The sequence below is a fragment of the Pelophylax lessonae genome, assembly GCF_965119305.1.
Source record: "Pelophylax lessonae genome assembly, chromosome: 4".
NCBI lineage: Eukaryota > Metazoa > Chordata > Amphibia > Anura > Ranidae > Pelophylax > Pelophylax lessonae.
The window spans coordinates 424,275,491-424,419,002 of NC_138771.1; positions in this window are offsets into that span (position 1 = coordinate 424,275,491).

The window sequence follows — 143,512 nt, forward strand, 5'->3', positions numbered from 1 at the left end:
GAGAAACCTGTGGCATTCGCCTCCAGGTCCTTGACAAAAGCAGAAAGCAATTACTCTCACATTGACAAAGAGGCTCTGGCGCTCATATGGGCAATTAAGAAGTTTCATCTTTACCTGTATGGTAGGGAATTCACCATACTGACTGATCATAAACCACTCCTTCAGATCTTTAGCCCTGACAAAGGCATCTCCCAGACGACTGCAGCCCGTCTTCAACGCTATGCCCTATTCTTGGGAGCATATAGCTACAAAATCCAGTATCGCAGCCATGATGCCAACGCTAATGCAGACGCCATGTCCCGTCTGACAAGGACATTAACAGACTCTTCTCCACCTGTCAAGAGTTGTCGTTACACCAGCCTGTCCTTTCTGTCTTCCGGGGAAGTAGCAGCCCATACAGCCAAGGATACCTTCCTTAAGACAATACTCTCCTGGGTACGGTACGGTTGGCCTGCAACTGTCACACAGGATTATGAGCCTTACTTCCGTAGGCGTCTGGAATTAACTGTGTCTGGCAACTGTGTTTTATGAGGAGACCGAGTGATCGTTCCACAGACCCTCCGGAGACACATTCTGGAATTGCTACATACTGGTCATCCCGGGGGCACACGTATGAAACAAAAGGCCCGAGGCTATGTGTGGTGGCCGAACCTCGACTCCGATATCACGACATATGTGAATGCGTGTGCTGGATGTACACAAACTGCAAGAGACCCTCCTCGAGGGTGCGTCCAGCCCTGGACTTGGCCCACAGTTCCCTGGTTTCGCCTACACTTGGACTTTGCAGGCCCGATCAGAGGACACACCTTTTTGATCATTATTGATGCCCATTCAAAGTGGCCTGAGGTCATTCCTGTTACTCAGCCAATGACTAAGGCGACGATTTCCATACTGTTACATCTCGCTGCTACGTTTGGATACCCCAGAGAAATTGTCACAGACAACGGTGCACAATTTACAAGCCAGGAGTTTCAGGGTTTCCTGACTGCCCACGACATCAAACACAAGTTGACCGCACCTTACCACCCGGCTACAAATGGTCAAGCAGAAAGGTTTGTACAGACCTTCAAACGCTATTTCAAAGCTACTGTGGCTACAAGTAAACAACAGTCCCTGTCACCCCAGCAGCTGGACTCCTTCCTTTCTGCTTACAGAACCACACCACATGCAACCACTGGGAAAACTCCAGCTGAACTTCTTTTGGGTCGGCAGCCATGGACTGTTTTGGATATGCTCCGCCCTCAAACGGTCCAGGAACATGTACGGCAGTCCCAAGACAAGAGGGTCGAACACGACGAGATTCCCCGGTTTACAGCCCAGCAAAAGGTATGGGCCCGATCTTATGGCGCTTCCAACACTCGGCTTCCTGCTATCGTCGCAGAGACTTTGGGACCCAAAATGTATAGGGTCTGCCTGGAAGATGGTTCCATTTGCAGAAGGCATGCGGACCAATTGCGTCCTCGTTCTCAGCTGCCCGAATCCCTGACATCGGCTGCACCTCCAGTGTCTCAAGGATCTGCTCCTACTGGATCAGGATGCATTGAGACTGATGCTTGGGGAGACTCTGAACTTTTGAACTCAGCTCCAACAGAGCCCTCCAGCCCTGGTCCAGAGGTCTGCTCACCCTCTGAGCTAGGGGATCCCCTCTTGGCCCCGCCGGTGTCCATTCCGGCCAGCCCTGCTTCCTCCAGCCCCGAGTCGCTGGGTGCCCATCCTCAACGACACTGTCGCCCTCCTGACCGGTTTCAAATGCAAGACCGGTTACGAGACTTTCGACGGGCCCGCCGAAAGTGATCCGCTGCCATTTTCTCCCCGGAGCTTCCCTGGAAGTTGTTCTCACATCCGGACGTGGAAGAAACCATGTAAATCTCCTGAGTTGGAGGACTGTATTGGACAATTATGAGTTACTGTTTTATGCCTGTTCTCGTTTTGTTGTTTTTTTTTTTTTGTTTTTTTTTAGGTATGGATGGAAGGTGTTATACCTGAAGGGTTTCACATGGACTGTCACTTTAAGGCTGGCTCCACCCAGGAGTGATGACAAGGGTCAAGGGGCAGAGTGGCCATCTTTAGACACATGCAGAGATGTATTGATATGCAGAGCTGTCCTGTAATGCTGTACAGTGAGTCCTGAATAAACAACCGTTGTTCCAGACCAGAGTCCTGTGTCTCTCAGAACACGGAGAATATAACACTCTCTCTCTCATGTGTCTCGCTCGCTCTCTTTCTCTCATGTGTCTCGCTCTCTCTCTCATGTGTCTCTCTCTCTCTCTCATGTGTCTCTCTCTCTCTCTCATGTGTCTCTCTCTCTCTCTCATATGTCTCTCTCTCTCATGTGTCTCGCTCTCTCTCTCTCATGTGTCTCGCTCTCTCATGTGTCTCGCTCGCTCGCTCTCTCTCTCTCATGTGTCTCGCTCTCTCTCTCATGTGTCTCTCTCTCGCTCTCTATCATGTGTCTCGCTCTCTCTCCCATGTGTCTCTCTCTCTCTCTCACTCTCTATCATGTCTCTCTCTCTCTCTCATGTGTCTCGCTCTCTCTCTCTCTCTCATGTGTCTCGCTCTCTCTCATGTGTCTCTCTCTCTCTCTCTCTCTCTCTCGTGTCTCTCGCTCTCTCTCTCTCATGTGTCTTGCTCTCTCTCTTGTCTCTCTCCCTCTCTCTCGCTCTCTCTCATGGGTCTTGCTCTCTCTCTCTCATGGGTCTCGCTCTCTCTCTCTCTCTCTCTCTCTCATGGGTCTCGCTCTCTCTCTCTCTCATGGGTCTCGCTCTCTCTCTCATGTGTCTCGTTCTCTCTCTCTCTCATGTGTCTCGCTCTCTCTCTCTCTCATGTTTTATGCAGGAGGTGACCAGCGCTATGGAGTTTATAATAAATACAAAAAAAGACCTAAGGTGTAAGCTGCCAACAACCAACCCTGAAAGGGTTAAAAGTGATAAAAATGTAAGAAAGGTTGAAATCGACGCTACCTTCAAAGTGCTAATGTGCCAAATAAATAAATAAATAGTGTATAAAATAAAGTGCTGGTGTGTATTATTTATTTAAAGTGCTCATATTCTGGGTAATAACGGGTTAGATATTGCAACACTTGTCAATCATAAGTGCTAGTGCCAGAAAAAACTTGAAAAGAAACCAACCCCAGTGCTTTATTCAAATTAATACTGTGTATTACAGTGGTAAATCGTGGAAGTATACATAAATAGCATATAAACAGAAAGTGCTTATTTTTTTGAATAATGACTGTAAAATAATAACCTGTTGTTATGACGTGCTGTGATCAAAAAGTGATGTGAAACTTCACATATATATACAGGTGAAAAAATAAATAAATGAAGTAGTGAGTCCTCTCTAGTAGAGAAATGAGAAAACAGGTGTTGATAAAAAGAAAGAAGGAGAGCACGGGTTGCAAACACCAATGTAGCCACTAGGTGTCGCACCCGGCCAGTATACCACCTGTATATCAATAGGGACCAATATGGAATCCTGGGGTTCCCTCACCACGATCTCTCCTCGTCCCGAGTACCTCAGAATACAAAAAGAGAGAGAGGGGGGGACCCCTTGGTGCGATGTATAGTGCCAATCTTTAAAGGGCGAGGTAGTAACTCACGGTTAGGCTGAACTCGATCAGTGAAGAGAAGCCGGGAAGCTTCCGCGTTCCACGGCCCAAGCTCCAAATACCGGAAGTGACGTAGTGACGTAAGACTCCACCCTACGCGTTTCGTAATACAACGTCTACTGGAGCGGCCAACCTTTCTTACATTTTTATCTCTCTCTCATGTGTCTCGCTCTCTCTCTCTCTCATGTGTCTCGCTCTCTCTCTCATGTGTCTCGCTCTCTCTCTCATGTGTCTCGCTCTCTCTCTCATGTGTCTCGCTCTCTCTCTCATGTGTCTCGCTCTCTCTCTCGTGTCTCGCTCTCTCTCTCTCATGTGTCTCGCTCTCTCTCTCATGTGTCTCGCTCTCTCTCTCATGTGTCTTGCTCTCTCTCTCATGTGTCTCGCGCTCTCTCTCTCTCATGTGTCTCGCTCTCTCTCTCTCTCATGTGTCTCTCTCTCTCTCACTCTCATGTGTCTCGCTCTCTCTCTCATGTGTCTCGCTCTCTCTCTCATGTGTCTCGCTCTCTCTCTCCCTCTCTCATGTGTCTCTCTCTCTCTCTCGCTCTCTCTCATGTGTCTCTCTCTCTCTCGCTCTCTCTCTCATGCGTCTCGCTCTCTCTCTCTCATGTGTCTCGCTCTCTCTCTCTCATGTGTCTCGCTCTCTCTCTCTCTCATGTGTCTCGCTCTCTCTCTCCCATGTGTCTTGCTCTCTCTCTCTCGCTCTCTATCATGTGTCTCGCTCTCTCTCTCTCTCTCTCTCATGTGTCTCGCTCGCTCTCTCTCATGTGTCTCTCTCTCTCGCTCTCTATCATGTGTCTCGCTCTCTCTCTCTCATGTGTCTCACTCTCTCTCTCTCATGTGTCTCGCTCTCTCTCTCATGTGTCTCGCTCTCTCTCTCATGTGTCTCGCTCTCTCTCTCTCTCATGTGTCTCTCTCTCTCATGTGTCTCGCTCTCTCTCTCTCTCATGTGTCTCGCTCTCTCTCTCATGTGTCTCGCTCTCTCTCTCTCATGTGTCTCGCTCTCTCTCTCTCATGTGTCTCGCTCTCTCTCGCTCATGTGTCTCTCTCTCTCTCTCATGTGTCTCGCTCTCTCTCTCATGTGTCTCGCTCTCTCTCTCATGTGTCTCGCTCTCATGTGTCTCGCTCTCTCTCTCATGTGTCTCGCTCTCTCTCTCATGTGTCTCGCTCTCTCTCTTGTGTCTCGCTCTCTCTCATGTGTCTCGCTCTCTCTCATGTGTCTCGCTCTCTCTCTCTCTCATGTGTCTCGCTCTCTCTCTCTCTCTCTCTCTCATGTGTCTCGCTCTCTCTCTCTCATGTGTCTCGCTCTCTCTCTCTCTCATGTGTCTCGCTCTCTCTCTCATGTGTCTCGCTCTCTCTCTCTCTGTGTCTCGCTCTCTCTCTCTCTCATGTGTCTCACTCTCTCTCTCTCTCATGTGTCTCGCTCTCTCTCTCTCTCATGTGTCTCGCTCTCTCTCTCTCTCATGTGTCTCGCTCTCTCTCTCTCTCATGTGTCTCGCTCTCTCTCATGTGTCTCGCTCTCTCTCTCTCTCATGTGTCTCGCTCTCTCTCTCTCTCATGTGTCTCGCTCTCTCTCTCTCTCATGTGTCTCGCTCTCTCTCTCTCTCATGTGTCTCGCTCTCTCTCTCTCTCATGTGTCTCGCTCTCTCTCTCTCTCATGTGTCTCGCTCTCTCTCTCTCTCTCTCTCACGTGTCTCGCTCTCTCTCTCTCTCTCTCATGTGTCTCGCTCTCTCTCTCTCTCTCATGTGTCTCGCTCTCTCTCTCTCATGTGTCTCGCTCTCTCTCTCTCTCATGTGTCTCGCTCTCTCTCTCATGTGTCTCGCTCTCTCTCTCATGTGTCTCGCTCTCTCTCTCATGTGTCTCGCTCTCTCTCTCTCTCATGTGTCTCGCTCTCTCTCTCTCTCTGTTATATTCTCCGTGTTGTGAGAGACACAGGACTCTGGTCTGGAACAACGGTTGTTTATTCAGGACTCTCTGTACACTCCAACATGCATTACAGGACAGCTCTGCATATCAATACATCTCTACATGTGTCTCCAAGATGGCCACTCTGCCCCTTGACCCTTGTCATCACTCCTGGGTGGAGCCAGCCTTAAAGTGACAGTACATGTGAAACCCTTCAGGTATAACACCTTCCATCCATCCCTAAAAAAAAACAACAAAAAAAAAAAACACAACAATACGAGAACAGGCATAAAACAGTAACTAATAATTGTCCAATACAGTTCTCCAACTCAGGAGATTTACATGGCTTCTTCCGCGTCCGGATGTGAGAACAACTTCCAGGGACGCTACGGGGAGAAAATGGCAGCGGATCACTTTCGGTGGGCCCGTCGAAAGTCTCGTAACCGCTCTTGCATTTGAAACCGGTCAGGAGGGCGACAGTGTCGTTGAGGACGGGCACCCAGCGACTCGGGGCTGGAGGAAGCAGGGCTGGCCGGAATGGACACCGGCGGGGCCAAGAGGGGATTCCCTAGCTCAGAGGGTGAGCAGACCTCTGGACCAGGGCTGGAGGGCTCTGTTGGAGCTGAGTTCAAAAGTTCAGAGTCTCCCCAAGCATCAGTCTCAATGCCTCCTGATCCGGTAGGAGCAGATCCTTGAGACACTGGAGGTGCAGCCGATGTCAGGGATTCGGGCAGCTGAGAACGAGGACGCAATTGGTCCGCATGCCTTCTGCAAATGGAACCATCTTCCAGGCAGACCCGATACATTTTGGGTCCCAAAGTCTCTGCGACTATAGCAGGAAGCCAACGAGTGTTGGAAGTGCCATAAGATCGGGCCCATACCTTTTGCTGGGCTGTAAACCGGGGAATCTCGTCGTGTTAGACCCTCTTGTCTTGGGACTGCCGTACATGTTCCTGGACCGTTTGAGGGCGGAGCATATCCAAAACAGTCCATGGCTGCCGACCCAAAAGAAGTTCAGCTGGAGTTTTCCCAGTAGTTGCATGTGGTGTGGTTCTGTAAGCAGAAAGGAAGGAGTCCAGCTGCTGGGGTGACAGGGACTGTTGTTTACTTGTAGCCACAGTAGCTTTGAAATAGCGTTTGAAGGTCTGTACAAACCTTTCTGCTTGACCATTTGTAGCCGGGTGGTAAGGTGCGGTCAACTTGTGTTTGATGTTGTGGGCAGTCAGGAAACCCTGAAACTCCTGGCTTGTGAATTGTGCACCGTTGTCTGTGACAATTTCTCTGGGGTATCCAAACGTAGCAGCGAGATGTAACAGTATGGAAATCGTCGACTTAGTCGTTGGCTGAGTAACAGGAACGACCTCAGGCCACTTTGAATGGGCATCAATAATGATCAAAAAGGTGTGTCCTCTGATCGGGCCTGCAAAGTCCAAGTGTAGGCGAAACCAGGGAACCGTGGGCCAAGTCCAGGGCTGGACGCACCCTCGAGGAGGGTCTCTCGCAGTTTGTGCACATCCAGCACACGCATTCACATATGTCGTGATATCGGAGTCGAGGTTCGGCCACCACACATAGCCTCGGGCCTTTTGTTTCATACGTGTGCCCCCGGGATGACCAGCATGTAGCAAGTCCAGAATGTGTCTCCGGAGGGTCTGTGGAACGATCACTCAGTCTCCCCATAAAACACAGTTGCCAGCCACAGTTAATTCCAGACGCCTACGGAAGTAAGGTTCATAATCCTGTGTGACAGTTGCAGGCCAACCGTACCGTACCCAGGAGAGTATTGTCTTAAGGAAGGTATCCTTGGCTGTATGGGCTGCTACTTCCCCGGAAGACAGAAAGGACAGGCTGGTGTAACGACAACTCTTGACAGGTGGAGAAGAGTCTGTTAATGTCCTTGTTAGCCGGGACATGGCGTCCGCATTAGCGTTGGCATCATGGCTGCGATACTGGATTTTGTAGCTATATGCTCCCAAGAATAGGGCATAGCGTTGAATACGGGCCGCAGTCGTCTGGGAGATGCCTTTGTCAGGGCTAAAGATCTGAAGGAGTGGTTTATGATCAGTCAGTATGGTGAATTCCCTACCATACAGGTAAAGATGAAACTTCTTAATTGCCCATATGAGCGCCAGAGCCTCTTTGTCAATGTGAGAGTAATTGCTTTCTGCTTTTGTCAAGGACCTGGAGGCGAATGCCACAGGTTTCTCTGACCCATCTGGTAAAACGTGAGATAGTACAGCCCCTAGACCATAGGGTGAGGCATCACAAGCCAAGGTGAGAGGCCTTTGGAGGTCATAGTGCACGAGCATGCGTGACGCCAACAGCTTTCGCTTAGAAACTTCAAAAGCACGTTGGCATGCAGCCGACCAGTTCCATCTGGAGTGTTTCTCCAAAAGCTTGTTCAACGGAAACAAAGTGTGTGCTAGATCACAGATTTAGACCCTGCTCTTGGAGTCTGGCCAACACAAGCTCCATGTTATGCTTGTGTTCCTGGTCCGTCAGGCCCGTGATGAGCATGTCATCTAACAGGCACTGTGTGAAAGGAATGTCTGCCAAAATCTCATCCATTTTGCGTTGCCAAATGGCTGGGGCGGAGGCTACACCAAACACCATCCGATTGTACTCATACAGTCCCTTGTGAGTGTTGATGGTTAGAAACTTACGGGACGAAGGGTGGACCTCAAACTGTAAATAAGCTTGCCTGAGATCAAGCTTGGTGAACTTTTGACCTCCTGCAAGAGAGGCAAAAATGTCATCTACTCTGGGTAGGGGATACTGGTCTATCTCCAGTTGAGAATTTAGTGCCATGCGGAAATCGCCACAAATGCGTAAGTCCCCATTCGCTTTCTTTACTGGTACAACTGTGCTCGCTGTGCTCTACCTTTGAGATGACACCTTGTTCCTCCAGCCGGCTTAGTTCAGCTTCCACACCTGCTCGGAGTGCGAAAGGTACCGTCCGAGCTTTGAAGAACCTAGGCTGGGCATTGGGTTTCAGCCTGAGTCTCACACAGTCATGCTTTATTTTTCCTAAATGGTGATCAAAGACTTGCGGGAATCGCTGTTTCAGGGATTCCACCCATCCCTCGTTATCTCTTGATGTGATGGTCACAGTGTTGCAGGGGTTAATGGCGATGTCTGGCATGCCAAAGTGAGCAATCCAGTCTCTCCCAAAGAGAGGGGGTCCCCCATGTTCTAGGATATACAATGGCATTCTCTTTGTCTGACCCTTGTAGGATACCTGTACTTTCACGTAACCCAGTGGGTGGAGTATCTGCTTTGAGTATGTCTGCAGTTAATTGGTGTTGGACGGACAGTTGTTCGGATCAGAAGTTTTCTCCATTGTTTCTGGGTGATAACTGAAACTGCTGCTCCTGTGTCTACATCCATCTTGAGTTTCTTTCCTTCCACGGTTACCTCTACAGTCATTGCTGAGGGTGCTGAAGGCATATGATGTATGTCCAATCTGTGGAGCACTTCCTCATCCTCTGATTCAGATGACAATGTATATCTTCCCACCATATATGCCTTTGTCCTGGTGTTCAGAGGTTGTTTATTTCGCACCTTCTTACTACGGCAGACTCGTTTCAGATGGCCTGCCTTACCACAATTATGACAGAGCTGATCCTTAAACCGGCAGACTTTGTGATCATGGTCTGTATTCCCACAACGGTAGCAAGCTGTCTCCCGGGTTGGTGAGGGTCTATATTTACCGTTTGCTGCAGTTTGCTTGACTGCTGTTCTGAAAACTTCCTCTTTAACCTGGGGGTTCAATCTGCTCTGGGGGTTCAATGCCTCTGTATCTTTCACAGCCATTTCCATCACTGAAGCTATCTCAATTGCCTTTGTAAGGGTAAGGTCTTTCTCTGTTAACAGTCTCTTTTGGCTAGACTCACTATTTAGTCCCATGACAAACTTATCCCTCAGTGCAGTTGGTAAATACTCCCCAAAAGAACAGGTTGAGGCAAGTCTGCGAAGGGCGAGCACATAAGCCTTAATATCTTCACCTGGCTGCTGCTGCCGCTGATAGAACCTGAATCTTTCTGCAATCTCTAGTGGTTTAGGCTGGAAGTGATTTCCTAACAGTGTCAGGAGCTCTGCCAAAGTCTTAGTTGCTGGTTTTTCAGGGAAAAGGAGATCCCTAAAGCCCCGTACACACACGCAGATCGTCGTCATACAAATGTTCGTCTTTTCTCCCCGGGATGTCGGTGTCTGTTGAAAAGTGCAAAGACAGCACAAGGACAGCACAAGAATTTTGTCCGCAGACTTCAGCTGACTGCAGAAGTGATGTCATGTAATGGTTAACTTTCCCTGTGTTTTTTATTTTCTGAGCATGCCCAGTCTTGCAAATCTGCGGTCTGTCGGCTGATTTCTGTACTGACAGGCGAACAATCGTCCGTTCTGGTGTCTGCAGACAAAAATTTTCATGTTTGCAAGAAAGACTCTTGTCCGCGGATTGTGTGCAGACATCTGTCGGAGGCACCATACTAACAAGCATACAATCGGCAGATCTTTCGTCCGCCGACGTTTGTATGACGACGATCTGCGTGTGTGTACGGGGCTTAAGAGTGTCATATGTCCTAGCACCAACCACTGTTAGAAATACTGCTACTTGCCTGTCGTCTGGGATGGCATTTGCACAGAAATATTGTTCTAATCTTTCAATCCAGGAGCTCCACGATGTCTGTTCTCCATCAAATTCACTTAATGTCCCGATCAATGACATTTTCCTGCTGGGCTCTGTGGGTGTTTGTATTCAGCTGACAATCCAGAGTTTTTTTTCTTCCTTTCCTTTCTCACACGGGTAGTAACCTTGTAAATCCCATCCTCGTCGCCACTGTTATATTCTCCGTGTTGTGAGAGACACAGGACTCTGATCTGGAACAACGGATGTTTATTCAGGACTCTCTGTACACTCCAGCATGCATTACAGGACAGCTCTGCTTATCAATACATCTCTACATGTGTCTCCAAGATGGCCACTCTGCCCCTTGACCCTTGTCATCACTCCTGGGTGGAGCCAGCCTTAAAGTGACAGTACATGTGAAACCCTTCAGGTATAACACTCTCTCTCTCATGTCTCTCGCTCTCTCTCTCATGTGTCTCGCTCTCTCTCTCATGTGTCTCGCTTTCTCTCTCATGTGTCTCGCTTTTTCTCTCTCATGTGTCTAACTCTCTCTCTCTCTCTCTCATGTGTCTCGCTCTCTCTCTCATGTGTCTCGCTCTCTCTCTCTCATGTGTCTAACTCTCTCTCTCATGTGTCTCGCTCTCTCTCTCATGTGTCTCGCTCTCTCTGTTATGTGTCTCGCTCTCTCTCTCATGTGTCTCGCTCTCTCTCTCATGTGTCTCACTCTCTCTCTCTCTCATGTGTCTCGCTCTCTCTCTCATGTGTCTCGCTCTCTCTCATGTGTCTCGCTCTCTCTCTCATGTGTCTCGCTCTCTCATGTGTCTCGCTCTCTCTCTCATGTGTCTCTCTCTCTCATGTGTCTCGCTCTCTCATGTGTCTCGCTCTCTCTCTCATGTGTCTCGCTCTCTCTCTCTCTCATGTGTCTCTCTCTCTCTCTCTCTCTCATGTGTCTAACTCGCTCTCTCTCTCATGTGTCTAACTCGCTCTCTCTCTCATGTGTCTCGCTCTCTCTCTCATGTGTCTCGCTCTCTCTCTCATGTGTCTCGCTCTCTCTCTCATGTGTCTCGCTCTCTCTCTCATGTGTCTCGCTCTCTCTCTCATGTGTCTCGCTCTCTCTCTCATGTGTCTCGCTCTCTCTCTAGCTCTCTCTCATGTGTCTCGCTCTCTCTCTCATGTGTCTCGCTCTCTCTCTCATGTGTCTCGCTCTCTCTCTCATGTGTCTCGCTCTCTCTCTCTCATGTGTCTCGCTCTCTCTCTAGCTCTCTCTCATGTGTCTCGCTCTCTCTCTCATGTGTTTCGCTCTCTCTCTCATGTGTCTCGCTCTCTCTCTCTCATGTGTCTCGCTCTCTCGCTCTCTCTCATGTGTCTCGCTCTCTCTCATGTGTCTCGCTCTCTCTCATGTGTCTCGCTCTCTCTCTCTCTCATGTGTCTCGCTCTCTCTCTCTCTCTCATGTGTCTCGCTCTCTCTCTCTCTCTCATGTGTCTCGCTCTCTCTCTCATGTGTCTCGCTCTCTCTCTCTCTCTCTCATGTGTCTCGCTCTCTCTCTCTCATGTGTCTCGCTCTCTCTCTCTCTCATGTGTCTCGCTCTCTCTCTCTCTCATGTGTCTCGCTCTCTCTCTCTCTCTCTCATGTGTCTCGCTCTCTCTCTCTCTCATGTGTCTCGCTCTCTCTCTCTCATGTCTTGCTCTCTCTCTCTCATGTGTCTCGCTCTCTCTCTCATGTGTCTCGCTCTCTCTCTCATGTGTCTCGCTCTCTCTCTCATGTGTCTCGCTCTCTCTCTCTCTCTCCCACGTGTCTCGCGCTCTCATGTGTCTCGCTCTCTCTCTCGTGTGTCTCTCTCTCTCTCCCACGTGTCTCGCGCTCTCTCTCATGTGTCTCGCTCTCTCTCTCTCGTGTCTCTCTCTCTCTCTATCCCCCATGTGTCTCTCTCTCTCTCATGTGTCTAGCTCTCTCTCTTGTGTGTGTCTCTCTCTCGTGTCTCTCTCTCTCATGTCTCTCTCTCTCTCTCTCTCTCTCATGTGTCTCGCTCGCTCGGTCTCTCTCTCATGTGTCTCTCTCTCTCTCTCTCATGTGTCTCTCTCGCTCTCTCATGTGTCTCTCTCGCTCTCTCATGTGTCTCGCTCTCTCTCTCATGTGTCTCTCATGTCTCTCTCCCTCTCTCTCTCTCTCTCTCTCATGTGTCTCGCTCTCTCTCTCTCTCATATGTCTCTCTCTCATGTGTCTCTCTCTCTCTCTCATGTGTCTCGCTCTCTCTCTCTCATGTGTCTCGCTCTCTCTCTGTCTCTGTCTCTCTATCATGTGTCTCGCTCTCTCTCCCATGTGTCTCGCTCTCTCTCCCATGTGTCTCTCTCTCTCACTCTCTATCATGTGTCTCTCTCTCTCTCTCTCATGTGTCTCGCTCTCTCTCTCTCTCATGTGTCTCGCTCTCTCTCATGTGTCTCGCTCTCTCTCTCTCGTGTCTCTCGCTCTCTCTCATGTGTCTTGCTCTCTCTCTCTCATGTGTCTCTCCCTCTCTCTCGCTCTCTATCATGTGTCTCGCTCTCTCTCTCTCTCTCATGGGTCTCGCTCTCTCTCTCTCATGTGTCTCGCTCTCTCTCTCTCATGTGTCTCGCTCTCTCTCTTACTCATGTGTCTCGCTCTCTCTCTCTCTCATGTGTCTCTCTCTCATGTGTCTCGCTCTCTCTCTCATGTGTCTCTCTCTCTCTCTCGCTCTCTATCATGTGTCTCGCTCTCTCTCATGTGTCTCTCTCTCTCTCTCTCTCTCATGTGTCTCGCTCTCTCTCATGTGTTTTGCGCTCTCTCTCTCTCTCATGTGTTTTGCGCTCTCTCTCTCTCTCATGTGTCTCGCTCGCTCTCTCTCATGTGTCTCGCTCTCTCTCTCATGTGTCTCGCTCTCTCTCTCATGTGTCTCGCTCTCTCTCTCATGTGTCTCGCTCTCTCTCTCTCTCATGTGTCTCGCTCTCTCTCGCTCTCTCGCTCATGTGTCTCGCTCTCTCTCTCATGTGTCTCGCTCTCTCTCTCTCTCATGTGTCTCGCTCTCTCTCTCTCATGTGTCTCGCTCTCTCTCTCATGTCTTGCTCTCTCCCTCTCATGTGTCTCGCTCTCTCTCTCTCATGTGTCTCGCTCTCTCTCTCATGTGTCTCGCTCTGTCTCTCATGTGTCTCGCTCTCTCTCTCATGTGTTTCGCTCTCTCTCTCATGTGTCTCGCTCTCTCTCTCTCTCTCGTGTCTCGCTCTCTCTCTCTCTCTCATGTGTCTCTCTCCCTCTCTCATGTGTCTCTCTCTCTCTCTCGTGTCTCGCTCTCTCTCTCTCTCTCTCATGTGTCTCGCTCTCTCTTATGTGTCTCGCTCTCTCTCTCGTGTGTCTCGCTCTCTCTCTCATGTGTCTCGCTCTCTCTCTCATGTGTCTCGCTCTCTCTCTCTCTCATGTGTCTCGCTCTCTCTCTCTCTCTCATGTGTCTCGCTCTCTCTCTCATGTGTCTCGCTCTCTCTCTCTCTCATGTGTCTCGCTCTCTCTCTCTCATGTGTCTCGCTCTCTCTCTCTCTCTCATGTGTCTCGCTCTCTCTCATGTGTCTCGCTCTCTCTCTCTCTCATGTGTCTCGCTCTCTCTCTCTCTCATGTGTCTCGCTCTCTCTCTCTCTCATGTGTCTCGCTCTCTCTCTCTCATGTCTTGCTCTCTCTCTCTCTCATGTGTCTCGCTCTCTCTCTCATGTGTCTTGCTCTCTCTCTCATGTGTCTCGCTCTCTCTCTCCCACGTGTCTCGCGCTCTCTCTCATGTGTCTCGCTCTCTCTCTCGTGTCTCTCTCTCCCCCATGTGTCTCTCTCTCTCTCATGTGTCTAGCTCTCTCTCTCGTGTGTGTCTCTCTCTCGTGTCTCTCTCTCTCATGTCTCTCTCTCTCTCTCTCTCTCATGTGTCTCGCTCGCTCTCTCTCTCTCTCATGTGTCTCGCTCTCTCTCTCATGTGTCTCTCTCTCTTCCGCTCTCTATCATGTGTCTCTCTCTCTCATGTGTCTCGCTCTCTCTCTCATGTGTCTCATGTCTCTCTCCCTCTCTCTCTCTCTCTCATGTGTCTCGCTCTCTCTCTCTCTCATATGTCTCTCTCTCATGTGTCTCTCTCTCTCTCTCTCTCTCATGTGTCTCGCTCTCTCTCTCTCTCATGTGTCTCGCTCTCTCTCTGTCTCTCTCTCTCTCTCGCTCTCTATCATGTGTCTCGCTCTCTCTCCCATGTGTCTCTCTCTCTCTCTCACTCTCTATCATGTGTCTCTCTCTCTCTCTCATGTGTCTCGCTCTCTCTCTCTCATGTGTCTCGCTCTCTCTCATGTGTCTCGCTCGCTCTCTCTCGTCTCTCGCTCTCTCTCTCATGTGTCTTGCTCTCTCTCTCTCTCATGTGTCTCTCCCTCTCTCTCTATCATGTGTCTCGCTCTCTCTCTCTCTCTCTCTCATGGGTCTCGCTCTCTCTCTCTCATGTGTCTCGCTCTCTCTTACTCATGTGTCTCACTCTCTCTCTCTCTCATGTGTCTCTCTCTCTCTCTCATGTGTCTCGCTCTCTCTCTCATGTGTCTCTCTCTCGCTCTCTATCATGTGTCTCGCTCTCTCTCTCATGTGTCTCTCTCTCTCTCATGTGTCTCGCTCTCTCTCTCTCATGTGTCTCGCTCTCTCTCTCTCATGTGTCTCGCGCTCTCTCTCTCATGTGTCTCGCGCTCTCTCTCTCTCATGTGTCTCGCTCTCTCTCTCATGTGTCTCGCTCTCTCTCTCATGTGTCTCGCTCTCTCTCTCATGTGTCTCGCTCTCTCTCTCTCTCATGTGTCTTGCTCTCTCTCTCATGTGTCTCGCTCTCTCTCTCCCTCCCATGTGTCTTGCTCTCTCTCTCTCGCTCTCTCTCTCATGTGTCTCGCTCTCTCTCTCTCATGTGTCTCGCTCTCTCTCTCTCTCATGTGTCTCGCTCTCTCTCTCATGTGTCTCTCTCTTTCTCTCGCTCTCTATCATGTGTCTCGCTCTCTCATGTGTCTCGCTCTCTCTCTCTCATGTGTCTCGCTCTCTCTCTCATGTGTCTCGCTCTCTCTCTCATGTGTCTCGCTCTCTCTCTCTCTCTCATGTGTCTCGCTCGCTCTCTCTCATGTGTCTCGCTCTCTCTCTCTCTCATGTGTCTCGCTCTCTCTCTCTCTCATGTGTCTCGCTCTTTCTCTCTCTCTCTCGTGTCTCGCTCTCTCTCATGTGTCTCGCTCTCTCTCTCTCTCATGTGTCTCGCTCTCTCTCTCTCTCTCTCTCATGTGTCTCGCTCTCTCTCCCTCCCATGTGTCTTGCTCTCTCTCTCGCTCTCTCTCTCATGTGTCTCGCTCTCTCTCTCATGTGTCTCGCTCTCTCTCTCATGTGTCTCGCTCTCTCTCTCATGTCTTGCTCTCTCTCTCTCATGTGTCTCGCTCTCTCTCTCATGTGTCTCGCTCTCTCTCTCATGTGTCTCGCTCTCTCTCTCATGTGTCTCGCTCTCTCTCTCATGTGTCTCGCTCTCTCTCTCATGTGTCTCGCTCTCTCTCTCTCGCTCTCTCTCCCATGTGTCTCGCTCTCTCTCTCATGTGTCTCGCTCTCTCTCTCTTTGTCTCGCTCTCTCTCTCGTGTCTCTCTCTCTCATGTGTCTCGCTCTCTCATGTGTCTCGCTCTCTCTCTCATGTGTCTCTCTCTCTCTCTCGTGTCTCTCTCTCATGTGTCTCTCTCTCATGTGTCTCGCTCTCTCTCTCTCTCATGTGTCTCGCTCCCTCTCTCATGTGTCTCGCTCCCTCTCTCATGTGTCTCGCTCTCTCTCGTGTCTCGCTCTCTCTCTCATGTGTCTCTCTCTCTCTCTCTCTCTCATGTGTCTCGCTCTCTCTCTCATGTGTCTCGCTCTCTCTCTTATGTGTCTCGCTCTCTCTTATGTGTCTCGCTCTCTCTTATGTGTCTTGCTCTCTCTCTCGTGTGTCTCGCTCTCTCTCGTGTGTCTCGCTCTCTCTCTCTCTCTCATGTGTCTCGCTCGCTCGCTCTCTCTCATGTGTCTCGCTCTCTCTCTCATGTGTCTCTCTCTCTCTCGCTCTCTATCATGTGTCTCGCTCTCTCATGTGTCTCGCTCTCTCTCTCATGTGTCTCGCTCTCTCTCTCTCATGTGTCTCGCTCCTCATGTGTCTCGCTCTCTCTCTCTCTCTCATGTGTCTCGCTCTCTCTCTCTCTCCCATGTGTCTCTCTCTCTCTCTCTCTCTCTCCCATGTGTCTCTCTCTCTCTCATGTGTCTCGCTCTCTCTCTCTCTCATGTGTCTCGCTCTCTCTCTCATGTCTCTCTCTCTCTCTCTCTTCCATGTGTCTCGCTCTCTCTTCCATGTGTCTCGCTCTCTCTTCCATGTGTCTCGCTCTCTCTTCCATGTGTCTCGCTCTCTCTCTCGCTCTCTATCATGTGTCTCTCTCTCTCTATCATGTGTCTCGCTCTCTGTAAAATATAGAATATATCTCTATATTTTAATCTCTTAAGGCGTTTTGATTTGATTAGCATTGATAGCCAGACTGATTCAAAAAAACAAAGTGTGAGTTTATTCAAACACACTTGGCATCAACAATACAATGTAAAAGGTATAACAGTTCAGTTCAGTGTAGGTAAAAATATGAGGAATAAAAACAATATTTCATGGAAAAGATGTGTTCAGCGTGAATTCATGGCAATATAGCCATGTGTGTTCCTCTGTGTGTGTCCTTCTTCCGTGTTAATCTTTTCTCGTCTGAGAAGAAGCAGGAAATGACGTTTGCTAGGTTTCAGAGAGCAAAACACCTGCTTAGGTTGTAAAAAAGGACTATCAATAGATTTGTGTGGAGCAGAAGTAATGTGTGTGATCTTCGCTAGTCTGAGTGTCTGTGTGCTCTAGTCTGTGTGAGTGTGAGAACCGCGTGGCAATTTATCTTACATGTATACGTCATGAACTTCCAATACTCCAAGCCTTGTATGGCATCATAACTTCTGCTAGCTTCAGTTATTCTATACAAGAGGAGGTACTAAGCCCGTAAAGTCATAATTCCTAATATGTATATGACCAAAAAGCTGATTAGTCTTGAACTACTTTGATTGACAAGCCCACATGTAACACCCTATTCTTGTAACGTCTAGTGTGGCTGATGTCATGTTAAATAACCATCATTTATCTTACACAATAAGTAACACATATAACCAACTTATATGACTTGTATAACACTAAGTAAATACATACAAATATGATTAATTATGACTGGGATTACTTTAGTCCTTAACTAACATTATTTAAACTAATATATGCTATTCCTAGTATTACACATGAATCCTATTCTTGACTTCCATGACATACTATCCCACAGATACCTTATATGTCATCTTCCAACTAGCTACATACTCCAGAATTATCTGACATTTTACTGTCTCAGCTCAGATGAAGAACTCCATTGTTAATCACTGGATCAAGGTCATTCACACATATTTAATACTATGATTAATCATAAAATCACATATATTTTGCAAGCTTGCTGTGAATATAATATAATTCCAATAAGTGCCGAATTATGAATTTGGAATAAATATCTAACACTCTCTCTCTCATGTGTCTCTCTCTCTCGCTCTCTCTCATGTGTGTCTCTCTCTCATGTGTGTCTCTCTCTCTCTCTCTCTCATGTGTCTCGCTCTCTCTCTCATGTGTCTCTCATGTCTCTCTCTCTCATGTGTCTCGCTCTCTCTCTCTCATGTGTCTCGCTCTCTCTCGTGTGTCTCGCTCTCTCTCGTGTGTCTCGCTCTCTCTCATGTGTCTCGCTCTCTCTCTCTCTCATGTGTCTCGCTCTCTCTCTCATGTGTCTCGCTCTCTCTCTCATGTGTCTCGCTCGCTCTCTCATGTGTCTCGCTCGCTCTCTCTCTCCCATGTGTCTCTCTCTCTCTCTCATGTGTCTCGCTCTCTCTCTCTCTCCCTCATGTGTCTCGCTCTCTCTCTCTCACATGTGTCTCGCTCTCTCTCTCTCATGTGTCTCGCTCTCTCTCTCTCTCATGTGTCTCGCTCTCTCTCTCTCTCATGTGTCTCGCTCTCTCTCTCTCTCATGTGTCTCGCTCTCTCTATCATGTGTCTCGCTCTCTCTTCCATGTGTCTCGCTCTCTCTTCCATGTGTCTCGCTCTCTCTTCCATGTGTCTCTCTCTCTCTTCCATGTCTCTCTCTCTCTCTTCCATGTGTCCCGCTCTCTCTTCCATGTGTCTCGCTCTCTCTCTCTCTCATGTGTCTCGCTCTCTCTCTCTCATGTGTCTCGCTCGCTCTCTCTCTCTCATGTGTCTCGCTCGCGCTCTCTCTCATGTGTCTCGCTCGCTCTCTCATGTGTCTCGCTCTCTCTCTCTCTCATGTGTCTCGCTCTCTCTCTCTCATGTGTCTCGCTCTCTCTCTCTCATGTGTCTCGCTCTCTCTCTCATGTGTCACGCTCTCTCTCTCATGTGTCTCGCTCTCTCTCTCATGTGTCTCGCTCTCTCTCTCATGTGTCTCGCTCTCTCTCTCATGTGTCTCGCTCTCTCTCTCATGTGTCTCGCTCTCTCTCTCATGTGTCTCGCTCTTTCTCTCATGTGTCTCGCTCTCTCTCTCTCTCGCTCTCTCTCTCATGTGTCTCGCTCGCTCTCTCATGTGTCTCGCTCGCTCTCTCTCTCCCATGTGTCTCTCTCTCTCTCTCTCTCATGTGTCTCAATCTCTCTCTCTCTCCCTCATGTGTCTCGCTCTCTCTCTCTCACATGTGTCTCGCTCTCTCTCTCTCATGTGTCTCGCTCTCTCTCTCTCATGTGTCTCGCTCTCTCTCTCTCATGTGTCTCGCTCTCTCTATCATGTGTCTCGCTCTCTCTTCCATGTGTCTCGCTCTCTCTTCCATGTGTCTCGCTCTCTCTTCCATGTGTCTCTCTCTCTCTTCCATGTGTCCCGCTCTCTCTTCCATGTGTCTCGCTCTCTCTCTCTCTCATGTGTCTCGCTCTCTCTCTCTCTCTCATGTGTCTCGCTCGCTCTCTCTCTCTCATGTGTCTCGCTCGCGCTCTCTCTCTCATGTGTCTCGCTCGCTCTCTCTCTCTCTCATGTGTCTCGCTCGCTCTCTCATGTGTCTCGCTCTCTCTCTCTCTCATGTGTCTCGCTCTCTCTCTCTCTCATGTGTCTCGCTCTCTCTCTCTCTCATGTGTCTCGCTCTCTCTCTCTCTCATGTGTCTCGCTCTCTCTCTCTCTCATGTGTCTCGCTCTCTCTCTCATGTGTCACGCTCTCTCTCTCATGTGTCACGCTCTCTCTCTCATGTGTCTCGCTCTCTCTCTCATGTGTCTCGCTCTTTCTCTCATGTGTCTCGCTCTCTCTCTCGCTCTCTCATGTGTCTCTCTCTCTCTCATGTGTCTCGCTCTCTCTCTCATGTGTCTCTCATGTGTCTCTCTCTCTCTCATGTGTCTCGCTCTCTCTCATGTGTCTCGCTCTCTCTCTCTCATGTGTCTCGCTCTCTCTCTCTCATGTGTCTCGCTCTCTCTCTCTCATGTGTCTCGCTCTCTCTCATGTGTCTCGCTCTCTCTCATGTGTCTCGCTCTCTCTCATGTGTCTCGCTCTCTCTCATGTGTCTCGCTCTCTCGCTCTCTCTCTCATGTGTCTCGCTCTCTCTCTCTCTCATGTGTCTCGCTCGCTCTCTCTCTCATGTGTCTCGCTCGCTCTCTCTCTCATGTGTCTCTCTCTCTCTATCTCTCATGTGTCTCGCTCTCTCTCTCTCTCTCTCTCCCTCATGTGTCTCGCTCTCTCTCTCCCTCATGTGTCTCGCTCTCTCTCTCTCTCTCTCATGTCTCTCTCTCTCTATCATGTGTCTCGCTCTCTCTTCCATGTGTCTCGCTCTCTCTTCCATGTGTCTCGCTCTCTCTTCCATGTCTCTCTCTCTCTCTCTTCCATGTCTCTCTCTCTCTCTTCCATGTCTCTCGCTCTCTCTTCCATGTGTCTCGCTCTCTCTCTCTCTCATGTGTCTCGCTCGCTCTCTCTCATGTGTCTCGCTCGCTCTCTGTTATACCTGAAGGGTTTCACATGTACTGTCACTTTAAGGCTGGCTCCACCCAGGAGTGATGACAAGGGTCAAGGGGCAGAGTGGCCATCTTGGAGACACATGTAGAGATGTATTGATATGCAGAGCTGTCCTGTAATGCATGATGGAGTGTACAGTGAGTCCTGAATAAACAACCGTTGTTCCAGACCAGAGTCTTGTGTCTCTCACAACACGGAGAATATAACAGTTGCTACGAGGATGGGATTTACAAGGTTACTATCTGTGTGAGAAAGGAAAAGAAGGAAAAAAAAAAAAAAACTCTGGATTGTCAGCTGAATACAAACCACAGAGCCCAGCAGGAAAATGTCATTGATCGGGACATTAAGTGAATTTGATGGCGAACAGACATCGTGGAGCTCCTGGATTGAAAGATTAGAACAATATTTCTGTGCAAATGCCATCCCAGGCGACAGGCAAGTAGCAGTATTTCTGACAGTGGTTGGTGCTAGGACATATGACACTCTTAGGGATCTCCTTTTCCCTGAAAAACCAGCAACTAAGACTTTGACAGAGCTCCTGACACTGTTAGGGAATCACTTCCAGCCTAAACCACTAGAGATTGCAGAAAGATTCCAGTTCTATCAGCGGCAGCAGCAGCCGGGTGAAGATATTAAGGCTTATGTGCTCGCCCTTCGCAGAGTAGCCTCAACCTGTTCTTTTGGGGAGTATTTACCGACTGCACTGAGGGATAAGTTTGTCATGGGACTAAATAGTGAGTCTAGCCAAAAGAGACTGTTAACAGAGAAAGACCTTACCCTTACAAAGGCAATTGAGATAGCTTCAGTGATGGAAATGGCTGTGAAAGATACAGAGGCATTGAACCCCCAGGTTAAAGAGGAAGTTTTCAGAACAGCAGTCAAGCAAACTGCAGCTAACGGTAAACATAGATCCTCACCAAGCCGGGAGTCAGCTTGCTACCGTTGTGGGAATACAGACCATGATCACAAAGTCTGCCGGTTTAAGGATCAGCTCTGTCATAATTGTGGTAAGGCAGGCCATCTGAAACGAGTCTGCCGTAGTAAGAAGGTGCGAAATAAACAACCTCTGAACACCAGGACAAAGGCATATATGGTGGGAAGATATACATCGTCATCTGAATCAGAGGATGAGGAAGTGCTCCACAGATTGGACATACATCATATGCATTCAGCACCCTCAGCAATGACTGTAGAGGTAACCGTGGAAGGAAAGAAACTCAAGATGGATGTAGACACAGGAGCAGCAGTTTCAGTTATCACCCAGAAACAATGGAGAAAACTTCTGATCCGAACAACTGTCCGTCCAACACCAATCAAACTGCAGACATACTCAAAGCAGATACTCCACGCACTGGGTTACGTAAAAGTACAGGTATCCTACAAGGGTCAGACAAAGAGAATGCCATTGTATATCCTAGAACATGGGGGACCCCCTCTCTTTGGGAGAGACTGGATTGCTCACTTTGGCATGCCAGACATCGCCATTAACCCCTGCAACACTGTGACCATCACATCAAGAGATAACGAGGGATGGGTGGAATCCCTGAAACAGCGATTTCCACAAGTCTTTGATCACCATTTGGGAAAAATAAAGCATGACTGTGTGAGACTCAGGCTGAAACCCAATGCCCAGCCTAGGTTCTTCAAAGCTCGGACGGTACCTTTCGCACTCCGAGCAGGTGTGGAAGCTGAACTAAGCCGGCTGGAGGAACAAGGTGTCATCTCAAAGGTAGAGCACAGCGAGTGGGCATCACCAGTTGTACCAGTAAAGAAAGCGAATGGGGACTTACGCATTTGTGGCGATTTCCGCATGGCACTAAATTCTCAACTGGAGATAGACCAGTATCCCCTACCCAGAGTAGATGACATTTTTGCCTCTCTTGCACGAGGTCAAAAGTTCACCAAGCTTGATCTCAGGCAAGCTTATTTACAGTTTGAGGTCCACCCTTCATCCCGTAAGTTTCTAACAATCAACACTCACAAGGGACTGTATGAATACAATCGGATGGTGTTTGGTGTAGCCTCCGCCCCAGCCATTTGGCAACGCAAAATGGATGAGATTTTGGCAGACATTCCTTTCACACAGTGCCTGTTAGATGACATGCTCATCACGGGCCTGACGGACCAGGAACACAAGCATAACGTGGAGCTTGTGTTGGCCAGACTCCAAGAGCAGGGTCTAAAAGTGAACTTAGCGAAATGCCAATTCATGGTACCTAAATTGGAGTTTTGTGGCCACCTTGTGGATGCAGAGGGTATACACACCACGGAAGCCAAAGTTGATGCTTTAGTAAAAGCTCCAGCCCCAACCAACGTCCAACAGCTGCGATCATACCTGGGCTTGCTGAACTATTACCACAAATTCCTGCCGGATCTAGCACACACTTTGTTTCCGTTGAACAAGCTTTTGGAGAAACACTCCAGATGGAACTGGTCGGCTGCATGCCAACGTGCTTTTGAAGTTTCTAAGCGAAAGCTGTTGGCGTCACTCATGCTCGTGCACTATGACCTCCAAAGGCCTCTCACCTTGGCTTGTGATGCCTCACCCTATGGTCTAGGGGCTGTACTATCTCACGTTTTACCACATGGGTCAGAGAAACCTGTGGCATTCGCCTCCAGGTCCTTGACAAAAGCAGAAAGCAATTACTCTCACATTGACAAAGAGGCTCTGGCGCTCATATGGGCAATTAAGAAGTTTCATCTTTACCTGTATGGTAGGGAATTCACCATACTGACTGATCATAAACCACTCCTTCAGATCTTTAGCCCTGACAAAGGCATCTCCCAGACGACTGCGGCCCGTCTTCAACGCTATGCCCTATTCTTGGGAGCATATAGCTACAAAATCCAGTATCGCAGCCATGATGCCAATGCTAATGCGGACGCCATGTCCCGGCTAACAAGGACATTAACAGACTCTTCTCCACCTGTCAAGAGTTGTCGTTACACCAGCCTGTCCTTTCTGTCTTCCGGGGGAAGTAGCAGCCCATACAGCCAAGGATACCTTCCTTCAGACAATACTCTCCTGGGTACGGTACGGTTGGCCTGCTACTGTCACACAGGATTATGAACCTTACTTCCGTAGGCGTCTGGAATTAACTGTGGCTGGCAACTGTGTTTTATGGGGAGACCGAGTGATCGTTCCACAGACCCTCCGGAGACACATTCTGGACTTGCTACATGCTGGTCATCCCGGGGGCACACGTATGAAACAAAAGGCCCGAGGCTATGTGTGGTGGCCGAACCTCGACTCCGATATCACGACATATGTGAATGCGTGTGCTGGATGTGCACAAACTGCAAGAGACCCTCCTCGAGGGTGCGTCCAGCCCTGGACTTGGCCCACGGTCCCCTGGTTTCGCCTACACCTGGACTTTGCAGGCCCGATCAGAGGACACACCTTTTTGATCATTACTGATGCCCATTCAAAGTGGCCTGAGGTCATTCCTGTTACCCAGCCAACGACTAAGGCGACGATTTCCATACTGTTACATCTCGCTGCTACGTTTGGATACCCCAGAGAAATTGTCACAGACAACGGTGCACAATTCACAAGCCAGGAGTTTCAGGGTTTCCTGACTGCCCACAACATCAAACACAAGTTGACCGCACCTTACCACCCGGCTACAAATGGTCAAGCAGAAAGGTTTGTACAGACCTTCAAACGCTATTTCAAAGCTACTGTGGCTACAAGTAAACAACAGTCCCTGTCACCCCAGCAGCTGGACTCCTTCCTTTCTGCTTACAGAACCACACCACATGCAACTACTGGGAAAACTCCAGCTGAACTTCTTTTGGGTCGGCAGCCATGGACTGTTTTGGATATGCTCCGCCCTCAGACGGTCCAGGAACATGTACGGCAGTCCCAAGACAAGAGGGTCGAACACAACGAGATTCCCCGGTTTACAGCCCAGCAAAAGGTATGGGCTCGATCTTATGGCGCTTCCAACACTCGTTGGCTTCCTGCTATAGTCGCAGAGACTTTGGGACCCAAAATGTATCGGGTCTGCCTGGAAGATGGTTCCATTTGCAGAAGGCATGCGGACCAATTGCGTCCTCGTTCTCAGCTGCCCGAATCCCTGACATCGGCTGCACCTCCAGTATCTCAAGGATCTGCTCCTACCGGATCAGGAGGCATTGAGACTGATGCTTGGGGAGACTCTGAACTTTTGAACTCCGCTCCAACAGAGACCTCCAGCCCTGGTCCAGAGGTCTGTTCACCCTCTGAGATAGGGGATCCCCTCTTGGCCCCGCCGGTGTCCATTCCGGCCAGCCCTGCTTCCTCCGGCCCTGAGGCCCTGGGTGTCCGTCCTCAACGACAATGTCGCCCTCCTGACCGGTTTCAAATGCAAGAGCGGTTACGAGACTTTCGACGGGCCCACCGAAAGTGATCCGCTGCCATGTTCTCCCCGTAGCGTCCCTGGAAGTTGTTCTCACATCCGGACGCGAAAGAAGCCATGTAAATCTCCTGAGTTGGAGAACTGTATTGGACAATTATTAGTTACTGTTTTATGCCTGTTCTCGTATTGTTGTGTTTTTTTTTTTTTTGTTTTTTGTTGTTTTTTTTTTAGGGATGGATGGAAGGTGTTATACCTGAAGGGTTTCACATGTACTGTCACTTTAAGGCTGGCTCCACCCAGGAGTGATGACAAGGGTCAAGGGGCAGAGTGGCCATCTTGGAGACACATGTAGAGATGTATTGATATGCAGAGCTGTCCTGTAATGCATGTTGGAGTGTACAGTGAGTCCTGAATAAACAACCGTTGTTCCAGACCAGATTCTTGTGTCTCTCACAACACGGAGAATATAACAGGCTCTCTCTTCCATGTCTCTCTCTCTCTCTTCCATGTCTCTTTCTCTCTCTTCCATGTCTCTCTCTCTCTCTTCCATGTGTCCCGCTCTCTCTTCCATGTGTCTCGCTCGCTCTCTCTCTCTCATGTGTCTCGCTCGCTCTCTCTCTCTCATGTGTCTCGCTCGCTCTCTCTCTCTCATGTGTCTCGCTCGCTCTCTCTCTCTCATGTGTCTCGCTCGCTCTCTCTCTCTCATGTGTCTCTCTCTCTCTCATGTGTCTCGCTCTCTCTCTCTCTCATGTGTCTCGCTCTTTCTCTCTCTCTCATGTGTCTCTCTCTCTCTCATGTGTCTCACTCTCTCTCTCATGTGTCACGCTCTCTCTCTCATGTGTCTCGCTCTCTCTCTCATGTGTCTCGCTCTCTCTCTCATGTGTCTCGCTCTCTCTCTCATGTGTCTCGCTCTCTCTCTCATTTGTCTCGCTCTCTCTCATGTGTCTCGCTCTCTCTCTCATGTGTCTCTCTCTCTCTCTCTCTCTCATGTGTCTCGCTCTCTCTCTCATGTGTCTCGCTCTCTCTCTCATGTGTCTCGCTCTCTCTCTCTCATTTGTCTCGCTCTCTCTCTCTCATTTGTCTCGCTCTCTCTCTCATTTGTCTGGCTCTCTCTCTCGTGTCTCGCTCTCTCATGTGTCTCTCTCTCTCATGTGTCTAGCTCTCTCTCTCGTGTGTCTAGCTCTCTCTCATGTCTCTCTCTCTCTCATTTGTCTCTCTCTCTCTCCCTCTCTCATGGGTCTCGCTCTCTCTCATGTCTCTCTCTCGCTCTCATGTGTCTCTCTCTCTCTCTCTCTCATGTGTCTCTCTCTCTCTCTCTCTCATGTGTCTCTCTTTCTCTCTCATGTGTCTCTCTCTCTCTCTCTCATGTGTCTCGCTCGCTCTCTCTCTCTCTCTCTCTCTCATGTGTCTCTCTCTCTCTCGTGTCTCTGGTGAACTTTTGACCTCCTGCAAGAGAGGCAAAAATGTCATCTACTCTGGGTAGGGGATACTGGTCTATCTCCAGTTGAGAATTTAGTGCCATGCGGAAATCGCCACAAATGCGTAAGTCCCCATTCGCTTTCTTTACTGGTACAACTGGTGATGCCCACTCGCTGTGCTCTACCTTTGAGATGACACCTTGTTCCTCCAGCCGGCTTAGTTCAGCTTCCACACCTGCTCGGAGTGCGAAAGGTACCGTCCGAGCTTTGAAGAACCTAGGCTGGGCATTGGGTTTCAGCCTGAGTCTCACACAGTCATGCTTTATTTTTCCCAAATGGTTATCAAAGACTTGCGGGAATCGCTGTTTCAGGGACTTCACCCATCCCTCTTCATCCCCTGATGGGATGGTCACGGTGTTGCAGGGGTTAATGGCGATGTCTGGCATGCCAAAGTGAGCAATCCAGTCTCTCCCAAAAAGAGGGGGTCCCCCATGATCTAGGATATATAATGGCATTCTCTTTGTCTGACCCTTGTAGGATACCTGTACTTTCACGTACCCCAGTGGGTGGAGTATCTGCTTTGAATATGTCTGCAGTTTGATTGGTGTTGGACGGACAGTTGTTCGGATCAGAAGTTTTCTCCATTGTTTCTGGGTGATAACTGAAACTGCTGCTCCTGTGTCTACATCCATCTTGAGTTTCTTTCCTTCCACGGTTACCTCTACAGTCATTGCTGAGGGTGCTGAATGCATATGATGTATGTCCAATCTGTGGAGCACTTCCTCATCCTCTGATTCAGATGACGATGTATATCTTCCCACCATATATGCCTTTGTCCTGGGGTTCAGAGGTTGTTTATTTCGCACCTTCTTACTACGGCAGACTCGTTTCAGATGGCCTGCCTTTCCACAATTATGACAGAGCTGATCCTTAAACCGGCAGACTTTGTGATCATGGTCTGTATTCCCACAACGGTAGCAAGCTGACGTCCTGGTTGGTGAGGTTCTATATTTACAGTTAGCTGCAGTTTGCTTGACTGCTGTTCTGAAAAGTTCCTCTTTAACCTCTCCCCTTCTGCTCTGGGGGTTCAAAGCTTCTGTATCTTTCACAGCCATTTCCATCACTGAAGCTATCTCAATTGCCTTTGTAAGGGTAAGGTCTTTCTCTGTTAACAGTCTCTTTTGGCTAGACTCACTATTCAGTCCCATGACAAACTTATCCCTCAGTGCAGTTGGTAAATACTCCCCAAAAGAACAGGTTGAGGCTAGTCTGCGAAGGGCGAGCACATAAGCCTTTATATCTTCACCTGGCTGCTGCTGCCGCTGATAGAACCTGAATCTTTCTGCAATCTCTAGTGGTTTAGGCTGGAAGTGATTCCCTAACAGTGTCAGGAGCTCTGCCAAAGTCTTAGTTGCTGGTTTTTCAGGGAAAAGGAGATCCCTAAGAGTGTCATATGTCCTAGCACCAACCACTGTCAGAAATACTGCTACTTGCCTGTCGCCTGGGATGGCATTTGCACAGAAATATTGTTCTAATCTTTCAATCCAAGAAATCCACGTTGTCTGTTCGCCATCAAATTCACTTAATGTCCCGATCAATGACATTTTCCTGCTGGGCTCTGTGGGTTTTGTATTCCTGACAATCCAGAGTTTTTTTTTTTGTCCTTCTTTTCCTTTCTCACACGGATAGTAACCTTGTAAATCCCATCCTCGTCGCCACTGTTATATTCTCCGTGTTGTGAGAGACACAGGACTCTGGTCTGGAACAACGGTTGTTTATTCAGGACTCTCTGTACACTCCAACATGCATTACAGGACAGCTCTGCATATCAATACATCTCTACATGTGTCTAAAGATGGCCACTCTGCCCCTTGACCCTTGTCATCACTCCTGGGTGGAGCCAGCCTTAAAGTGACAGTACATGTGAAACCCTTCAGGTATAACAGTCTCGCTCTCTCTTTCTCTCATGTGTCTCGCTCTCTCTCTCTCTCATGTGTCTCGCTCCCTCTCTCATGTGTCTCGCTCTCTCTCTCTCTCATGTGTCTCGCTCTCTCTCTCTCTCATGTGTCTCGCTCTCTCTCTCTCATGTGTCTCGCTCTCTCTCTCTCTCTCTCATGTGTCTCTCTCTCTCCCTCTCTCTCATGTGTCTCTCTCTCTCCCTCTCTCTCTTGTGTCTCGCTCTCTCTCTTGTGTCTCGATCTCTCTCTCTCTCATGTGTCTCGCTCTCTCTCTCATGTGTCTCGCTCTCTCTCTCTCATGTGTCTCGCTCTCTCTTATGTGTCTCGCTCTCTCTCTCGTGTGTCTCGCTCTCTCTCTCGTGTGTCTCGCTCTCTCTCTCGTGTGTCTCGCTCTCTCTCTCATGTGTCTCGCTCTCTCTCTCATGTGTCTCGCTCGCTCTCTCTCTCTCTCATGTGTCTCGCTCTCTCTCTCATGTGTCTCTCTCTCATGTGTCTCGCTCTCTCTCTCTCATGTGTCTCGCTCTCTCTCTCTCATGTGTCTCGCTCTCTCATGTGTCTCGCTCGCTCTCTCTCTCATGTGTCTCTCTCTCTCTCACGTGTCTCGCTCTCTCTCTCTCATGTGTCTCGCTCTCTCTCTCTCTCATGTGTCTCGCGCTCTCTCTCTCTCATGTGTCTCGCGCTCTCTCTCTCTCATGTGTCTCGCTCTCTCTCTCATGTGTCTCACGCTCTCTCTCTCATGTGTCTCGCGCTCTCTCTGTGTCTCGCTCTCTCTCATGTCTCTCTCTCTCTCTCTCATGTGTCTCTCTCTCTCTCTCATGTGTCTCTCTCTCTCTCTCACTCTCTCTCTCTCATGTGTCTCGCTCTCTCTCATGTGTCTCGTGCTCTCTCTCTCTCATGTGTCTCTCTCTCTCTCTCATGTGTCTCTCTCATGTGTCTCTCTCTCATGTGTCTCGCTCTCTCTCTCGCTCTCTCTCGCTCTCTCTCTCATGTGTCTCTCTCTCTCTCTCATGCGTCTCGCTCTCTCTCTCATGTGTCTCGCTCTCTCTCTCTCTCTCATGTGTCTCTCTCTCTCTCTCTCATGTGTCTCTCTCTCTCATGTGTCTAGCTCTCTCTCTCATGTCTCTCTCGCTCGCTCTCTCGTGTGTGTCTCTCTCTCTCTCTCGCTCTCTCTCATGTGTGTCTCTCTCTCTCGCTCTCTCTCATGTGTCTCTCTCTCTCTCTCATGTGTCTCATGTGTGTGTCTCTCTCTCTCTCTCTCTCATGTGTCTCTCTCTCTCATGTGTCTCTCTCTCATGTGTCTCTGTTATACTCTCCGTGTTGTGAGAGACACAGGACTCTGGTCTGGAACAACGGTTGTTTATTCAGGACTCTCTGTACACTCCAACATGCATTACAGGACAGCTCGGCATATCAATACATCTCTACATGTGTCTCCAAGATGGCCACTCTGCCCCTTGACCCTTGTCATCACTCCTGGGTGGAGCCAGCCTTAAAGTGACAGTACATGTGAAACCCTTCAGGTATAACACCTTCCATCGATCCCTAAAAAAAAAACAAAAAAAAAAAAAACACAACAATACGAGAACAGGCATAAAACAGTAACTAATAATTGTCCAATACAGTTCTCCAACTCAGGAGATTTACATGGCTTCTTCCGCGTCCGGATGTGAGAACAACTTCCAGGGACGCTACGGGGAGAACATGGCAGCAGATCACTTTCGGTGGGCCCGTCGAAAGTCTCGTAACCGCTCTTGCATTTGAAACCGGTCAGGAGGGCGACAGTGTCGTTGAGGACGGACACCCAGGGCCTCGGGCCGGAGGAAGCAGGGCTGTATGGGCTGCTACTTCCCCGGAAGACAGAAAGGACAGGCTGGTGTAACGACAACTCTTGACAGGTGGAGAAGAGTCTGTTAATGTCCTTGTTAGCCGGGACATGGCGTCCGCATTAGCATTGGCATCATGGCTGCGATACTGGATTTTGTAGCTATATGCTCCCAAGAATAGGGCATAGCGTTGAAGACGGGCCGCAGTCGTCTGGGAGATGCCTTTGTCAGGGCTAAAGATCTGAAGGAGCGGTTTATGATCAGTCAGTATGGTGAATTCCCTACCATACAGGTAAAGATGAAACTTCTTAATTGCCCATATGAGCGCCAGAGCCTCTTTGTCAATGTGAGAGTAATTGCTTTCTGCTTTTGTCAAGGACCTGGAGGCGAATGCCACAGGTTTCTCTGACCCATGTGGTAAAACGTGAGATAGTACAGCCCCTAGACCATAGGGTGAGGCATCACAAGCCAAGGTGAGAGGCCTTTGGAGGTCATAGTGCACGAGCATGCGTGACGCCAACAGCTTTCGCTTAGAAACTTCAAAAGCACGTTGGCATGCAGCCGACCAGTTCCATCTGGAGTGTTTCTCCAAAAGCTTGTTCAACGGAAACAAAGTGTGTGCTAGATCCGGCAGGAATTTGTGGTAATAGTTCAGCAAGCCCAGGTATGATCGCAGCTGTTGGACGTTGGTTGGGGCTGGAGCTTTTACTAAAGCATCAACTTTGGCTTCCGTGGTGTGTATACCCTCTGCATCCACAAGGTGGCCACAAAACTCCAATTTAGGTACCATGAATTGGCATTTCGCTAAGTTCACTTTTAGACCCTGCTCTTGGAGTCTGGCCAACACAAGCTCCACGTTCCGCTTGTGTTCCTGGTCCGTCAGGCCCGTGATGAGCATGTCATCTAACAGGCACTGTGTGAAAGGAATGTCTGCCAAAATCTCATCCATTTTGCGTTGCCAAATGGCTGGGGCGGAGGCTACCCAAACACCATCCGATTGTATTCATACAGTCCCTTGTGAGTGTTGATGGTTAGAAACTTACGGGACGAAGGGTGGACCTCAAACTGTAAATAAGCTTGCCTGAGATCAAGCTTGGTGAACTTTTGACCTCCTGCAAGAGAGGCAAAAATGTCATCTACTCTGGGTAGGGGATACTGGTCTATCTCCAGTTGAGAATTTAGTGCCATGCGGAAATCGCCACAAATGCGTAAGTCCCCATTCGCTTTCTTTACTGGTACAACTGGTGATGCCCACTCGCTGTGCTCTACCTTTGAGATGACACCTTGTTCCTCCAGCCGGCTTAGTTCAGCTTCCACACCTGCTCGGAGTGCGAAAGGTACCGTCCGAGCTTTGAAGAACCTAGGCTGGGCATTGGGTTTCAGCCTGAGTCTCACACAGTCATGCTTTATTTTTCCCAAATGGTGATCAAAGACTTGTGGGAATCGCTGTTTCAGGGATTCCACCCATCCCTCGTTATCTCTTGATGTGATGGTCACAGTGTTGCAGGGGTTAATGACGATGTCTGGCATGCCAAAGTGAGCAATCCAGTCTCTCCCAAAGAGAGGGGGTCCCCCATGTTCTAGGATATACAATGGCATTCTCTTTGTCTGACCCTTGTAGGATACCTGTACTTTCACGTAACCCAGTGGGTGGAGTATCTGCTTTGAGTATGTCTGCAGTTTGATTGGTGTTGGACGGACAGTTGTTCGGATCAGAAGTTTTCTCCATTGTTTCTGGGTGATAACTGAAACTGCTGCTCCTGTGTCTACATCCATCTTGAGTTTCTTTCCTTCCACGGTTACCTCTACAGTCATTGCTGAGGGTACTGAATGCATATGATGTATGTCCAATCTGTGGAGCACTTCCTCACCCTCTGATTCCGATGACGATGTACATCTTCCCACATATATGCCTTTGTCCTGGGGTTCAGAGGTTGTTTATTTCACACCTTCTTACTACGGCAGACTCGTTTCAGATGGCCTGCCTTACCACAATTATGACAGAACTGATCCTTAAACCGGCAGACTTTGTGATCATGGTCTGTATTCCCACAACGGTAGCAAGCTGACTCCCGGCTTGGTGAGAGTCTATATTTACAGTTATCTGCAGTTTGCTTGACTGCTGTTCTGAAAACTTCCTCTTTAACCTGGGGGTTCAATCTGCTCTGGGGGTTCAATGCCTCTGTATCTTTCACAGCCATTTCCATCACTGAAGCTATCTCAATTGCCTTTGTAAGGGTAAGGTCTTTCTCTGTTAACAGTCTCTTTTGGCTAGACTCACTATTTAGTCCCATGACAAACTTATCCCTCAGTGCAGTTGGTAAATACTCCCCAAAAGAACAGGTTGAGGCTAGTCTGCGAAGGGCGAGCACATAAGCCTTAATATCTTCACCCGGCTGCTGCTGCCGCTGATAGAACCTGAATCTTTCTGCAATCTCTAGAGGTTTAGGCTGGAAGTGATTCCCTAACAGTGTCAGGAGCTCTGCCAAAGTCTTAGTTGCTGTTTTTTCAGGGAAAAGGAGATCCCTAAGAGTGTCATATGTCCTAGCACCAACCACTGTCAGAAACACTGCTACTTGCCTGTCGCCTGGGATGGCATTTGCACAGAAATATTGTTCTAATCTTTCAATCCAGGAGCTCCACGATGTCTGTTCGCCATCAAATTCACTTAATGTCCCGATCAATGACATTTTCCTGCTGGGCTCTGTGGTTTGTATTCAGCTGACAATCCAGAGTTTTTTTTTTTTTTCCCTTCTTTTCCTTTCTCACACGGATAGTAACCTTGTAAATCCCATCCTCGTCGCCACTGTTATATTCTCCGTGTTGTGAGAGACACAGGACTCTGGTCTGGAACAACGGTTGTTTATTCAGGACTCTCTGTACACTCCAACATGCATTACAGGACAGCTCTGCATATCAATACATCTCTACATGTGTCTCCAAGATGGCCACTCTGCCCCTTGACCCTTGTCATCACTCCTGGGTGGAGCCAGCCTTAAAGTGACAGTACATGTGAAACCCTTCAGGTATAACACTCTCTCTCTCTCTCTCTCTCATGTGTCTCTCTCTCTCTCTCTCTCATGTGTCTCGCTCTCTCTCTCATGTGTCTCGCTCTCTCTCTCTCTCATGTGTCTCGCTCTCTCTCTCATGTGTCTCGCTCTCTCTCTCTCGCTCTCTCATGTGTCTCGCTCTCTCTCTCTCTCTCTCATGTGTCTCTCTCTCTCTCTCTCTCATGTGTCTCGCTCTCTCTCTCATGTGTCTCGCTCTCTCTCTCTCTCATGTGTCTCGCTCTCTCTCTCATGTGTCTCGCTCTCTCTCTCTCGCTCTCTCATGTGTCTCGCTCTCTCTCTCTCTCTCATGTGTCTCGCTCTCTCTCTCATGTGTCTCGCTCTCTCTCTCATGTGTCTCGCTCTCTCTCTCATGTGTCTCGCTCTCTCTCTCTCTCATGTGTCTCGCTCTCTCTCTCTCTCTCTCTCATGTGTCTCGCTCTCTCTCTCATGTGTCTCGCTCTCTCTCTCATGTGTCTCGCTCTCTCTCTCATGTGTCTCGCTCTCTCTCTCATGTGTCTCGCTCTCTCTCTCATGTGTCTCGCTCTCTCTCTCTCATGTGTCTCGCTCTCTTTCTCTCATGTGTCTCGCTCTCTCTCTCTCTCTCATGTGTCTCGCTCCCTCTCTCATGTGTCTCGCTCCCTCTCTCATGTGTCTCGCTCCCTCTCTCATGTGTCTCGCTCCCTCTCTCATGTGTCTCGCTCCCTCTCTCATGTGTCTCTCTCTCTCTCTCTCTCTCATGTGTCTCGCTCTCTCTCTCTCTCTCATGTGTCTCGCTCTCTCTCTCTCTCTCATGTGTCTCGCTCTCTCTCTCTCTCATGTGTCTCGCTCTCTCTCTCTCTCTCTCATGTGTCTCGCTCTCTCTCTCGCTCTCTCATGTGTCTCGCTCTCTCTCTCTCTCTCTCTCTCTCTCTCTCTCTCTCATGTGTCTCGCTCGCTCTCTCTCTCATGTGTCTCACTCTCTCTCTCTCATGTGTCTCGCTCTCTCTCTCATGTGTCTCGCTCTCTCTCTCATGTGTCTCGCTCTCTCTCTCATGTGTCTCGCTCTCTCTCTCATGTGTCTCGCTCTCTCTCTCATGTGTCTCGCTCTCTCTCTCTCATGTGTCTCGCTCTCTTTCTCTCATGTGTCTCGCTCCCTCTCTCATGTGTCTCGCTCCCTCTCTCATGTGTCTCGCTCTCTCTCTCATGTGTCTCTCTCTCTCTCTCTCTCTCATGTGTCTCGCTCTCTCTCTCTCATGTGTCTCGCTCTCTCTCTCTCTCTCATGTGTCTCGCTCTCTCTCTCTCTCTCTCTCTCATGTGTCTCGCTCTCTCTCTCTCTCTCATGTGTCTCGCTCTCTCTCTCTCTCTCATGTGTCTCGCTCTCTCTCTCTCTATCATGTGTCTCGCTCTCTCTCTCATTTGTCTCGCTCTCTCGTGTCTCGCTCTCTCTCTCTCTCTCTCTCATGTGTCTCGCTCTCTCTCTCTCTCATGTGTCTCGCTCTCTCCCTCTCTCTCATGTGTCTCGCTCTCTCTCTCTCTCTCATGTGCCTCGCTCTCTCTCTCATGTGCCTCGCTCTCTCTCTCATGTGTCTCGCTCTCTCTCTCTCTCATGTGTCTCGCTCTCTCTCTCATGTGTCTCGCTCTCTCTCGTGTCTCTCTCTCTCATGTGTCTCGCTCTCTCTCTCTCTCTATCATGTGTCTCGCTCTCTCTCTCATTTGTCTCGCTCTCTCGTGTCTCGCTCTCTCTCTCTCTCTCTCTCTCATGTGTCTCGCTCTCTCTCTCTCTCATGTGTCTCTCTCTCTCTCTCATGTGTCTCGCTCGCTCTCTCTCATGTGTCTCGCTCTCTCTCTCTCTCTCATGTGTCTCGCTCTCTCTCTCTCTCTCATGTGTCTTGCTCTCTCTCTCTCTCTCATGTGTCTCGCTCTCTCTCTCTCTCATGTGTCTCGCTCTCTCTCTCATGTGTCTCGCTCTCTCTCTCTCTCATGTGTCTCGCTCTCTCTCTCTCTCATGTGTCTCGCTCTCTCTCGTGTCTCTCTCTCTCATGTGTCTCGCTCTCTCTCCCCCATGTGTCTCTCTCTCTCTCTCTCATGTGTCTCTCTCTCTCTCATGTGTGTCTCTCTCTCTCTCTCTCATGTGTCTCTCATGTGTGTCTCTCTCTCTCTCTCTCATGTGTCTCGCTCTCTCTCTCTCATGTGTCTCGCTCTCTCTCTCTCATGTGTCTCGCTCTCTCTCTCTCATGTGTCTCGCTCTCTCTCTCTCTCTCTCATGTGTCTCGCTCTCGTGTCTCTCTCTCTCTCTCGTGTCTCTGTTATATTCTCCGTGTTGTGAGAGACACATTACTCTGGTCTGGAACAACGGTTGTTTATTCAGGACTCTCTGTACACTCCAACATGCATTACAGGACAGCTCTGCATATCAATACATGTCTACATGTGTCTCCAAGATGGCCACTCTGCCCCTTGACCCTTGTCATCACTCCTGGGTGGAGCCAGCCTTAAAGTGACAGTACATGTGAAACCCTTCAGGTATAACACCTTCCATCCATCCCTAAAAAAAAAACAACAAAAAACAAAAAAAAAAAACACAACAATACGAGAACAGGCATAAAACAGTAACTAATAATTGTCCAATACAGTTCTCCAACTCAGGAGATTTACATGGCTTCTTTCGCGTCCGGATGTGAGAACAACTTCCAGGGACGCTACGGGGAGAACATGGCAGCGGATCACTTTCGGTTAGCCCGTCGAAAGTCTCGTAACCGCTCTTGCATTTGAAACCAGTCAGGAGGGCGACAGTGTCATTGAGGACGGACACCCAGGGCCTCAGGGCCGGAGGAAGCAGGGCTGGCCGGAATGGACACCGGCGGGGCCAAGAGGGGATCCCCTATCTCAGAGGGTGAACAGACCTCTGGACCAGGGCTGGAGGTCTCTGTTGGAGCGGAGTTCAAAAGTTCAGAGTCTCCCCAAGCATCAGTCTCAATGCCTCCTGATCCGGTAGGAGCAGATCCTTGAGATACTGGAGGTGCAGCCGATGTCAGGGATTCGGGCAGCTGAGAACGAGGACGCAATTGGTCCGCATGCCTTCTGCAAATGGAACCATCTTCCAGGCAGACCCGATACATTTTGGGTCCCAAAGTCTCTGCGACTATAGCAGGAAGCCAACGAGTGTTGGAAGCGCCATAATATCGAGCCCATACCTTTTGCTGGGCTGTAAACCGGGGAATCTCGTTGTGTTCGACCCTCTTGTCTTGGGACTGCCGTACATGTTCCTGGACCGTCTGAGGGTGGAGCATATCCAAAACAGTCCATGGCTGCCGACCCAAAAGAAGTTCAGCTGGAGTTTTCCCAGTAGTTGCATGTGGTGTGGTTCTGTAAGCAGAAAGGAAGGAGTCCAGCTGCTGGGGTGACAGGGACTGTTGTTTACTTGTAGCCACAGTAGCTTTGAAATAGCGTTTGAAGGTCTGTACAAACCTTTCTGCTTGACCATTTGTAGCCGGGTGGTAAGGTGCGGTCAACTTGTGTTTGATGTTGTGGGCAGTCAGGAAACCCTGAAACTCCTGGCTTGTGAATTGTGCACCGTTGTCTGTGACAATTTCTCTGGGGTATCCAAACGTAGCAGCGAGATGTAACAGTATGGAAATCGTCGCCTTAGTCGTTGGCTGGGTAACAGGAATGACCTCAGGCCACTTTGAATGGGCATCAATAATGATCAAAAAGGTGTGTCCTCTGATCGGGCCTGCAAAGTCCAGGTGTAGGCGAAACCAGGGGACCGTGGGCCAAGTCCAGGGCTGGACGCACCCTCGAGGAGGGTCTCTTGCAGTTTGTGCACATCCAGCACACGCATTCACATATGTCGTGATATCGGAGTCGAGGTTCGGCCACCACTCATAGCCTCGGGCCTTTTGTTTCATACGTGTGCCCCCGGGATGACCAGCATGTAGCAAGTCCAGAATGTGTCTCCGGAGGGTCTGTGGAACGATCACTCGGTCTCCCCATAAAACACAGTTGCCAGCCACAGTTAATTCCAGACGCCTACGGAAGTAAGGTTCATAATCCTGTGTGACAGTAGCAGGCCAACCGTACCGTACCCAGGAGAGTATTGTCTGAAGGAAGGTATCCTTGGCTGTATGGGCTGCTACTTCCCCGGAAGACAGAAAGGACAGGCTGGTGTAACGACAACTCTTGACAGGTGGAGAAGAGTCTGTTAATGTCCTTGTTAGCCGGGACATGGCGTCCGCATTAGCATTGGCATCATGGCTGCGATACTGGATTTTGTAGCTATATGCTCCCAAGAATAGGGCATAGCGTTGAAGACGGGCCGCAGTCGTCTGGGAGATGCCTTTGTCAGGGCTAAAGATCTGTATATTAAAAAAGAATAGCGCGCAAATGCAAAAGAAATTACTACCAAATCTGAAGAGAGTCCATAAATAAAAATGGGGGTTTGGTCCCACCATATGGCCATATCGTGCTCAAGCCCACTACTGCGTCAAAGTACCCCATTATCAGTGGGTCCTACACTATCCATGAAAAAGAGATGAATCCAGCCCTTCTAACCCTTGGAGACAACACTCCTTGCTGGGAAAAATGTGCAAATGCACTACAGGGGACTCCTCCTATATCCATTTGATGGTGGACACTGATTGAGTACAGGTGTATGTGGGGGGTGGGGAGGGCTGCTCAACCTCGATAGTCTGGTCAGACCGAATACATAATAAACAGGCAAAAAATTTGGGGGAGCATACCCATGTATTTCCAAAGCTGCTGCAGCTATGAACCAAAAGACATGTATATTAAAAAAGAATAGCGCGCAAATGCAAAAGAAATTACTACCAAATCTGAAGAGAGTCCATAAATAAAAATGGGGGTTTGGTCCCACCATATGGCCATATCGTGCTCAAGCCCACTACTGCGTCAAAGTACCCCATTATCAGTGGGTCCTACACTATCCATGAAAAAGAGATGAATCCAGCCCTTCTAACCCTTGGAGACAACACTCCTTGCTGGGAAAAATGTGCAAATGCACTACAGGGGACTCCTCCTATATCCATTTGATGGTGGACACTGATTGAGTACAGGTGTATGTGGGGGGTGGGGAGGGCTGCTCAACCTCGATAGTCTGGTCAGACCGAATACATAATAAACAGGCAAAAAATTTGGGGGAGCATACCCATGTATTTCCAAAGCTGCTGCAGCTATGAACCAAAAGACATGTATATTAAAAAAGAATAGCGCGCAAATGCAAAAGAAATTACTACCAAATCTGAAGAGAGTCCATAAATAAAAATGGGGGTTTGGTCCCACCATATGGCCATATCGTGCTCAAGCCCACTACTGCGTCAAAGTACCCCATTATCAGTGGGTCCTACACTATCCATGAAAAAGAGATGAATCCAGCCCTTCTAACCCTTGGAGACAACACTCCTTGCTGGGAAAAATGTGCAAATGCACTACAGGGGACTCCTCCTATATCCATTTGATGGTGGACACTGATTGAGTACAGGTGTATGTGGGGGGTGGGGAGGGCTGCTCAACCTCGATAGTCTGGTCAGACCGAATACATAATAAACAGGCAAAAAATTTGGGGGAGCATACCCATGTATTTCCAAAGCTGCTGCAGCTATGAACCAAAAGACATGTATATTAAAAAAGAATAGCGCGCAAATGCAAAAGAAATTACTACCAAATCTGAAGAGAGTCCATAAATAAAAATGGGGGTTTGGTCCCACCATATGGCCATATCGTGCTCAAGCCCACTACTGCGTCAAAGTACCCCATTATCAGTGGGTCCTACACTATCCATGAAAAAGAGATGAATCCAGCCCTTCTAACCCTTGGAGACAACACTCCTTGCTGGGAAAAATGTGCAAATGCACTACAGGGGACTCCTCCTATATCCATTTGATGGTGGACACTGATTGAGTACAGGTGTATGTGGGGGGTGGGGAGGGCTGCTCAACCTCGATAGTCTGGTCAGACCGAATCCATAATAAACAGGCAAAAAATTTGGGGGAGCATACCCATGTATTTCCAAAGCTGCTGCAGCTATGAACCAAAAGACATGTATATTAAAAAAGAATAGCGCGCAAATGCAAAAGAAATTACTACCAAATCTGAAGAGAGTCCATAAATAAAAATGGGGGTTTGGTCCCACCATATGGCCATATCGTGCTCAAGCCCACTACTGCGTCAAAGTACCCCATTATCAGTGGGTAATGTGTGAAAGGAATGTCTGCCAAAATCTCATCCATTTTGCGTTGCCAAATGGCTGGGGCGGAGGCTACACCAAACACCATCCGATTGTATTCATACAGTCCCTTGTGAGTGTTGATGGTTAGAAACTTACGGGACGAAGGGTGGACCTCAAACTGTAAATAAGCTTGCCTGAGATCAAGCTTGGTGAACTTTTGACCTCCTGCAAGAGAGGCAAAAATGTCATCTACTCTGGGTAGGGGATACTGGTCTATCTCCAGTTGAGAATTTAGTGCCATGCGGAAATCGCCACAAATGCGTAAATCCCCATTCGCTTTCTTTACTGGTACAACTGGTGATGCCCACTCGCTGTGCTCTACCTTTGAGATGACACCTTGTTCCTCCAGCCGGCTTAGTTCAGCTTCCACACCTGCTCGGAGTGCGAAAGGTACCGTCCGAGCTTTGAAGAACCTAGGCTGGGCATTGGGTTTCAGCCTGAGTCTCACAGAGTCATGCTTTATTTTTCCCAAATGGTGATCAAAGACTTGTGGGAATCGCTGTTTCAGGGATTCCACCCATCCCTCGTTATCTCTTGATGTGATGGTCACAGTGTTGCAGGGGTTAATGGCGATGTCTGGCATGCCAAAGTGAGCAATCCAGTCTCTCCCAAAGAGAGGGGGTCCCCCATGTTCTAAGATATACAATGGCATTCTCTTTGTCTGACCCTTGTAGGATACCTGTACTTTCACGTAACCCAGTGGGTGGAGTATCTGCTTTGAGTATGTCTGCAGTTTGATTGGTGTTGGACGGACAGTTGTTCGGATCAGAAGTTTTCTCCATTGTTTCTGGGTGATAACTGAAACTGCTGCTCCTGTGTCTACATCCAACTTGAGTTTCTTTCCTTCCACGGTTACCTCTACAGTCATTGCTGAGGGTGCTGAATGCATATGATGTATGTCCAATCTGTGGAGCAATTCCTCATCCTCTGATTCAGATGACGATGTATATCTTCCCACCATATATGCCTTTGTCCTGGTGTTCAGAGGTTGTTTATTTCGCACCTTCTTACTACGGCAGACTTGTTTCAGATGGCCTGCCTTACCACAATTATGACAGAGCTGATCCTTAAACCGGCAGACTTTGTGATCATGGTCTGTATTCCCACAACGGTAGCAAGCTGACTCCCGGCTTGGTGAGGGTCTATATTTACAGTTAGCTGCAGTTTGCTTGACTGCTGTTCTGAAAACTTCCTCTTTAACCTGGGGGTTCAACCTGCTCTGGGGGTTCAATGCCTCTGTATCTTTCACAGCCATTTCCATCACTGAAGCTATCTCAATTGCCTTTGTAAGGGTAAGGTCTTTCTCTGTTAACAGTCTCTTTTGGCTAGACTCACTATTCAGTCCCATGACAAACTTATCCCTCAGTGCAGTCGGTAAATACTCCCCAAAAGAACAGGTTGAGGCTAGTCTGCGAAGGGCGAGCACATAAGCCTTAATATCTTCACCCGGCTGCTGCTGCCGCTGATAGAACCGGAATCTTTCTGCAATCTCTAGTGGTTTAGGCTGGAAGTGATTCCCTAACAGTGTCAGGAGCTCTGCCAAAGTCTTAGTTGCTGGTTTTTCAGGGAAAAGGAGATCCCTAAGAGTGTCATATGTCCTAGCACCAACCACTGTCAGAAACACTGCTACTTGCCTGTCGCCTGGGATGGCATTTGCACAGAAATATTGTTCTAATCTTTCAATCCAGGAGCTCCACGATGTCTGTTCGCCATCAAATTCACTTAATGTCCCGATCAATGACATTTTCCTGCTGGGCTCTGTGGTTTGTATTCAGCTGACAATCCAGAGTTTTTTTTTTGTCCTTCTTTTCCTTTCTCACACGGATAGTAACCTTGTAAATCCCATCCTCGTCGCCACTGTTATATTCTCCGTGTTGTGAGAGACACAGGACTCTGGTCTGGAACAACGGTTGTTTATTCAGGACTCTCTGTACACTCCAACATGCATTACAGGACAGCTCTGCATATCAATACATCTCTACATGTGTCTCCAAGATGGCCACTCTGCCCCTTGACCCTTGTCATCACTCCTGGGTGGAGCCAGCCTTAAAGTGACAGTACATGTGAAACCCTTCAGGTATAACAGTCTCGCTCTCTCTTTCTCTCATGTGTCTCGCTCTCTCGCTCTCTCTCTCTCTCTCATGTGTCTCTCTCTCATGTGTCTCGCTCTCGCTCTCTCTCTCATGTGTCTCACTCTCGCTCTCATGTGTCTCGCTCTCTCTCTCATGTGTCTCGCTCTCTCTCTCATGTGTCTCGCTCTCTCTCTCATGTGTCTCGCTCTCTCTCTCATGTGTCTCGCTCTCTCTCTCATGTGTCTCGCTCTCTCTCTCATGTGTCTCGCTCTCTCTCTCATGTGTCTCGCTCTCTCTCTCATGTGTCTCGCTCTCTCTCTCATGTGTCTCGCTCTCTCTCTCATGTGTCTCGCTCTCTCTCTCATGTGTCTCGCTCTCTCTCTCATGTGTCTCGCTCTCTCTCTCATGTGTCTCGCTCTCTCTCTCATGTGTCTCGCTCTCTCTCTCATGTGTCTCGCTCTCTCTCTCATGTGTCTCGCTCTCTCTCTCTCATGTGTCTCGCTCTCTCTCTCTCATGTGTCTCGCTCTCTCTCTCTCATGTGTCTCGCTCTCTCTCTCTCATGTGTCTCGCTCTCTCTCCCATGTGTCTCGCTCTCTCTCCCATGTGTCTCGCTCTCTCACTCTCTATCATGTGTCTCTCTCTCTCTCACTCTCTATCATGTGTCTCGCTCTCTCACTCTCTATCATGTGTCTCGCTCTCTCTCATGTGTCTCGCTCTCTCTCATGTGTCTCGCTCTCTCTCATGTGTCTCGCTCTCTCTCATGTGTCTCGCTCTCTCTCATGTGTCTCGCTCTCTCTCTCATGTGTCTCGCTCTCTCTCTCATGTGTCTCGCTCTCTCTCTCATGTGTCTCGCTCTCTCTCTCATGTGTCTCGCTCTCTCTCTCATGTGTCTCGCTCTCTCTCTCATGTGTCTCGCTCTCTCTCTCATGTGTCTCGCTCTCTCTCTCATGTGTCTCGCTCTCGCTCTCATGTGTCTCGCTCGCTCTCATGTGTCTCGCTCGCTCTCATGTGTCTCGCTCTCTCTCTCATGTCTCGCTCGCTCTCTCGCTCTCTATCATGTGTCTCGCTCTCTCTCTCTCTCATGTGTCTCGCTCTCTCTCATGTGTCTCGCTCTCTCTCATGTGTCTCGCTCTCTCTCATGTGTCTCGCTTTCTCTCATGTGTCTCGCTTTCTCTCATGTGTCTCGCTTTCTCTCATGTGTCTCGCTTTCTCTCATGTGTCTCGCTTTCTCTCATGTGTCTCGCTTTCTCTCATGTGTCTCGCTCTCTCTCATGTGTCTCGCTCTCTCTCATGTGTCTCGCTCTCTCTCATGTGTCTCGCTCTCTCTCATGTGTCTCGCTCTCTCTCATGTGTCTCGCTCTCTCTCTCTCGTGTCTCTCGCTCTCGTGTCTCTCGCTCTCTCTCATGTGTCTTGCTCTCTCTCATGTCTCTCTCCCTCTCTCTCGCTCTCTATCATGTGTCTCGCTCTCTCTCTCATGTGTCTCTCGCTCTCTCTCTCATGTGTCTCGCTCTCTCTCTCATGTGTCTCGCTCTCCCTCTCATGTGTCTCGCTCTCCCTCTCATGTGTCTCTCTCTCTCTCATGTGTTATACCTGAAGGGTTTCACATGTACTGTCACTTTAAGGCTGGCTCCACCCAGGAGTGATGACAAGGGTCAAGGGGCAGAGTGGCCATCTTTAGACACATGCAGAGATGTATTGATATGCAGAGCTGTCCTGTAATGCTGTACAGTGAGTCCTGAATAAACAACCGTTGTTCCAGACCAGAGTCCTGTGTCTCTCACAACACGGAGAATATAACAGTGGCGACGAGGATGGGATTTACAAGGTTACTATCCGTGTGAGAAAGGAAAGGAAGAAAAAAAAACTCTGGATTGTCAGGAATACAAAACCCACAGAGCCCAGCAGGAAAATGTCATTGATCGGGACATTAAGTGAATTTGATGGCGAACAGACAACGTGGATTTCTTGGATTGAAAGATTAGAACAATATTTCTGTGCAAATGCCATCCCAGGCGACAGGCAAGTAGCAGTTTTTCTGACAGTGGTTGGTGCTAGGACATATGACACTCTTAGGGATCTCCTTTTCCCTGAAAAACCAGCAACTAAGACTTTGGCAGAGCTCCTGACACTGTTAGGGAATCACTTCCAGCCTAAACCACTAGAGATTGCAGAGAGATTCAGGTTCTATCAGCGGCAGCAGCAGCCGGGTGAAGATATTAAGGCTTATGTGCTCGCCCTTCGCAGACTAGCCTCAACCTGTTCTTTTGGGGAGTATTTACCAACTGCACTGAGGGATAAGTTTGTCATGGGACTGAATAGTGAGTCTAGCCAAAAGAGACTGTTAACAGAGAAAGACCTTACCCTTACAAAGGCAATTGAGATAGCTTCAGTGATGGAAATGGCTGTGAAAGATACAGAAGCTTTGAACCCCCAGAGCAGAAGGGGAGAGGTTAAAGAGGAAGTTTTCAGAACAGCAGTCAAGCAAACTGCAGCTAACTGTAAATATAGACCCTCACCAACCAGGACGTCAGCTTGCTACCGTTGTGGGAATACAGACCATGATCACAAAGTCTGCCGGTTTAAGGATCAGCTCTGTCATAATTGTGGAAAGGCAGGCCATCTGAAACGAGTCTGCCATAGTAAGAAGGTGCGAAATAAACAACCTCTGAACCCCAGGACAAAGGCATATATGGTGGGAAGATATCCATCGTCATCGGAATCAGGGGATGAGGAAGTGCTCCACAGATTGGACATACATCATATGCATTCAGCACCCTCAGCAATGACTGTAGAGGTAACCGTGGAAGGAAAGAAACTCAAGATGGATGTAGACACAGGAGCAGCAGTTTCAGTTATCACCCAGAAACAATGGAGAAAACTTCTGATCCGAACAACTGTCCGTCCAACACCAATCAAACTGCAGACATACTCAAAGCAGATACTCCACCCACTGGGGTACGTGAAAGTACAGGTATCCTACAAGGGTCAGACAAAGAGAATGCCATTGTATATCCTAGAACATGGGGGACCCCCTCTCTTTGGGAGAGACTGGATTGCTCACTTTGGCATGCCAGACATCGCCATTAACCCCTGCAACACTGTGACCATCACATCAAGAGATAACGAGGGATGGGTGGAATCCCTGAAACAGCGATTCCCACAAGTCTTTGATCACCATTTGGGAAAAATAAAGCATGACTGTGTGAGACTCAGGCTGAAACCCAATGCCCAGCCTAGGTTCTTCAAAGCTCGGACGGTACCTTTCGCACTCCGAGCAGGTGTGGAAGCTGAACTAAGCCGGCTGGAGGAACAAGGTGTCATCTCAAAGGTAGAGCACAGCGAGTGGGCATCACCAGTTGTACCAGTAAAGAAAGCGAATGGGGACTTACGCATTTGTGGCGATTTCCGCATGGCACTAAATTCTCAACTGGAGATAGACCAGTATCCCCTACCCAGAGTAGATGACATTTTTGCCTCTCTTGCAGGAGGTCAAAAGTTCACCAAGCTTGATCTCAGGCAAGCTTATTTACAGTTTGAGGTCCACCCTTCGTCCCGCAAGTTTCTAACAATCAACACTCACAAGGGACTGTATGAATACAATCGGATGGTGTTTGGGGTAGCCTCCGCCCCAGCCATTTGGCAACGCAAAATGGATGAGATTTTTGCGGACATTCCTTTCACACAGTGCCTGTTAGATGACATGCTCATCACGGGCCTGACGGACCAGGAACACAAGCATAACGTGGAGCTTGTGTTGGCGAGACTGCAAGAACAGGGTCTAAAAGTGAACTTGGCGAAATGCCAATTCATGGTACCTAAATTGGAGTTTTGTGGCCACCTTGTGGATGCAGAGGGTATACACACCACGGAAGCCAAAGTTGATGCTTTAGTAAAAGCTCCAGCCCCGACCAACGTCCAGCAGCTGCGATCATACCTGGGCTTGCTGAACTATTACCACAAATTCCTGCCGGATCTAGCACACACTTTGTTTCCATTAAACAAGCTTTTGGAGACACACTCCAGATGGAACTGGTCGGCTGCATGCCAACGTGCTTTTGAAGTTTCTAAGCGAAAGCTGTTGGCGTCACGCATGCTCGTGCACTATGACCTCCAAAGGCCTCTCACCTTGGCTTGTGATGCCTCACCCTATGGTCTAGGGGCTGTACTATCTCACGTTTTACCAGATGGGTCAGAGAAACCTGTGGCATTCGCCTCCAGGTCCTTGACAAAAGCAGAAAGCAATTACTCTCACATTGACAAAGAGGCTCTGGCGCTCATATGGGCAATTAAGAGGTTTCATCTTTACCTGTATGGTAGGGAATTCACCATACTGACTGATCATAAACCACTCCTTCAGATCTTTAGCCCTGACAAAGGCATCTCCCAGACGACTGCAGCCCGTCTTCAACGCTATGCCCTATTCTTGGGAGCATATAACTACAAAATCCAGTATCGCAGCCATGATGCCAACGCTAATGCAGACGCCATGTCCCGTCTGACAAGGACATTAACAGACTCTTCTCCACCTGTCAAGAGTTGTCGTTACACCAGCCTGTCCTTTCTGTCTTCCGGGGAAGTAGCAGCCCATACAGCCAAGGATACCTTCCTTAAGACAATACTCTCCTGGGTACGTTACGGTTGGCCTGCAACTGTCACACAGGATTATGAGCCTTAAGGCCCGTACACACGTACCGATCGTCGGCATACAAACGTCGGTGGACGAAGGATCTGCCGATTGTACGCGTGTTAGTATGGTGCCTCCGACAGATGTCTGCGCACAATCCGCGGACAAAAGTCTTTCGTGCAAACATGAAAATATTTGTATGCCGACACCAGAACGGACGATTGTTCGCCTGTCAGTACACAATTCGGCCGACAGACCGCAGATTTGCAAGACTGGGCATGCTCAGAAAATAGAAAACACAGGGAAAGTTAACCATTACATGACATCACTTCTGCAGTCGGCGGACAAAATTCTTGTGCTGTCCTTGTGCTGTCTTTGCACTTTTCAGCAGACACCGACATCCCGGGGAGAAAAGAGGAACATTTGTAAGCCGACCATCGGTACGTGTGTACGGGGCTTTACTTCCGTAGGCGTCTGGAATTAACTGTGTCTGGCAACTGTGTTTTATGGGGAGACCGAGTGATCGTTCCACAGACCCTCCGGAGACACATTCTGGAATTGCTACATACTGGTCATCCCGGGGGCACACGTATGAAACAAAAGGCCCGAGGCTATGTGTGGTGGCCGAACCTCGACTCCGATATCACGACATATGTGAATGCGTGTGCTGGATGTGCACAAACTGCGAGAGACCCTCCTCGAGGGTGCGTCCAGCCCTGGACTTGGCCCACGGTTCCCTGGTTTCGCCTACACTTGGACTTTGCAGGCCCGATCAGAGGACACACCTTTTTGATCATTATTGATGCCCATTCAAAGTGGCCTGAGGTCATTCCTGTTACTCAGCCAACGACTAAGGCGACGATTTCCATACTGTTACATCTCGCTGCTACGTTTGGATACCCCAGAGAAATTGTCACAGACAACGGTGCACAATTCACAAGCCAGGAGTTTCAGGGTTTCCTGACTGCCCACAACATCAAACACAAGTTGACCGCACCTTACCACCCGGCTACAAATGGTCAAGCAGAAAGGTTTGTACAGACCTTCAAACGCTATTTCAAAGCTACTGTGGCTACAAGTAAACAACAGTCCCTGTCACCCCAGCAGCTGGACTCCTTCCTTTCTGCTTACAGAACCACACCACATGCAACCACTGGGAAAACTCCAGCTGAACTTCTTTTGGGTCGGCAGCCATGGACTGTTTTGGATATGCTCCGCCCTCAAACGGTCCAGGAACATGTACGGCAGTCCCAAGACAAGAGGGTCGAACACGACGAGATTCCCCGGTTTACAGCCCAGCAAAAGGTATGGGCCCGATCTTATGGCGCTTCCAACACTCGTTGGCTTCCTGCTATCGTCGCAGAGACTTTGGGACCCAAAATGTATAGGGTCTGCCTGGAAGATGGTTCCATTTGCAGAAGGCATGCGGACCAATTGCGTCCTCGTTCTCAGCTGCCCGAATCCCTGACATCGGCTGCACCTCCAGTGTCTCAAGGATCTGCTCCTACCGGATCAGGAGGCATTGAGACTGATGCTTGGGGAGACTCTGAACTTTTGAACTCAGCTCCAACAGAGCCCTCCAGCCCTGGACCAGAGGTCTGCTCACCCTCTGAGCTAGGGAATCCCCTCTTGGCCCCGCCGGTGTCCATTCCGGCCAGCCCTGCTTCCTCCAGCCCCGAGTCGCTGGGTGCCCGTCCTCAACGACACTGTCGCCCTCCTGACCGGTTTCAAATGCAAGACCGGTTACGAGACTTTCGACGGGCCCGCCGAAAGTGATCCGCTGCCATTTTCTCCCCGGAGCTTCCCTGGAAGTTGTTCTCACATCCGGACATGGAAGAAACCATGTAAATCTCCTGAGTTGGAGGACTGTATTGGACAATTATGAGTACTGTTTTATGCCTGTTCTTGTTTTGTTGTTTTTTTTTTTTTGTTTTTTGTTTTTTTTTTTTTAGGTATGGATGGAAGGTGTTATACCTGAAGGGTTTCACATGTACTGTCACTTTAAGGCTGGCTCCACCCAGGAGTGATGACAAGGGTCAAGGGGCAGAGTGGCCATCTTTAGACACATGCAGAGATGTATTGATATGCAGAGCTGTCCTGTAATGCTGTACAGTGAGTCCTGAATAAACAACCGTTGTTCCAGACCAGAGTCCTGTGTCTCTCACAACACGGAGAATATAACATCATGTGTTTCGCTCGCTCTCTCATGTGTCTCGCTCTCTCTCGCTCTCTCTCATGTGTCTCGCTCTCTCTCTCATGTGTGTCTCGCTCTCTCTCTCATGTGTGTCTCGCTCTCTCTCTCATGTGTGTCTCGCTCTCTCTCTCATGTGTGTCTCGCTCTCTCTCTCATGTGTCTCGCTCTCTCTCTCATGTGTCTCGCTCGCTCTCATGTGTCTCGCTCGCTCTCATGTGTCTCGCTCTCTCTCTCATGTGTCTCTCTCTCTCTCTCTCTCTCATGTGTCTCTCTCTCTCTCTCTCATGTGTCTCTCTCTCTCTCTCTCTCTCTCTCTCTCTCTCTCTCTCTCATGTGTCTCTCTCTCTCTCTCCCATGTGTCTCTCTCTCTCTCTCTCTCTCTCCCATGTGTCTCGCTCTCGCTCTCTCTCCCATGTGTCTCGCTCGCTCTCTCTCCCATGTGTCTCGCTCTCTCTCTCCCATGTGTCTCGCTCTCGCTCTCCCATGTGTCTCGCTCTCCCATGTGTCTCGCTCTCTCATGTGTCTCGCTCTCTCATGTGTCTCGCTCTCTCATGTGTCTCGCTCTCTCATGTGTCTCGCTCTCTCATGTGTCTCGCTCTCTCTCTCTCTCATGTGTCTCGCTCTCTCTCTCTCTCATGTGTCTCGCTCTCTCTCTCTCATGTGTCTCGCTCTCTCTCTCTCATGTGTCTCGCTCGCTCTCTCTCATGTGTCTCGCTCGCTCTCTCTCATGTGTCTCGCTCTCTCTCTCTCATGTGTCTCGCTCTCTCTCATGTGTCTCGCTCTCTCTCATGTGTCTCGCTCTCTCTCATGTGTCTCGCTCTCTCTCATGTGTCTCGCTCTCTCTCATGTGTCTCGCTCTCTCTCATGTGTCTCGCTCTCTCTCATGTGTCTCGCTCTCTCATGTGTCTAGCTCTCTCATGTGTCTCGCTCTCTCATGTGTCTCGCTCTCTCATGTGTCTCGCTCTCTCATGTGTCTCGCTCTCTCTCTCTCATGTGTCTCGCTCTCTCTCTCTCGTGTCTCGCTCGCTCTCATGTGTCTCGCTCGCATGTGTCTCGCTCGCTCTCATGTGTCTCGCTCGCTCTCATGTGTCTCGCTCGCTCTCATGTGTCTCGCTCGCTCTCATGTGTCTCGCTCGCTCTCATGTGTCTCGCTCTCTCTCTCTCTCGTGTCTCGCTCTCTCTCTCGTGTCTCGCTCGCTCTCATGTGTCTCGCTCTCTCTCTCTCTCGTGTCTCGCTCTCTCTCTCTCGTGTCTCGCTCTCTCTCATGTGTCTCGCTCTCTCTCTCTCTCGTGTCTCGCTCTCTCTCTCGTGTCTCGCTCTCTCTCATGTGTCTCGCTCTCTCTCTCTCTCCTGTCTCGCTCTCTCTCTCGTGTCTCGCTCTCTCTCATGTGTCTCGCTCTCTCTCTCTCATGTGTCTCGCTCTCTCTCTCTCGTGTCTCGCTCTCTCATGTGTCTCGCTCTCTCATGTGTCTCGCTCTCTCATGTGTCTCGCTCTCTCTCTCTCATGTGTCTCGCTCTCTCTCTCTCATGTGTCTCGCTCTCTCTCTCTCATGTGTCTCGCTCTCTCTCTCTCATGTGTCTCGCTCGCTCTCTCTCATGTGTCTCGCTCGCTCTCTATCATGTGTCTCGCTCTCTATCATGTGTCTCGCTCGCTCTCTCTCTCATGTGTCTCGCTCTCTCTCTCATGTGTCTCGCTCGCTCTCTCGCTCGCTCTCATGTGTCTCGCTCTCTCTCTCGTGTCTCGCTCTCTCTCTCTCTCGTGTCTCGCTCTCTCTCTCTCTCGTGTCTCGCTCTCTCTCTCTCTCGTGTCTCGCTCTCTCTCTCGTGTCTCGCTCTCTCTCTCGTGTCTCGCTCTCTCTCTCGTGTCTCGCTCTCTCTCTCGTGTCTCGCTCTCTCTCTCGTGTCTCGCTCTCTCTCTCGTGTCTCGCTCTCTCTCTCGTGTCTCGCTCTCTCTCTCGTGTCTCGCTCTCTCTCTCTCTCTCTCGTGTCTCGCTCTCTCTCTCTCGTGTCTCGCTCTCTCTCTCTCGTGTCTCGCTCTCTCTCTCTCTCGTGTCTCGCTCTCTCTCTCTCATGTGTCTCGCTCTCTCTCTCATGTGCCTCGCTCTCTCTCTCATGTGTCTCGCTCTCTCTCGCATGTGTCTCGCTCTCTCTCGCATGTGTCTCGCTCTCTCTCTCATGTGTCTCGCTCTCTCTCGCTCTCTCTCTCTCTCGCTCTCTCTCCCATGTGTCTCGCTCTCTCTCTCATGTGTCTCGCTCTCTCTCTCATGTGTCTCGCTCTCTCTCTCATTTGTCTCGCTCTCTCTCGTGTCTCGCTCTCTCTCTTGTGTCTCGCTCTCTCTCTTGTGTCTCTCTCTCTCATGTGTCTCGCTCTCTCTCTCTCTCTCATGTGTCTCGCTCTCTCTCTCTCTCTCATGTGTCTCGCTCTCTCTCTCTCTCTCATGTGTCTCGCTCTCTCTCTCTCTCTCATGTGTCTCGCTCTCTCATGTGTCTCGCTCTCTCATGTGTCTCGCTCTCTCATGTGTCTCGCTCTCTCATGTGTCTCGCTCTCTCATGTGTCTCGCTCTCTCATGTGTCTCGCTCTCTCATGTGTCTCGCTCTCTCTCTCTCATGTGTCTCGCTCTCTCTCATGTCTCTCTCTCTCTCATGTGTCTCGCTCGCTCGCTCTCTCATGTGTCTCGCTCTCTCTCTCATGTCTCTCTCATGTGTCTCTCTCTCTCTCTCTCATGTGTCTCGCTCTCTCTCTCTCTCATGTGTCTCGCTCTCTCTCTCTCTCTCATGTGTCTCGCTCTCTCTCTCTCTCCCATGTGTCTCGCTCTCTCTCTCTCATGTGTCTCGCTCTCTCTCTCATGTGTCTCGCTCTCTCTCTCATGTGTCTCGCTCTCTCTCTCATGTGTCTCGCTCTCTCTCTCATGTGTCTCGCTCTCTCTCTCATGTGTCTCGCTCTCTCTCTCTCATGTGTCTCGCTCTCTCTCTCATGTGTCTCGCTCTCTCTCTCATGTGTCTCGCTCTCTCTCTCATGTGTCTCGCTCTCTCTCTCATGTGTCTCGCTCTCTCTCTCTCTCATGTGTCTCGCTCTCTCTCTCATGTCTCTCTCATGTGTCTCTCTCTCTCTCTCTCTCTCGTGTCTCGCTCTCTCTCTCTCTCGTGTCTCGCTCTCTCTCTCTCTCGTGTGTCTCGCTCGCTCGCTCTCTCATGTGTCTCGCTCGCTCGCTCATGTCTCTCTCATGTGTGTCTCTCTCTCTCTCTCTCTCATGTGTCTCGCTCTCTCTCTCTCTCATGTGTCTCGCTCTCTCTCTCTCATGTGTCTCGCTCTCTCTCTCTCTCATGTGTCTCGCTCTCTCTCTCTCTCATGTGTCTCGCTCTCTCTCTCTCTCATGTGTCTCGCTCTCTCTCTCTCTCATGTGTCTCGCTCTCTCTCTCTCTCATGTGTCTCGCTCTCTCTCTCTCTCATGTGTCTCGCTCTCTCTCTCTCTCATGTGTCTCGCTCTCTCTCTCATGTGTCTCGCTCTCTCTCTCTCATGTGTCTCGCTCTCTCTCTCTCATGTGTCTCTCTCTCTCTCTCATGTGTCTCGCTCTCTCTCTCTCTCATGTGTCTCAATCTCTCATGTGTCTCTCCCTCTCTCTCTCATGTGTCTCGCTCTCTCTCTCATGTGTCTCGCTCTCTCTCTCATGTGTCTCGCTCTCTCTCTCATGTGTCTCGCTCTCTCTCTCCCTCATGTGTCTCGCTCTCTCTCTCTCTCTCTCATGTGTCTCGCTCTCTCTCTCTCGTGTCTCGCTCTCTCTCTCTCTCGTGTCTCGCTCTCTCTCTCTCTCGTGTCTCGCTCTCTCTCTCTCTCGTGTCTCGCTCTCTCTCTCTCTCGTGTCTCGCTCTCTCTCTCGTGTCTCGCTCTCTCTCTCGTGTCTCGCTCTCTCTCTCGTGTCTCGCTCTCTCTCTCGTGTCTCGCTCTCTCTCTCGTGTCTCGCTCTCTCTCTCGTGTCTCGCTCTCTCTCTCGTGTCTCGCTCTCTTTCTCTCATGTGTCTCGCTCTCTCTCATGTCTCTCGCTCTCTCTCATGTCTCTCGCTCTCTCTCATGTCTCTCTCTCTCTCTCTCTCATGTGTCTCGCTCGCTCGCTCTCTCTCTCTCATGTGTCTCGCTCTCTCTCTCTCATGTCTCTCTCATGTGTGTCTCTCTCTCTCTCATGTGTCTCGCTCTCTCTCTCTCTCATGTGTCTCGCTCTCTCTCTCTCTCATGTGTCTCGCTCTCTCTCTCTCTCATGTGTCTCGCTCTCTCTCTCTCTCATGTGTCTCGCTCTCTCTCTCCCATGTGTCTCGCTCTCTCTCTCCCATGTGTCTCGCTCTCTCTCTCATGTGTCTCGCTCTCTCTCTCTCATGTGTCTCGCTCTCTCTCTCTCATGTGTCTCGCTCTCTCTCTCTCTCATGTGTCTCGCTCTCTCTCTCTCTCATGTGTCTCAATCTCTCATGTGTCTCTCCCTCTCTCTCTCATGTGTCTCGCTCTCTCTCTCATGTGTCTCGCTCTCTCTCTCATGTGTCTCGCTCTCTCTCTCATTTGTCTCGCTCTCTCTCTCCCCCCATGTGTCTCTCTCGCTCTCTCTCTCATGTGTCTCGCTCTCTCATGTGTCTCGCTCTCTCTCGCTCTCTCTCTCTCTCGCTCTCTCTCCCATGTGTCTCGCTCTCTCATGTGTCTCGCTCTCTCTCTCATGTGTCTCGCTCTCTCTCATTTGTCTCGCTCTCTCTCTTGTGTCTCTCTCTCTCATGTGTCTCGCTCTCTCTCTCCCCCCATGTGTCTCTCTCTCTCTCTCTCTCATGTGTCTCGCTCTCTCATGTGTCTCGCTCTCTCATGTGTCTCGCTCTCTCTCATGTCTCTCTCTCTCTCTCATGTGTCTCGCTCGCTCGCTCTCTCTCTCATGTGTCTCGCTCTCTCTCTCATGTCTCGCGCTCTCTCTCTCTCTCATGTCTCGCGCTCTCTCTCTCTCTCGTGTCTCGCGCTCTCTCTCTCTCGTGTCTCGCGCTCTCTCTCTCTCGTGTCTCGCGCTCTCTCTCTCTCGTGTCTCGCGCTCTCTCTCTCTCGTGTCTCGCGCTCTCTCTCTCTCGTGTCTCGCGCTCTCTCTCTCTCCGTGTCTCGCGCTCTCTCTCTCTCTCGTGTCTCGCGCTCTCTCTCTCTCGTGTCTCGCGCTCTCTCTCTCTCTCGTGTCTCGCTCTCTCTCTCTCTCGTGTCTCGCTCTCGTGTCTCGCTCTCTCTCTCTCTCGTGTCTCGCTCTCTCTCTCTCTCGTGTCTCGCTCTCTCTCTCTCTCGTGTCTCGCTCTCTCTCTCTCTCGTGTCTCGCTCTCTCTCTCTCTCTCTCTCGTGTCTCGCTCTCTCTCTCTCTCTCTCGTGTCTCGCTCTCTCTCTCTCTCTCTCGTGTCTCGCTCTCTCTCTCTCTCTCTCGTGTCTCGCTCTCTCTCTCTCTCTCTCGTGTCTCGCTCTCTCTCTCTCTCGTGTCTCGCTCTCTCTCTCTCTCTCGTGTCTCGCTCTCTCTCTCTCTCTCGTGTCTCGCTCTCTCTCTCTCGTGTCTCGCTCTCTCTCTCTCTCTCGTGTCTCGCTCTCTCTCTCTCTCTCGTGTCTCGCTCTCTCTCTCTCTCTCGTGTCTCGCTCTCTCTCTCTCTCTCGTGTCTCGCTCTCTCTCTCTCTCTCGTGTCTCGCTCTCTCTCTCTCTCTCGTGTCTCGCTCTCTCTCTCTCTCGTGTCTCGCTCTCTCTCTCTCTCGTGTCTCGCTCTCTCTCTCTCTCGTGTCTCGCTCTCTCTCTCTCTCGTGTCTCGCTCTCTCTCTCTCTCTCGTGTCTCGCTCTCTCTCTCTCTCTCGTGTCTCGCTCTCTCTCTCTCTCTCGTGTCTCGCTCTCTCTCTCTCTCTCGTGTCTCGCTCTCTCTCTCTCTCTCGTGTCTCGCTCTCTCTCTCTCTCTCGTGTCTCGCTCTCTCTCTCTCTCTCGTGTCTCGCTCTCTCTCTCTCTCTCGTGTCTCGCTCTCTCTCTCTCTCTCTCGTGTCTCGCTCTCTCTCTCTCTCTCTCGTGTCTCGCTCTCTCTCTCTCTCTCGTGTCTCGCTCTCTCTCTCTCTCTCGTGTCTCGCTCTCTCTCTCTCTCTCGTGTCTCGCTCTCTCTCTCTCTCTCGTGTCTCGCTCTCTCTCTCTCTCTCTCTCGTGTCTCGCTCTCTCTCTCTCTCTCGTGTCTCGCTCTCTCTCTCTCTCGTGTCTCGCTCTCTCTCTCTCTCTCGTGTCTCGCTCTCTCTCTCTCTCTCGTGTCTCGCTCTCTCTCTCTCTCTCGTGTCTCGCTCTCTCTCTCTCTCGTGTCTCGCTCTCTCTCTCTCTCGTGTCTCGCTCTCTCTCTCTCTCGTGTCTCGCTCTCTCTCTCTCTCGTGTCTCGCTCTCTCTCTCTCTCGTGTCTCGCTCTCTCTCTCTCTCGTGTCTCGCTCTCTCTCTCTCTCGTGTCTCGCTCTCTCTCTCTCGTGTCTCGCTCTCTCTCTCTCGTGTCTCGCTCTCTCTCTCTCGTGTCTCGCTCTCTCTCTCTCGTGTCTCGCTCTCTCTCTCGTGTCTCGCTCTCTCTCTCTCTCGTGTCTCGCTCTCTCTCTCTCTCGTGTCTCGCTCTCTCTCTCTCTCTCGTGTCTCGCTCTCTCTCTCTCTCGTGTCTCGCTCTCTCTCTCTCTCGTGTCTCGCTCTCTCTCTCTCTCGTGTCTCGCTCTCTCTCTCTCTCGTGTCTCGCTCTCTCTCTCTCTCGTGTCTCGCTCTCTCTCTCTCTCGTGTCTCGCTCTCTCTCATGTGTCTCGCTCTCTCATGTGTCTCGCTCTCTCATGTGTCTCGCTCTCTCATGTGTCTCGCTCTCTCATGTGTCTCGCTCTCTCATGTGTCTCGCTCTCTCATGTGTCTCGCTCTCTCTCTCTCATGTGTCTCTCTCTCTCTCATGTGTCTCGCTCGCTCTCTCTCTCATGTGTCTCGCTCTCTCTCTCATGTCTCTCTCATGTGTGTCTCTCTCTCTCTCTCTCATGTGTCTCTCTCTCTCTCTCTCATGTGTCTCGCTCTCTCTCTCTCATGTGTCTCGCTCTCTCTCATGTGTCTCGCTCTCTCTCTCTCTCATGTGTCTCTCTCTCATGTGTCTCTCTCTCTCGTGTCTCGCTCTCTCTTTCTCTCATGTGTCTCGCTCTCTCTCTCTCTCGTGTCTCGCTCTCTCTTTCTCTCATGTGTCTCACTCTCTCTCTCTCGTGTCTCGCTCTCTCTCTCTCATGTGTCTCACTCTCTCTCTCTCATGTGTCTCGCTCTCTCTCTCTCATGTGTCTCGCTCTCTCTCTCTCATGTGTCTCGCTCTCTCTCTCTCATGTGTCTCGCTCTCTCTCTCTCATGTGTCTCGCTCTCTCTCTCTCTCTCACGTGTCTCGCTCTCTCGCTCGCTCTCTCTCATGTGTCTCCTTACCTCCCTCCCATCTGCAGAGCCGTTCCTCTATGGCTCCTGTGCCCTGTCACAGGCGGAGGCGGAGTACATTTGATATCACTCCGCCTGTGACAGAAGCCGGCACTATACAGGAATATTGGTAGGGTTGCAGCGCTCAAAAAACAGTCCGCGTTTGGGACAGGGACAATCCAATCTGCTTACCAGATAAGAAAAAAGAATAATCCTATCGTCAAATAAGGATGATGTTGAATCACTTTATTCCAACTCGGCTCAATGGACTCGGCGGAGACAGCAGGGCATATGTAAACAAACAAGAAAAGATCTCATGGTGCAGTATATTGCTACTAATAGGTAATAAAACCACGACCCATCACCAGGAACCCCTTTTGTGCCACACTTGCACTATGGACAAACAGGCTGCTCACCAGATAGGGATTTGGATTAGGCAGTAAATTCAAGGGGTGACCGTCACCGAAACTCCTCTATAGATAACAATCAGTGATAGTCACACAAGCTCCTTACCAGATTCTGGTTGGGAATGAATATTAAACATAGATGGTCTATTCCACTCAGATACAAGGGATTCCACTTCCAATGGCCGACTCAATTCAGGGGTCCGGTCTCAAAACCATGCAATATATCCAAAACAAAGGGAGATACACCTAGTGTGGTATGTATGGACACAAAGATAGCTTATATGAATCCACCACCAAGAACCCCGTGGATCAGGAGCAGTCACTCTAAAGATGTAAATGGATTGGCTGCTTACCAGGCCACATCTTGTATTAGCGTACAATCAGGATGTAGGGGTCCAAATCTTGTTAAAAAGGGAGATCCCATATAGGGAGGATGATCCAATTTGCAGGTAACCCAGTCAAACCGGTCAATACACAGGGAGTTTCAATACCCAGAAGAAGGAAAGAAGCTCATAGTGCAATACGTATAAAACAGCAAACATTTATTGTAGTCAGGGCCGGTTTTAGACAAAGTGTGGCCCTGGGCAAACCTAAAAGTGGGGCCCCAAATTTTTTTATATTCTACCAAAAATATAGGCGCATTTAATCAATTTAGCCAAATAAAACATACAACTACATGAAAATATGCTTTAATTAAATAACATTGAATGGTACCTTCAAATATCTGACTCTGCTACAGAAGCACCCTATCTCTGATCGCAGGCTCTCTTCCTGTATATGAATGCGGGCGGTTGTGGCAAGTGACGGAGCAGCAAAGCTGTGTAGAGAACAAATCTCATCAATTATAATATTCTATTATGTTATCTACACAGCTCTACTGCTCCTCACCCAGGTCTATTATAAGTAGGCCTGGGTGAGGAGCAGCAGAGCCATATAAAGAACATTCAGAGCTCTGCACATTGCGTTGTACAGGGACTTACTCATTTACATGAAACACATGGTGTCATGACAACAATACTCATAATAAATGAGGCACAGGTCATTTAGGATTTTTTTTTTTTTTTTTTGTTTTTTACACATATTGCACCAGAAATTGGTTGCATTTAAATTATAATACCTACAAAAGATAACGCACTTACAAAAAATGACAGATCTAATAATGCTACATGATATGTCAATGTTTGCTTTGGTCTGCTCAATCTTGGACCATAGCATAAGACCCCTGGAGACGGACGGACGCAGGTGACAGGCCCTCCATCCGCCAATATGGATGATCGGATCCCCGCGGCAGCATCCATTTTACTGACTGCATTGATGCAGATGCCGTGATCTGTATTGATCACAGCATCTGAGTGGTTAATGGCGCACATGAGCGTAATCGCTGATGTCCGCCATTACCGGTGGGTCCCTGGCTGCTGTGATAGCAGCCGGGACCTATGACATGAGCACCACTCCGGTGCTCGCCGTCATGTACAGGATGTAAATGTACGTCCTTATGCGATAAGTACCGCCGCACCAGGACGTACAATTGTTTACATTTTTTTTGAAAAATGGGAAAAGGGGGATAATTCAAACTTTTATTAGGGAAGGGGCTTATTTACATTTATTAACATTTTTTTGCGTTAGGGAGTACTGGGAGTTGCAGTGAGCTACTTACAAACTACAACTCCCAGCATGCCCTAACATAGCCTATGGCTCTGCAGCTGCCTCAAACCAAAACTACCCATTATGTTGCACCATAACTTATTCTGTAATACTGTATAGTGCAACATGCTAGGAGTTGTAATTTTGGGGCAGCTGCAGAGCCATAGGTTGTATCAGGGCATACTGGGAGTTGCAGTTACTAACTACAATGCCCAGCATGCCCTGATACAGCTAACCCAAAAGGTTTGGTCAGCTGAATAGGGTGTATGTGTATCAGGGCATGCTGGCCCACACCCTTGCCATGCCTCCATCCACACCCCGCCTCCAGCCACACCCACAATAAAACACCACAACATTGCTCTCTGTTACCTAGGCCAAGTTGGCTCCTCTTACCTTAATTACAGTTGCTGGTTGGCAAGCTGTGGTCTTGCTGGCTATGACTGGCAGGCTGTGGTCTTGTTGGCTACCGCTGGCAGGCTGTGGTCTTGCTGGCTACTGCTGGCAGGCTGTGGGCCTGTGGCTGGCACTGGCAGGCTTGCTGTGGCTGGCAGGCTGTGGCTGGCACTGGCAGGCTTGCTTGCTGACTGGCTGGCAGGCTGTGGCATGCTGGCTGGCAGGCTGTGGGCCTGTGGCTGGCACTGGCAGGCTTGCTGTGGCTGGCAGGCTGTGGCTTACTGGCTGTGGCTGGCACTGGCAGGCTTGCTGGCTGGCTGTGGCTTGCTGGCTGGCAGGCTGTGGGCTTGCTGGCTCTGAGCCTGTGGCTGGCACTGGCAGGCTTTCTGGCTGGCAGTCTGTGGCTTGCTGGCTGTGGGCCTGTGGCTGGCACTGGCAGGCTGTGGCTTGCTTGCAGGCTGTGGCTTGCTGGCTGTGGGCCTGTGGCTGGCACTGGCAGGCTTGCTGGCAGGCCATGGCTTGCTGGCTGGCAGGCTGTGGTTTGCTGGCTGTGGGCATGTGGCTGGCACTGGCAGGCTGTGGCTTGCTGGCTGTGGGCCTGTGGCTCGCACTGGCAGGCTTGCTGGCTGACTGGCAGGCTGTGGGCCTGTGGCTTGCTCACTGTGGGCCTGTGACTGGCACTGGCAGGCTTGCTGGCAGGCTGTGGGCCTGTGGCCAGGGGCGGACTGAGCGGTCGGGCACTTCAGACGTGGTCCGAGGGCCTGGCCGGGAAGGGGCCCACCGCCCAGTACAGAATTAATTCACCCGGCGATATGTAGTGGGAGGAGGGGAGGGGCACAGCTGCTGTCGCTGCTTCAGTGAGAGGAGGGGCCCAGGCTAGCGCTGGATTTCCATGGTGTCCTGTGTGCGGGGGTGCGTCGGCGCCGCATACTGATGTGCCGTTGATGTGCCCTGTCTCCACAGACTGTGATACAGGTAACCTCACCGGATGGCTGCAATTGCAAAGGAGTGCCCTCTTCATCTTCTTCAATCCCTGCTTCATCCCTGGTGGTTTCTGTATGATGCGAGTAGTTCTTGTAACATATGGCCTCTATGTGAAATCCAGCTCCACTCAATGGTCTCTCCTGTGAGGAATGATGTGTACATACATTTGCATTATCCCACACAATTTTAATAAAAATATATGAATCATATATTTTTATTAAAATTGTGTGGGATAATGCAAATGTATGTACACATCATTCCTCACAGGAGAGACCATTGAGTGGAGCTGGATTTCACATAGAGGCCATATGTTACAAGAACTACTCACATCATACAGAAACCGCCAGGGATGAAGCAGGGATTGAAGAAGATGAAGTGGGCACTCATTCACAATCGCTGGCATCCAGAAAATTGTCTCCGGTGAGGTTAGCGACCGGTACCCCCAGAGGCATAACTAGAACCTTCAGGGCCCTGATGCAAGAAACCATGAAGGGCCCCGCAACCTCCAGCCTCAGCCCTTCCCAATGGTCCCAGGACACTTTACGGTCCTGCAGCAGATCCCTTTCACATTTTGTGCAGTGGACTCCCTTCCTGCAGTTTAAAGTTTAAACAAGAAAATGAATGTAGCCACCCCATCTAAGAAGGGTACCTGGGCAGTGTTACAGGAGGGGTCAGTGTGACAGGATGGGAGACAGTGGAGGACAGCTTGGGGGTGCAGTGTGATGGGAGGGGGTCAGTGTGACTGAAGGGGCCAGTGCGGCTGGAGGGTGGGACTGTGTGACAAGAGGGGGGGTAGTGCGACGGGAGGGGGGCAATGTGATGGTAGGGGGCAGTGGATGGGATGGGGGCAGAGTTCCAGGAGGGAGGTACTGTAATGGGAGGGGGGCAGTGTGATGGGAGGGGGCAGTGGAGATCAGTATGAGGGAGCAGTGTGACAGGAGGGAGCAGTATGGGGGCACAGCATGATTGGGTGGGGGCAGTGGAGGGTAGTATGGGGAGACAGTGTGACAGGAGGGGCAGGATGGGGGAAAGCATGATGGGAGGGGGCAGTATGGGGGGCAGTGTGACAGGAGGGGGAAGTATGGGGGACAGCATGATGGGAGGAGGGCAGCGGGGGTCAGTATGGGGGACAGCATGATGCGAGGGGGACAGTATGACAGGATGGGACAGTATGGGTACAGTATGATGGGAGGGGGACAGTGTTATGGGAGGGGGCAGTGGAGAGCAGTTTGGGGGGCAGCATGATGGGAGGGGGCAGTATAGGGGGCAGTATGACAGGAGGGAGACAGTGTGATGGGAGGGGGGCAGTGGATGGCAGTATGGGGAGGACAGTATGCCAGGGAGTGGGCAGTTTGGGGGGACAGTGTGATGGGAGGGGGCAGTGGAGGGCAGTATGGGGGGGGGGACAGTGTGCCAGGAGGGGGGCAGTATGGGGGGACAGTGTGATGGGAGGGAGACAGTGTGATGGGAGGGGGCAGTGGAGGGCAGTATGGGGGGGGTACGACAGTGTGCCAGGAGGGGGCAGTATGGGGGGACAGTATTATGGAAGGGGGCAGTGGAGGGCAGTGGGGGGGCAGTGTGCCAGGAGGGGGCAGTACTTCCCTACCATGCCCAGCAGCAGGAACAGCCTTAAAAACAAGAAGTTGAAGCTGAAGCCGGAGTCAGGGGGCGGAGCTTGGAGGGGGGTCCTAGGTATGGATGACTACTTGTGAACATTGTGGAGACAGCTAGCACCAGGCTGGATAGGAGGGGCTGACGGGGCGGCATATAGGAGAGCCATGGTGACCATTGTGATCCCTATAATTATGCCCCTGGTTACCCCTATCACAACCTGTGGAGGCGGGGCCCGTCAACGTCATGTCAGTATGCGACCCCGACACGCCCCCACACACAGGACACAATGGAATCCCAGCCCTAGCCTGGGCCCCTCCTCCTCTCACTGACGCAGCGCCGGCTGCCTGGCCCCTCCCCAGATCCCCTCCTCACACTGTAGCAGTGCCGGCCGCTGGGTCCCTCCCCTCCTTCTACTATGTATCGCCAGCCCGGGTGAGTTAATTCTATACTGGGCGGCGGCTCCCCTTGCTGGCTGGGCCCTCCCTTCCTGGCCGGGCCCTCGGACCACGTCCAAAGTGCCCGACCGCTCAGTCCGCCCCTGCCGGGGCCCCTGGACATTCGGGGCCCTGGGCAGTTTCCCAGGTTGCCCCCCCCCTAACGCCGGCCCTGATTGTAGTCACTTACATTTAAAAATGTTAAGATCAACAGGTGCACATAGGAGAACCGCGGTAAATGTTCAAGTGTGTCCCAGGAACTGCAGGAGGGTCAACTGACGCATTTCGGCCAATCAGCCGTTGTCTATACAGGAAGCATCGGCTCCGCTTCCTGTAGTGCCAGCTTAGTTTACAGCGATGCTCGGGGATGGCGGGGTCGGGAACCCGCAATCTGGGCTTACCGACCCGCCATCCCAGAGCAGGAGGTGGGATCGTGTCGGGGTCGGGCGGGAACAGGAATGGTGTTACTGTTGTAGAATAAGTACAGGAACGTCATTCCCATGCCTTCCCGCAGAACTCGAACCCTGATGTGACTGCTGACAAAAGCAGCAGGATGAATTCTGAAGTGTTTCTGGCAATAGTATCTGTTAATATTAATAGTATTCATATTATTTTATAATAATAATAATTATTATTATTATTATTATTAATATAATATTATTAAAGGAAGGCTTGATCCATTGAAGGAAGGATCAATCGAAGGAAGAATCAAAGCCACTTCAGTGTGAACTGAGCCTTTAGGCAGCAAAGCTAACCAGAGAGAAGAGGTGAGAAACAAAAAAGACCCATAGGAATCGACATGTGCAGAACTAAAAAATGCATAATAATTTTGTTAAGTTAAATTAGTTTAATTTGTTTTCGGAATTACTTTTGTTTCGTTTATTCATTTTCAAATTCAATTCGATTTCAATTCAGATTCAATATTCCAAATTAATCGACGTTCAAATTCAAATTTATTTATCGGAAATTTGAATTTCAGAAGACAGTTATATCCTTTTTATTCTGTTCCATTCTGTTCTAATCTATTGTTTTTTCTATTCTATTCTTTTTAGTTCTATTTCCTATTTTATTCTTTTATTTTCTGTTCAATTCTTTTAGTTTATATTCTGGTCTTTTATATTCCCTTATTTTCTATTATATTTGATTATTTTCTTTTGTATTCTACTCTATATTATTTTATATTCTATTCCTTTATTTTCTATTATACTTGATTCTATTATTTTATATTATACTAGACATTAAGCCCGTTAAATTAACGGGCGCTAGAACATATGTGGTCAAACATTTGTAAAAACAGACTTAGCAGTAAGTCCACGCGAGCGCGCACCCACGGCTGTCCGTGGGGCACATGCGCAGTAGCGCAATCCCACGCACACAGGGACTGGACGCAGAGACACTTGTACTTTATATGTATAGATTATTTAGTATACTTAGAACAGAAGGAGCTATATATATATATATATATATATATATATATATATATATATATATATATATATATATATATATATATATTATATATATGGGGGGAGGGGATTGTAGTGTGTTGGGGAAGGGAGGGGATTGTAGTGTATGGGGTGGGGATTGTAGTGTATGTGGAGGGAGGGGATTGTAGTGTATGGGGGAGGGAGGGGATTGTAGTGTATGGGGGAGGGAGGGGATTGTAGTGTATGGGGGGGACAGAGGGGATTGTAGTGTATGGGGGGGATTATAGTGTATGGGGGGATGGGTTCTACAGTGTATGGGGGAGGGAGGGGATTGAAGCGTGGGTGGGGAGAGGGAGGGGATTGTAGTGGGGGGGAGGGAGGGGATTGTAGTGTGTTTGGGAAGGGAGGGGATTGTAGTGTGTTGGGGAAGGGAGGGGATTGTAGTGTATGGGGAAGGGAGGGGATTGTAGTGTGTGGGGGGGGGGGGAGAGGGGACTGTAGTGTATGGGGGGATTGTAGTGTATGGGGGAGGGAGGGGATTGTAGTGTATGGGGGATGGGTTCTACAGTGTATGGGGGAGGGAGGGGATTGAAGCATGGGTGGGGGAAGGGAGGGGATTGTAGTGTATGGGGAGGGGATTGTAGTGTGTTGGAGAAGGGAGGGGATTGTAGTGTATGGAGGAGGGAGGGGATTGTAGTGTATGGGGGGGGGGGTTCTACAGTGTATGGGGGAGAGAGGGGATTGAAGCGTGAGGGGGAGGGAGGGGATTGTAGTGTATGGGGAAGGGAGGGGATTGTAGTGTGGGGGGAGGGAGGGGATTGTAGTGTATGAGGGGGGAGGGGATTGCAGTGTATGGGGGGAGGGGATTATAGTGTATGGGGAGGGAGGGGATTGTAGTGTATGGGGGAGGGAGGGGATTGTAGTGTATGGGGGAGGGAGGGGATTGTAATGTATGGGGGGACAGAGGGTTTGTAGTGTATGGGGGGGGAAGATTATAGTGTATGGGGGACGGGTTATACAGTGTATGGGGAGGGAGGGGATTTAAGCATGGGTGGGGGGGGGAGGGAGGGGATTGTAGTGTGTTGGGAGGAGGGGATTGTAGTGTATGGGGAGGGAGGGGATTGTAGTGTATGGGGAGGGGATTGTAGTGAATGGGGGGTTATTATAGTGTATGGGGGAGGGGCTCTACAGTGTATGGGGGAGGGGCTCTACAGTGTATGGGGGAGGGGCGTTCTACAGTGTATGGGGAGGGAGAGGATTGTAGCGTGGGGGAGGGGATTGTAGTGTGTTGGGGAAGGGAGGGGATTGTAGTGTATGGGGAGGGGATTGTAGTGTGTTGGAGAAGGGAGGGGATTGTAGTGTATCGGGGAGGGAGGGGATTGTAGTGTATGGAGGAGGGAGGGGATTGTAGTGTATGGGGGGGGTTCTACAGTGTATGGGGGAGAGAGGGGATTGAAGCGTGAGGGGGAGGGAGGGGATTGTAGTGTGGGGGGAGGGAGGGAGAGGATTGTAGTGTATGAGGGGGAGGGATGGGATTGTATTGTATGGGGGGGAGGGGATTGTAGTGTATGGGGGGGGTTCTACAGTGTATGGGGGAGAGAGGGGATTGAAGCGTGAGGGGGAGGGAGGGGATTGTAGTGTGGGGGGAGGGAGGGAGGGAGAGGATTGTAGTGTGGGGGGAGGGATGGGATTGTAGTGTATGAGGGGGGAGGGATGGGATTGTATTGTATGGGGGGAGGGGATTGTAGTGTATGAGGGAGGGAGGGGATTGTAGTGTATGAGGGAGGGAGGGGATTGTAGTGTATGGAGGGGAGGGGATTGTAGTGTATGGGGGGATTGAACGATAAATGTCGGGTTGTAGATTGGTGTGGGGGAGGGGAGATGTGAGGGCAGGAAATCAGAGAGGAGGGGAGCTCCTGACACACACAGAACAGTGGATCATTTAATAGGAAAAGACACCCAAATACACCACCACCTCCCTCCCGGGAAAATTGCTGTCACGGGCGAACCAAAGGTGCTGGAGACCCCAAAATTGTACTGCAGGTGGCCAAGACACTCCCCTACAGCTGAAAAAAATTTCGGGGTTCGGGGATGAAAGGGCGCGGAGCAGTGACCCCGAGAACCGGGCCGTGACCTAACCACGAGGTGACCAGGTTTAACATTGGAGTCTATGGCGGGGGGAGGCCCGGTTCTCGGGGTCACTGTTCCACGCCCTTTCATCCCCGAACCCCGAATTTTTCTCAGCTGTAGGGGAGTGTCTTGGCCACCTGCGGTACAATTTTGGGGTCTCCAGCACCTTTGGTTCGCCCGTGACAGCAATTTTCCCGCGGCGGTATTCTCTCCGTCCAAACGGCTGTTCTTTCAGCACATGCGCAGTAGTGCAATATCACGGACACACGGAAAGCGAACGCAGGGACATATGCATTTTATTAATATAGATTCTATTCTGTTTTACTCTATTCTTTTCTATCATACTCTATTCTTGGATTCCTTTATTTTCTATTTTTATTATATTCTTGTTTTAGAATTCTATTTTAATTTTGGCAAAATTTCATTTAGTTATTTGGGATTTGTTAAAATGTTTCATCTATTGTAATTTGGACATTTAGATACACTTGAATATCCAAACAACAAAAATGTGTCAGAATTTCAATTTGGGAAAGAAATTAACCGCACATGTCTAAATCATACTCCCAAAAGCATAAGCCTGTTGAGAGGCTCATACACACATATACAATATGTTACCAAAAGTATTGGGACGTCTGCCTTCACACGCACATAAACTTTAATGACATCCCAGTCTTAGTCCATAGGGTTCAATAGTGAGTTGGCCCACCCTGTGTAGCTATAACAGCTCCAACTCTTCTGAGAAGGCTGTACACAAGGTTTAGTAGTGGGTCTATGGGAATTTTTGACCATTCTTCCAGAAGTGCATTTGTGAGGTCAGGCACTGATGTGGACGAGAAGGCCTGGCTTGGAGTTGGGCTTGACCACTTAGTTCCAGTGAAGAGAACTTTTGAGACGTCAGCAAACCAAGACATTTTGGAAAATTTCATGCTCCCAACTTTGTAGGAAAAGTTTGGGGATGGTCCCTTCCTATTCCAACATGACTGCTCACCAGTGCACAAAGCAAGGTCCATAAAGACTTGGATGAGCAAGTTTGGGGTTGGGGGACTTGACTGGCCTCAACCTGATAGAACACCTTTGGGGATGAATTAGAGCGCAGACGGTGAGCCAGGCCTTCTCGTCCAACATCAGAGCCTGACCTCACAAATGCGCTTCTGGAAGAATGGTCAAACATTCCCATAGACACACTACTAAACCTTGTGGACAGCCTTCCCAAAAGAGTTGAAACAATTATAGCTGCAAAGGCTGGGCAAGCTCAATATTGAACCTCTAGGACTAAGACTGGGATGCCTTTAAAGTTACATGCGCGTATAAAGGTAGGTGTCCCAATACTTTTGATAGTGTATAATATAAGACTTAAAAAAATAAATAAATCTGGCAGAACATTGTATTGGGTTATAGGGTTAACATTAGCAAAATCTACACTGGTAATAAATGAGATACTCACTCACTGGCTCGGGATTGCATTGGAAGGTGGATCTCCACATGTTGGTTGAGTTGGAGGGTGAATCCGCACATGTTGGAGGGTGGATCCGCACATGCTGGTTGTGTTGGTGGGTGGATCTCCACATGCTGGTTGTGTTGGAGGGTGGATCCGCACATGCTGGTTGTGTTGGAGGGTGGATCCGCACATGCTGGTTGTGTTGGAGGGTGGATCCGCACATGCTGGTTGAGTTGGAGGGTGGATCACCACATGCTGGTTGTGTTGGAGGGTGGATCCGCACATGTTGGTTGAGTTGGAGGGTGGATCCCCACATGTTGGTTGAGTTGGAGGGTGGATCCTCACATCTTGCTTGAGTTGGAGGGTGGATCCTCACATGTTGCTTGAGTTGGAGGGTGGATCCTCACATGTTGCTTGAGTTGGAGGGTGGATCCTCACATGTTGCTTGAGTTGGAGGGTGGATCCTCACATGTTGCTTGAGTTGGAGGGTGTACCCGCACACAGGGGCAGACTGGCAACTTTCAGCCCAGGGGACAAGTACAAACCAGAGGCCCATGGTGCAGCGACTCGGCCCCGCTCCCACTCTCCCTCTTCCTGTCGTCCTCCTGACCCCCATTCCAGGCTGAAGCTCTGCTCCCGATACTCTCTACAAACCGGCTGAATCACGGTTCCTGACCTGGCCAGCAGGGGGCAGTTGGGGGAAGCTGGGACAGTTTGGTTGGGGCTGCCCGGGGGAGAGGAGAGTCTTCAGTGGGGCATTAAACCAGCCTCTGCTTGGACACAGTTTACACATCCATGCTAGGGAGGAGGCCTGCGCTCTGTCCTTGTCTTCAACCCACACTCAGTAGGTCAGCGGCAGGGACTTTATTTCTCTTCACCAGGAATCCTTTAGGAATGTCTGTAGCAGAAAAGGTGCAGCCTTTTTAACGGGCATCAGAGTGGCCCAGGGGGCAATTGCCCCCCAGCCTCCTGGCCCAGTCCTCCCCTGCCCGCACATGTTGGTTGAGTTGGAGGGTGTACCCGCACATGTTGGTTGAGTTGGAGGGTGGATCCGCACATGTTGGTTGAGTTGGAGGGTGGATCCGCACATGCTGGTTGTGTTGGAGGGTGGATCCTCACATTCTGCTTGTGTAAGGTACCATAGCCACCTGACATCAAGAAGGTAAGACAATGTTAGACTGTAATGGATCACACCCTAAACTCACCAATTGTATTTCCATGTGCAATGGCTTCCTCCTGCAATAAAGTCAAAGTCTGCTTACACTCCACCTAGCCTGGTCCCCATTGAGCTAAATCAAGCTTTTTATATTCAATCAAGCTGTACCATTCCAGCAATGCGTTTTAGTATAAGTTCAAAGCTTGATTTTCTACCTGTCCCTCCATCTTCCTCTCCATATAACACAATCCTTTGCAACGTTTGGCCACAAAGCAGCGCCTAGAGCTTCTGCTCCCATACAGATCTCAGTAACTATCAATGAAACTTCTACATTGCTTCAGATTGATTGTACAGAGGAAGGTTTTGCTAACTGCTGTTTGTAACTAAATTACCTTCAGGGATCCTTGACACCTGTGCGTTAGGTGTATGCGTTAATGTGTGTGATGGTAAAAAGCAGCTGCCAACATGTCATTTGTGCATTGTGGTGTGCCGCAATGAATGTACAGTGGAATGCATTTGGAAGGAACGTTGGGGTATAAATTGTTTGCTTCCATGCGTTGCGGTATATGAATGGAATAAAATGCACATTTTAGCAAAGCACACATATGTGAAGCAAATCATTAGAAAATAAAATAAAAATCACGTTCATAAAATATGCCCCCCTGTCAGTAAGAGGATAATGAAACTTTCCGGTGTCATTGGCAGCAGCATAAGACTTATATTTTTGGTTTAGTGGGAGGAAAATGACCCAATGTATTTTGATGTTCCTAGTAGTGGAAAGGCCCCATCACTTGTGTCAGTGGGGATATAAAAAAAAAAGCCTGATAATGTCAGTGGGAGGAGAAAACCTTTTTGCTGGTATCAGCATGAGCAAAACAAGCCACATATCATTGATATCAGTTAGAAAAAAATGTAAGACCCCATATCGATGGTGTCAGTGAGCTGACACCCATATTGTTTATGTCAATGAAAGCAAAATGGGTCCCATGTTGTCAATGTTCCCTGGAAGTCCAATAAGCCCCACATTGCTGGAGTCAGAATAAAAAGAATCCAATCAAGGATATCTTTGGGATAAACAAATCCTTATTGTTGGAGTCATTAGGACTAATTATTGGTGTTTAGAGATGGGCTCGGGTTTGTTTGAGTTTCCATGTGCCCGAGCCCTCCGCTAATCACAGGCACTGAGACATTTACTGATCTGCGCAGCTACGGATCGGGAAATGTCTCACTGCCTGTGATTAGCAGAGTGCAGCGTCGGCATCCTGGTGGGATTGGGCAAGTGGGAACTTGAACACCCCCGAGCCCATCTCAGCCCCATCTTTGTTATCAATGAGGATAAAATAAGCTCCACTCTTAGTGTTAGTAAGTGAATAATACATTTTCTAGTTGGTGTCAGTGAGAGCAAAATAAGCCCCATATTGGTGGTGTTAGTGGGAGGAAAATTACCCCATATCATTGGTGTCAGTGGGGATACAATAAGCCCCATTATTGGTGCCAGGGAGAAGAAAATAAGCCCCCATCGTTGGTGCGAGTGGGGCCAGAATAAGCCCCCATCGTTGGTGCGTGTGGGGCCAGAATAAGCCCCCATCGTTGGTGCGTGTGGGGCCAGAATAAGCCCCCATCGTTGGTGCGTGTGGGGCCAGAATAAGCCCCCATCGTTGGTGCGTGTGGGGCCAGAATAAGCTCCCATCGTTTGTGCAAGTGGGGCCAGAATAAGCCCCCATCGTTGGTGCAAGTGGGGCCAGAATAAGCCCCCATCGTTGGTGCGAGTGGGGACTGAATAAACCCCCATCGTTGGTGCGAGTGGGGACTGAATAAGCCCCCATCGTTGGTATCAGTGGGAGAAATAGTGCCCCATCATTGGTGTCAGTGGGGATAGAATAAGCCCCATCATTGGTGTCAGTGGGGATAGAATAAGCCCCATCATTGGTGTCAGTGGAGATAAAAGCCCCATCATTGGTATGGGTGGAGATAGAACAAGCCTCATCATTGGTGTAAGTGGGAATGGAATAAGCCCAATTATTGGTGTGAGTGGGAATGGAATAAGCCCAATTATTGGTGTGAGTGGGAATGGAATAAGCCCAATTATTGGTGTGAGTGGGAATGGAATAAGCCCAATTATTGGTGTGAGTGGGAATGGAATAAGCCCAATTATTGGTGTGAGTGGGAATGGAATAAGCCCAATTATTGGTGTGAGTGGGAATGGAATAAGCCCAATTATTGGTGTGAATGGGGATAGAATAAGCCCCATCATTGGTGTGGGTGGGGATAGAATAAGCCCCCATCATTGGTGTGGGTGGGGATAGGATAAGCCCCATCATTGGTGTGGGTGGGGATAGGATAAGCCCCATCATTGGTGTGGGTGGGGATAGGATAAGCCCCATCATTGGTGTGGGTGGGGATAGGATAAGCCCCATCATTGGTGTGGGTGGGGATAGGATAAGCCCCATCATTGGTGTGGGTGGGGATAGAATAAGCCATTGATATCAGTTAGAAAAAAATGTAAGACCCCATATCGATGGTGTCAGTGAGCTGACACCCATATTGTTTATGTCAATGAAAGCAAAATGGGTCCCATGTTGTCAATGTTCCCTGGAAGTCCAATAAGCCCCACATTGCTGGAGTCAGAATAAAAAGAATCCAATCAAGGATATCTTTGGGATAAACAAATCCTTATTGTTGGAGTCATTAGGACTAATTATTGGTGTTTAGAGATGGGCTCGGGTTTGTTTGAGTTTCCATGTGCCCGAGCCCTCCGCTAATCACAGGCACTGAGACATTTACTGATCTGCGCAGCTACGGATCGGGAAATGTCTCACTGCCTGTGATTAGCAGAGTGCAGCGTCGGCATCCTGGTGGGATTGGGCAAGTGGGAACTTGAACACCCCCGAGCCCATCTCAGCCCCATCTTTGTTATCAATGAGGATAAAATAAGCTCCACTCTTAGTGTTAGTAAGTGAATAATACATTTTCTAGTTGGTGTCAGTGAGAGCAAAATAAGCCCCATATTGGTGGTGTTAGTGGGAGGAAAATTACCCCATATCATTGGTGTCAGTGGGGATACAATAAGCCCCATTATTGGTGCCAGGGAGAAGAAAATAAGCCCCCATCGTTGGTGCGAGTGGGGCCAGAATAAGCCCCCATCGTTGGTGCGTGTGGGGCCAGAATAAGCCCCCATCGTTGGTGCGTGTGGGGCCAGAATAAGCCCCCATCGTTGGTGCGTGTGGGGCCAGAATAAGCCCCCATCGTTGGTGCGTGTGGGGCCAGAATAAGCCCCCATCGTTGGTGCGTGTGGGGCCAGAATAAGCTCCCATCGTTTGTGCAAGTGGGGCCAGAATAAGCCCCCATCGTTGGTGCAAGTGGGGCCAGAATAAGCCCCCATCGTTGGTGCGAGTGGGGACTGAATAAACCCCCATCGTTGGTGCGAGTGGGGACTGAATAAGCCCCCATCGTTGGTATCAGTGGGAGAAATAGTGCCCCATCATTGGTGTCAGTGGGGATAGAATAAGCCCCATCATTGGTGTCAGTGGGGATAGAATAAGCCCCATCATTGGTGTCAGTGGAGATAAAAGCCCCATCATTGGTATGGGTGGAGATAGAACAAGCCTCATCATTGGTGTGAGTGGGAATGGAATAAGCCCAATTATTGGTGTGAGTGGGAATGGAATAAGCCCAATTATTGGTGTGAGTGGGAATGGAATAAGCCCAATTATTGGTGTGAGTGGGAATGGAATAAGCCCAATTATTGGTGTGAGTGGGAATAGAATAAGCCCAATTATTGGTGTGAGTGGGAATGGAATAAGCCCAATTATTGGTGTGAATGGGGATAGAATAAGCCCCATCATTGGTGTGGGTGGGGATAGAATAAGCCCCCATCATTGGTGTGGGTGGGGATAGGATAAGCCCCATCATTGGTGTGGGTGGGGATAGGATAAGCCCCATCATTGGTGTGGGTGGGGATAGGATAAGCCCCATCATTGGTGTGGGTGGGGATAGGATAAGCCCCATCATTGGTGTGGGTGGGGATAGGATAAGCCCCATCATTGGTGTGGGTGGGGATAGAATAAGCCCCATCATTGGTGTGGGTGGGGATAGGATAAGCCCCATCATTGGTGTGGGTGGGGATAGAATAAGCCCCATCATTGGTGTGGGTGGGTATAGGATAAGCCCCATCATTGGTGTGGGTGGGGATAGGATAAGCCCCATCATTGGGGTGGGTGGGGATCAGGCCCGGACTGGGACAAAAAATAGGCCCGGGCATTTTAGGCTGAGCAGCCCATTTTTTTTTTTTTTTTTTTTAAACAAAATGACCAATGATGAACAACTACCAGTTTCTCTATGTTTTTTAGTTATATTTAGCCTGCACACCCATGCAATTTGATTCTGCAAATCGTGCTGCGTTTTGAAAACCGATTGCGGGGTGTCGTTAACCTAACATACACTCCGCAATCTGTTTGCATGGACAGGTTGCTATTTAGATGCAGTCCGCATTTAGTGTGAACCCAGGCTAAGAGGGAAAAGGTAATTTTAGGGTACATAAAAAATATATTACCCAATTTTTGGGTAAAATATAAAAGATGAGTTTGTGTCAAGTAAATAAATACCCAACATGTCAAACCTTAAGACTATGCATGCCCGAAAATGGCAACACATTTCAGTACCCTATATTTTCCATAGGCACAGTGGTGGTGGGGATAGGGGTGACATCGGTGGTGGGGATAGGGGTGACATCAGTGGCAGTGGTGGTGGGGATAGGGGTGACATCAGTGGCAGTGGTGGTGGGGATAGGGTTGACATCAGTGTTGGTGGGGAAAGGGGTGACATCAGTGGCAGTGGTGGTGGGGATAGGGGTGACATCAGTGGTGGTGGGGATAGGGGTGACATCAGTGGCAGTAGAGGTGGGGATAGGGGTGACATCAGTGGCAGTGGTGGTGGGGATAGGGGTGACATCAGTGGTGGTGGAGATAGGGGTTACATCATTGGCAGTGGGAATAGGAATGACATCAGCGGCAGTGGGGATTGGGATGACATCAGTGGCAGTGGTGGGGATAGGGATGACATCAGTGGCGGTGGTGGTGGGGATAGCGTTGACATCAGTGGTGGTTGGGATAGGGATAACATCAGTGACGGTGTTGAGGATAGGGATGACATCAGTGGGAATGATGAGGATAGGGTTGACATCAGTGGGAGTAGTGGTAAGGATAGGGATAGCATCAGTGGCAGTGGTGGTGGGGATAGAAATGACAATGTTCACTGCCACTGATGTCATCCCTATCCCCACCACCACCGCTACTGATGTTATCCCTATCCCCCATCACCACTGCCTCATGGGAGGGGTGGAGATCAGATAGAGGGATGACAGTGGGAGGGATGGATGGGATCAGGCAGAGGGATGGATGGGATCAGGCAGTGGGGGGGGGTGGATGGGATCAGGCAGAATGATGGCAGTGGGAGGGATGGATGGAATCAGGCAGAGTGATGGCAGTGGGAGGGAGGGATGGATGGGATCAGGCAGAGTGATGGCAGTGGGAAAGATGGGATCAGGCAGTGATGGCAGTCAGAGGGATGGATGGGATCAGGCAGAGTGATGGCAGTGGGAGGGGTAGATGGGATCAGGCAGAGTGATGGCAGTGGGAGGGATGGATGGGATCAGGCAGAGTGATGGCAGTGGGAGGGATGGATGGGATCAGGCAGAGTGATGGCAGTGGGAGGGATGGATGGGATCAGGCAGAGTGATGGCAGTGGGAGAGATGGGATCAGGCAGTGGGAGGGATGGATGGGATCAGGCAGAGTGATGGCAGTGGGAGGGATGGATGGGATCAGGCAGAGTGATGGCAGTGGGAGAGATGGGATCAGGCAGTGATGGCAGTGGGAGGGATGGATGGGATCAGGCAGAGTGATGGCAGTGGGAGAGATGGGATAAGGCAGTGATGGAAGTCGGAGGAATGGATGAGATCAGGCAGAGTGATGGCAGTGGGAGGGATGGATGGGATAAGGCAGAGTGATGGCAGTGGGAGGGGTGGATGGGATCAGGCAGAGTGATGGCAGTGGGAGGGATGGATGGGATCAGGCAGAGTGATGGCAGTGGGGGGGAGGGATGGGATAAGGTAGAGTGATGGCAGTGGGAGGGATGGATGGGATCAGGCAGAGTGATGGCAGTGGGAGGGAAGGATGGGATCAGGCAGAGTGATGGCAGTGGGAGGGATGGATGGGATCAGGCAGTGATGGCAGTGGGAGGGATGGATGGGATCAGGCAGAGTGATGGCAGTGGGAGGGATGGATGGGATCAGGCAGAGTGATGGCAGTGGGGGGGGGGGGTGGACGGGATCAGGCAGAGTGATGGCAGTGGGAGGGACGGATGGGATCAGGCAGAGTGATGGCAGTGGGAGGGATGGATGGGATCAGGCAGTGATGGATAGAAATGACAATGTTCACTGCCACTGATGTCATCCCTATCCCCACCACCACCGCTACTGATGTCATCCCTATCCCCCATCACCACTGCCTCATGGGAGGGGTGGAGATCAGATAGAGGGATGACGGTGGGAGGGATGGATGGATGGGATCAGGCAGAGTGATGGCAGTGGGAGGGATGGATGGGATCAGGCAGTGGGGGGGGGGGGTGGATGGGATCAGGCAGAGTGATGGCAGTGGGAGGGATGGATGGAATCAGGCAGAGTGATGGCAGTGGGAGGGAGGAATGGATGGGATCAGGCAGAGTGATGGCAGTGGGAGAGATGGGATCAGGCAGTGATGGCAGTCAGAGGGATGGATGGGATCAGGCAGAGTGATGGCAGTGGGAGGGGTAGATGGGATCAGGCAGAGTGATGGCAGTGGGAGGGATGGATGGTATCAGGCAGAGTGATGGCAGTGGGAGGGATGGATGGGATCAGGCAGAGTGATGGCAGTGGGAGGGATGGATGGGATCAGGCAGAGTGATGGCAGTGGGAGAGATGGGATCAGGCAGTGATGGCAGTGGGAGGGATGGATGGGATCAGGCAGAGTGATGGCAGTTGGAGGGATGGATAGGATCAGGCAGAGTGATGGCAGTGGGAGAGATGGGATCAGGCAGTGATGGCAGTGGGAGGGATGGATGGGATCAGGCAGAGTGATGGCAGTGGGAGAGATGGGATAAGGCAGTGATGGAAGTCGGAGGGATGGATGAGATCAGGCAGAGTGATGGCAGTGGGAGGGATGGATGGGATAAGGCAGAGTGATGGCAGTGGGAGGGGTGGATGGGATCAGGCAGAGTGATGGCAGTGGGAGGGATGGATGGGATCAGGCAGAGTGATGGCAGTGGGGGGAGGGATGGGACAAGGTAGAGTGATGGCAGTGGGAGGGATGGATGGGATCAGGCAGAGTGATGGCAGTGGGAGGGATGGATGGGATCAGGCAGAGTGATGGCAGTGGGAGGGATGGATGGGATCAGGCAGAGTGATGGCAGTGGGAGGGATGGATGGGATCAGGCAGAGTGATGGCAGTGGGAGGGATGGATGGGGTCAGGCAGTGATGGCAGTGGGAGGGATGGATGGGATCAGGCAGAGTGATGGCAGTGGGAGGGATGGATGGGATCAGGCAGAGTGATGGCAGTGGGGGGGGGGGTGGATGGGATCAGGCAGAGTGATGGCAGTGGGGGGGGGGTGGACGGGATCAGGCAGAGTGATGGCAGTGGGAGGGACGGATGGGATCAGGCAGAGTGATGGCAGTGGGAGGGATGGATGGGATCAGGCAGTGATGGCAGTCGGAGGGATGGATGGGATCAGGCAGAGTGATGGCAGTGGGAGGGATGGATGGGATCAGGCAGAGTGATGGCAGTGGGAGGGATGGATGGGATCAGGCAGAGTGATGGCAGTGGGAGGGATGGATGGGATCAGGCAGAGTGATGGCAGTGGGGGGGGGTGGATGGGATCAGGGCAGGCAGAGTAATGGCAGTGGGAGGGATGGGATCAGGTAGAGTGATGGCAGTGAGAGAGATGGGAACAGGTAGAGTTATGGCAGTGGGAGGGATGGATGGGATCAGGCAGTGATGGCAGTGGGGGGATGGATGGGATCAGGGCAGGCGGAGTGATGGCAGTGGGAGGGATGGATGGGATCAGGCAGTGATGGCAGTGGGGGGGATGGATGGGATCAGGCAGTTATGGCAGTGGAGGGGATGGATGGGATCAGGCAGAGTGATGGCAGTGGGAGAGATGGGATCAGGCAGTGATGGCAGTCGGAGGGATGGATGGGATCAGGCAGAGTGATGGCAGTGGGAGGGGTGGATGGGATCAGGCAGAGTGATGGCAGTGGGAGGGATGGATGGGATCAGGCAGAGTGATGGCAGTGGGAGGGATGGATGGGATCAGGCAGAGTGATGGCAGTGGGAGGGATGGATGGGATCAGGCAGAGTGATGGCAGTGGGAGGGATGGATGGGATCAGGCAGATTGATGGCAGTGGGAGGGATGGATGGGATCAGGCAGAGTGATGGCAGTGGGGGGATGGATGGGATAAGGCAGAGTGATGGCAGTGGGAGGGATGGATGGGATAAGGCAGAGTGATGGCAGTGGGAGGGATGGATGGGACCAGGCAGAGTGATGGCAGTGTAAGAGATGGGATCTGGCAGTGGGAGGGATGGATGGGATCAGGCAGAGTGATGGCAGTGGGAGGGATGGATGGGATCAGGCAGAGTGATGGCAGTGGGAGGGATGGATGGGATCAGGCAGAGTGATGGCAGTGGGAGGGATGGATGGGATCAGGCAGAGTGATGGCAGTGGGGGGGGTGGATGGGATCAGGGCAGGCAGAGTGATGGCAGTGGGAGAGATGAGATCAGGTAGAGTAATGGCAGTGGGAGAGATGGGATCAGGTAGAGTGATGGCAGTGGGAGGGATGGTTGGGTTCAGGCAGTGATGGCAGTGGGGGGGATGGATGGGATCAGGGCAGGCAGAGTGATGGCAGTGGGAGCGATGGGATCAGGTAGAGTGATGGCAGTGGGAGGGATGGATGGGATCAGGCAGTGGGGGGGGATGGATGGGATCAGGCAGTGATGGCAGTGGGGGGGATGGATGGGATCAGGGCAGGCAGAGTGATGGCAGTGGGGGGATGGATGGGATCAGGGCAGGCAGAGTGATGGCAGTGGGAGGGATGGATGGGATCAGGCAGTGATGGCTGTGGGGGGGATGGATGGGATCAGGCAGTGATGGCAGTGGAGGGGATGGATGGGATCAGGGCAGGCAGAGTGATGGCTGTGGGAGGGATGGATGGGATCAGGCAGTGATGGCAGTGGGGGGGATGGATGGGATCAGGGCAGGCAGAGTGATGGCAGTGGGGGGATGGATGGGATCAGGGCAGGCAGAGTGATGGCAGTGGGAGAGATGGGATCAGGCAGTGATGGCAGTGGGAGGGATGGATGGATGGGATCAGGGCAGGCAGAGTGATGGCAGTGGGAGAGATGGGATCAGGCAGTGATGGCAGTGGGAGGGATGGATGGGATCAGGCAGTGATGGCAGTGGGGGGGTGGATGGGATCAGGGCAGGTAGAGTGATGGCAGTGGGAGGGATGGATGGGATCAGGCAGAGTGATGGCAGTGTAAGAGATGGGATCAGGCAGTGATGGCAGTGGGAGGGATGGATGGGATCAGGCAGAGTGATGGCAGTGGGAGGGATGGATGGGATGAGGCAGAGTGATGGCAGTGGGAGGGATGGATGGGATCAGGCAGAGTGATGGCAGTGGGAGGGATGGATGGGATCAGGCAGAGTGATGGCAGTGGGGGGGGGGGTGGATGGGATCAGGGCAGGCAGAGTGATGGCAGTGGGAGGGATGGGATCAGGTAAAGTGATGGCAGTGGGAGAGATGGGATCAGGTAGAGTGATGGCAGTGGGAGGGATGGATGGGATCAGGCAGTGATGGCAGTGGGGGGGATGGATGGGATCAGGGCAGGCAGAGTGATGGCAGTGGTAGGGATGGGATCAGGTAGAGTGATGGCAGTGGGAGGGATGGATGGGATCAGGCAGTGGGGGGGATGGATGGGATCAGGCAGTGATGGCAGTGGGGGAGATGGATGGGATCAGGGCAGGCAGAGTGATGGCAGTGGGAGAGATGGGATCAGGTAGAGTGATGGCAGTGGGGGGGGGGTGGATGGGATCAGGCAGTGATGGCAGTGGGGGGATGGATGGGATCAGGGCAGGCAGAGTGATGGCAGTGGGAGGGATGGATGGGATCAGGCAGTGATGGCAGTGGGGGGATGGATGGGAACAGGGCAGGCAGAGTGATGGCAGTGGGAGAGATGGGATCAGGCAGTGATGGCAGTGGGAGGGATGGATGGGATCAGGGCAGGCAGAGTGATGGCAGTGGGAGAGATGGGATCAGGCAGTGGTGACAGTGGGAGGGATGGATGGGATCAGGCAGTGATGGCAGTGGGGGGGGGGGTGGATGGGATCAGGGCAGGTAGAGTGATGGCAGTGGGAGGGATGGATGGGATCAGGCAGTGATGGCAGTGGGGGGGGGTGGATGGGATCAGGGCAGGTAGAGTGATGGCAGTGGGAGGGATGGATGGGATCAGGCAGTGATGGCAGTGGGGGGGGTGGATGGGATCAGGGCAGGTAGAGTGATGGCAGTTGGAGGGATGGATGGGATCAGGCAGAGTGATCAGCAGTCAGCACACACGGTCGGCCGGTGTTGTCCCAATATCGGTTTCCACGCAACACCGGGGCAGCACAGCACTGTCTGCACTCTGCACTCACTTACCTTCTCCCCGCCGCCGCCGTCCCCCGTGAGCAGCCCGGGCCCCGGGCTGAAGAAGCTGCTACATCTGAGACTGACTGCAGCTGCTTGAGAGATTCGGGCTGGGCTGGCCGCGCCGAGCATGACACTGGCGGGAAGGAACAAGAGTGACTCGTGACGAGTGTTGATTACTTCCTTGTCCGGCTTCGCGGTCAATTAGCCTTCTGCTCAGGGGGGTGTGACTCACACCCCCCCCTGAGCAGAAGGCTGATTGGCCGCGAAGCCGGCCGGCGGCCGCAGTGACTATGCTTTTTGTGATGTCTGCAGACTGCGGCCTGCGGCCCACCGGGAAAATGCAGGGTCTGCCCTATGGCCAGTCCGGCCCTGGTGGGGTAGGATAAGCCCCATCATTGGTGTGGGTGGGTATAGGACAAGCCCCATCTTTGGTGCGAGTGGGGACAGAATAAGCTCATCAGTAGTGTGGCTGGGGACAGAATAAGCTCCATCAATGATGTTGGTGGGAATAAAATAATCGTCTTCCTTGTTGCCATTGATAGTAAAAATGTAACGCAACGCATTAATAATGCACTAAAAACACGAAGTGTGTTTCACAACACCCAGATATGAATGGGCCCTGAATGTACTCTGACTCTGCATTATTAAATAACCCTATTTGTCTGATTAGGTTGCTGAATTTGAACAAATAAAAGTGACAATTTTTTATTTTTTTTTTGCTACCTGAAACCATAAAACAACAACCACAGCCAAATTGACCCTGAGCAAAGCAAAGGCAACACTGAATCTGGGCGATAAGGAGTTAAAGTTGAGGGGGTGTGGCTGTGTCAGCTGACCTTTAACTTCCTTGTTCACTATGCAGTTTTTTTTTTGCCTTATTTTATTTTTTCCTTGATTTAAATTTATTTTCCATTTCTCCGCAGTTGTTCAGGAGCAGCGATGCATGCGAACCCTTCCTGCAAGAGAAAAAGAGAGTTATTTTCAACGTTTTTAGAGTTTGTGAGCTTTGTCAGTTTGGTACTGTCACAAATAAAGTTGGGTGAAAAAAAGGCTGATTTACCTATAAATACGCCCACTTGTGAAGCATTCTGCCCTTTGGCCTACAGATCTGAGCACATGGCTTGCTGCCGCCATGTTTGTTTGGTAAGTATTGGTTGATTATGTTTGCAATGTTGATTTAAAAACTATAGTTTAAACTTTATTTTTTTTTCTGCACTTTGTTAAAATGTAACAAATCCTGTACATGTTCCAATCTTCATGTATAATCTCCTAAAATTTACTATTAACTATGTTATGCTGGGGCCTGCCTTAATGGTTTGTATTCAAGCAGATAAGCTCTTGCACCACATAGACCTTTTCAAAATTGTCAAAATTGTTATTCACCCATTTGAAAGATGTGCGTTGCAGGAAATGTTGCTTGTAAAATTTATTAATACACTAATACTTGTGTGAATGTACCCTAGGGGTCATATACACAATATCTGCTTTAACTGTGCGTTTCTGCAAGCATATTGGTTGTGCGTTTACATGCATTCGCAGTGCATGTTTGGCGCATTTGCAGTGTTTTTTGGAATAATTTTTTTTTATTTGTTTTTTGTATGCATCTACAGTACGTATGTTTGCAATGCATTTTTTTTTTGCAGAAAGTGCAGTATGCTGTACTTTTTTTAACATGCAGACGAAAGCACTGCCATGCTATAAACTAAGCTAATTGGAATACATTTTTTTTACATATGCGTTCATACTGCCAACTGTTTAAAAATGCATTGACTGTAAATCAGCCCTAAATGTTATCTGTTTGCATGATATTACAGGTGAAGACTAATGCACTTTGGCTCAATCTTCTAGTGGTCCGCAGCCATCACAGACCCATTTTACATCATAGCCACCAACCTCTCCCCTCCCCCCCCCCCCCCCCCTGCTAATAGAGCTTTCTTATGGTGTATTTGTTCGCCTCTGCATTTATTTTTTGCTCTATAAACAAAAAAAAAAATCGACAATTTTTAAATGAAAATTCAAAAAAAAAAAAATCCACATTAAGCGTTTATTGATTTGGTTTGAGCAAAATTCTACAAACTATGGGGTATTGTATTTATTATATTGTATTTATTTTATTTTTTTTTACTAGTAATGTCGGCGATCAGCGACTTGTAGCCGACTGCAATATTGCGGCAGGTAATCGAACATGAAGGGGTGTATTTACTAAAGCTAGAGAGTGCAAAATTAGTCACAATTCTGCACAGAACCAATCAGCTTCCACGTTTTTTTTTTCTGCCAAAGCTTAATTTAACAAGCTGAAGTTAGAAACTGATTGGCATCTATGCAGCAATGGGACTAATTTTGCACTCTTTAGCTTTAGTAAATAAACCCTGACACTTTTTGGGGACCAGTGATCAGTACTAAAACATATGCACTGCAACTGTACTAATGGCACTTGCAGGGATGGGGTTAACATCAGGGGGTGATCAAAGGGTAAATGTGTCCCTAGGGGGTGTTTTCCAACTGTGTGGGGGATGGGCTTGTACTGTAAGAAGACAGAAATCTGTGTTCCTGCTTAGCAAAAACACAGGATCCCGGTCTTCTCTTGTCACAGAACTGCCATCTGCCTTATTTACATAGGCAGACTGCCGTTCTGTTTGCCTTGGTAACAATCGGTGGGTCCACCGGACCCGCTAATTGGCTCCTGCTGTGTCCAATCACAGCGGGTAGCTGGTCTAGGGTTGCCACCTCATCCCTTTATACCGGAACGCGTATTAACCACATAAGGACCAGGCCTATTTCTGACACTTGTTTACAAGTTAAAATCAGTATTTTTTGCTAGAAAATTACTTGGAACCCCCAAACATATTTTTTTTTTTTTTTTAGTGGAGACCCTAAAGAAAAAAATGGGGATCATTGCAATACTTTCACACCGTATTTGCGCAGCGGTCTTACGAATGCAGTTTTTTTGGAAAAAATTCACTTTTTTTAATAAAAAAAAAAGAACCAGTGAAGTTAGCCCATTTTTTTTTTTTTTATAAATGTGAAAGATATGTTACAGCGGAGTAAATAGATACCCAACATGTCATGCTTCAAAATTGCGCACGCTCGTGGAATGGGAACAAATATTGGTACTTAAATGTCCATAGGCGATTCTTTAAAAATGTAAACATCTTTTGTAATAGAAATAAGCAGGACAGGACCTCTTTAATGTGAGATCTGGGGTCAAAAAGAAATCAGATCTCGCATCTACACTAAAAAGCAAAAAAGTAGTTTTTTTTTTATTTCAGCATGAAAAAAATGGGCCATTGGGAGAAATTGATGTATGAGGTCACTGCGGTCCTCATAGCCATACAGTTAAGTGGGGGCCATCTTGCCCTCACCTGACTTCCTGCCTGGGACATGGTCGGACCGGATCGTTTTCTCTGCTACCAACGGCTCCGGTAAGCAGGAAAAATGACTGGGGGGGCACCTCTTCTGCCCCCCCTAAGTGATCCCACGGTGAATTCACCACTGGGACCACTTTTATGTGAGAGGACCACCCACCCAGTAAGAAAATACCGGGGTTATGGCAGCAAGCTGCTGCCATAACACTGGTATTTAACATCAAACTACCAACATAAAACTGCGGCGGGCGGTCCCGGAAGTGGTTAGGATGTTTGTTACCCAGAAAAGAAAAAAAAGATCCCGTTTCTTTAAAGCATGGATAACCGCACAGTGCTTGTGTTGTGTCATTTGTCCCCTTCTATCACCTGCAATACCTGACTGATCCTGCCTGGTTCTGCCCTCCCCCTGTAAACTGTCCACGGTGTATCATGGTCAAGTTTACGTGCCTCCATCATCCACTCTCTCTTCTCTGTCTCATGTGTCCCCCTCCCCCTCCCACCTGTACACTGTGTGTGCCCCGCCCCCTTCTAGCACTGTTCTGAGTGGTGCAAACATTACTATTTCCAATCACTGTCGGCACCTCTGCTAGGATAACATGTCGTATATACTGTATGCGGTTTGTAAAATGAATCTTCTAAATACCTCAATCCTTCCCCAGATCAGCGATCATGTGACCGCCCGTCGCTCTCTTCCTCCAATGTATACACTACAAAGGGAGGTTACGTGACTGCCTGGCAGATGTCATTAAGAAATCTCGGCCCCTCCCTCTTTAGTACATATATCAGATAAAGAGAGCGACGGGCGGTCACGTGACCGCTGATGGGGGAGAAGGATTAAGATATTTAGAAGATGAATTTTACAAAACATACAGCATATACTACATGTTGTCCTAGCAGAGGGGCTGGCAGTGATTGGGGCACTGCTTTAAAAACCCCTTTAACTACACAGGTTCTGTGGCTAATTAAGGTGGTAATTAAACTCACTTGGTGCCTTATCTGCATTAAATCAGCCTTAGAACAAGTGTAATTCATGTGTGTTTGGGTGTAACGGGATGAGGTGGTCGCCGGAGGTGCACCAGATGAGGAAGAGTGAAATCGCATACAGGTACATAATTTCACACAAAGAGGCCGCCCGCTGCAATAAATGTACATGGGGCAGTCCAGAAGAGGTTAGGAAATCACAGCAACGTTTATTTTTTGAGACTCCTTAGGAAGAATGGCTTGGAACAGAAGGTGGTAGAGACCGATCGTTCTGCGATTGAGAGTATATGAGCATATTGTATTCTAGTTTGGTATCCAAATTGTATGCAGGTGGAAAAAAAAAATGCTCTAAGCCTGGGTTCACACTGCTGTGATGTCAGACATTGCATCCGATGCAGATCACATGCGATGTCTGTGCAATGCTAATTCAGCCATACAGTTGTATGGGTGAGCTCGCAATTAATTCACATGAAAATAATGCAAGAAACTTTTTTCCGCACTGGAATTGGATCACACCCATGCGATTTGTTTTCTATCCGAATTAACATTTCACACTGCGAACTGATCTGGGGTTGTCATTAACTTTATATTGACACCCACAGCAGTTTATAGAAGGCAGTGTGAACTGCCTGCAAGGGAGGTCGGATGCGGGAATCCACACTGGAATCGCGCTGATTTCCGCATCACGTGAACTGGGGCTACAGCATGGTGCAGAAAATTGTAGGGGGGGAACTTGTTACTCTTGAAAAATGTAGACTTTTTGCCGGGGGAATGAAATGAAAGAGGTTACGTAGTCTTATGTTGTTGCTTTGTTTTGGGGACGTTTTTTGATGATTGTGGTGTATGAATAATGTGTGGAGTAGAAATGGAATTTCTCTGTCAATTTGTTTTCTACAACGACAAATCTTTTCTTTATTTTGCAGATGGTGAAATGACCATCAAGGCTGAACAATGACAACACGGTGCTGTGAGGGTCAAATGCTGGGAAATTAGAGGTATGTATCAAATTTAGTCTATAAATGCTGTAATCTACGGGACATTTAAGTGACGTTTTTTTTTTTAAGTTGTGGGCTACATTTAGCCCCGGTTCACACTGAGGCGACCTGGTCGCCTCACAGGTCGCCGCAGGTCGCCTCCCATAGGAAAGCTGCGGACCCGTTCTAATAGGAGCGACACAAGTCGCTCCGACCTAGAAAAAGGGTCCGGAGCTTCTTTGGGGCGACCAGGAGGCGACCGCCATAGACTTCAATGTTATGAAGTCCGTGGCGGCCGCTCCGAGGTCGCGGCGCGCTGCTCGCACCGCGATCTCAGAGGTCGCCCCTGAAAGTAGCGTCGCTCCTATGTGAACCGGCGCTTACGAAGCAGTATTTTCCTGTTTACAATTTGAGGTAAAATAGCTTTTATATTGCAATTCACAAAAAAAAAAAAAAAAAAAACGCTACTAAAATGCATGCATGCGCTATTTCATCAAAATATAGACTGTGAAGCACAGCTCAAGGTGAGTCTTCACCTATCTCACCCCCACTGCACACTAATGGGTGCTGGCCATGTTTGTCACATAAGTCATGGTGTGAAAAAAAAATCTGGTTGGTTGCACTTCTATAAAATAAACTTTGTACAGATGAGGGAATAAAGCCACTTAGCTGGTGGCTAAATTCTCTCATCTGTACAAGGGGAGGCCAATAATTTATTACCCTCACCAAGATCCAGATGTGCTAGGGATTCTAAATGTAGTCCACTAACTCTTCCTTATCTACATATCCACCTCCTATGGTCTACACGCTTCTCACATCTGTCGAATAGATCTTTACTACCATCTGCGTAGAAGTATGCAGATTTGGAGGAAAACCAGCTGACATGACCTTGCTGAATGAATGTTGCACCTTCTCCTTTTTGGTGGTGGGCGATTAAGCATGTTTTACTCATTTCTTTAGTCTCAGGGTCATATAGGTATACCCAGCTTTCACCCATGGTCACTAATCTGTTTAAAAAGTCCTCCTCCTTGTTGTGGTACAGGTTCAAAATGCTTTGTGCAAATTCTACTCTGCTGTTTTTGGAAAGTTGTCAGTAACCTTGGAACGCATTTCTCTTGACTCGAACTATAATTCACCACAAATTGGCATGCAGATTACAAAGATATCCACTTAAAAACCTGCAAATATTCAAATACCTAGCACATCTAGATCATGGTGAGGGTAAGAACTTATTGGCCTCCCCTTGTACATTGTGGATTGTCAGCGTGAATTATGTGTCAATTAAGGTGATTTTATGGAAGTGCGGCCAACCAGACTTTTCTTCACACCATTTCATTGCAATATGCTATATTTATTTCATGCAACCATGCAGTATTTTATTTCATGCACTATCCAGTGGGATGGACACAGTGAACCTCCTTCTGTTTTTACTGCTAATAAAGAGGTAAAATTGTGTAAACCATAGAAACATGCCAACGCAGTCAGTGCGGGCCCTGCAGCATAAGTATTAATACAAAAGAAAAATGGTGACTAAAGGCCCGTACACACGTGCAGATTGTCGGCCGAAAAGATTCGGCCGATGACCGATTGGCCGATTTTCGGCTTGTTAGTATGATGCTTCCGACAGCCGACAGCGCACCTTCGGCCGAAAAGAATCTGTCGTGCAAGCATTAAAATTTTTGTATGCAGACACCAGAACGGCCGATTGTTCGCCAGTCAGTACAGAATTCGGCCGACAGACAGCAGATTTGCAAGACTGGGCATGCTCAGAAAAGAAAAAACACAGGGAAAGTTAACCATCACATGACATCACTTCTGCAGTCGGCGGACAAAATTCGTGTGCAGTCTTTTGCACTTTTCAGCGGACACGACAGCCCGGGGACAAAAGACGGCCGATCGGTCGGCCAACGATCGGTACGTGTGTACGGGGCTTTAGAATGCCAAAGGAAAGTTGCTTTCACAGGACACACGCGGTGTATCAAACAACGAAGTTTAATTAAGTACATACTAAAAACCTTAAATGTCAAATATCTGAATTAAAATGGTGTAAGGAATGACATGTATAAATACCCTTCCACCTATGAAAAGAAAAGTCTTGGTGGAAGAAGGGTATGCATGTGTAATTTTTTTATACTAAATTCACCTGGTATCCTTTGGAGGAACCCTAGGGTTCCATAGAGCCCTGAAACAAAGAAATGTATAAAAATGACACACAGCATCCAGTGCTCCTCTGTTTAATGTATTAGCAATTATTCCATGGATAAACACACTAAGAGTCTGTGGTATAACATTTAAAAGCATTAGTGGGGGGGGGGGGGGGTGAATGATGGATGGTTCACCTCTGCAGCTCCTGTAAGATTTGGGCAGGATCCTAGAACCTGTGATTCCATAGAACCCTGGTTGAGAAACCCTGCTTTAAAGTCCTTTTTTGCTTTGATATTTGGGAAGTCAATACTATATCTTTAGACAAGTCTATTTTTTTCTTGTTGAATAGCCATTACCATTCTCCGATGTTCTTGAAAGTGTTTCTTGTATCTATCTATCAAATCTTCAAATTGACACCCTGCTCCTTACAGCTCAAGTTCTGCACCTTTGTAGGACTACTCAAAATTGGCTATTATATTTTTACATTCCTTAAATACCACATGCCGGTGTTGTAAAATTTTGTTGGACCCGTGAAAAAATCGGACCTCGTCACTTCCGGTGACAAAGCATCACAAAACAGCTGATAGGAGTCGTCCGTGCGCATGCGCAGAAGACATTTTTCGAGGTTTGGAAAAATTATAACAGAGAGCGGACAGCTGATTGAGAGAAGGCGGGGCTGAGGTGCGACGGAGGACACCGCCGCGTCATCGAGACATTAGGGAGGGAGGCACATATGCAGAGCTGGCGGAGGAGGCGGGACGGAGGTGCGGCCGTGTAATATATGCAGGGCTTAAGCGACTCCTTGTTTTATTATCTTTATTAATTATCCTATTATTTATCCTTCGGATTTCATTACATTTAGTATTTCTATAATACAAAATAAGAAATACTAAATGTAATGAAATCCTAAGGATAAATAATACGATAATTACTAAAGATAATAAAACATAAGGAGTCGCTAAAGTCCTGCATTTATTACACGGCCGCACCTCCGTCCCACCTCCTCTATTCAGCTCTGCAGATGACGCGGCGGTGTCTTCCGTCCCACCTCAGCCCCTCCTGCTCTCGTTCAACTGCCCGCTCTGTGTTATAAGTTTACCAAACCAAGATAATGTCTTGTGCGCATGCGCACTTGAGACTCCCATAACCGGAAGTGACGAGGTCCGATTTTTTTCACGGGTCCGAGAAAATTTTAGAACACCGGAACATAAAAGGTTTTTTTTTTTCAAAAAATCATACTTGCTTATGTAGATGCAGCCTTAGTCCTCTCCTGCTGGCTCGAAGACTTAGAACCAAGCGATCAAAGACTGCAGATCGCTCAGTTCTCAGATCTCCGTGAGCAGAGAGCTGGTGACTGTCGGCCAACTGACTCTTTGCTCTACCCCCCTGGACTGTGCTGTTTGTGGTCCCAACAGAGCAGAGTTCAGATGCGATGTGCAGATATATATATATATACAGTGGGTACGGAAAGTATTCAGACCCTCTTTGTTATATTGCAGCCATTTGCTAAAATGATTTAAGTTCATTCTTCTTCCTCATGAATGTACACATAGCACCCCATACTGACAGAAAAACACAGAATTGTTGACATTGTTGCAGATTTATTAAAAAAGAAAAACTGAAATATCACATGGTCCTAAGTATTCAGACCCTTTGCTGTGACACTCCTATATTTAACTCAGGTGCTTTCCATTTCTTCTGATCATCCTTGAGATGGTTCTACACCTTCATTTGAGTCCAGCTGTGTTTGATTATACTGATTGGACTTGATTAGAAAAGCCACACACCTGTCTATATAAGACCTTCCAGATCACAATGCATGTCAGAGCAAATGAGAATCATGAGGTCAAAGGAACTGCCTGAAGAGCTCAGAGACAGAATTGTGGCAAGGCACAGATCTGGCCAAGGTTACAAAAAGATTTCTGCTGCACTTAAGGTTCCTAAGAGCACAGTGGCCTCCATAATCCTCAAATGGAAGACGTTTGGGACGACCAGAACCCTTCCTAGAGCTGGCCATCCGGCCAAACTGAGCTATCGGGGGAGAAGAGCCTTGGTGAGAGATGTAAAGAAGAACCCAAAGATCACTGTGGCTGAGCTCCAGAGATTCAGTCAGGAGATGGGAGAAAGTTGTAGAAAGTCAACCATCACTGCAGCCCTCCACCAGTCGGGGCTTTATGGCAGAGTGGCCCGACGGAAGCCTCTCCTCAGTGTAAGACACATGAAAGCCCGCATGGAGTTTGCTAAAAAACACCTGAAGGACTCCAAGATGGTGAGAAATAAGATTCTCTGGTCTGATGAGACCAAAATAGAACTTTTTGGCCTTAATTCTAAGCGGTATGTGTGGAGAAAACCAGGCACTGCTCATCACCTGTCCAATACAGTCCCAACAGTGAAGCATGGTGGTGGCAGCATCATGCTGTGGGGGTGTTTTTCAGCTGCAGGGACAGGACGACTGGTTGCAATCGAGGGAAAGATGAATGCGGCCAAGTACAGGGATATCCTGGGCAAAAACCTTCTCCAGAGTGCTCTGGACCTCAGACTGGGCCGAAGGTTTACCTTCCAACAAGACAATGACCCTAAGCACACAGCTAAAATAACGAAGGAGTGGCTTCACAACAACTCCGTGACTGTTCTTGAATGGCCAGCCAGAGCCCTGACTTAAACCCAATTGAGCATCTCTGGAGAGACCTAAAAATGGCTGTCCACCAACGTTTACCATCCAACCTGACAGAACTGGAGAGGATCTGCAAGGAGGAATGGCAGAGGATCCCCAAATCCAGGTGTGAAAGACTTGTTGCATCTTTCCCAAAAAGACTCCTGTCTGTATTAGATCAAAAGGGGGCTTCTACTAAATACTGAGCAAAGGGTCTGAATACTTAGGACCATGTGATATTTCAGTTTTTCTTTTTTAATAAATCTGCAACAATGTCAACAATTCTGTGTTTTTCTGTCAGTATGGGGTGCTATGTGTACATTCATGAGGAAGAAGAATGAACTTAAATGATTTTAGCAAATGGCTGCAATATAACAAAGAGTGAAAAATTTAAGGGGGTCTGAATACTTTCCGTACCCACTGTGTGTGTATATATATATATATATATATATATATATATATATATATATATATATATATATATATAATATACAGGTCCCTCTCAAAAAATGTGCATATTGTGATAAAGTTCATAATTTTCTGTAGTGTACTGATAAACATTAGACTTTCATATATTTTAGATTCATTACACACAACTGAAGTAGTGCAAGCCTTTTATTGTTTTAATATTGATTTTGGCATACAGCTCATGAAAAACCCAAATTCCTATCTCAAAAAATTAGCATATTTCATCCGACCAATAAAAAAAGTGTTTTTAATACAAAAAAAGTCAACCTTCAAATAATTATGTTCAGTTATGCACTCAATACTTGGTCGGGAATCCTTTTGCAGAAATGACTGCTTTAATGCGGCGTGGCGTGGAGGCAATCAGCCTGTGGCACTGCTGAGGTGTTATGGAGGCCCAGGATGCTTCGATAGCGGCCTTGAGCTCATCCAGAGTGTTGGGTCTTGCGTCTCTCAACTTTCTCTTCACAACATCACACAGATTCTCTATGGGGTTCAGGTCAGGAGAGTTGGCAGGCCAATTGAGCACAGTAATACCATGGTCAGTAAACCATTTACCAGTGGTTTTGGCACTGTGAGCAGGTGCCAGGTCGTGCTGAAAAATGAAATCTTCTTCTCCATAATGATTTTCAGCAGATGGAAGCATGAAGTGGTCCAAAATCTCCTGATAGCTAGCTGCATTGACCCTGCCCTTGATAAAACACAGTGGACCAACACCAGCAGCTGACATGGCACCCCAGACCATCACTGACTGTGGGTACTTGACACTGGACTTCAGGCATTTTGGCATTTCCCTCTCCCCAGTCTTCCTCCAGACTCTGGCACCTTGATTTCCGAATGACATGCAAAATTTGCTTTCATCCGAAAAAAGTAATTTGGACCACTGAGCAACAGTCCAGTGCTGCTTCTCTGTAGCCCAGGTCAGGCTCTTCTGCCGCTGTTTCTGGTTCAAAAGTGGCTTGACCTGGGGAATGCGGCACCTGTAGCCCATTTCCTGCACACGCTTGTACACGGTGGCTCTAGATGTTTCTACTCCAGACTCAGTCCACTGCTTCCGCAGGTCCCTCAAGGTCTGGAATCGGTCCTTCCCTACAATCTTCCTCAGGGTCTGGTCACCTCGTCTCGTTGTGCAGCGTTTTCTGCCACACTTTTTCCTTCCCACTGAGGTGCCTTGATACAGCACTCTGGGAACAGCCTATTCGTTCAGAAATGTCTTTCTGTGTCTTACCCTCTTGCTTGAGGGTGTCAATGATGGCCTTCTGGACAGCAGTCAGGTCGGCAGTCTTACCCATGATTGCGGTTTTGAGTAATGAACCAGGCTGGGAGTTTTTAAAAGCCTCAGGAATCTTTTGCAGGTGTTTAGAGTTAATTAGTTGATTCAGATGATTAGGTTAATGGCTCGTTTAGAGAACCTTTTCATGATATGCTAATTTTTTGAGATAGGAATTTTGGGTTTTCATGAGCTGTATGCCAAAATCATCAATATTAAAACAATATAAGTAACACTCTGAGATTCCAGAGTTCTCGTATATACGAGGAAAAAGAGGGCTTGGCTATACCAATTTGTTTGGGACTTTTAAGGTACCAATAAAGAAAATTTGGATAAAGACAAAAGACATATAAAAAATTATTATAAATTTTATTCACAACTTTAAAAGATTCATCTCATTAGACGTTTTTTAGGATGAATGTTGGCAGACAAAGAGACATACAAATCTAGAGATCTAGAGGAGGGGATATCTAGTACAATCTCAGTATTTGCGGATGATACTAAATTAGGCATGCCAATATCTTCTATGCAGGATGTGGAAACCTTGCAAGCGGACCTGAACAAAATAACGGAGTGGGCAACTACATGGCAGATGAGATTTAATGTTGAAAAATGTAAAGTAATGCACTTGGGGGCCAGAAACCAGAAAGCAAGCTACTCGCTAGGGGGGGAACCTCTGGGTGAGTCTAGGATGGAAAAGGACTTGGGGGTACTGGTAGACAACAGGCTTGGCAGTGGCATGCAATGCCAGGCCGCAGCAAGCAAAGCTAACAGAATACTGGGATGTATGAAAAAGGGGATTCACTCCAGAAATAAAGAGATTATTCTCCCGCTCTACAAGACTCTGGTCCGGCCACATCTGGAGTATGCTGTCCAGTTCTGGGCACCGGTCCTCAGAAAGGATGTGCTGGAACTGGAGAAAGTCCAGAGAAGGGCAACAAAAATAATTAGGGGGATGGAGGACATCAGCTATGAAGAAAGACTACAAGCCCTGAACTTATTCTCTCTGGAGAAGAGACGATTGAGGGGGGATATGATATCAATGTACAAATACTGTACTGGCGACCCGAGCATAAGGAACAAACTATTCAGAGAAAGGAGATACAATAAGACACGTGGCCACTCACTAAAACTAGAGGAAAGGCAGTTTAACCTTAAAGTGCGTAAGGGGTTCTTCACTGTAAGAGCGGTAAGGATGTGGAATTCTCTTCCACAAGCAGTCGTATCAGCAGGGAGCATTGATAGTTTCAAAAAACTGTTAGATGGACACCTTAAAGACCACAACATACAGGGGTATACAATGTACGGCTAAAAGCAAACACACACACACATCATAGGTTGAACTGGATGGACTGATGTCTTTTTTCAACCTCACTAACTATGTAACTATGTAACAAAAAACATAAAAAGAAAAACCATATATCTATAAACAGTGGAATATATCACATAGTTGAATATTGTTGTATGTATAGAGTCAAATGGCTGGTAATTGCTCAGAGTGAACAAGCAAAGGATTCGTCCACTAGGGCAAGAAACAGCGCCCGCCCGACATGTTTCACCACAAAGGCTTCTTCAGGGGCATAGCATACAGTATATTGCAGGTTATATTGCTATATGATACATAAAACAGAAACAAAAACAGAAAAAGAGAAAATATATTAGCAACAAACCAACATCAAAAACATTTGTATTGCTTAAGGTGGTGCATGCCAAAGGTCGTGCAAGTGTCCAGGGGAACAAAGTTTCCTCTACTGCTAGGGGGACCCCAGACACCAAGGGGAAACACCGAAGCATAGTGCGCATGCAAGACAACCAGGGGTGAAATTCATACTGGGGGGGGGGGGGCGGATGCGGGAGCAGATATTAATGGATAGAATCATATAGGTGTATAATAGAGGCCTAACATAAGATGTTTGAAACTGCATGCAATATGCAGAAAAGTCTAAACAGAGGGCATATTATACCTCAAGAAGAATAGTAGAACATCTTCATATAATATAGATATAGAGGTATTTAGGATGTTTATTAGGAGTGGTGGGGAATGCGGTTGTGCACCGTCTGTTGCTCAGGTAGTTTCTCCGTACGGTAATTTATAATAGCATTATCTAAAATAGCAATATCAAGGAAAAAGCCATTAGATTGGATCCATAGGATCATAGAAAACAAAGTAGGGAATGAGTGAAGAGAAAAAGCTCCAAGTACCAAGGCTTGAGAGACTAAATTGTGTATATACCTGAGAATAGTTATGAGCAACTAGAGTTAGTATAGCGGTATACTGCATCGTATATACTGGTAACGTTGGGTCAGACTGCACCACCCATACAGACGGTCCAGGCTCCCAGGTAAGATAATAAGATGCTAAAGGGGGATAGACAATAAAGAAAATAATGCCTAAGGTCATCTCCAAATTGTGTTAAGTATGTTCGAGAAGCTGAGAGATATATGCAGAGTTACTTACCGCTACGAGCTACAGGTCCAACATCCCCACACACTAGCGCCATAATGAATGGCGTGGGTTTAAGTATCCGCTCCAACCCGACAAACGCACTTCCGGAGAAGTGACGTCCGCCGGGCCCGGTCTCAAACTGCGCATGCGCCAAAGGGTGGCGCACGCGCAGTGCTAAAATAGGGAATCAAGGGATGCCCGAGTTCCCACAGCCGCAGGGAAGCAGCCCACAGCCGCAGGGAAGCCTGTGGCGCCACGAAGGCATCCACAGTTCCTCTGTGAAGAGGCCGCGCACCCGTCCCCCGCCAGATGGCTCCCCCTAGGTCCCCGAGCACGACAAGTCCGCCACGGTCGTCACCCCCCATGATCCGAGGACCCCCCCAGCAGGGGACAACAAGCATACCAACGGCATTGGACTCCACCAAAGCAATTAGAAATTATATAATACTATACTATATTATACAGAATAATTCTGTACCTTAAGAATTAATTGTACCATGGTAGAGGTATTTTGCCATTGCCATGATTGTATTCTATGTAACTTATTTATATAATTTCTAATTGCTTTGGTGGAGTCCAATGCCGTTGGTATGCTTGTTGTCCCCTGCTGGGGGGATCCTCGGATCATGGGGGGTGACGACCGTGGCGGACTTGTCGTGCTCGGGGACCTAGGGGGAGCCATCTGGCGGGGGACGGGTGTGCGGCCTCTTCACAGAGGAACTGTGGATGCCTTCGTGGCGCCACAGGCTTCCCTGCGGCTGTGGGAACTCGGGCATCCCTTGATTCCCTATTTTAGCACTGCGCGTGCGCCACCCTTTGGCGCATGCGCAGTTTGAGACCGGGCCCGGCGGACGTCACTTCTCCGGAAGTGCGTTTGTCGGGTTGGAGCGGATACTTAAACCCACGCCATTCATTATGGCGCTAGTGTGTGGGGATGTTGCACCTGTAGCTCGTAGCGGTAAGTAACTCTGCATATATCTCTCAGCTTCTCCAACATACTTAACACAATTTGGAGATGACCTTAGGCATTATTTTCTTTATTGTCTATCCCCCTTTAGCATCTTATTATCTTACCTGGGAGCCTGGACCGTCTGTATGGGTGGTGCAGTCTGACCCAACGTTACCAGTATATACGATGCAGTATACCGCTATACTAACTCTAGTTGCTCATAACTATTCTCAGGTATATACACAATTAAGTCTCTCAAGCCTTGGTACTTGGAGCCTTTTCTCTTCACTCATTCCCTACTTTGTTTTCTATGATCCTATGGATCCAATCTAATGGCTTTTTCCTTGATATTGCTATTTTAGATAATGCTATTATAAATTACCGTACGGAGAAACTACCTGAGCAACAGACGGTGCACAACCGCATTCCCCACCACTCCTAATAAACATCCTAAATACCTCTATATCTATATTATATGAAGATGTTCTACTATTCTTCTTGAGTATTAGACTTTTCTGCATATTGCATGCAGTTTCAAACATCTTATGTTAGGCCTCTATTATACACCTATATGATTCTATCCATTAATATCTGCTCCCGCATCCGTCCCCCCCCCAGTATGAATTTCACCCCTGGTTGTCTTGCATGCGCACTACGCTTCGGTGTTTCCCCTTGGTGTCTGGGGTCCCCCTAGCAGTAGAGGAAACTTTGTTCCCCTGGACACTTGCACGACCTTTGGCATGCACCACCTTAAGCAATACAAATGTTTTTGATGTTGGTTTGTTGCTAATATATTTTCTCTCTTTCTGTTTTTGTTTCTGTTTTATGTATCATATAGCAATATAACCTGCAATATACTGTATGCTATGCCCCTGAAGAAGCCTTTGTGGTGAAACATGTCGGGCGGGCGCTGTTTCTTGCCCTAGTGGACGAATCCTTTGCTTGTTCACTCTGAGCAATTACCAGCCATTTGACTCTATACATACAACAATATTCAACTATGTGATATATTCCACTGTTATAGATATATGGTTTTTCTTTTTATGTTTTTTGTATGTCTCTTTGTCTGCCAACATTCATCCTAAAAAACGTCTGAGATGAATCTTTTAAAGTTGTGAATAAAATTTATAATAATTTTTTATATGTCTTTTGTCTTTATCCAAATTTTCTTTATTGGTACCTTAAAAGTCCCAAACAAATTGGTATAGCCAAGCCCTCTTTTTCCTCGTATATACGAGAACTCTGGAATCTCAGAGTGTTACTTATATCCAAGTACAGGGATGTTGGTACCGGATATTCTAAATATATCTACAATCAATTTATGCTTGACACACCTTAAACTTTTTGAATATTAAAACAATAAAAGGCTTGCACTACTTCAGTTGCGTGTAATGAATCTAAAATATATGAAAGTCTAATGTTTATCAGTACATTACAGAAAATAATGAACTTTATCACAATATGCTAATTTTTTGAGAGGGACCTGTATGTGTGTGTGTGTGTGTGTGTGTGTGTGTGTGTATATATATATATATATAATATTGTGTGTGTGTGTGTGTGTGTGTGTGTATGTATGTATGTATGTATATGTATGTGTGTATATTTATTTATTTATATATATATATATATAACAGATCCCCAATACTTGGACCAAGTATTTCGGTCTTAGGTCTCCAGACTGTTACGTGATGCAGTGACCTGGCCCCTCAATTCCCCCCAAACATTAGCCTAAGCTCAATGAAGGGTAAAACAAAAGATACTTTATTCACCTACTCACTTCCAATATATACAGTTTTAGGTGCTTGATTACATCATGCAAATGTATTGTATACAGAACATAATTAACATACCTGGCCATCTGGACAGAAACAGGTGAATGACATTGCAGGCTCAGACAGGATTAGCATTATCATAATTGACTCCACAAACAACCAGCCCAAACATAGCTGAATACACTTTCCTAGAAATGTGAACACACTTAACCTCTAAACAGATGAAAGCAGAAGACGTAGGCTCTCAGACTGCCCATCTCCATTTTCAACACACCTTATTATAACTGTCAATACACATCCCCACAGTAGACATCATTAGCATCTCTTTAGTCTCTCAATGTGTGGAGAAGTCCTCTGCGGCAACAGGCCGCTTTAGGCCTGTAACATTGATCCCAGTCTGAGTCTGTATCTTGGGGTGACATGGATTTGAGTCCAAAGCAACACTACTCCCATGGTCCTCCAGCATATACCCCCACACAGAGGTGCACTCCCCTACAAGCCAGGGCCCGTAGTCCGTGGGCAGGAGGCTGGCTCCTCCAGTAGCCCATGGCACTTGTCACACTAATATATATATATGCACACTCCAAGGTAGGTGCTAGATAAAGTATAGTCTTACCAGCAGGGCCATGATTTTCAGCTAGGCTTGTATGTGTTCCCAGGTGTGCCTGTTGTGTTGGGGAGTCTCCCCATTGTGTCCCAATGAGGGTTCTCATTGGGCAGTGTAGGAAACCTGACCAATAGCACACCTGGACTTGTATCCATCCTGGAAGGGCAGATTCTGCCGCAGAGCATTCTGGGAAGGGGTATAAGTCTGTGGGGAGCACATGACAGATTGTCTTTGGCAGGAAGCAGAGTCCCAGGAGAGATGGGTGTCTCTCCTCCTATCAGGAGGAATCGGGTGTCTCAGGCAGCTTGCCTGAGGGGACACAGGGCTGAGCTGCAGGAGAGGATCCAGTGTGCTGAGGACCAGTGGAGCTGTGAGGGGTCGAGTTTCAGGAAAGCATTCCCAGTCACGTGTACTGTAAACTGCCCCTGGGGGTCTGCCTAGCAGAGGGGACCACTGTGGAGAAGGTCAGAGGGATCCAGGAGCTAGCTAGCTGGTGCAGGAGCAAAATAAAGGGGGTGCCAGTGGTTGGGCCCTGAAGTGCAGAGTGTACAGTGCAGTGTTTACAGTGTTAAGAGTTGCTGCAGCATTACAAGAGATTACCTCGGTCAGTGAAGACTACAGGGAGTGCTTTAAAGGACTTTTGAGCTGTGAGGAAGTGTCAGAAGTCAAGTTTAAGTTCACCGACAGTGAGTCAGATTCTCAAGCGCCTATGGGCATTGACCGGCATTCAGCCAGCGTCAAGCCAGCCCTTAAAGGCATTTTTCTCATTTCACCCGTTCAGGACGGCCTACATATGAGAGATTGTGGCTCCACCCTACAGGAAACACAACTAATTTGCAGCTGTTAAAAAGGTCCCACCCATCCTTGAGCTTCAGTTCAATTGTGTTTCCAACCTTACATCGGAACGTTTGTTTTTTTCTCTGACCTGAAGGCAAAGGAGTGTCTGATAGGTACCTCTGTAAGACAGGTACGGACAGCCTATGAGAGGTTCCTCCCGATCTGTGTCCTGGAAACAGGAACTTTCAGGTCGCCAAACATGTCGGGTAGTCGGTTACCTTAAGGAGAAGGTCCCTCCATACCTGTCGTCTCTGCAGGAAGAGTCTCTTCCATTGCTCCTCTATTGCTGGACGGTAAGAATTTCGAATTTCCTGCCAAAGAGCGTGCCTCAAGCCTCGCTGTGAAGACCGGAAGTTCCGGTCAGAAGAGGAGGAGCGAGCAGTACCCGGAAGGAAGCTCGAGAGAGAGGAGACGCCGGATCCACGAGCACTCATTGCAGAATCTCCGGCTACGAAGGGGCTGAAACACCCCAAAGAGACTCGAACTACCGCACTTCCCACAGAGGAGAAAGCGGCAGTGCAGGTGGCTGTAGGAAACTCAGAAAAAACGGGTAAGTGACTACAGTGGTGGCGGGGCTGACTGCTGTCTATAGGAGACAGTCATGCCTTTTTCTTTCCTGATTGAGCAGCCGCAGTGTTAGACTAAATATGTCTGTTGCAAACAAATGTTTTCTCTTCTTGTGTCTATGCACAGGTCTTCCAGCTACACAGGAGGCCCCTGCCAGACCAGACCCCCATCTAACACCAGCACTAACATGACTAGAAAGTGTGGTAACTGTGGGGATAAGTTGTCGAGGTCTTACTTAAAGCCATTGTGCCATACATGTATTAATAAATTGGCAGGGCAAGAAGCATCTGTTTTAATGAAAGGTTTCCTTAAATCAATGCAGGATGAGATGTTGGCTACTATTCAGTCGTTTATGACTGCAGCAGCTATCACTCAGACCCCAACACAGACAGAGGAAATATCAAGGGATAGTTTATCCTCCCAGGATAGTGTGTGGTCAAGAGGACCCTCTTCTCTCTTGTCAGGATTAAGGATGATCGAACTTTTGAAAAGTTCGGTTCGGCCAGAACATCCGAACTTCCCGAAAGTTCGGCCCGGATTTCAGAACCCCATTGAAATCAATGGGACCCGAACTTCGGTAATCAAAAAACACAATTTTTAAGCCCTAAAACCCAATAAATGCCCCTAAAAAGTGCCTAGGGTTCTGGGTCATGCCCCATTAACTATTAATCACACAAAAAAAGTTCTTAAAAATTGTCATTTTTGATAAAAAAGCCAATTATTGAAAAAATTTAAAAAAAAAGAGAGATTTTTTAATTTTGACTAAAGGTGTGCATGTGAAGTTTCAGCTCTGTAGCATGTCCAGAACCATGAAAAAAAAAATATAATTTTTCAGTAGAACAGGGATGTGGGACCCTCCTTTTACACCTATATGATCTGTATAGTGGTATATATACACACATACTTATATGTATATAGACACCTAGCCATATATAGGTGTGATAGTAGCAGAAATATATTAGTGTAAATGATTTCATTAGCGCAAGCATATATTTCTGCTACTATCACACCTATATATGGCTAGGTGTGTTTATACATATAAGTATGTGTGTATATACACCACTATACACAAGTTCAGATGTTTTGCCTGCCTCAAAAGAACCCAAAAAAATGCCAAAAAAACGCTAGCGTCAAAAAAAAAAAATGCCCAGGTGTGTTTTTGCTGGCATTTTTTGGGAGTTTTTGGAGGCAGGCAAAATATCAGAACTTGTGCACAGTACCACTATACACAAGTTCAGATGTTTTTCCTGACTGCAAAGAACCCAAAAAAAATGCCTGCTATTAAACCGGCAAGGTGTGAAAACCGAGAAGCCATTCTCCTGTGCTGAAAGTGTTCTAATACAAACGATCTGTTTTTTTATGGTTCTGGACATGCTACAGAGCTGAAACTTCACATGTACACTTTTAGACCCCCCAGATACGAAATCCAAAGTAAAAATCAAAAAATCTTTTTTCTTTTTTTTCTTTTTTCTTTTTTCAATAATTGGCTTTTTTATCAAAAATGACAATTTTTAAGAACTTTATATAGGTGTGTATATACATATATGTATGTGTGTATATACACCACTATACACAAGTTCAGATGTCTTGCCTGCCTCCAAAAACCACCAAAAAATGCCAGCAAAAACACACCTGGGCATTTTTTTTGACGCTAGCGTTTTTTTGGCATTTTTTTGGGTTCTTTTGAGGCAGGCAAAACATCTGAACTTGTGTATAGTGGTGTATATATACACACATACTTATATGTATATAGACACCTAGCCATATATAGGTGTGATAGTAGCAGAAATATATTACTGTAAATGATTTCATTAGCGCAAGCATATATTTCTGCTGCTATCACACCTATATATGTCTAGGGGTATATATACAGACCTATATGTGTATATATACCCCCTATACACATGTTCAGATGTCATGTCTGACATCAAACATGTCCTCAAAAAAGCACTGGCAGTGGAAACCCCTGCAGCATAAAAAATGCTTGGTTGGTGAGAAGCCATATCCCTGTGCCGAAGCAACTCAGAGAAATGATTATTTCTCTATAGCGGTCACCCTGCTATGGAAGGGTTTTGTCACCCTTCCATAGCAGTCACTGTCAGTTAACCCTACACTACACTACGGTCCCCTTACACTTAACACTTTCCCTACAGAAACTAAATTTTTGAAGCGAACTAAAGTGTAAAAGGAGCACTCTAACTACACTAGATATCCCTTTCCTCACACTAAAAATAGCTAAATGACACTTTGTAACACATTAGAACTGAACAGCATTCCACTCTCTTCCATGTCCCGTACAAGAATGCTAGGAATTTGGCGGGGGCGATCTTGTATACTGATTCACTAATGATTTGACTATGGACCCCCTAGTCACTCCAATCACATTCCTAGCATTCTCCTGCCCCTCAATTGGCTTTTACTGATGGTTCTGGTCCAATCACGGGCTTTTAAAGCCTATTTCCTGTCCCATTGCATTTTGGTCGGTTTTGGTTGCCGAATTCCGAACTTTTTGGGCAAAAAGTTCTAAATTCGGCCGAACCTCGAACACCCAATGTTCAGGCCGAACCGATGGTCGACCTGAACCGTTCGATCATCCCTAGTCAGGATCCCAACCCATTCCCTCATCACAAGTTAGGGAGGTGGAGGATCCAGGGGAAGGCACTAGTCACATTAGATCCCCATCCAGTTCAGACAAGGAGTCAAACAGTGACAATGAGAAGGAAAGGGATAGTTTCAAAAGAAACAAGAGTCTCTTTCCTTTAGAGTGTATGGAGGGTCTCCTTAAAGTGGTGCATGCCACTGAAGGGATCCCAACTCCGGTCAAAGAGTCTTCCATTAAGGATAAAGTGTACAAGGGCTTGGGAAGAGCCCAGTACAGAGCAATTCCCATCCACCAGTCTTTAAAGGACATGATTGACCAGGAATGGAAATTTCCTATGAATGCCTTATCCAGACCAAAAAACTGGAAAAGAAGGTATCCTTTTGAGGAACAGGAATTGGAGGAGTTTATAAAAAGCCCTAAACTATACGCTCCTCTGGCCCAGCTATCAGAGGTCAGTTTTGTCCTTTGAAAATGCTGGTCACATTAAAGGTGTCATGGATCTCAAGATCGAATCCTTACTAAAAAAGGCTTTGGCTTCTAACTCATATAATATGACTACAGCTCTAGCAGATACCTGTATGGCCAGAAATGTAGATTTGTGGATCAAGGAATTGTCAAAACATATCTCTACAATGGAGGGATCACAAGACTTACTAGATTCCCTATCTGTGATTGGGAAAGCGGTGTCTTAGCAGACTCAGCAGTAGAGTCAATATTAGCCTCTGCAAGAACAGCAGCTCTGATGAATTCTGCTAGGAGGGCAGTTTGGGTCACAGCATGGGAAGGAGATATATCTTCCAAGCTGAGACTTTGCGCATTACCTTTTGAAGGGTCTTTTTTGTTTGGCTCTGGGCTGGATGATGTTTTATCCAGATCCTCAGAGAAGGGGAAAAAATTCCCTACTAAGAGGAAGGACAAGTTGGGGAGGTATTCCTTTCGGAACTTCCAAGACAGAAACCAACAAAGGCCTTTCAGGGGGCAAACCAGGAGAGGGGGTCCGGCAAAGGGAAAACAAGGAGCTAACTTGCTGTTCCTTAAACCTGGACCCAATCCTAAAGAGACCAAGTGACGCCAGCGTCTGGGTAGGGGGCAGGTTAGCCCATTTCATTTCCCAATGGTAAAACATCTCAACCAGCCCCTATATTCTCCAGATCATCCGGGAAGGTTACCGACTGGAGTTTTCCTCTCAGCCAGTGACAGAAATAACAATGACATATCCCTCAAGAGTAAAACAAAAGAAGAAAGCACTGCTAGAAGGTATTCAAGAGTTAGCATAACAGAGGGTGATTACACCTGTACCATTAATTCAGGTATTCCAAGGCTTTTACTCCCACATATTTGTGGTACCAAAGCTCTCAGGAAAATTCCGGCTAGTCATAAACCTCAAAAATTAAACAAATTTCTAATATACAAGAAGTTCTCTATGGAGAACATTTATGCGGTCAGAAAAAAATCTGTTTCAGAACATCTCTTTATGACCACACTGGATCTAAGGGATGCTTACCTGCATGTCCCAATTTGTCCGGAACATCAAGCATTCCTCAGATTCGCAGTAGTGACGGAAGAAGGAACTGCACACTGGCAGTTCAGAGCTCTTCCCTTTGGCTTGGCAGCCAGTCCAAGGATCTTTACGAAGATCTTGGCAGAAGTAGTAGGCCATCTTCATCTTCAGGGCCTAAGTTTGATCCCTTATCTGGACGATATGTTGATCTTTGCAAGATCAGCAAAACAGGCCACGGCAGACACCCAAAAAGTGATGTCAGTCCTACAGACGGTAGGGTGGCTGATGAATGTGGAGAAATCCTCAATAGAGTCAGCACAGGTCCAAGTCTATCTGGGGTACAAGATAGATAGATTGCAGAGTAAAGAGACTTTTTCTCCCAGAGGAAAAGGTGGAAAAAGTGGTCTCGGCGGTGGAAAATGTCTGTTCTCCTCCTCGGTGTTCCTGGAGACAGATCATGAGGATTTTGGGTCTGATGACAGCTTGTATCCCAGCTGTAGAGTGGGCCAAATTGCACTCATGACACCTTCAATTTTTCCACTTGCTCTCTTGGAACAAGAAAAGAGTCCCTAGACGAAAAAATTACGCTCTCCCCGCAAGTAATATCCCTAAATGGTGGACAGTTCTCAAAAATCTGAGGGAAGGGCGACTCTGGGGTCAAGAGAAACCCTGAAAGATCACCACGGATGCAAGTTCCGAGGGGTGGGGAGCTCATCTTGAATGAGCTCATGCCCAGGGCACCTGGGATATACAGATAAGTCAGGCCTCCTCCAACTACAGAGAGCTGAAAGCGGTGGGAGAAGCAATAAGAGCATTCGAAAAGGACATTTCAGGGAAAGAAGTCCAAATCCATTCAGACAATGCTACAACAGTAGCTTACTTGAATCATCAAGGGGGGACCAGATCGAACACCCTGTTAAAGTTAGCTCAGGAGACACTGGGCTGGGCAGAAAAGAGAGTGATTTCTCTATCGGCAGTGCATATAAAAGGGTAGGACAACTGGGAAGTGAACTTCCTCAGTCGCCATTCCATCAAGCAGACAGAATGGGAACTGAATCCCAGAATATTTCAACTTCTAGTTCAAAAGTTTGGTCAGCCGGAAGTGGATATGTTTGCCACTTGGCAGAACAAAAAAGTAAGCCGGGTCTTCTCCCTGACACAACAAAAGGGTATGTTGGGCTTGGATGCTCTAGCACAGCCATAGCACTTCAGGCTAGCCTATGCTTTTCCTCCTCAAAATCTGATTCCAAGAGTTCTACAGAGACTCAGTGGATGGCCGCCACTACGTCTCATCTTGATTGCCCCTTGGTGGCCAAAGAGAACGTGGTTCACGACTCTGGTATCCCTATCAGTGACAGCTCCTTGGAAACTACCAGAGGTTCCGGATCTGTTACTACAAGGGCCTCTTATTCACCCCAGACCACAGTTTTTTTCAGTTAACAGCCTGGGTAGTGAGCGCCAAATCCTAAAGGGAAAAGGTTGTTCAGATAAGGTCATTGATACCCTCCTTCTAAGTAGAAAACACAAGTTACTAGGAAAATGTATTCCAAAATTTGGAAAAAATTCTGTACTTGGCAGAGTCAGAAGAAGAATTCCTCTGCCTCGATCCCCATTATCCTGGAATTTTTACAGGATGGGGTAGATAAAGGGGTGGCAGTTAACACCCTTGGAGTACAGGTAGATGCACTTTCTGTTTTCTTAGATAAAAGTCTGGAGCCGTTAAAAGATTTTTGTTAGCTCGGGGAAGAGCGACCCCGATTAATAGGGCTAATGTTCCAGTATGGAACTTAACTCAAGTACTAGAGACGTTATCTAGTGAACCCTTTGAACCTTTGGTTAAGGTTAATCTGAATATTTTGTCAATTAAGTTAACTTTTCTGTTGGCAATTACCACAGCCAGAAGAGTGGGAGATTTACAAAGTTTGTCCATAAAGGAGCCCTTTATGCTAATTCTCTAAGACAGAGTGATTCTTAGACCAGATCCCCTGTACCTACCCAAAGTAGTTTCCTCTTTTCACAGAAAACAAGAGATGGCCCTGCCATCATTTTGTGAAAAGCCTAGGTGTGCAAAGGAATGAAAATTCCATTGCCTGGATGTAAAAAGGTGTCTTCTCACCTATTTGGAAAGAACCAAAGGATTTAGAAGGTCTAGTCACCTGTTGGTTCTACGTTCTGGACCAAGAAAGGGATTGCAAGCATCAAAACCCTCGATCTCTAGGTGGATTAAGCAAGCCATTAGTATGTCTTATAAGGTGTCAGGTATCCCCACACCAGCAAATCTAAAGGCACATTCCACAAGGGGCATGGCAACATCCTGGGCCGAAGGAGCCGGAGCATCCTCAGAACAGATCCGCCATGCAGCCACCTGGTCCAGTCAAGATACCTTCTTAAAGCACTATCGTGTGGAAGTACTGTCTCAACAAGTCCTTGCCTTTGGCAGAAAGGTTTTACATGCAGTGGTCCCGCCCTAAGGGAGGCCAGTATGGATTCCTTTATCATCCTCTCATATGTAGGCCGTCCTGGAAGGGTGAAATGAGAAAACTTACCGTTAGTGTACCGGTAACGGCCTTTCTATTAACCCTTCCAGGACGGCCGGCCTACTTCCCGCCCAGAGGTGGTGGTGAGTTAAATGTGTGTATGTGTGTATGTATGTATGTATGTATATATATATATATATATATATATATATATATGTATGTGTATATATATATATATATATATATATATATATATATATATATATATATATATATATATATATATATAACTGTATGTTATTGAATAACTGTGTCCCTTGAAAGTTTGGTTGGAAAGTTACTTTTCTATTACTGAAGCTCAAAGATGGGTGGGACCTTTTTAACAGCTGCAAATTAGTTGTGTTTACTGTAGGGTGGAGCCACAATCTCTCATATGTAGGCCTTCCTGGAAGGGTTAATAGAAAGGCCGCTACCGGTACACTAACGGTAAGTTTTCTTCAAATGTCCCAATTTGTACCTAGTTGAGCCAGAGGAGTATCCCACTCATTCCCTTCTCCCATCCCCATATAAAATAAATAAAAACAACCAAAGACGCCGGACTGGTCATTGTCTCAGATCTCACACTTGAGCAATCAGCTTAAATGTGCTGTTGGTGTTAACGGTAACCATGGCAGACCCACATCAGGCCCAATGCCTGGAAATATTGCTACATATATAATGATTTTAAAAAAAAAAATGTTTCTGCTGTACCCTTTAAAGTTCTACCTCTTCCACCATGCCCTCAGTTATGCTGTTTCCTCCAGAATGGAGCCATTACAGGCAACTTTTGTAGTGGGGACTATGCTCTCTCCATGGTGGGGGGGGGGTCTTACCCAGGGTTTTTTCTAAACTTCTGACCATCCCAGCACCTCCCTCCTGTTGGATGATGGGGGTGTTGCAGTGCCTTTTTTTCCCTCACCAGCCCAGGGGAGCAATGGCCAGCCAGGTTGTCTGTGCCTGTGTGCCCAAAGCTGCATGGAGTTATTTGGGCTGGTGTCATGCACCCCAGGACTTAAAAGGTGGTTCCTTCAGTGCAGGGAAGCCGCTATAGTGGTGGAGGCTTGCCACATGTGAACTCCGGGTCCTGGCCACTCCACATTCTCAGAATTCCGCTGCACTGTGCAACATGGAAAAAGCAGAAACTGCTGGCTGCTACGGCGGAAGCAGGTGCCTCATCTCATGCACTAGCCAGGCCCAGGTAAGGGGGGTAGATTGGTGCCTTTCGGTTATCCTTACTATTGGGCTTTTTTGTGTGTGGTTTATTGTGACTTCCTCTCTGGGAGTCAGGGTGATGGAAGCCTGCTGCTGAAGTGCGCTACAGCTGGGGGGCTGCTCTGCACTGGTGAAGGTTCTCGGAGCTCCTTCCTCTCTCCTCTATTTGCAGTTGTTTAACCTTGCATGGGGAGCTTGGGTGGTCACATGACGGGTGTGGGTCAATTTGTGCTGGAGCCCACTTAAAATGGGATTGTATTTGTTCCCCTGTGTTATTGTTTAAGGTTGAAGCAAATAGAGCTCTCCTGTTAAAGGGAAGTGCCCTTCCTAGAAAAAGCCACTTAAAGTAGAACTACAAGCAAAACTTATTTTGTATAGAGTAAGGGGGGGGGGGGTGATAAACTCAGTCAGATATTTTTTGCCATTTGTCCCATTGCCGAGATTTTCCATCACTTCCTGTCCGATAGCCAAACAAGAAGTGAGAAGAAATCCCTGCAGATTGAGGGATTTCCTTGGGGATGACAAGGTCCCCAGAACTAGTGTCCCCATTGGAATATTTCCCCTTTATTTATTTTATGGGGACAACCCAAACTTTGTGGTTTTTTTTTATTTTTTTTACTCACTGGTGCTCCAGGGCCTTCAAAAGTGTGATGGGTTGCAATGAAATTAGATGTGTAATTAATGCTCCTAGAATGCCTGAAGGTGCTACTTGGATGTTGGGCCTCTGTATGTCGCCAGGCTGTGTAAAAGTCTCACACATGTGGTATTGCCATACTCCAGAGGAGTAACAAAATGTATTTTGGGGTGTAATGTTTGCTATGTACATGCTATGTGTTAGGAATATCTTATAAATCTACAACTTTGTGTAAAAAAAAAAATACGTTTTAATTTTCTTTCCACATTTTTCCAAAAACTTGTGTAAAAAAATGACATGTTCAAAAGACTCATGCCTCATAGAATATACATTGGGGTGTTTTCTTTTCAAAATGGGGTCATGTTGGTAATTAGATTGTCCTGGTGCTCCAGGGCCTTCAAAAGTGTGTTAGGTCGTTAGGATATTATGTGTGAAACTTATGAAATTATGTGTGTAATTTATGCTCCTAGAACACCTGACAGTGCCCCTTGCATGTTAGGACTCTGTATGTGGCCAGGCTGTTTAAAAGCCTCACTCTTGGTATTGCCATATTCAGGAGGAGTAGCAGAATGTATTTCCGGGTGTAATTGCAAGTATGCATATACTGTGTGTGAGAAATAACTTGTTATTATGACAATCTTGTGTAAAAATTAAGTATTTTCCCAAGAATTGTGGGAAAATATTACAACTTCAAAAAACTCACCATGCCTCTTACTAAATACCCTGGAATGTCTACTTTCAGAAAAGGGGTAATTTGGGGGGTATTTGTACTGTCCTGACATTTCAGGGCCTCAATAAATGCGATAGGCCGACGGTACATCAGGTGTGATTAGGCGTGATCAATTTTCAATGATTGGCACAATAGCTTGTAGACTCTAACTTTCACACAGACTAAATAATATCCACTAATTTGGGTTATTTTTTTTACCAAAGATGTATAGTAGTATACATTTTGGCCCAAATTTATGAAAAAAAAAATTACTTATTTGCAAAATGTTATAATAGAAAGTAAAACAAAATGTGTTTTTTTTTCAAAATTTTCGCATGTATCGCAAAAATAAATAAATTACTCAGTGGTGATTAAATACCACCAAAAGCTCGATTTGTGTGAAAAAAAAGAGAAACATTTGGGTACAGCATTGCATGACTGAGTAATTAACATTCAAAGCTGAAAATTGGTCTGGGCAGGAAGGGGGTGAAAGTGCCTTGTACTGAAGTAGTTAACCAAGAGTTGCTTGCTCAATATTACTTCTGTAACTTGACCATCTAAGACTAAAATGCTGTCTTATTGTGCATGAAAATGTTTAAATGCAAACAAAGAAATGCATGTTCTTTTTTTGGTTGGCTATAATTTGATGTGTCAAGGCTTCTTCCTTTTTCTTCTACTGGAGACTGCTGATTTTCTTGAGAAACTAAAACTGGCTATAGATGGATCACGATTCAAGCAGTTCAGCAGGGACTGGGCCGCATTTTCAATTAATCTATGGCTGTTCCCATTCCAGAAATGTAGATCTGATGATAGACTTCTCTCAAGCCAGCTTGTTGTTTCTTTCAATAAGCACTGCTTAGTGTATTCTGACAGCGGAGGAGTCTCCCCGCTGTCAAATACATTACAACAATTGGAAGGATGTCTCTTTCCACCTGTTGTGGAAATGATTGGAGCATTGAAATTTGCTGCAATGAAAAGCGCACTTGTGGATATTAATATGTGCCAAACGCCATTAATCCCTTGTATTGAAAAGTACAATGTACGGCTCTTTTGTATAAGGTTAGCCCATCGCACTCGGCGACAAAGGAACTGTCACGTTGGGTCATATCGATGCCATCTGAAGGGTCTCTCTGTGTCTGAGTGAGTGTGTGTGTGAAAGTCTCTGAGCCCTCCAGAGCAGCGCTAGGTTTATTTACAGCAAGTGAACAAAAGGAAGGGGGTTACAAGGGAGTGGCTTCAAGACAACCAATCACAGACATGTATACATTCATTTCAAATAGTTTTTATTGTAATTTTTGTCATACAACAAGGGAAAACAACAAGCAGGTTTGCAAAACATGTGTAACAGGTAAAACTGAAGAATTCAATCATCAATATCTTTCCAGATCTTATCAGCTCAGATAGCACATAACATCTACAATATCGGCAGGTGAAAAGTACAATGCATTATACCTACATCTTCACCACTCACAACAGCTAATGAAAAAACAAGTGCGCCATCTAGTGATCAACTTAGATTATACATCAAAATTCGAACTGAACCATTGACACCAGGGGTGCCACTTCTTTCTTTCTTTATGGTAATGCTCGCTAGAGGGGGACATAATCAGTTCATATGTGTAGTGCAATTGGGTGGTACGGACAATGTCTAGCAATGATGGGGGTTGGATGGTGTTCCATTTCCTAGTGATGCTTAATCTTGTTGCCAGGAGTATATTCAATACTATTTTGCGGAGTTGCAGCGGTATTTTTTCTATTGTCAGATTAAGTAGACCTTGCTCTGGGGAGGGGTCTAGGGGTATTTGAGTAATTTTTGAGAGTAAAAAGGCTTCAGACCATAGGGCTCGTATGGGCGGGCAATCCCACAGTATATGTTTGGTACCTTGCTGACCACACTCTCGCCAACATGTTGGGGGGGTGTTGTCATCGAATTTTGCTATGATATGCGGTGTGAGATACCATCTCAAGGATATCTTTAGATGCAATTCCCTGACAGAAGCGCTCAGGGAGGCTTTACAACCTGAGGTTAGGGCCAGGGACCACTGACGCTGGGAAAAAACTGTGCCCAAATCTCCTTCCCATTTAAGTAGGGGGGGGGGGGGAGTCTTGGTCAGGACGTTCTTCTCACCGAGGACGGGATAAATTGTAGATATGCCCTTGGCTTTCGACAAAGTGGATGTGAGGTAATCCCAAATTTTCTTCGGGAGGGGAGCTCTGAGCTGGGGGTTTTGTGTCAGGCAGGACTTAATTTGGATGTAACGGTACCATTCCGTTGTGGGAATGTGATATTCCGACACTAACTGTGAGAAGGGTTTAAGGACTCAGAGATTATACAGGGCATCTAAGGTGGTACAGCCATGGAGTATCCACCGGTTGAGGTTCATATCTGGGACCACTTGAAGGATGCTGGACATAGGAAGGGAGATCGTGGTAAGTGAGGTGTTTCCATCTAGAGTGTGTCAAATGTAGCCAAGCCGAGACCGATGCTCTGATGGTCGGCGATATGTGTTCCGGAAGTTTGTCCCCTATGTTCCTACTGCATAACCATGATGAGAGGTCCTTTTGAGGGGTTTGGTCTCTTTCCAGTGCTCCCCAGAGGCTGTCTGGGGTTCGCTGAAACCAAGTGCGCAACTGGGAGATTATGGAGGCTGTGTAATAATCTTCCAGGTCAGGCATGGAGGCACCTCCGGCTTCCCTGGATTTCAGTAAGATCCCTTTAGCACACCAAGACCGTTTTGTCTTGCCATAGATAACGAGACCGCATCGTCTGTAGTGAACGCAGGAATGACTTGGGGACAGGGATAGGTAGGGACCTGAATAGGTACTGAAGTTTGGGCAATGTGCACATCTTAAAAGCAGCCAGGCGTCCCGACCACGCAAGTTCAAATTTTGCCAAAGATTGCAGTTCCGTGGCCAATTGGCTCTTGAAGGGAGAGAAATTAGCTTGAAAAAGTAGGGATGTGGATTTGGTAAGCATAATGCCCAGATAGGCAATACCCGCATCTGCCCATTTGTATGGGAGTGACCGATTGAGAAGGTTTCTGGTTGTTACGTCTACACCTAAATCAAGTATATGGGATTTGGCCTCATTTACCTTGTATAGTGAAACTTCTCCGAACGCTGTAAGGATATCCTTCGTGGAAGTGAGGTGACGGGGTTCGATACCATCAGGATAACCTAAGCGAACAAGCTGATGCGGTTCTCCTGAGAGCCGATAATTATGCCCGTGATGCCGGGGTCCGTTCGGATTTTTTGGGCCAGAGGTTCTATGGCCATATTAAAGACCAGGGGGGAGAGTGGGCATCCCTGCCGCGTCCCATTAGTAATATGGAAAGGTGAGGAAAGGGAGGCGTCAACAAGTACTCGGGCTGATGGATGAGAATAGAGCGCTAGTATAGCCGCATGCATTCTGCCGTTTATACCAAATCTGCGAAGCACCTCCTGAAGGTACCCCCAGTGCACTCTATCGAATGCCTTATCTGCATCCAGTGACAGGAGCAGAGAAGGCGTTCTAGAAGCATTTGTATTGTGAATAATGTTAATGAGGCGTCTGGTTGCGTCTGTGGATTGTCTACCTAAGGTGAAACCCGATTGGTCCTTGTGGATAAGCTGTGGGAGGATTGGCATTAGTCTATTAGCTACCATTTTGGCATAGATTTTTATGTCTGAATTGAGTAAGGAGATTGGATGGAAATTTTGCAGAGTGATTGGTTCTTACTTGGCTTAGGGAGGGTGATGATAGTGGCCTCAAGCATTTCCGTTGGGAATGAAGAGGATGTGGTGGCATCATTAAACAACATGCACAGGTGGGGAGCTAGGACATCCTTTAGAGCAGGGATCCTCAAACTACGGCCCTCCAGCTGTTGCAGAACTACACATCCCATGAGGCATTGTAAAACTGACATGCCCAAACATGACTAGGCATGATGGGAATTGTAGTTCCTGGAGGGCTATAGTTTGAAGACCCCTGCTTGGGAGCTTTATAATAGTCATTAATCAAGCCATCCGGGCCTGGGGATTTCGCAGTTGGTAGGGACGCTATGGCTTCACAAACCTCCTCTACCGTGAAGGGGGTGTTAGGTTGTGCAGATTGTGCGGGAGTGAGGGTAGGAAGGGAGATGCTGTCTAGAAAGTTTTTGATGTGGTCAGGAGTAGGCGACGTAGACTGGGAGTCTTTAAGATTGTACAAAGATTCGTAGTAGCTACTAAAGGCGTTGGCCATGTCTCTGGGGTCATAGAGCTGCTCGTTTGTGTGGGGGTGAATGATATATTTCATTTTGTGTTTAAGACATTGCCCTTTAAGTCTGGTGGCTAATAATTTGTCTGCCTTGTTGTTGGTGGCATAATAAGTGGCCTTAATTTTTCGGAGATTGCGTTCGTTCGTGTCAAGGAGATGTGATCTAAGTTCCTGCCTAAGTGATAAGAGCTTGATTTTGAGGTCTGTGGAGGGGCTAGTTTGGTTTTGAGCTTCCGGAGAGGTGATGTCGCGGGTGAGTTTGTCTACAATGTGCGAGCGTTTTCTGTTTGTTCTACGCTGCAGTTGGATCAGAACCCCTCTACTGAATGCCTTATGGGCATTCCAGAGAGTCGCGGACTCAGATACCGACCCCTGGTTATCTTTAAAAAAATCAGAAATGGAGTGTTTTAGAAAATCTACATTTTCTGGGATCTTAAGAATTCCAGCATTTGCTCTCCAAGGTTTTTGCGAAGATGTTTTAGAAGACAGCGAAAGTACAACGCTCACTGGGGCGTAGTCAGACCACGTAATTGGGGCTATCTCTGAGTCCACTGCTCTCTGGAGAATTAACATATCAGATAAAATAACATCAATACGTGAATAAGTATTATGCACTACTGAATGGTGGGAGAATTCCTGGTCAGAGGGATGGTGGCACCTTCAAATGTCGTAGAGGTAGTTTCTATGGATAAACCCTTGCAGGGATTGATGACATTTAGTGGTGGCTGAAATGTCCACGGTTCTATCCGGGGGTAGGTTAAAGTCACCACATAGCACTAGGGGACCCTTTTGAACTGCACAAATTTTTTCATAATTCGATTCAGAAAGCGAATTTGATGGACGTTGGGGGCAAAAACAGAAGCTAAAGTCACTGTAAAGCCATTAATAGAACAGACAATGATGAGGTATCTACCGTTGGTGTCTGTTACTGATGACATTAGATCAAAGTCCAGATCTTTGTGAACGGCCAATAGGACACCCTTCCTCTTCTTGGAACAGGAGGATGTGAATACTGTAGGGTAGTCTCTATGGGAGCAGGTAGGAGCATGCTGATCCACAAAATGAGTCTCTTGGGCACAAACTACATCTGCTTTGTGCTTGATGGCAGTGCGCCACAGCGAAGCTCACTTGGCCAGATGGTTGAGGCCATTGGCGTTCAGGGATAAGATTTTAACTGTCATAAGTGAGTGTCAGAGTGTGCGATAAGTCGTTACTCACGGAACCGTAAGCAGTCTTTTGGAAACTTAAAGAATGAGTGACGAGCTGTTGACCGTCTAGGCATGCTCCAGGGCGGCTGTAGAGTGTGCTGGCGGATCTGGAGAGCTTTAGGGCTCTTTCACACGGGCGTTCCGTATGTCCGTTTTTCATCCCATCCGTTTGCGGATGAAAAACGGACATAATGTATCTCTATGTAAATACGGATGTCATCGGATGATCATCCTCTGACATCCGTTTTTTGTCAGTTCAGTTCAGTTTTTTTGAACGGAGGAGAACCCTATTTTTTCTTCCTTTCAAAAAACGGAACTGAAGCAAAAACGGATGTCAGTGGTGTCATCCGCAGACATCCGTATTTACATAGACATGCATTATGTCAGTTTTTCATCCGCAAATGGATGGGATGAAAAATGGACATAAGGACCGGATGACACAAGTGTCATCCGTGTCCGTTACAAAAAAAAAAAGGACCTGATCGGGCAAAAAAAAAAGGAACGCCCGTGTTAAAGAGCCCTAAGGAAATTCCAATAGGTCCTGGAAGGAGACATAGCGTTGCTTGGGAGCACAACATCTGTTACACCTGCAGAAGGGGGAAAAAGAGGACAACACAAAACAAATCAAGACAACAAGGGAACATAAAATCGGGTGGAAACCATGGGCTGGTGTAGCCGTTTCCAAATGGGGGTAAGAACAGTTCAGTAGCCAAACGGGCTGGATTCAGAACAGGACCCAATGATGAAGAGGTAAAAAAAAAGATAAAAAAAAAAAAAATAGGATGCACGAGTCCAGACTTCAAGTGTCCCTTGCGGAGCATTGAGGCAGGGAATGCCATTGAGGGGGAACTCTGCTCGGGGATTTTTTCACTCCCGGGGGGGAACCGGATCAGGGATGATGCCCCAAGAATTTAACAGGGATATGCCCCTTTCAAGCGTGGTGACTGTGTATGATTCTCCATTCCTTTCCACTAAGATCTTGGAAGGGTGTTTCCACTTGTACGCCAGGTTGTGGTTGCGCACTGCTTTGGTAATGGTGGAAAGTTGTCTGCTCATATCTAGGGTATGCTTAGAGAGGTCCGTGAAGATTTGCACAGCTGAGTAGGGGGTCAGGGAGAGTGCCCAGGGATCTAGCTTTGGTTAAGATGGATTCCTTAGTTTGGTAGAAGTGCACACGTAGCAATGTGTCGTGGGGAACATGCTGAGGGAGGAAAGGGGGCTTTGGGACCCTGTGAATACGGTCAACCGTCAGCTCCAGGGGAGATGCTCCAGGCAATATAGCTAAGAAAAGGTCTGTGGCAAATTTGTGTAGCTCAGCAGGAAGCAGTTTCAGGAATGCCACGGATTTTAAGGTTATTTCTTCTGGAGCGATCCTCCAGATCTGCGATTTTTGCTTTGATCCAGTGTCGCTCATCCACATGTTCTTCATGTGCCTCTACCAAATCATTCACAGTGGTCACAATCTCTGATATGGAGTATTCTACAGTGTGTACCCTGTCCCCTAGGGATTGGACTTCTGAAAATTTGTTAGCAAGTGTCACAATGTTCGCTTGGAGAGAGGTATGGAGGCATACATCATTTCCTTGAGAGCTGTGTCCATGATAGGCTGGCCTACCGTGGGAAAGGCCGCAAATGGAGATGTCCCCAGGGAGATGGGCAGTAGAGGGTTACTGGAGCTCCCAGGCTGTGGGGCCTTGTCAGCGAAGTCTAGCCTCATTTTTGACTTAGCTGGGCTCGTGCAGGAAGGGCTGGAGGGAGCAGATGCGAAGGGGGAGAGAGTACCTGACAGCAGGGGTTCAGCCGAGGCAGCGTCCTCCGGCAGGTCAGTATAGTGCACCCGCTGCTTCCCCGAGGCGCGGGGAAGCAAGCGGTGAGTTTCTTTGGCCCTTTCTCCTTTCGCTTGTGGGACATCGCTGCAGGTTGCCGCGGTCAACTGGGGTGAGAATCGGGCTCGGATCCTGTCTGTCGCTGTGGATGGCGCTGGATGGAGTCGTCTGTCTGCGGAGCGGGAGATCAGGCGTCCATCACTGTCCTGCGCTGGCCACGCCCCCAGACATATATACATTCCAAAGTACAATAGAAGAGTCAATGTTTATGTATGAACATCACTGAATGCAGAGACTAACTGCCAGGTGAACAAAGAAACATGGCTGCTACATAGATTCCCATGCACCCAGCCATGCTAATTCACAAGCATGAACTCATCATATCCTGTTAGTGGATCCTATCAAATATGGTTCATATAAACCCTATTTGATACTGATCATGCTATTGTTCCAGTGAATGGGACTTTATTATATCTGCAAAAGACAATAGCAGCAGTCTTATGTCAGTCATATGGATCAAATATAATAGAAAGATGCCAGCCATTAATCCTGGTAAAACGATAAGAATTCCACATCACAAACAAATCTCTGCAGTGAATACTGGTGCTCTCGATGGCGGATATATATTTGTGCGATGGATTTCTCCTTGCCATAAATCAGGCTACAAGTTTTGTGCAATTCCATCTAATGGAAGAGTTCCACTAACAGGTCTTTACTCAATGCCAGTTAAAGCAATATTCGCATAGTCATTAAAGTTACGAGGTACCGGTAAACTGAAACTGGGAGACATAATGGCAATTTAACTAAAAATACATCCTAAAGAAATGTCCACATATTATTAAAACTTCCACAACACACCTCGCTTGTGTGGATGGGGAAATCTGTTCAGTTTAACAGTTCCATGTATGGCCAGCCTTAAACCATGACATGTATGCAGAAAGACTTGTAACTTCCTTAAACTGGCCATACATGGATCAAAATGTGGCTGGTTCAGCAGGGCCCAGCTGAATTTCGATCCATGTGTGGCCAATGCGGTTTACAGGAGTCATATTCTCGCTCGATCAGTGCAGTAGGCTGCAGAGCTGATGTGTATAGTTAACCACTTAAGCCCCAGAAGATTTTACCCCCTTCCTGACCAGACCCCTTTTTTCAACTTGGCACTTTGTGAATTTTAACTGACAATTGTGCGATCATGCAATGTGGTACCCAAACAAAATTTACGTCCTTTTTTTTACCACAAACAGAGCTTTCTTTTGGTGGTATTTGATCACCTCTGCGTTTTTTATTTTTTGCGATATTAATAAAAAAAGAGCAAAAATTTTGCAAAAAAATGACATATTTAGCTTTGTCTTTTAAAAAATATCCAATATACTCAATTTATGTCTTTTTTTTTTTGGCCAAAATATATTTAGCTATGTCTTTGACAAAAAAAAATTCAATGAGCGTATTTTTATTGGTTTGCGCAAAAGTTATAGCGTCTACAAACTATGGTGTAAATACTGAAATTTACACAGCTTTAATTTCTGACTGCCTATCTTATTTCATGAAGTGCTAAAATGGCAGGGCAGTACAAAACCCCCCCAAACTACCACTTTTTGGAAAGTAGACATCCTAAGGAATGTTCTGAGAGGCATGTTGAGCTCATTGAATATTTCATTTTTTTGTCACAGGTGTTTGAAAAATGACTAAAAAAATATATATATATTTTTTTTTACACAAAGTGGTCATTGAAATGATATATTGCTCACACATGCCATGGGTATATGTGTAATTACACCCCAAAATATATTCTGCTGATTCTCCTGCGTACAGGGATACCACATATGTGAGACTTTTTGGGAGCCTGGCTGTGTACGGGAGCCCGAAAACAAGTCGCCACCATCAGAATTTCGAAGGGAGTACATTTTTCATTGCATTTTCTCACTACCTATAACGGTATAGGAGGCCCTGAAATGTGAAGATACCACAAAACCCCCCCCCCAAATGACCCCATTTTGGAAAGTAGACACCCCAAGCTGTTTGCTGAGAGGCATGGTGAGTCCATGGAATATTTTATTTTGCCACAAGTTTTGGGAAAATTACAATTTTTTTTTTTTTACACAACGTTGTCACTAAAAGATACATTTCTCACACATGACATGGGTATATGTGGAATGGCACCCCAAAATACATTCTGACGCTTCTCCGGAGTATGGGGATGCCCCATGTGTGAGACTTTTTGGGAGCCTAGCTGTGTACAGGACCGCGAAAACCAATCAACACTCAGGTTTTCTAATGGCGTAAATTGTGCATGTCACCTATGCACTACCTGTCAGTTTCGGAGGCCCTAAAATTCCAAGATGGCACAAACCCCCCCCCCCCCAATGACCCCATTTTGGAAAGTAGACACCCCAAGCTATTTGCTGAGAGGCATGGTGAGTCCATGGAATATCTTATATTTTGCCACAAGTTCCGGGAAATATATATCTATCTATCTATCTATATATATATATATATATAATATACTGTATATAAAATTTTTTTTTTTTTACACAGTTGTCAGTAAATGATATATTGCTCACACATGCCATGGGTAGATGTGAAATGACACCCCAAAATACATTCTGCTGCTTCTCCTGAGTACAGGGATACCCCATGTGTGAGACTTTTTTGCTGTCTAGCCGAGTACAGGACCCCGAAAACCAACCCCCACTTTCAGGCTTTCCAAGGGCGTAAATTGTTGATTTCACTCCTGACTACCTATCACAGTTTCGGAGGCCATGAAATGCCAAGACAGCACAAACCTCCCCCCCCCTCCCCCAAATGACCCCTTTTCGGAACGTAGACACCCTAAGCTATTTGCAGAGAGGCATGTTGAGTGTTTTGCAGATCTCACTTTTTGTCACAAAGTTTTGAAAATTGAAAAAAAGAGGAAAAAAATGCATTTTCCTGTTTTTTCTTCATTTTCCCAAGAAAATGAGAGCTGCAAAATACTCACCATGCCTCTCAGCAAATAGATTAGAGTGTCTAATTTGCAAAATGGGGTCATTTTGGGGGGGGGGGGGTTTGTGCCATCTTGGCTTTTTATGAACTTCAAAAGTGCGATAGATAGTAAGGAGTGAGATCAACAATTTACGCCCTTAGGAAGCCAGGAGGTGCTGATTGGTTTTCCGGGTCCTGTACGCAGCTAGACTGCCAAAAAGTCTCACACATGGGGTATCCCTGTACTCAGGAGAAGCAGCAGAATGTATTTTGGGGTGTCTTTTCACATATACCCATGGCATGTGTGAGCATTATATCAATTACTGACAACTTTGTGTAAAAAAAAAAAAAAAAATAATAATTTCTCTATCGCTCATTGACAGACGTAGTCCTCGGTGATACAGCACCTTCGGGTTATGTTGCCTCCACAGGAGTAGGACTAGACAGGAAATAAAATGCTCTGGCCACACCCTAGGGGCAGTCCCCGAGGGTATATCCTCTCTCTCTCTGCCACAGCAAATCAGTTTTTTTCTGTCTAGTCAGGAGTAAGGACCTAGATACCTTGTTGGGATCTTCGGTCCTAGCAGGAATTTGTTCTTAGAAAAGATTTTTTTTTAGACAGCTTTTTTTCTCCAGTGTTCCTGTGAGATCTTCAAGCAAGAAAGCTGAACTGTGCGACGGGCGGGATGTTGAGATCCAGTGGTCACCCCAGTTCAGCCTACGAGCGCGTGCAGGCCATAGCTCCGCGCTGGGTCGGCCGCGACATAGTCCCACTTGAGGGGACTGACCCTGCGAGTTAAACGTCTCGCTGAAACGCCAAGGACCATGAGTCACGGCGTCCGTATTGGTCGACAGCCCTCCAACTTCGGTGGAGAGGGGTACTGTCAGGAGTTGGCGCCCGCCTGGTTCCGGTATGGTGAGTAGTATGTTCCCCTTTTCCCCCCTGACAGGTCTTGTGGTGAACGCGGGCCCCTCTCTGTAATGGTAAGGATGGGTTCCCCTCTATCCTATAACATAGCACAGATCCCCCTATATTGAGTGTGATTTGTGTGTACAAAAAGCCAGCAGGCTTGGTTTGGGAGCTGACAATCTAATTAAAAAGTATGTTTAAATGATTGTAATATGTGGCAGCACTGGAATCTTACTGTGTTACTAGAAGTATCCTACCTGTCAGAAGCCACAGGACAGGTATGCGGCTTGCCAGGTCATTCCTCCAGCTGAAGCAGGTCTCCCGACGGCCACGCGGTTCCGCCAGGGTTCGGTACCGCCGGTCAAGCTGATCTCCATGAGAGAAAGATTTTGCGATGCCTAGTTACTCTGCAGGACGCCGCTATGCTGTATCAGACCGCCGTAGATCGCACGAGGCCGCCATTTTGGCGTAGCCTCGTGTCTGCAGCATGGGGGCGGCCATGTTTGAGGTGACTCAAACACCTCGTGGAGCTAGGGGAGGCACCGGAAGGCGTGCAGAGGGGCGGAGCCGCCTCCTTTCTTCCCGGGCAGCCAGCCAAAAGACTTCCTGTTTGTGAAGACAGCACTGTAACCTGTTGCAGTGAACTCTGAGCATCAAGTGGTGAGCCTGGGGGTCTCTCTCTCTCTCTCTCGATCGATAGGGATCCCTAGCAGGTAACACTGAGGGGCTTTTGTGGCGCTGGGGGTCTGAAAAAAAAAAAAAAAAGTTTTTTATTTAAGTTTGGATTGTATTTTCCGGGTAGTTACTGGAATAATCATGGACCCTGCCACACAAGTACCCCCACCTGTTTCCCTCGAGGGGGCCACGGGACCCGCCGGTGCACAGAGTATGGATGCATTTACAGCAGTTTTGGAGTCTATGGTGGCTCGGGTGGAGGCGGCCTGTCAGGGACGGGGGTCAAGAAAGCGACCCCCGCCTACCCCTATATTATCTGACACCTCTGACTCAGATTCAGAGATGGTCACTGCAGCTGCAGGTCCCTCTGCAAGGGCTGTTATCTCAGGTAAAGCTCCCTCAGACAGTGAGGAGGACGTTCATTCTTCCGCCATAATTCAGGAAGAAGCATTGGTGGACGCACTAGTTGTGGCGGTGCGGGAAACCTTAAGACTTGAGGTTTTACCGGCAGAGGCAACTGAAACAGAGATTCCCTTTGGTACTAACAAGCCCATCAAAACGATGAAGGTTTTTCCTGTACCCAAGTGTTTTGGTAATAAAATTAAAGGAGAATGGGAGCATTCTAAGCGTACCTTTACTATTTCCAAGCGTATTGCTAGACGCTATCCGTTTGAGGAATCCCTCATTAAGAAATGGACGGTACCACCAGTGGTGGATCCACCTATTTCCAGGCTGAATAAAGCCACGGTTATCCCAGTGGAGGACACTTCGTCCTTTAAGGATCCGGTGGATCGAAAGATGGAAGCGGAGTCCCGCACTATCTTCTCCCTGATATGGTCAGCATTTAGACCAGTAATTGTTATTGGTCTAGTTTCCCAGACACTAACGGAATGGGCGAGATTGGTACGCCAAGACCTAAGGGGAAAAGATATCCCCCAGGGAACATCTGATTTGATGGAACAGATTATACAAGGACTACAGTTTGTCTGTGACGCAGCCTTGGATGCTACCCCCCTATTAGGGCATGCATCTATGTCAGCGGTAATCCTCAGACGTGTGCTGTGGTTAAAATGCTGGTCAGCTGACCTAGGTTCCAAAAAGACCTTGACGAATCTCCCCTTTCAGGGGAATCGCCTATTTGGGGCCACCCTAGATGAAATTATTAAGGGTGCCACTGGGGGCAAGAGCACTTTCTTGCCACAGGCTGCTAAAGCTAAGGGACCTCGCAACAAGCGAGGACCTTTCTTTACCGCCCATAAAGGGTTCGCACGCCCGGCTGGAACAAGCGGGAAAGGCAAGACTCCTCCAGGAGGGTTCAAGAAAGGCTGGTCGGACAAACAGAGGACCGACTCAGCCAAACCCGAAGCAAAGGATTACACAGCCTGAAGGTGCGCCCCCACCCGGGTTGAGGGTGGGGGGACGTTTTCACCGGTATTCAGGACATTAGATCGAGCATCGACTACTACTACCGGTGCGATTCTTCCCTTCCAACATTTAAGTACTACAGGGAGCGGTAGTCACCGTTCCCTGAATAGATCTTTACCTTTTCCTAAGATTAGTCTCAATTCCCCACAGGAATCGGATCTGGTTGACCAGACAGACCAAGAAGCCTCTAGCCGGGTGACTTTGGTCCCTGAGATTCAACCAGGAGAGATCACCGTTCCTGATAGGAATCAGGTGTCGGATAAATGTGTGGGAACAGAAAACGACCAGACTTTGTCGGATGGTCGGGGCCAGATAGCTCTAGGGACGCCTGGTTCAAATCCCGTCAGTGCCAGTGGTCCTAGAAATTCTAGGCTGGCCTCGTCAAGCCGGCCTGGCCGACTTGGACTTGCTAGTCACGGACGTTCCGTGGGAACTGCGTCTCAGGGAGTATCTGCGGTCTCGAGGACTAATCTACCATTGTGCTTTACAGTCGCTGGTTTTAATGGCCTGGCCGTTGAGACCCAAGTACTGAAGGACAGAGGGTTGTCAGCTTCAGTCATTCCTACCCTTATTAAAGCAAGGAAAGCGACTTCCAGCAAGGTCTATTATCACACATGGAAGACTTATATCGCGTGGTGCGAATCTTTAGGATTTCCTCCACGTACCTATTCGGTGACTCGAATATTGGCCTTTTTGCAAAAAGGGGTTGAGCAGAAGCTAGCCTTGAGCACCATCAAGGGTCAAGTTTCAGCATTAGCAATCTTCTTTCAGAAACCTTTAGCTACCAAGTCCTTGGTGCGGAATTTCATCCAGGGGGTGCGGCACCTGGCTCCACCAGTCCGCGCGCCCTTACCGCCCTGGGATCTTAATTTGGTTTTGTCGGTTCTACAGAAACCTCCTTTTGAAAACATCAGGGAGATTCCCTTGCTTACTTTATCCCAGAAGGTGGCCTTCTTGGTGGCTATCACTTCTGCACGCAGGGTGTCAGAACTGGCTGCTTTATCATGCCAGTCCCCATACTTGGTGATTCATAGGGATAAGGTAGTACTCCATCCTAAGCCATCCTTTCTTCCTAAGGTGGTTTCAGATTTTCATCTGAATGAAGATATTGTACTACCTTCCTTGTGTCCTCAGCCCAATCATCATCGGGAACATGCGTTGCATTCCTTGGATGTGGTTCGGGCAATCAGGGTATACCTGAAGGCTACGGAATCGTTCCGTAAGACGGATTCACTTTTTGTGATCACGGATGGCCCCAGAAAGGGGTTGCCTGCATCTGCTGCGACTATTGCCAAATGGATTAGACAGACGGTGGTACAGGCTTATTCTATTAAGGGTCAGAGTCCTCCGTTCCCTGTTAGGGCGCACTCCACTCGAGTGCTCAGTACTTCCTGGGCCTTTCGCCATCAGGCGTCAGTGGTCCAGGTATGTAAGGCGGCCACCTGGTCGTCGGTACATACCTTTACAAAATTTTATAAAATTGATGTGATGGCATCGGCGGATGCCTCATTTGGCCGCAAGGTTTTGCAGGCCGCAATTTGAGGAGGCCGGTGGTCTACCTCGAGGGTTTTTTTCTGTTTGAAAATTTTTTTGTTGAGTCTCATCATTAAGGATGAGCATTGTAAACTTCTAGTTGGCACCGGTTGGGCCTTCTAGATTTGGATTTGATTTCCATTTTCCCACCCCTCATTTGTGATACTGCTCTGGGACGTCCCGAAGGTGCTGTATCACCGAGGACTACGTCTGTCAATGAGCGATAGAGAAAAATGGATTTTTGTAAAATCTTACCGTAAAATCCTTTTCTCTTAGCTCATTGACAGACATAGTACCCGCCCCTCTGTTTTTGAGTTGGGTTGGGTTAAATTCTCTAAACACTGCTTTTGTGACATAACTGATTTGCTGTGGCAGAGAGAGAGAGGATATACCCTCGGGGACTGCCCCTAGGGTGTGGCCAGAGCATTTTATTTCCTGTCTAGTCCTACTCCTGTGGAGGCAACATAACCCGAAGGTGCTGTATCACCGAGGACTACGTCTGTCAATGAGCTAAGAGAAAAGGATTTTACGGTAAGATTTTACAAAAATCCATTTTTTCCCGAAAATTGTGGCAAAATATAAACTATTCCGTGGACTCACATGCTTCTCAGCCAATAGCTTGGAGTGTCTACTTTTCAAAATGGGGTCATTTGGGGGGGGGGGGAAATTTCAGGGCCTCTGAAACTGTGACAGGTAGTCAGGGGTAAAATCAGCAATTTACGCCATTAGAAAACCTAAAGATGTGGATTGGTTTTCGGGGTCGCGTACACAGCTAGGCTGCCAAAAAGTCTCACACATGTGGTATCCCTGTACTCAGGAGAAGCAGCAGAATGTATTTTGGGGTGTCTTTTCACATATACCCATGGCATGTGTGAGCAATCTATCATTTAGTGACTACTTTCTGTAAAAACAACAAAAAAAAGAAATTATATTTTTCCCGACACTTGTGGCAAAATATAAAATATTCCATGGACTCACCATGCCTCTCAGCAAATAGCTTTGGGTGTCTACTTTTCAAATAGGGGTCATTTGGGGGGTGTTTTAACTGTCCCGGCATTTTATGCTCAATCTTATCCACACATCACCCACTCTTCTAACCACTTGAAAACCAAGCCTTTTCTGAGACTTTTTGTTTACATGAAAAAATATATATTTTTTTTACTAGAAAATTACTTTGAACCCCCAAACATTATATATTTCTTTAAAGCAGAGCCCTATAGAATAAAATGGGGGATGTTGCAAATTTTTTTGTCACACGGTATTTGCGCACAGATTTTCCAAACGCAATTTCTGCGAAAAAAAATACATTTTTTTTAAATTTTTGCACAAATACACTATATAATTCCAATTTGTTTGGTAAAATTTAAAAGATGATCTTATGCCAAGTACATAGATACCAAACATGACATGCTTTAAAAATTGCGCACGCCTCTGCAGCGGCAACAAAGTACGTACATTTTTAGAAAACTTTAAAAGTCTTTACAGGTTACCACTTTAGACTTACAGAGGAGGTCTACTGCAAGAATTACTGCACTCAACCTGGCATTTGCGGCGATACCTCACATGCATGCTGCAATTGCGGTTTACATTTGTCACTAGACCAACGCTTGTGTGCGCCATTGCGTGCAAGCACGGGGGGACAGGGGGGGGCTTGATTTTTTTTTGATTTTTTTTGTTATTTTGACACCTTTCCTTTCATTTTTTTTTTTTTAAATCATTTTTGTTATCTCAGTTCATTTAAATATCCCCTATGATAGCAATCTGTAGTGACAGGTACTCTTTTTTTTTTTTAAAATATTGGGGTCTTTTAGACTCTAGATCTCTCCTCTGATCTTAACGCATCTGACCACACCAAAATTGGTGTGATAAAATACTTTCCCAATTTCCCAATGGCCCTGTTTATTTCTGGTGAAACAGAAGTCATGAAATGCTCGTAGCTTCCGGTATCTTAGGCCATAGAGATGATTGGAGCCATTCTCATCTCCAATTAAATCTATGGTTAGATAATTGAACCACCGGCTGCACTCTCGGGTTAACCGGTGGGACAGGAGAGCCCGAGAAAAACCACGGAAGGCTGCGGAAGGCGGCGGTGGGGGGGGGGGGGGGGAGTCCCCTCCCACTGCATGTAAAAGTAGTCTAGCGGCCAATTACCTGCTAGGATTGCTTTTACATGTAAGCCAACCGCTGGCTGTAAGAAACGATACCAAGATGATGCCTAAATCTGCAGGCATCATCCTGGTATAACCACTCAAAGTCCAGCAACGTACCAGTACATTGCTGGTCCTTGTTTGGCATATAGGTTTTTTTTTTTTTTTTCATGCAGCCTGTGGGCTGAACGAAAAAAAGAGAACCTATCAGAAATCAGCACAGGAATAATGCGTAGTATTACTCATCATTAACTGCCCAAACAACCACCCACTGAATTTAATGATGGGTATACACGACACTATCCACGTATACCAAAATAGGATTTTAACTGCAGTGCTGAAATCAGAAAATCACCACAGCTGCTGCCAGCAAAGGTATCCATATATGCTGAATGCAAACGGTGTTTGTGTCAGAATATATAAAATCAATATCGTGGCAGCCGACGAGTACCTGCAAGAGAAACAGGTCACAAAAGAATGAAAAAACAAAGTACATTAAAAGTACAGTAGGAAGAGTAGAACATATAAAATGACTGACACAACAACAGTTTTTGGATCCTTTTACTTTTCTTTCTAACTGTTGTTCCTTGATTTGGGACTGCGATCTTCCAGCTTGGGTCTCTCAAAATGTCGATGGACATCCAACATCTTTCGAGACCCTGTGTTTGTGTGCCCTACACTGTGTTGTGCTGTACCCTACACTAATACTCCACTAGTATATGGAAGCGCTGGAAACATTCCCCGATGCAGAGACCAGGTTGGTCAGGACATTTGGGACAATAATAACGGGTGTCACGCCTACATCCGCGCCTGCTACAGATACGACATCGTCTTTGGGGTCGTCTTTGGGTAGGGGTACTCGGGAGGACATAAGGAAAATGTCTCTCATGCAGCCGGCTCACTGCATCTGGAAGGGGAAGTTGGGCAGACATGCCTCCTGGGTACAGGTAGGTAAGGATGATCGCTTCCTGGAATTACCGGAAGGATCCAGTTCGTCCTGATGCCCTGTATAGGACAAAGGCGTTCAGCATAGCCAATTGGTAAAGGTAAACAGACACTTTTTTGTACCAGTGTCTGGCTTTACGGGCAACTAAATACGGCGCCAAAAGCTGGTCGTTAAGGTCCACCCCTCCCATATTAAGGTTATATTCGTGGACACAGAGGGGTTTCTCCATAACGCCAGTTGCCTAGGGATTTGGATTGTCGTGTCTGCGTGAAGGGAGGACAGAACATAAACATCCCGTGTATCCTTCCACTTCACCGCAAGCAATTTGTCCATTTTCAAGCAGGCTCTCGCCCCCGAATAAGATGGGAATTTACAAGCTGTTGGGGGAAGCCCCGGCGATTAGGTTGCACGGTGCCAAATGCGCCAATTTGTAATTCAGAAAGATGACTAAATAGTGGCACGCTTGTGTAAAAGTTGTCCACGTACAAATGGTACCCCTTTCCGGATAAGGGTGACACCAAGTCCCAAACAATCTTGCCGCTGCTCCCTATGTAGTCTGGGCAGTTGGGGGGCTCCACACAGCTATCTTTTCCCTCATAGACCCGGAAACTAACTGTATAACCTGTGGCCCTGTCACACAATTTATACAGCTTGACCCCGTACTTGGCACGCTTGCTGGGGAGGTACTGTTTCATAACAAGGCGGCCAGTAAATTTAATCAGGGACTCGTCAACGCAGACAACTTGTTCAGGGGTGAACAAGGCTGCAAACCGCTAATTGAAGTGGTCTATGAGGGGCTGAATTTTGTGGAGCCGATCATATTCAGGGTCTCCCCGAGGACGACAGAGTTCATTGTCGCATATGGTGAACTGGGCTAGTGGACCAATATAGCCACACTTCACTCTGTTTGGTTATGCCCATGTGGAGGGAAAGGCCCAGAAAGATTTTAAATTCGGGAACCGTTAGGTTTCCAGCCAAATGGTCTGGCAAGGGGCGAATTTGGGTTGGTGGCGATGAATTGTCGTGCATATAAATTTGATTGATCCACAATAGATCTGTAAAGATCTTCTGTGAAGAACAGCTCAAAAAAAGTTCAGGGGCGTAAAACCAGCTGTCTCCACGTGGATTCCAGGTTGGGCAGTGAATGGGGGAAGTACTGGCGCTGTAGAATCAGTGGGTTGCCAATTGGGATATGCCAGCACATCAGGGAGGGCACTATGGGCTCTACGGGCCTATCTACAAATACGCGGTGGCTGCGGGCCACTACTTGTGCTAGCCACCGCACCAACTTCAACTGCACTTAGGGGACTTGCCACGTCACCAGGTGATACTGCAGTGCTGGTTGTACTAGGTCCAGGGTGTACTAGGCCGCTGGCGCTTGCCAGGTCACCAGAAGGATGAGCGGCACTAGTAACCACACTCTGCTCCATACGAGCACCCTGCGATTCCTGCATCTCAACAACTCCAGAATGGGGTCCGGTACGCCTAGGTCTAACAGGGACCCATCTGTCGTCGGAGCTATCTGTCAGGGAGCCGCTGCGTCATCTGGTTCATATACTGACCCTGATTCTGCCAGTGTAGCTTCCCCATCGCTATCATCTGATACGGACAGTATATTATATACCTCTTCACCACTGTACCAACGTTTGGCCATTTTGGTAACTAACTTTACCGGTACAGTGGTGCGACTCACAGGTAATAAAAGCACCTGGTTGTCGAGGACTATTTCAAGCGCTACCAAAAAACTGCTAATGCTAGCAGGGATCAGGCCTGACTCTTAACACAGCAGTTTTGTGTGTTGTGTTTTTTTGTAAGTGACAGTAATCTATTGATTACTACACTTGCCTGGGTGAAAGGGTTAAACGCAGGCGCTGGCAAGAATCAGTGCTGACCGTGCAAACACCGCGTTTTGGGAACCCCAAACTATGGGGGCGCTAGTATAGTTCTGATCAGATCAGATATTGATCTGTTCAAACACTATAATAGTAATGGAAGTGTATGTGTGTGGTAATCAAGGGGTTATTTCTAACTATGTGCCAGGGGTCTGCGGGGACCCTAAATCTCCTTTGGGATAGAAACTAACTCGCTAGCGCAAACAAGTCCCAAGCACACTAATACATAATACAGTAAAAACAGTATATTATGTGTGTATTGGTGTGCAATGTGACAGAGGGGAAGGGGTTAACTGGATGTGATCAGGGGGGATCAGGGGGTTAAATCTTTATTGGGAGGGGCTGGTGGGTATCCTACAGATAAAAGAAACGGTGGCAAGCGCTAAACCTGGTCACAAGTCACACTTATATGGGTATATAGAAAATGCTATATACTGTATACAGTGTGTGTTGTGGCAGGTGGTGTAGGGGGGATCAGAGGGTTAAATCTTTATTGGGGGGTGGCGGGGACCCTAAACCTTCTTGGGACAGAAACTTAGTCGCCTGCGCAAATTCTGATCACAATCACACTAATACAAAAATACAAAAACACCGTATATTACGTTTTTGTATTAGTGTTGAATGTGACAGCGGGGTAGGGGTTAACTGGAGGTGATCAGGGGGGATCAGGGGGTTAAATCTTTATTAGGGGGGGTGGGGGTAATTTAAGTGGAAAAGGGGGGGTCGCAAGCGCTACACCTGACCACAAATCACACTTATACAGGTATATAGGAAAATGCTATATGCTGTATACAGTGTGTGTTGTGTCAGGGGCTGTAGGGGTTAATTGGGGGGGCGATCGGGGGTTAAATGTGCCTATCTAACTGTATGTGGGTGTGCTTGTGCAGTTACTCAGTTAGATGTGCTCTCCTCTCAGGCTGGATCCAAAAAGGACGATGGGAGGGGAGGGCACCTCTTCTCTAAGCCTGCGTTTACATTTCACAGGCTTAGTGTCATTTGATTGGGCAGGACCGATCAACAGGTCCAGGCCAAAAATGATTGGCCTGGACCTGATGACTGATCGGTTCTGAACCCAATCGAGTCATCGGCGGGACTGCGGGCTCCAGAGCGGCGAAGGCTAGTGACGTACCGGTACGTCACTTTGCCTGGCCGGGGCTGACCGCCTCAGTATATGTACTTGCGGCGGTCGGCAAGTGGTTAAACAGTAGGGGAGTCTCCCCGCTGTCAGAATACAATGCCACAGCAGGGAAGATTCCTGAAGGCGACCTGGAACACAGTGAAGCCAGATTTAACCATAACAACCATGCAGCAAGCATTTTAGGTTCACGGTGAAAGTCTTTCTCATGACAGGGTTTATATTGTGTGTGTTTTTAACTAAAATCTCCTATTTCATTATCTTTGAAAACATAGGCATGATGCCATTGTAAATTTTATCTTTTCCATTAATAGTTGGAAGCAATGATCAGCAAGGTGGGAAGCCATGAACACTCCAAGCAAAATTGGAAGCCATGAACACTCCAAGCAAGATGAAATCCCTTTTCTGCTCCTGCAGCATTAACGGATGGTGGGTACTAATGTAACTCATGGCATGAGTTAGCCACTCAATTTTGTGGACCGAAAAATTAATGTAATAAGTTTTGCAATGCTGAGTAAGGAAGAAAAGCAACTGAGTTATGAGCTTTCATCATAACTCATTGGTTGGGTTTAGCCACTCAATTTTGTCAACCCAAAAATTAAAACGTACTTAGGGTTTTGTTATGCTGAGTAAGGAAGGCGATCAACTGAGTTATGAGCTTTCATCATAACACGTTGCTTGGGTTTATCCACTCAGTTTTGTGGACCCAAAGCTTTACTACATATTTCACCACTATATTCTATAGCTTGCTAAATATCCCCACACTCTGAGATCCCTCTTGCGAAAGTGTACAGGGAGCCCCCGCTCTCTGGAAGTAAAGGATTAGCTGTTGCAAGAATTGTTGCAAAATTTCTATTGTGAGCTGTAATTGGGTACCTGGACTGGTTGCTGGGCTGTTCTGTAGTAGAGGGTTGAGGGACTGGGGCTAACCAAGTCCTTGCTGGATTGGGGGAGGAGTGCCCACTCCTCCGAGAAGGTCAAGGCTAGATCAGATTCAGTTTTCTCTCAAACTGCTCCCAGTGCATCCTAACAATCACTCTAGATGTTTGATTATGGCTTACAATGGAAATGGCCCTCTCCCAAGGCCCAATGTAGCTTTGTATAAAAGGCTGTTAATTCCCTGATTGCTGCTCATTAATGCCCACCTTGGAGCAGTATAGTACGCGGTTGCAAATAATTTCCCATTGATTGCAGGCTCTTTGTGGTCCCAACAGAACAGCATTCGTATGTTACCCCCATAGTGCCTGGTTCCTATGCTGGAGTGATGGGATGAAATGCAAATGATGTGTATTGAAGTCCAGTTGAGCATTGTTCGAATACAGTGCCATTAATTCCCCTTTGCTGCTCATTTATATGCCCACCAGTGCAGTGTAGAATGCATTGCAAATGATTTCCCCTTGCGCATATTCTCTTTGTGGTCCCAACAAGGCAGAGTTCATAGGCAATGCATATAGTTATTGGCTGCTTTACTAGAGCCGTGTTTCGTTCATATGCAATGCAAATGATATGTTGCGTAATCAAGCCCTCTCTAGCGTTGTTTGTATACAATGCCAGTAATCCCCCTTCGCTGCTGATTTATGCCCAGCCTGGAGCTATCTAAATCTATCTAAATCTTGTTGCGGATCATCTGAATGATCAGTATGGTTGGGCTCTGGCAAGACTTTGCTGTTTGGGTTAGTTTGGTAAATTGGTAAGCATACTATTTAGTAGTTAGAATATGTAACCTGTGTTGTTTTTTAGCTACAAGAAAATCTAGGAGGATCATGAGATATAAGTAAAGGGTGATGGAAGTCTGCTGCTGAACTGCGCTAAAGCTGGGGTGCTGCTCTGCATTGGTGAAGGTTTTCGGCGCTCCTTCCTCTCTCCTCTATTTGCGGTTGTTTGACCTTGCATGGGGAGCTTGGGTGGTCACATGGTGGGGGTGGGTCAATTCTTGCTGGAGCCCACTTAAAATGGGATTGTATTTGTTTCCCTTTGTTATTGTTTAAGGTTAAAGCACATAGAGCTCTCCTGATAAAAAAAGTGAAGTAAAAATAAAGCCACTTAAAGTAGAACTACAAGCAAAACCTTCTTTTTGTATAGAGTAAGGGGGGGGTTATAACCTCAGATATTTTTTTGCCATCTGTCCCATTGCTGAGATTTTCTTTTATTTCCTGTCCCATAGCTGAACTGGAACTGAAAAGAAATCCCTGCAGATTAAGGGTTTTCCATGGGACCGCCAGGTCACCAGAACTAGTGTTCCCATTGTAATATTTCCTCTCTATTTCTTTCATAGGGACAACCAAAACTTTGGTATTTTTTTAATTCCAATGATCCCACCTGTCTTCTGCTCATCAGAAGTGCCTGAGTACCTGTCTCCAGCCCGTCAGAAGTGTGCGGGTGCCTGTCTCCAGCCCGTCAGAAGTGTGCGGGTGCCTGTCTCCAGCCCGTCAGAAGTGTGCGGGTGCCTGTCTCCAGCCCGTCAGAAGTGTGCGGGTGCCTGTCTCCAAGCCCGTCAGAAGTGTGCGGGTGCCTGTCTCCAAGCCCGTCAGAAGTGTGCGGGTGCCTGTCTCCAGCCCGTCAGAAGTGTGCGGGTGCCTGTCTCCAGCCCGTCAGAAGTGTGCGGGTGCCTGTCTCCAGCCCGTCAGAAGTGTGCGGGTGCCTGTCTCCAGCCCGTCAGAAGTGTGCGGGTGCCTGTCTCCAGCCCGTCAGAAGTGTGCGGGTGCCTGTCTCCAGCCCGTCAGAAGTGTGCGGGTGCCTGTCTCCAGCCCGTCAGAAGTGTGCGGGTGCCTGTCTCCAAGCCCGTCAGAAGTGCGCGGGTGCCTGTCTCCAGCCCGTCAGAAGTGCGCGGGTGCCTGTCTCCAGCCCGTCAGAAGTGCGCGGGTGCCTGTCTCCAAGCCCTTCCAGAGGGCCCTGGTTGCGTGTCTCCAAGCCCTTCCAGAGGGCCCCGGTTGCGTGTCTCCAAGCCCTTCCAGAGGGCCCCGGTTGCGTGTCTCCAAGCCCTTCCAGAGGGCCCCGGTTGCGTGTCTCCAAGCCCTTCCAGAGGGCCCCGGTTGCGTGTCTCCAAGCCCTTCCAGAGGGCCCCGGTTGCGTGTCTCCAAGCCCTTCCAGAGGGCCCCGGTTGCGTGTCTCCAAGCCCTTCCAGAGGGCCCCGGTTGCGTGTCTCCAAGCCCTTCCAGAGGGCCCCGGTTGCGTGTCTCCAAGCCCTTCCAGAGGGCCCCGGTTGCGTGTCTCCAAGCCCTTCCAGAGGGCCCCGGTTGCGTGTCTCCAAGCCCTTCCAGAGGGCCCCGGTTGCGTGTCTCCAAGCCCTTCCAGAGGGCCCCATTTGCGTGTCTCCAAGCCCTTTCAGAGGGCCCCGGTTGCGTGTCTCCAAGCCCTTTCAGAGGGCCCCGGTTGCGTGTCTCCAAGCCCTTCCAGAGGGCCCCGGTTGCGTGTCTCCAAGCCCTTCCAGAGGGCCCCGGTTGCGTGTCTCCAAGCCCTTCCAGAGGGCCCCGGTTGCGTGTCTCCAAGCCCTTCCAGAGGGCCCCGGTTGCGTGTCTCCAAGCCCTTCCAGAGGGCCCCGGTTGCGTGTCTCCAAGCCCTTCCAGAGGGCCCCGGTTGCGTGTCTCCAAGCCCTTCCAGAGGGCCCCGGTTGCGTGTCTCCAAGCCCTTCCAGAGGGCCCCGGTTGCGTGTCTCCAAGCCCTTCCAGAGGGCCCCGGTTGCGTGTCTCCAAGCCCTTCCAGAGGGCCCCGGTTGCGTGTCTCCAAGCCCTTCCAGAGGGCCCCGGTTGCGTGTCTCCAAGCCCTTCCAGAGGGCCCCCGGTTGCGTGTCTCCAAGCCCTTCCAGAGGGCCCCCGGTTGCGTGTCTCCAAGCCCTTCCAGAGGGCCCCCGGTTGCGTGTCTCCAAGCCCTTCCAGAGGGCCCCCGGTTGCGTGTCTCCAAGCCCTTCCAGAGGCCCCCGGTTGCGTGTCTCCAAGCCCTTCCAGAGGCCCCCGGTTGCGTGTCTCCAAGCCCTTCCAGAGGGCCCCGGTTGCGTGTCTCCAAGCCCTTCCAGAGGGCCCCGGTTGCCTGTCTCCAAGCCCTTCCAGAGGGCCCCTGGTTGCGTGTCTTGCAAGGTGGTTCCTGCAGTGCAGGGAAGCCGCTGCAGTGGTGGAGGCTTGCCAAATGTGATCTGCGGGTCCTGGCCACTCCGCATTCTCAGAATTCTGCTGCACTGTGCAACATGGAGAAAGCAGAAACTGTTAGCTGCTACATCAGAAGCAGGTGCCTCATCTCATGCACTAGCCAGGCCAAGGTAAGGGGGGCACAGTGGTGCCTTTTGGTTATCCTTACTATTGGGATTACTTGTGTGTGGTTTATTGTGCCTTCCTCTCTAGGTGTCAGGGTAAAGGAAGCCTGCTGCTGAAGTGCGCTACAGCTTGGGGGCAGCTTTGCATTGGTGAAAGTTCTCGGAGCTCCTTCCTCTCTCGTCTATTTGCGGTTGATTGACCTTGCATGGGGAGCTTGGGTGGTCACATGGCAGGTGTGGGTCAATTGTTGCTGGAGCCCACTTAAAATGGGATTGTATTTGTTTCCCTTTGTTATTGTTTTAAGGTTAAAGCAAATGAAGCTCTCCTGATAAAAGGAAGTGAAAAAAGCCACTTATAGTAGAACTACAAGCAAAACCTTCTTTTTGTATAGAGTAAGCCCATCAGGGCTGCTCGTGTCCAGCCTATCAGGAGTGCCCGGGTGCCCGTCTCCAGCCCTTCCAGAGTGCCCGGGTGCCCGTCTCCAGCCCTTCCAGAGTGCCCGGGTGCCCGTCTCCAGCCCTTCCAGAGTGCTCGGGTGCAAGTCTCCATGCCCTTCCAGAGTGCTCGGGTGCAAGTCTCCATGCCCTTCCAGAGTGCCCGGGTGCCTGTCTCCATGCCCTTCCAGAGTGCCCGGGTGCCTGTCTCCATGCCCTTCCAGAGTGCCCGGGTGCCTGTCTCCATGCCCTTCCAGAGTGCCCGGGTGCCTGTCTCATGCCCTTCCAGAGTGCCCGGGTGCCCGTCTCATGCCCTTCCAGAGTGCCCGGGTGCCCGTCTCATGCCCTTCCAGAGTGCCCGGGTGCCCGTCTCATGCCCTTCCAGAGTGCCCGGGTGCCCGTCTCATGCCCTTCCAGAGTGCCCGGGTGCCCGTCTCATGCCCTTCCAGAGTGCCCGGGTGCCCGTCTCAATGCCCTTCCAGAGTGCCCGGGTGCCCGTCTCAATGCCCTTCCAGAGTGCCCGGGTGCCCGTTTCAATGCCCTTCCAGAGTGCCCGGGTGCCCGTCTCAATGCCCTTCCAGAGTGCCCGGGTGCCCGTCTCATGCCCTTCCAGAGTGCCCGGGTGCCAGTCTAGAGTGCCCGGGTGCCCGTCTCATCCCCTTCCAGAGTGCCCGGGTGCCCGTCTCATGCCCTTCCAGAGTGCCCGGGTGCCCGTCTCATGCCCTTCCAGAGTGCCCGGGTGCCAGTCTAGAGTGCCCGGGTGCCCGTCTCATGCCCTTCCAGAGTGCCCGGGTGCCCGTCTCATGCCCTTCCAGAGTGCCCGGGTGCCCGTCTCATGCCCTTCCAGAGTGCCCGGGTGCCCGTCTCATGCCCTTCCAGAGTGCCCGGGTGCCCGTCTCATGCCCTTCCAGAGTGCCCGGGTGCCCGTCTCATGCCCTTCCAGAGTGCCCGGGTGCCCGTCTCATGCCCTTCCAGAGTGCCCGGGTGCCCGTCTCATGCCCTTCCAGAGTGCCCGGGTGCCCGTCTCATGCCCTTCCAGAGTGCCCGGGTGCCCGTCTCATGCCCTTCCAGAGTGCCCGGGTGCCCGTCTCATGCCCTTCCAGAGTGCCCGGGTGCCCGTCTCATGCCCTTCCAGAGTGCCCGGGTGCCCGTCTCATGCCCTTCCAGAGTGCCCGGGTGCCCGTCTCATGCCCTTCCAGAGTGCCCGGGTGCCCGTCTCATGCCCTTCCAGAGTGCCCGGGTGCCCGTCTCATGCCCTTCCAGAGTGCCCGGGTGCCCGTCTCATGCCCTTCCAGAGTGCCCGGGTGCCCGTCTCATGCCCTTCCAGAGTGCCCGGGTGCCCGTCTCATGCCCTTCCAGAGTGCCCGGGTGCCCGTCTCATGCCCTTCCAGAGTGCCCGGGTGCCCGTCTCATGCCCTTCCAGAGTGCCCGGGTGCCCGTCTCATGCCCTTCCAGAGTGCCCGGGTGCCCGTCTCATGCCCTTCCAGAGTGCCCGGGTGCCCGTCTCATGCCCTTCCAGAGTGCCCGGGTGCCCGTCTCAATGCCCTTCCAGAGTGCCCGGGTGCCCGTCTCAATGCCCTTCCAGAGTGCCCGGGTGCCCGTCTCAATGCCCTTCCAGAGTGCCCGGGTGCCCGTCTCAATGCCCTTCCAGAGAGCCCGGGTGCCCGTCTCAATGCCCTTCCAGAGTGCCCGGGTGCCCGTCTCAATGCCCTTCCAGAGTGCCCGGGTGCCCGTCTCAATGCCCTTCCAGAGTGCCCGGGTGCCCGTCTCAATGCCCTTCCAGAGTGCCCGGGTGCCCGTCTCAATGCCCTTCCAGAGTGCCCGGGTGCCCGTCTCAATGCCCTTCCAGAGTGCCCGGGTGCCCGTCTCAATGCCCTTCCAGAGTGCCCGGGTGCCCGTCTCAATGCCCTTCCAGAGTGCCCGGGTGCCCGTCTCAATGCCCTTCCAGAGTGCCCGGGTGCCCGTCTCAATGCCCTTCCAGAGTGCCCGGGTGCCCGTCTCAATGCCCTTCCAGAGTGCCCGGGTGCCCGTCTCAATGCCCTTCCAGGGTGCCCGTCTCAAGCCCTTCCAGAGTGCCCGGGTGCCCGTCTCAAGCCCTTCCAGAGTGCCCGGGTGCCCGTCTCATGCCCTTCCAGAGTGCCCGGGTGCCCGTCTCATGCCCTTCCAGAGTGCCCGGGTGCCCGTCTCATGCCCTTCCAGAGTGCCCGGGTGCCCGTCTCATGCCCTTTCAGAGTGCCCGGGTGCCCGTCTCATGCCCTTTCAGAGTGCCCGGGTGCCCGTCTCATGCCCTTCAAGAGTGCCCGGGTGCCCGGCTCATGCCCTTCCAGAGTGCCCGGGTGCCCGGCTCATGCCCTTTCAGAGTGCCCGGGTGCCCGGCTCATGCCCTTTCAGAGTGCCCGGGTGCCCGTCTCATGCCCTTTCAGAGTGCCCGGGTGCCCGTCTCATGCCCTTTCAGAGTGCCCGGGTGCCCGTCTCATGCCCTTCCAGAGTGCCCGGGTGCATGTGGTGTGGGTCTGCACTTGAAGCCCCCTGTGTCAAGAAGGTTGACCACCACTGCCTTAAATAATGCTCTTAAAAAGCTAGGGGTCTATCGGATTCAAGTTTCTGGTTCATGTGGTCTCTTCTTCCATTCAGCTCTTTAATAGGTTTCTGCAGTTCATCCATGGACCATGGCTGGAAGGTGTGTGTGCATGGACTTAAGAAGCATTAAACAAATATTGGCATTGAGCTCTTTGTTTTCATCCAGCATCGGGTATAATTAACCTTTTACACTTCCCCATTCATCTATCAGGACTGCACCTGGAGAGAGAGTTGCTGCACACAAATTCCCAGAAAACACCACAGCAAGCCTTTAAGTTCTACGTCTTTTACTCTTCCACCATGCCCTCGGTTATGGTGTTTCCTCCACTATGGAGGCACTACAGGCAACTTTTGTAGTGGGGGCTATGCTCTCACTGGAGGGGGGGGGGGTAGTGGTGGCCTTACCCAGGGTTTTTTCTTACCATCCCTGCACCCTTCCTCCTGTCAGATGATGGGGGTGTTGCAGTGCCTTTTTTTCTCCACCAGCCCAGGGGAGCAGTGGCCAGCGTGGTTGTCTGTGCCTGTGTGCTCGACGCTGTTCGGAGTTATATGGGCATCTCATGCACCCCAGGACTTACAAGATGATTCCTGCAGTGAAGGGAAGCCGCTGTAGTAGTGGAAGCTTGCCGGGTCCTGGCCACTTCACATTCTCAGTATTCTGCTGCACTGTGCAGCATGGAGAAAGCAGAAACTGACTGCTGCGGCGGAATCAGGTGCCTCATCTCATGCACTAGCCAGGCCCAGGTAAGGGGGGTACAGTGGTCCTTACTATTGGGATTTTTTGTGTGTGGTTTATTGTGCTTTCTTCTTTAGGTGTCGGGGTGATGGAAGCCTGCTGCTGAAGTGTGCTACAGCTGGGGGGCTGCTCTGCATTGGTGAAGGTTTTCGGAGCTCCTTCTTCTCTCCTCTATTTGCGGTTGTTTGACCTTGCATGGGGAGCTTGGGTGGTCACATGGCGGGTGTGAGTCAATTCTTGTCTTGCTGGAGCCCACTTAATATGGGATTGTATTTGTTTCCCTTTGTTATTGTTTAAGGTTAAAGCAAATAGAACTCTCCTGATAAAAGGGAGTGCTCTTCCTGGAAAAATCCACTTAAAGTAGAACTACAAGCAAAACTTTCTTTATGTATAGAGTAAGGGGGGGGGGGGTTTATAACCTCAGTCAGATATTTATTTGCCATCTGTCCATTTGCCAAGATTTTCCTAAACTTCCTGTCCCGTAGGCAAACTTAGTGAGAAGAAATCCCTGCAGATTGAGGGGTTTCCTTGGGGACTGCCAGGTCACCAGAACTAGTGTCCCTACTGTAATATTACCCGTTTATTTCTTTTATGGGGACAATCCAAACTTTAGCATTTTTTTACTTTCAATGATACCACCAATGGGCCCCGGTTGCGTGTCTCCCAAGCCTTTCGAGAGGGCCCCGGTTGCGTGTCTCCAAGCCCTTCCAGAGGGCCCCGGTTGCGTGTCTCCAAGCCCTTCCAGAGGGCCCCGGTTGCGTGTCTCCAAGCCCTTCCAGAGGGCCCCGGTTGCGTGTCTCCAAGCCCTTCCAGAGGGCCCCGGTTGCGTGTCTCCAAGCCCTTCCAGAGGGCCCCGGTTGCGTGTCTCCAAGCCCATCCAGAGGGCCCCGGTTGCGTGTCTCCAAGCCCTTCCAGAGGCCCCGGTTGCGTGTCTCCAAGCCCTTCCAGAGGCCCCGGTTGCGTGTCTCCAAGCCCTTCCAGAGGGCCCCGGTTGCGTGTCTTTAAGCCCTTCCAGAGGGCCCCGGTTGCGTGTCTCCAAGCCCTTCCAGAGGGCCCCGGTTGCGTGTCTCCAAGCCCTTCCAGAGGGCCCCGGTTGCGTGTCTCCAAGCCCTTCCAGAGGGCCCCGGTTGCGTGTCTCCAAGCCCTTCCAGAGGGCCCCGGTTGCGTGTCTCCAAGCCCTTCCAGAGGGCCCCGGTTGCGTGTCTCCAAGCCCTTCCAGAGGTCCCCGGTTGCGTGTCTCCAAGCCCTTCCAGAGGTCCCCGGTTGCGTGTCTCCAAGCCCTTCCAGAGGGCCCCGGTTGCGTGTCTCCAAGCCCTTCCAGAGGTCCCCGGTTGCGTGTCTCCAAGCCCTTCCAGAGGGCCCCGGTTGCGTGTCTCCAAGCCCTTCCAGAGGGCCCCGGTTGCGTGTCTCCAAGCCCTTCCAGAGGGCCCCGGTTGCGTGTCTCCAAGCTTTTCCAGAGGGCCCCATTTGCGTGTCTCTAAGCCTTTCCAGAGGGCCCCGGTTGCGTGTCTCCAAGCCCTTCCAGAGGGCCCCGGTTGCGTGTCTCCAAGCCCTTCCAGAGGGCCCCGGTTGCGTGTCTCCAAGCCCTTCCAGAGGGCCCCGGTTGCGTGTCTCCAAGCCCTTCCAGAGGGCCCCGGTTGCGTGTCTCCAAGCCCTTCCAGAGGGCCCCGGTTGCGTGTCTCCAAGCCCTTCCAGAGGGCCCCGGTTGCGAGTCTCCAAGCCCTTCCAGAGGGCCCCGGTTGCGTGTCTCCAAGCCCTTCCAGAGGGCCCCGGTTGCGTGTCTCCAAGCCCTTCCAGAGGGCCCCGGTTGCGTGTCTCCAAGCCCTTCCAGAGGGCCCCGGGTTGCGTGTCTCCAAGCCCTTCCAGAGGGCCCCGGTTGCGTGTCTCCAAGCCCTTCCAGAGGGCCCCGGTTGCGTGTCTCCAAGCCCTTCCAGAGGGCCCCGGTTGCGTGTCTCCAAGCCCTTCCAGAGGGCCCCGGTTGCGTGTCTCCAAGCCCTTCCAGAGGGCCCGGTTGCGTGTCTCCAAGCCCTTCCAGAGGGCCCCGGTTGCGTGTCTCCAAGCCCTTCCAGAGGGCCCCGGTTGCGTGTCTCCAAGCCCTTCCAGAGGGCCCCGGTTGCGTGTCTCCAAGCCCTTCCAGAGGGCCCCGGTTGCGTGTCTCCAAGCCCTTCCAGAGGGCCCCGGTTGCGTGTCTCCAAGCCCTTCCAGAGGGCCCCGGTTGCGTGTCTCCAAGCTTTTCCAGAGGGCCCCATTTGCGTGTCTCCAAGCCTTTCCAGAGGGCCCCGGTTGCGTGTCTCCAAGCCCTTCCAGAGGGCCCCGGTTGCGTGTCTCCAAGCCCTTCCAGAGGGCCCCGGTTGCGTGTCTCCAAGCCCTTCCAGAGGGCCCCGGTTGCGTGTCTCCAAGCCCTTCCAGAGGGCCCCGGTTGCGTGTCTCCAAGCCCTTCCAGAGGGCCCCGGTTGCGTGTCTCCAAGCCCTTCCAGAGGGCCCCGGTTGCGTGTCTCCAAGCCCTTCCAGAGGGCCCCGGTTGCGTGTCTCCAAGCTTTTCCAGAGGGCCCCATTTGCGTGTCTCCAAGCCTTTCCAGAGGGCCCCGGTTGCGTGTCTCCAAGCCCTTCCAGAGGGCCCCGGTTGCGTGTCTCCAAGCCCTTCCAGAGGGCCCCGGTTGCGTGTCTCCAAGCCCTTCCAGAGGGCCCCGGTTGCGTGTCTCCAAGCCCTTCCAGAGGGCCCCGGTTGCGTGTCTCCAAGCCCTTCCAGAGGGCCCCGGTTGCGTGTCTCCAAGCCCTTCCAGAGGGCCCCGGTTGCGTGTCTCCAAGCCCTTCCAGAGGGCCCCGGTTGCGTGTCTCCAAGCCCTTCCAGAGGGCCCCGGTTGCGTGTCTCCAAGCCCTTCCAGAGGGCCCCGGTTGCGTGTCTCCAAGCCCTTCCAGAGGGCCCCGGTTGCGTGTCTCCAAGCCCTTCCAGAGGGCCCCGGTTGCGTGTCTCCAAGCCCTTCCAGAGGGCCCCGGTTGCGTGTCTCCAAGCCCTTCCAGAGGGCCCCGGTTGCGTGTCTCCAAGCCCTTCCAGAGGGCCCCGGTTGCGTGTCTCCAAGCCCTTCCAGAGGGCCCCGGTTGCGTGTCTCCAAGCCCTTCCAGAGGGCCCCGGTTGCGTGTCTCCAAGCCCTTCCAGAGGGCCCCCGGTTGCGTGTCTCCAAGCCCTTCCAGAGGGCCCCCGGTTGCGTGTCTTGCAAGGTGGTTCCTGCAGTGCAGGGAAGCCGCTGCAGTGGTGGAGGCTTGCCAAATGTGATCTGCGGGTCCTGGCCACTCCGCATTCTCAGAATTCTGCTGCACTGTGCAACATGGAGAAAGCAGAAACTGTTAGCTGCTACATCAGAAGCAGGTGCCTCATCTCATGCACTAGCCAGGCCAAGGTAAGGGGGGCACAGTGGTGCCTTTTGGTTATCCTTACTATTGGGATTACTTGTGTGTGGTTTATTGTGCCTTCCTCTCTAGGTGTCAGGGTAAAGGAAGCCTGCTGCTGAAGTGCGCTACAGCTTGGGGGCAGCTTTGCATTGGTGAAAGTTCTCGGAGCTCCTTCCTCTCTTGTCTATTTGCGGTTGATTGACCTTGCATGGGGAGCTTGGGTGGTCACATGGCAGGTGTGGGTCAATTGTTGCTGGAGCCCACTTAAAATGGGATTGTATTTGTTTCCCTTTGTTATTGTTTTAAGGTTAAAGCAAATGAAGCTCTCCTGATAAAAGGAAGTGAAAAAAGCCACTTATAGTAGAACTACAAGCAAAACCTTCTTTTTGTATAGAGTAAGCCCATCAGGGCTGCCCGTGTCCAGCCTATCAGGAGTGCCCGGGTGCCCGTCTCCAGCCCTTCCAGAGTGCCCGGGTGCCCATCTCCAGCCCTTCCAGAGTGCTCGGGTGCCCGTCTCTAGCCCTTCCAGAGTGCTCGGGTGCAAGTCTCCATGCCCTTCCAGAGTGCCCGGGTGCAAGTCTCCATGCCCTTCCAGAGTGCCCGGGTGCCTGTCTCCATGCCCTTCCAGAGTGCCCGGATGCTCGTCTCCATGCCCTTCCAGAGTGCCCGGGTGCTCGTCTCAATGCCCTTCCAGAGTGCCCGGGTGCCCGTCTCATGCCCTTCCAGAGTGCCCGTCTCATGCCCTTCCAGAGTGCCCGGGTGCCAGTCTAGAGTGCCCGGGTGCCCGTCTCATCCCCTTCCAGAGTGCCCGGGTGCCCGTCTCAACCCCTTCCAGAGTGCCCGGGTGCCCGCCTCATCCCCTTCCAGAGTGCCCGGGTGCCCGCCTCATCCCCTTCCAGAGTGCCCGGGTGCCCGCCTCATCCCCTTCCAGAGTGCCCGGGTGCCCGCCTCATGCCCTTCCAGAGTGCCCGGGTGCCCGTCTCATGCCCTTCCAGAGTGCCCGGGTGCCCGTCTCATGCCCTTCCAGAGTGCCCGGGTGCCCGTCTCATGCCCTTCCAGAGTGCCCGGGTGCCCGTCTCATGCCCTTCCAGAGTGCCCGGGTGCCCGTCTCATGCCCTTCCAGAGTGCCCGGGTGCCCGTCTCATGCCCTTCCAGAGTGCCCGGGTGCCCGTCTCATGCCCTTCCAGAGTGCCCGGGTGCCCGTCTCATGCCCTTCCAGAGTGCCCGGGTGCCCGTCTCATGCCCTTCCAGAGTGCCCGGGTGCCCGTCTCATGCCCTTCCAGAGTGCCCGGGTGCCCGTCTCATGCCCTTCCAGAGTGCCCGGGTGCCCGTCTCATGCCCTTCCAGAGTGCCCGGGTGCCCGTCTCATGCCCTTCCAGAGTGCCCGGGTGCCCGTCTCATGCCCTTCCAGAGTGCCCGGGTGCCCGTCTCATGCCCTTCCAGAGTGCCCGGGTGCCCGTCTCATGCCCTTCCAGAGTGCCCGGGTGCCCGTCTCATGCCCTTCCAGAGTGCCCGGGTGCCCGTCTCATGCCCTTCCAGAGTGCCCGGGTGCCCGTCTCATGCCCTTCCAGAGTGCCCGGGTGCCCGTCTCATGCCCTTCCAGAGTGCCCGGGTGCCCGTCTCATGCCCTTCCAGAGTGCCCGGGTGCCCGTCTCAATGCCCTTTCAGAGTGCCCGGGTGCCCGTCTCATGCCCTTTCAGAGTGCCCGGGTGCCCGTCTCATGCCCTTTCAGAGTGCCCGGGTGCCCGTCTCATGCCCTTCCAGAGTGCCCGGGTGCATGTGGTGTGGGTCTGCACTTGAAGCCCCCTGTGTCAAGAAGGTTGACCACCACTGCCTTAAATAATGCTCTTAAAAAGCTGGGGGTCTATCGGATTCAAGTTTCTGGTTCATGTGGTCTCTTCTTCCATTCAGCTCTTTAATTGGTTTCTGCAGTTCATCCATGGACCATGGCTGGAAGGTGTGTGTGCATGGACTTAAGAAGCATTAAACAAATATTGGCATTGAGCTCTTTGTTTTCATCCAGCATCGGGCATAATTAACCTTTTACACTTCCCCATTCATCTATCAGGACTGCACCTGGAGAGAGAGTTGCTGCACACAAATTCCCAGGAAACACCACAGCAAGCCTTTAAGTTCTACGTCTTTCACTCTTCCACCATGCCCTCGGTTATGGTGTTTCCTCCACTATGGAGGCACTACAGGCAACTTTTGTAGTGGGGGCTATGCTCTCACTGGAGGGGGGGGGTAGTGGTGGCCTTACCCAGGGTTTTTTCTTACCATCCCTGCACCCTTCCTCCTGTCAGATGATGGGGGTGTTGCAGTGCCTTTTTTTCTCCACCAGCCCAGGGGAGCAGTGGCCAGCGTGGTTGTCTGTGCCTGTGTGCTCGACGCTGTTCGGAGTTATATGGGCATCTCATGCACCCCAGGACTTACAAGATGATTCCTGCAGTGAAGGGAAGCCGCTGTAGTAGTGGAAGCTTGCCGGGTCCTGGCCACTTCACATTCTCAGTATTCTGCTGCACTGTGCAGCATGGAGAAAGCAGAAACTGACTGCTGCGGCGGAATCAGGTGCCTCATCTCATGCACTAGCCAGGCCCAGGTAAGGGGGGTACAGTGGTCCTTACTATTGGGATTTTTTGTGTGTGGTTTATTGTGCTTTCTTCTTTAGGTGTCGGGGTGATGGAAGCCTGCTGCTGAAGTGTGCTACAGCTGGGGGGCTGCTCTGCATTGGTGAAGGTTTTCGGAGCTCCTTCTTCTCTCCTCTATTTGCGGTTGTTTGACCTTGCATGGGGAGCTTGGGTGGTCACATGGCGGGTGTGAGTCAATTCTTGTCTTGCTGGAGCCCACTTAATATGGGATTGTATTTGTTTCCCTTTGTTATTGTTTAAGGTTAAAGCAAATGGAACTCTCCTGATAAAAGGGAGTGCTCTTCCTGGAAAAATCCACTTAAAGTAGAACTACAAGCAAAACTTTCTTTATGTATAGAGTAAGGGGGGGGGTTTATAACCTCAGTCAGATATTTATTTGCCATCTGTCCATTTGCCAAGATTTTCCTAAACTTCCTGTCCCGTAGGCAAACTTAGTGAGAAGAAATCCCTGCAGATTGAGGGGTTTCCTTGGGGACTGCCAGGTCACCAGAACTAGTGTCCCTACTGTAATATTACCCGTTTATTTCTTTTATGGGGACAATCCAAACTTTAGCATTTTTTTACTTTCAATGATACCACCAATGGGCCCCGGTTGCGTGTCTCCCAAGCCTTTCGAGAGGGCCCCGGTTGCGTGTCTCCAAGCCCTTCCAGAGGGCCCCGGTTGCGTGTCTCCAAGCCCTTCCAGAGGGCCCCGGTTGCGTGTCTCCAAGCCCTTCCAGAGGGCCCCGGTTGCGTGTCTCCAAGCCCTTCCAGAGGGCCCCGGTTGCATGTCTCCAAGCCCTTCCAGAGGGCCCCGGTTGCGTGTCTCCAAGCCCTTCCAGAGGGCCCCGGTTGCGTGTCTCCAAGCCCATCCAGAGGGCCCCGGTTGCGTGTCTCCAAGCCCATCCAGAGGGCCCCGGTTGCGTGTCTCCAAGCCCTTCCAGAGGGCCCCGGTTGCGTGTCTCCAAGCCCTTCCAGAGGCCCCGGTTGCGTGTCTCCAAGCCCTTCCAGAGGGCCCCGGTTGCGTGTCTCCAAGCCCTTCCAGAGGGCCCCGGTTGCGTGTCTCCAAGCCCTTCCAGAGGGCCCCGGTTGCGTGTCTCCAAGCCCATCCAGAGGGCCCCGGTTGCGTGTCTCCAAGCCCTTCCAGAGGGCCCCGGTTGCGTGTCTTTAAGCCCTTCCAGAGGGCCCCGGTTGCGTGTCTCCAAGCCCTTCCAGAGGGCCCCGGTTGCGTGTCTCCAAGCCCTTCCAGAGGGCCCCGGTTGCGTGTCTCCAAGCCCTTCCAGAGGGCCCCATTTGCGTGTCTCCAAGCCTTTCCAGAGGGCCCCGGTTGCGTGTCTCCAAGCCCTTCCAGAGGGCCCCGGTTGCGTGTCTCCAAGCCCTTCCAGAGGGCCCCGGTTGCGTGTCTCCAAGCCCTTCCAGAGGGCCCCGGTTGCGTGTCTCCAAGCCCTTCCAGAGGGCCCCGGTTGCGTGTCTCCAAGCCCTTCCAGAGGGCCCCGGTTGCGTGTCTCCAAGCCCTTCCAGAGGGCCCCGGTTGCGTGTCTCCAAGCCCTTCCAGAGGGCCCCGGTTGCGTGTCTCCAAGCCCTTCCAGAGGGCCCCGGTTGCGTGTCTCCAAGCCCTTCCAGAGGGCCCCGGTTGCGTGTCTCCAAGCCCTTCCAGAGGGCCCCGGTTGCGTGTCTCCAAGCCCTTCCAGAGGGCCCCGGTTGCGTGTCTCCAAGCCCTTCCAGAGGGCCCCGGTTGCGTGTCTCCGAGCCCTTCCAGAGGGCCCCGGTTGCGTGTCTCCAAGCCCTTCCAGAGGGCCCCGGTTGCGTGTCTCCAAGCCCTTCCAGAGGGCCCCGGTTGCGTGTCTCCAAGCCCATCCAGAGGGCCCCGGTTGCGTGTCTCCAAGCCCATCCAGAGGGCCCCGGTTGCGTGTCTTTAAGCCCTTCCAGAGGGCCCCGGTTGCGTGTCTCCAAGCCCTTCCAGAGGGCCCCGGTTGCGTGTCTCCAAGCCCTTCCAGAGGTCCCCGGTTGCGTGTCTCCAAGCCCTTCCAGGGGTCCCCGGTTGCGTGTCTCCAAGCCCTTCCAGAGGTCCCCGGTTGCGTGTCTCCAAGCCCTTCCAGAGGTCCCCGGTTGCGTGTCTCCAAGCCCTTCCAGAGGGCCCCGGTTGCGTGTCTCCAAGCCCTTCCAGAGGGCCCCGGTTGCGTGTCTCCAAGCCCTTCCAGAGGGCCCCGGTTGCGTGTCTCCAAGCTTTTCCAGAGGGCCCCATTTGCGTGTCTCCAAGCCTTTCCAGAGGGCCCCGGTTGCGTGTCTCCAAGCCTTTCCAGAGGGCCCCGGTTGCGTGTCTCCAAGCCCTTCCAGAGGGCCCCGGTTGCGTGTCTCCAAGCCCTTCCAGAGGGCCCCGGTTGCGTGTCTCCAAGCCCTTCCAGAGGGCCCCGGTTGCGTGTCTCCAAGCCCTTCCAGAGGGCCCCGGTTGCGTGTCTCCAAGCCCTTCCAGAGGGCCCCGGTTGCGTGTCTCCAAGCCCTTCCAGAGGGCCCCGGGTTGCGTGTCTCCAAGCCCTTCCAGAGGGCCCCGGGTTGCGTGTCTCCAAGCCCTTCCAGAGGGCCCCGGTTGCGTGTCTCCAAGCCCTTCCAGAGGGCCCCGGTTGCGTGTCTCCAAGCCCTTCCAGAGGGCCCCGGTTGCGTGTCTCCAAGCCCTTCCAGAGGGCCCCGGTTGCGTGTCTCCAAGCCCTTCCAGAGGGCCCCGGTTGCGTGTCTCCAAGCCCTTCCAGAGGGCCCCGGTT